The 144,179-nt window shown below is 50.0% G+C and overlaps 3 protein-coding genes across 7 annotated transcripts in view; all 3 read right to left on the reverse strand.

The window, feature by feature from the left end:
* Nucleotides 1-10,346: 10,346 nt before the first annotated feature.
* Nucleotides 10,347-20,556, reverse strand: WNT16 (Wnt family member 16). Its single transcript, XM_032967816.2, has 3 exons — nt 20,055-20,556; nt 13,796-14,067; nt 10,347-10,909 (listed from the first exon to the last, which is right to left on the reverse strand). The coding sequence occupies exons 1-3, from the start codon at nt 20,272-20,274 to the stop codon at nt 10,442-10,444; spliced, it is 960 nt and encodes a 319-aa protein (XP_032823707.1). The 5' UTR covers nt 20,275-20,556; the 3' UTR covers nt 10,347-10,441.
* Nucleotides 20,557-24,187: 3,631 nt separating this feature from the next.
* Nucleotides 24,188-74,027, reverse strand: LOC116950207 (smoothelin-like). Of its 4 annotated transcripts, none has more exons than XM_032967814.2 (12): nt 72,919-74,027; nt 56,049-56,189; nt 53,267-53,342; nt 51,716-51,772; nt 49,995-50,171; nt 46,864-46,926; nt 46,638-46,710; nt 41,409-41,585; nt 39,542-39,710; nt 35,403-35,554; nt 30,695-30,851; nt 24,188-26,630 (listed from the first exon to the last, which is right to left on the reverse strand). In XM_032967814.2, exons 1-11 carry the CDS (start codon nt 73,378-73,380, stop codon nt 30,695-30,697), a joined length of 1,704 nt encoding a protein of 567 aa, XP_032823705.2. In that variant the 5' UTR covers nt 73,381-74,027; the 3' UTR covers nt 24,188-26,630. The 4 variants fall into 4 exon arrangements, with proteins under 4 accessions (XP_032823705.2, XP_032823704.2, XP_032823703.2 ...); XM_032967813.2 differs by having other exon boundaries at nt 24,188-28,228; XM_032967812.2 differs by having other exon boundaries at nt 24,188-29,101.
* A 30,474-nt stretch (nt 74,028-104,501) lies between these two features.
* Nucleotides 104,502-144,179, reverse strand: part of LOC116950205 (uncharacterized) — a 55,037-nt gene continuing 15,359 nt past the window's right edge. Inside the window, exons 2-11 of one of the 2 annotated variants that reach the window (XM_076072595.1) lie at nt 124,562-124,780; nt 122,762-122,855; nt 117,085-119,531; nt 116,504-116,579; nt 114,803-115,084; nt 113,092-113,140; nt 112,836-112,973; nt 110,843-110,957; nt 110,094-110,245; nt 104,502-105,678 (exon numbers count right to left, since the gene is read on the reverse strand). In XM_076072595.1, coding sequence (XP_075928710.1) covers nt 105,522-105,678; nt 110,094-110,245; nt 110,843-110,957; nt 112,836-112,973; nt 113,092-113,140; nt 114,803-115,084; nt 116,504-116,579; nt 117,085-119,531; nt 122,762-122,855; nt 124,562-124,777 — 3,726 coding nt within the window. In that variant the 5' untranslated portion in view covers nt 124,778-124,780 and the 3' untranslated portion in view covers nt 104,502-105,521. Of the gene's footprint in view, nt 105,679-110,093; nt 110,246-110,842; nt 110,958-112,835; nt 112,974-113,091; nt 113,141-114,802; nt 115,085-116,503; nt 116,580-117,084; nt 119,532-122,761; nt 122,859-124,561; nt 124,781-144,179 lie in introns of both variants that reach the window. The other variant, XM_032967809.2, reaches the window with a different exon arrangement.

Consider the following 144,179-nt stretch of genomic DNA (forward strand, 5'->3'; position numbering starts at 1 on the left):
AAATCCCGCACCTGGTTGCTTTGTTTTGGTAATGCTGACATCTAGTGGCCGTTAGCGTTCACCAGGAACGTCTTGCAGTAAAATGCGGTTAACGTGATGCCCAAAGACGTATTTGGGGCTGTTCATAAATGACGTCACGCACCTGGGGGGGGGGGGTCAGACATTTGTGACGATGTGTGACGAGGGGGGAGGGGGTTTGAGAAATGTGACGTTACATCACAATGCGCAACTTTAAATAAATATAGACAACACGTTCTACTTAATTAAATAGACTTTTTAATAAATGTTTTCTCCTACAACATCAGAGTGCAGTGGCACATTAAATACGCACTACAATGACAATAGTTTAAAGCGATTTGAAGCATGTTTATATTTGGGGGGGGGGCAGAGCTTTGTGACGTCATATTTGAGGGGGGGTCTGACTTGTGACGCCGTGTGACGATAAGGGGGGTCAAAAATCGTCCAAAATCGCGTGACGTCATTTATGGACGGTCCCTTTCTCACGCCACTGCTTGAGGAATGGCCTCCATGAGAGAAAAACATTCAAGACTCCCCCCCCCCCCCCACCCTCTGTAGAAGATGTTTGACCTACTCTTCCTCATTGGCCAGACGTCTTGGAATAGATGTGAGCACCTGCACACCCACGCTTTACCCCACCACACGCTGCCTGCCTGTTTGGTGGGATGCAAGGGACTCACATCCATTGCACTAACTGGGAGACGGAATCGAACTAGCCGCCTCTGGATTTGCAAGTCCGAAAACTAATTATATAGCTGTGGCAGCATCACGCTGAAATATTGGGGAGATGGCATGGTGTTTTAATTTCTCGATTAATCGGAAATCTCAAGTTTGGAAATATGAATCATTTGGCGGGACCCCGGGGTCCCGCAAAAATCAGGTCAATAATTATTATTTTTCAGTCCGCCCACACCGGACGGACCTCGCCCCCCAGGCAGTGAATTTAACGTGTTTATGTAATTTTTCAACTTTTTACGAAACTTAGTGTCCCCGAGTAGCTCTCGACGAGGCCAATCGATTGACCACTAGTTTTGTTGTTGTCGGTAAGGCAACAACACTCGTGTCGCTACGCAGTTTTTCTCACCCCAGGGCAGTGATGGGACCCCGGGGTCCCACCAATTGCTTCCATATGTTGGATGCAATGTCTGCGTGTGACCCCTGCAGCCACTAGTGGCGGCTACATTCACGACAGTATGAGAACAAAAACATCGAATTGCGACCATGTCTGGGAATTGACCTGAGGGCCTGTTCAGCCATGACCAGTTCAAGTATCGCCGCGCCACTGATGTCAGCAGTGGCCGGTAATTCAACTCAGGTGGCCGGGTTTATCGCGTCGTTCTCTTCCCGCCGCTTGTGTGACGATTGCTTGTGTTGCGATCGAAACGTCGTAATCTAATTATTCTTTTTTCCTACCTACGTGACTTTACCGAAAGAACCAAAGAAGTATGGATTCCTGTTGGTCACGAAAGCTTCAAATCAAGAGGGTTGTAGATTGTTACACGTCGAGGAATTAAATAAAATTAGACGCCTAGTGAATCAATCCAATTAAAGAAGGCACAATTAACAATCTCAGCTACATTGTGCTGAATTGTCACGACACTGTGACAATTGTGATGCCAACGACAATATGAAATATGAGCATCATGCTAATTATATTAAAATGCCACATTTCTCATATCGCTCGGGAGTTTTATTTGAGCTTCATGAGGGGTTATATTTCGAAGCGAACTTTATGCTCCCCACGAAAATCTGATGGCATTAAATTGTCTCCTTTTAACGTCAGAATGTTGCGCTGTCGCATTCTTGTCCCCCAACGCTGGCTTTTCAAATAATTGTTTTCAATTCAGGAGCATCATAATATCTGCACCTTCCCTTTTGCATCGGGAATAGGCAGATGCATGCTTATGTATCAAGTTCGGTGGTATTTGGTGGGGGAGCGGTGACGCAGCAGTTAGCGAACTGCGCATTGAGCCCAGCGACCTGACTTTGATTCCCCGCGAGTGATATCTGAACCGGTGCTGGGCACCCGCCCCTCTTCACCGACATACACTGACCGGCGTGGTGAAGTTTGGTCAGTAAATACCCCGTGACGAACGCGGTATGCATAGGGAAGCCTCTATCCAACAGTGGCTTGACAAAAGCCTGAAAATATTTGCACTTGTTGTAGCATGGAGAGACGGAGCGATGAAATCGGAGCGTATGCAAGGTGCCGTGTGGGCGAATTGTTAGGTCCCAGGATTAGGATCGTAAGAGATTACGACGCCGTAGAGATATATTCATCCAGCACTGGATTGATCATGGCTCATCATGAAAACGATGATTATGATGATGATGGTGGTGCTGGTGACTTGCTATTGAAACATAGAAATAAACCAAGTTCATTTATATAACTTGCACCACACAAGTCCGTCATTCTAATTATTCTGTACGTATTTTTTTTTTCTCCGCGGTAGATGAAAACAGATGTACTGCTCTGCAATCATTCACTTTGCGACTCGGAGTTTTACAATAATTCACCAATTTACAGTTTGGAGCCACGGATCGCCTGTGGGAAGATGTTCCCTCTCTCAAGGGCTCACTTTGAGGTCTTATTTTTTGATAACGCATTGTATTTCCTTTCCTGTTCTTTCTTTTCTCCTCCCTCCATCACTCAAAGGGATTCACATGAGATCGCCAGTATAAATTGGTTGCACGGTTGTGTTGGTGGTGTTTCCCTTCCTCTCGCCGCCTCGTTATTGATCAAGTGCTTCTTCCACAGAGGCAACTTCACAGGACACATCTTCAGATTATTTCGTAGGAATCTTTTGGGTTTTTGTTTACACTCTGGCTTTCCACTCCAGTAAACACGGAGCGTTGGTGCCAACGTTGGCCCAACGTCGGTCCCAGTGGTACCAATCACATGCCAACGTTGTCTCAACGTTGCATGCCAACGTTGTCTCAACGTTAGATGCCAACGTTGTCTTAACGTTACATGCCAACGTTGTCCCAACGTGACATGTCAACGTTGTCTCAACGTTACATGCCAACGTTGCCCCAACATAGCATGTTTACTGGGCAGTGGTCTGCTCCGTTCGATGACCGCAAACATTGAAAAACATAGCAATTTTTATTTTAGTATCTGTGTCCTTTGCTTTATGATACGTCGACGTGTGTGCTAAATGAAGCGTGACTTGAATTCATAAATGTTCATCGTGAATGTTTTGATTTGTACCGCACTGGAGCTGGAGTCCAGAGGTCGCTGGTCCGATTCGACCTCCCGGCGGGGCAGCTGAAACAATGGTGCGGTTTTCTTAAAAGCCCCCCCCCCCAACCCTCGTCCATCCAGCAGTCTAAATAGGCGCATCGCAGTCAGTCAACAGTTCGCGCGTGGTGGAGTAAAGTGTGGGTGCTCCGATCCTCTACCCCCTCCCCACGCCCCCCCCCCCCCCCCCCCGGAGAGGCTCTCTAGAGCCCTTTCTACCAGCCAGCATATGGCGTGAGCAAGCAATTGCAGGGCTGCGCCTTTATCCTTCACTGTGATTGGTAGGCTGCGGTCGCAAACGCCGAGTGTAAAGTCGTCGTCGCCGTCCACCTCACGTGACGGTGACCGCTCCGTCTTCGTTGACCGGCGTTGACCCGGCTGGGCAGCCCAATCCTCCGGGGGCCAGATCCTCCTCGGACAATCGAGCTCCCCACGGGGAGGGAGGATGGGGGACGGGGGGGGGGGGGTTGTGGGAGGTGCTGGGGAGGCATTCTTAGATTATGCTGGACCGTGCTTCCCGAGATGTCTCTTGCGGGTGCATTTTTCTCCGGTTTCCCCCCCGGTTTTTCCTCCACGTTTAGAATCAACGTGCGTTTAGAGCGTGTGGCTGCTGTACACATTTCCACACGATGAGCCCACTTCGTTGGGCTATCATTTGTGGCCAGGTCACTCCTGAAATAGAGCTATACAGATAGCTCAGTGGGCCTTGCCTGGTAAAATAAAGACAAATTCTGACTGGCGCCGGCTTCTCCTCCTCCTCCTCGAGTGATCTTTACGCACCCTGCCTGTCACAGCGACGGACGCTCCTGACCGCAAACTGCTCCCAGATCGCCGTGCTTCTTAAGGTCGACAGGCAGCGGTCGTCCTTGTATGGGAGCTTCTGTTCAAACCTCGTGAGTTTACAGTAAAGTACACACCCCGGTGAAGTGAGGCGTGTGTTTAGTGCGTCGTACCTCTCCCCGCACATCCCATTAGCGCGGTTGGCTACGTCGTTCAACATGCATACAGTACGTGTCTAATTGATGTTGCTGAAAATACTAGGGATGGCATTTCTGAATTAATTAGTATCTGCAACGCCGATTATGAAGCACTCTCTCTCTCTCTGTTTATTTAATCGCGCGTGTAAAGATCGATGTATTTAGATGCCTATCCGTTTTATGCAATGGGTTGATATGACCCCTACAGCCACTGGAGGCACTACCATTCACCGCCGTGTGAAACAAAAATCATCGACCTCGTATTGAATGCAAATCGTGACCCTGATTTTCCACAATTCATCGAATCGCCATGGTAGTGGATCATTATATCCCGAGTATTGTACAGGCAGTATTTTCCACCGCTCCCACTCGCCATTTCAATTTTAAAAGCCGTGAGATGAAAGTAGAGCTTTAGACAAGTGATGCGGACGTAGTGAGATACAAAACAAACGTAGACACAATGAGATAAGGGAGCTGCAGACAACACGACGATGAGCGAGATCAATTGAATTTTTTGAAGATAATTAGCTCATGCCCCTTTAAGATTTGAATTCGAGTTGATTCTGTAATCCACCGCAATGGTTTTTGCTTCACGAATCCCACGCCCCATTGGGGCTCCATTGGGCCCCTTCGCTATAGCCCGGTTTGCAATGCCTCGGGCTACCACTGCGTTTCACTACCGTTTGACTTCGACCCGCCGAAAACTAACCTCGTGCGAAATCCCTCGCGTGCGGTGCCCGGCACCGTTTCTCGAATTTTGGGCTAAAACGAGTCGGGTTTCCGCGTGGGCTGGAAACGATCACCACCCCCGCCCCCACCCCCGCCCCCACCCCCGCCCCCACCCCCGCCCCCACCCCCACCCCCGCCCCCACCCCCTTGTTTGTTATTGTTGTTGCGTTTGAACGAGGCACGCAGTGAATTCGGCTGATCATCGGCGCGCCGCGTGTCACTCACGATCTGGGTCGGCTTTGTCGCACAGGCAGGGAGAGGTAGGAGGGGGGTGACCCTCTGGGACGCCGCTCTTGCATTGGAGATGCCCCCCCGCCCCAACCGCCCCGCGTGACAGTCTCGCCAACACTGTGACGCATGCGTCAGCACCTCTCTCACTCCTATTGATTTCCAAAGACAAAGATCCCCCATATAGCCCTAAAAGACTGTAGGGGCAAGTGCTGTTAGCGAGCATCTATGAAGGCCGGAACGGTACACGAGGGGGTGGGTGGCCAGCACCACGTCCGACCGCCTTTGTCTCCCCAGTGGAGATATTAACACACCGCACCAGGTACTCATTTGAGGTTTAGTCGACGTAGGGGAGGCCCAGGACCGGTTCAAATATTCGTCACTGGTGTTGGCCGTGAGCGGGAATCGAACCCGGGTTGCCGGGTTCGATTCCCGGGTTGCCGGGTTCATAGCGCAGCGGACTAACCGCTACACTACCGCTCCCCCCTTATTGATTATCCCCCCCCCCCCCCACACACACACAGCTACCCCCAAACACCGTGTCCGTGTTCATGTGTGTGGACGCCCAACACCGGTGACGATTCTCTGAACCGGTCCTGGGCCTCCCCCTAGGTCGACTCAGTCTCAAATGAGTACCTGGTGCGGTGTGTAAACATCGCCGCTAAGGGAGACAAAGGCGGCCGGGCGGGGTGCTGGCCACCCATCCCCTCGTGTGCTGTGCCTGCCTTCATAGGTGCTCGCTAACCGCACCTTCTCCTACAGTCTGTTAAGACTATACGGGGGATCTTTGTCTTTGTTTTGTATTCGTGTGTCGGGGGGAGCGGTGACGCAGTGCTTTCGCACGCCGCGCTACGAACCCGGCGAACCCGACTTCGATTCCCGCTCACGACCAACAACAGTGGCGAATATCTGAAACGGTATTGGGTCTCGCCTAGGTCGACTTAGCCTCAAATGAGTAGCCGGTGTGATGTGTAAACATCGCCACTCAGGAGACAAACGTGGCCGGGAGTGGTGCTGGAAACTAGTTCGTCGTGCCGGCCTTCACAGGTGCTCCCGAAAAGCACTTTCCCCCAACAGCTTACATAGGCTATCCGGGAGGTTCTTTGTCTTTGTGTGTGACAGAGTGTGTTCATAAAAGAGAGCACGGAGGGAAAGGTGAATCTCAATCTGGGGATTTTCATTTAAAATCACGTTCGTTAAACATGCTTAAGTGTTTACACTTGTTTTCAAAACTCTTACATTCGATTAAATTACAGATGCAATTGAGACAAATAGGGGTTGTCTTTTTTTTAAATGACCTTAAAACCTAACACCCTGAAGTATATGATTCCTTCCCAAAATCAATTCCTAAGTATTACCTCCTTCCTGAACGCGTGCTACAGTCAAGCTCACTTTGTCTGGGACGATGGGACATAGCAGAATGTTGTGGGGGTCGCTCCGAATATACGGGGGGGGGGGGGGGCGACGCCTCTCTTAAAATGCTCCAAAACGTTTACGGATATAACCACTCACGATCACGGAATAAAAACAAACACGGATAAACGGTGTGTGTGTGGGAGGGGGGTTGTGCAGCGCCAGCACGTCTCATAAAGGCGACACAAGAAGACAAGAACGCGGGATAAAAGTGTAACAACGTCCGACATGCGTGATTCTATATTGTACTAAGAGCCTTTTGTGTCGGACGCGAACGCCGCCTTCAGCACGAACGTCCGACTTCTCTCCGAAACGCGTCTTCCCCTTGAGCCATATCTCCTTTTATATCCCTCCGAGCGCCCCCACCCCCTTCTCGAGCTTTTGCGCACCCCCAATTTCCATCCGCAAATCCCCGTCCTTCCTCTCGAACCCTTCTCAGCCCTTCCCCTCCGAGTGCACCTAGCGTTCCCCACCTTTTTTAACGTTTGAGTTTCTCTCCCCATCCCCTCCCCCCCCCCAATTTTTTTGGGATCCTCTGTCCCGTGCCAATCCTCTTGTGAGGCCTCCCTGCACCCAATCAGAGGCCTTGGACACACTTCCTGATTGTGCGTTTTCCACGCACACCGTGTCAGGTAAAAGTTGGTCTGTTGCGTCGGTCCTTTGACGAAAGAAAGTCGTTTTTTTAGTTTGCCCGCGACGCTCAGAATTCCCGGTGCGCCTTTTTCACCCACGGACACAAATCCGGACAACAAGTATGCATTTTACCAATGCGACTCCGGTTAGCCACAGAAGAAATTGTGGATAACTGGAGTTTTTTGCGGTTTAATTCGCGTCGGGGTTTGGAGGGTGTCACTGATGGCCGGACTTTCACTGATATTGTAGATAAACGTTATTGGGTTGTTCTCTCTCCCCCGCCCACCTCCCCCACGAATAGTAATTGCAAGCAATGAGTGTTCGATGCGGTGAATGTGCCGTGTTGAACATAACAGCAAGTGTTTTTCTCCGTCGTTTCATTGCACACAGCACGGTTGATGGTTGTGGGTTCACCTCCAAAGAATGCAATCTGAAAATTCTTACACCGGGGTGAAAAATATTGTTTCCCGTGTCTTAAGGTGGGGGAGGGCAAGTGAATCCGATTAGAATTGAACATTTTAAATAAAACATTCTTACACTCACAGTTCGATGCATGCATCACGATCTTAGTCATTCGTATTAATCCATGAAATCATAGGTCATTCATCTCACTGCAATATTGTTTTCGCTCTACATATCTGTATAAATTTAAGAGCTCAATGTTGGCGTGTGCTTCCTGGCATGCAAATGAAAGTGCTCGGGGGCGGGAGGGTGGGGGGGGACAGTTGAATATAGACGTTTTAAAACAGTGGGGGGCTTTTAGTTTTATATTAACGTCCTTTTGGGAGAGGTTAAATTACAACGATGTACAATAATGGGACCTCATCAATCTCGCCCTCGTTGGCAAGCTCATGCGGACGCATCGATTTCCGACCCCCCCCCCACACCGCATCTTTCCCGCGCGCCCCGTGTTCGATAAAGTTCGCGGCCGTGGAAGCGGACTCTCGATTTGTTACACAAGCAGATTACGGCAATTTACTGGGCGTGACCACTGGCGCTCCTCGCGGAGAGAGGGGTGGCTGGGTGGGTGTCTGGGCACCCCCCCGCCCCCCCCCCGGTGCCCCCACCCCATACCCCTCCTCCCCCCTGTCCCACGCCCATTTGATGTGCCACCCCCACCTGGAATGATTGCTGCTTTGGGCACCAAAGTCATCCCCCATGAAATAGCCGCACGGCGAGTTACAGCACTGCCCGCTGTTTATGTCATTTCTGGATTGAACACTTTGGAAGTTGGCGGTGCCGTGATAGACGAATGCTTCTGGTTGGTGATTGGTTAGAAGATAAACAGTGGCTCGCTATTTTCTCACGCTATCAGATCTCAACTGGAGTGGATGGAGCTCGCTTTAGATGACATCACAACGAGATTGAATGGAGCTCGCTTTAGCTAACACAGACCGCCATTGGAGTGAATGGGGCTGGCTTTAAATGACATCTCTACGTGAGTGAATGGATCTCGCTTTAGCTAACACAGACCTCCATAGCAGCGAATGGAGCTCACTTTAGATTACATGTCTACGGGAGTGAATGGAGCTCGCTCCACGCACTGTGGAGCTTCGTGTGGATCTGAGCCGGCGCTCCAAACGTCGGAAACGGCCGGTCGCGCTCGACAAAAACGCGCAGTTACAACGCCAATATATATTTTTAACTCAAAGAAGCAACACACACATCGGGACTGTACCACCGCGAAACCCGCGAAGCAGGAGGCCTCTTGTTTTCGTCCGTGGGGGGGGGGGGGGGGGCTGGGTCTGTGTGTCTAGCAGCCCCCCACCCCCTATACTTAGTCAGCGCGCCTTGAGATAATCGAGAGCGTGCGGTGAACATGGACGGAGCTCTTTGGCACGGCGCGGAAAATGCCATCGCGGTAAACATGGCGCGGGAGATCTCCACGCCAAAACGGATTAAAGCTCTCTTCTGCAGGGGGTCTAATTGCGTAGCTGATATTCGTTTAGTCACGGCTCGTGGAACGTATTTCGTCTGCACATATTCGGTGCGCGCGCACGTGATTATGATTATTGGTGTTGAGGGTGCTCCTAATCTCAGCTCGTTACCTGTATAAAGTACACCTGGGAGCGAGAAATCTTTCTGATTGAGAGGGGGTCAAATACCTATTTCCTTCATTAAAATGCAAATCAATTTATAACATTTTTGACATGCGTTTTTCTGGATTTATTTGTTGTTATTCTGTCTCTCACTGTTCAAATAAACCTACCATTAAAATTATAGACTGATCATTTCTTTGTCAGTGGGCAAACGTACAAAATCAGCAGGGGATCAAATACTTTTTTCCCTCACTGTACATAGGATGTCGCTGAGCCTGTGTTCCATGACCCACGTGTTACTATCTCTGTCTCTCAGTCTCCTTTCCAAGCGCACCGCTCTCTCTCTCTCTCTGGGCTTCTTTGTGGAAGTTCTACTAAACTCGCAAAGATGCATATCTCGCTGGGTCCACGAGCAAAACATGGGATTATCATGTATTGCAATTCACGTTCGTCCTATAAAAACAATTCCGATCAATCGTTTATTCAGAGAGCAATTAGTCGATCCAAAATCAGTAACAACAACAAAAGGTGCATGGAAACCACGGTCACTTCTCGTTCAATTCGTTTGATTAGTAGGGGAAAGTGGTGCGCTTGGGAGGCAAGGGGGTGAGGCGTTAGGCTGCCAACCGTCCCGGTTTGGAGCGGGACAGTCCCAGTGGTATCGCGCGGTCAACTCGCGATTCTGGCAAGAGTGGGGGGAGGGGTTGGCTTAACTCAAGTAGTGGGACCGGAGTCTAAGTCGCGAGGACGGGGGCCTATGTTGCAGTGGGCGTGGTGGGGGGAGGGGCAACATCAAAAACAACGACGCCGTTCCCACGTGCCGGTGGTGCTTGCGATCAAGTGGGCGTGGCTTCGTAAAACTGGGCGAGGCTGACGGAGGGAGGGCGGGGCCGCTCACCATGTATGCCGGTTGAGCCTCCCAGAAATGTATTTGGTAGCGCGACTAGCTTGGGTGGTTAGAGGTGCAGCTTTTTGCGTGCAGTTTGTTGTCCTTCCCCCGCACCTCCGATTAGCACCGTTGGCTAAGTACGGTGCGAAATAAATTCAACGTACAGGCAAGGGGGGGGGGGGTAGCTGTGTACGGTGTGTGGGGGGGGGGGGGAGGTGTGCGGGGTGGTGAGGTTGCGGCGGCGGCGGCGGCGGGGGGCACGCGAAGCCCTCCTTCACTTGCACGTCTGAACGTCCGCGAGCGTCTCGCACACCCTGCACCTCACGTAGCAGCACCACATGAACTTGCACTCGCATCGCTCGGCGTGGCGCACCACGTGCGTGTTGTAGCCACGGCCGCAGCACAGCGAGCCGCAGCCCTCGGGCCCGTCCGAGAACTTATCGCACTCACGCCCCTTGGTTCCCGCCGTGCCCAGCGCCCCGTTGCGCACGCAATAGTCGGGCGAGTCGGCCACGTGCACGAGCTCGTCCTTGTGAGCGGCGTGCTTGCCCCCGTGGAGGTTGCCCCGCCGACGCAGCTTGCCCTGCGACTTCTCCACCACGTGCGCGCTCTCCTCGTACTTGTCCTTGAGCAGCTTGCCCACCTTGTCGAAGCTCGCCATGCCTCGCCAGCACGTCTTGACGGCGCACGAACCCGACACGCCGTGGCAGCGGCAGTGCGTCGTCATCAGCATGGAGGCCGCCTTGGCGATAAAAAAATATACAAGCGCGCGGCTTAGTCGCGCAAGACGCTCGTCGTCGTCGTAATCTTATTTTAAATGTTTGCGGAGCGCCTCGGTTCGAGGCGCTCTACGTCGTGTCAAAGCGGTACGAAAACAAAAAGAGAGTGATTTTGATGGCAAGCGGCGGTGCAAGGGTCGAGGAGTGAATGACCGCAAAACAGAGGGCGCGCGGGGATCACGAAAGGGCTGTAGGGGAGGGACGGGACGGAGTGGAGGGGCGAAGGGAGCGAAGAAGATGGGCAATCGAGAAGAGGTGGTGAGGCTTGAAGTGAGAACGAGATTAAGGAGGGGAGCTGCTTAATGCACAGGGGGAGTTGGTTCCAGTGGTAGGGTGTGTGGGGTTTACCGTCCCCCGCCATCACCGAATTGTCGGGGCCGCTGTCTCCCGACTCCCCCGTTACATTTACACCACTACCCCCCGGCTGTTCTGTGGGGTTCGGGTTACCGACCCCCAACTCCTCGCCCCCCTGCACCCCTGACTGTGTTGTCGACCGCGTAAGCATGACTCAATTAGTGGGCTTGTACGCTTTACGCTTGCGGGGCGCTACGCGGGTTCAGTGGCGGTGTGCTGCGGTGAGCACGCTCGCGAAGCAAGACTCCATCCCGCACGTGAACAAACGGGTACGGCACGCCGATGCGTGACTCTTGTACGCAAACAAATGGGTACGGTCCGCCGACGCGTGATTCCCGTACGTAAACAAATGGGTACGGTATGCTGACGCGTGACTCCCTCACACACACGCTCTACGCGCCCAGGCAATGACAAACCCGACGCCGCTACCTGCCCAGCCTCGTACACCAATCACACTCGAGGGAGTTGAGGTCGGGGGTGAGAAGGCAAGGGCGTCTGCCGTGCGCGCGCCGCTGATTGGAGGGAGTCACTCCGCTCCGATTTAAAGGGCTGTTTAATCAGCCGCGCGTGTACGCGCACACCAGGCGCTTAGCTCTCTGCTTCGCTATAAACAACCATGCGTGCACGCGAACGCAAGGCGCTACACTCCCTTATTCGCCGCAAACAGCCATGTATGCGCGCGAACACAAAACTCTCCACCTCCCTCTTCGCACTCACAGCGATCACGATACAGTTTTATTTTCTATTAGCGGTTTTATTCCCCGCGAATATCCCGCTAAACTACGTCTGTTCGTGTGAGTCAGCAGACCCTAACTAGCCTATCCTTCGGGAATCCTAGGCTCAATCTATCCTGCCTGGCGCTTCCCTGTCCAATCAGAGGCCGAGACATTCCTGACCCTTTGACATTCGGATCCCTAATCCTACCTATATCAAAAGGCATTCAGTTGCTCCCGCACCCGTGCCGCCCTGTCCATTCAGAGGCCTAGTTATTCCTGTCCCTTTGTTATTTGGATTCCTAATCCTACCTATAACAAAGGCATTCTGATCCGTACCCCCCCTTGGCCTCCTGCCCAATCAGAGGCCCAGATTTTCCCGCCTTTTTGGTACTTTGATCACACTCTAGTGACGTCACCGTGGTGGTTTCTTGGACGTCCGCTCTCCGTTCTTCCTGCTATCGGCCCACTGACTCGTGTTTGTGTGTGTGCGGTTTCACTCGCGGTGGCTCAACGGCCTCCGCCGTGACCACATAACTTTAATATCAGGTCACGGCGGCCCGGTGCATGTCAGCCTCGGGGGTAAATCGCCCAATTTCCTGGCCGCAGGAAACCATGAAGCTTGATCCCATTAGGGGTTTCTGGATAAAAACCTGTCGGCCAGGTGACCTTCCCTCCCGGCTCTACGTGGGGTGTGCGTGCATTCATGTGGGGGGGGGGGGGGGCGGCGAAGGGCGCGCCGCGTCGGCGCCGTCACTCCCCGGTGGCGGCGTCACGGCGGTGGGCACGGCCCCGACGGAGCGGCTCCGTTGCGGCGGCACCACAACTGTGTAGAGGGTAAAAAGCGGACGTCTGAGAGAGCACCGGCCTCGGGAGAGTGGCGGGAAATCCGAGGCACCGGTGGCGGCGTCACGGCGGTGGGCACGGCCCCGACGGAGCGGCCCCGCTGCGGCGGCACCACAGGTGCAACGAGAAAGGAAGATCGAGAACGGGATTGGGCAGAGGGACAGTGAGAGACATCGAGAAGATTGGGAACGAAGAGGAGGACGAGGCGGGGGACATGAAGAAATGAGAGAGGCGAGACGAGGAGTAGGGGAAGGGGGGCAAGGCCATGGAGAGATTTACAGACGAGCGTCATGTATTTTTTTTTTTAAAGACAGCGGTGTAGTGAATGGGAAAGCCAGTGGAGCTGACAGAGAAGAGGCATTGTCGCACTCTCGGCTGGATGAAGACCTCCCCCCCCTCGTCCCTCCGGTGCTGCTACCAACCAATCTGGCGAAGCGCACGGTGCCCTCATCTCATCCTCCACATGTAGAATTGACATCACGCGTTTAGAGTATTTGTCTGTTGCAATACATGTCCACGCGATACGCCACTTCGTTGAGCGACCATTTGTGGCCAGGTCGCTTCTGAAAAAGGGCTACGATGTATAGCTGAGTGGGTCTTACCTGGTGAAATAAAATAAAACATAGTTTAAAGTTGGCAAGAACTGGAGTCATTGACCTGCCCTTGCACAGATAACTCGAGAGAAACAATATTATGCAAGCCAGTTTGATGGCCTGTTTGGACATCTGAAAAAAAGAGTTTTATCGCTCAGGTGGGCCTTACCTGCTAAAATAAAATGAAAGAAAATAGTTTATTTTTAGCTCGGTCCGCAAGCGGGCATTAATAATCCTGCTGGTAGGGGATGGAGGGGGGGGGGGAGGAGGTGGGGAGTGGGGAGCGGCGGAATCGCTGTTATCTCGCGAGCAAAGGACGGAACATCCCGGACGAATCCCTCACCTGCCGGCCCGCCTCCACGTTGTGCAGGTTCATCAGCGCGTTGTGGCCGCCAGCGGCGCTCTCGGCAGCGTCCACGAATTTGCGGCCGAAGGTGAGGCCGTAGCGGATGTCGTCCGAGCAGCCGCCCCACTGCCAGCCCTCGCTCTGCGAGCCGCCCTTCAGCGAGGCGTCGCACGAGCAGCCCGAGACTTCGCCCGCGCTGCAGCCGCGCGTGATCGAGTAGACGAGGCCGGCGCTCGCCACCGCGTAGATGAACGCCGTCTCTCGCGAGCCTGGCCGTCGTAACGTTGGTGGGGGCGCGGGGCGGGGGCGGCGGGGAGGGGGGGGGGCGGCGGTCAGAATTATAATCTTTGTTTAGACTGGAGGAGGAATCCGATGAGCTATGAAGCTCTTTTTTTCTCACTACTCGTGCAGTAGGGGCAAAATTGAACAAAAAAGGTCAGCAAGTCACGCATTCTCTCTTATTATGAAAACATAAATAAAGGTCTGTATATAAGTACAAATTCCATAGGTACATTAATTCCTGCCACTTTTTCAACACTAAATGCAAGCTTGGGGCAAGGTAGCAAAACAACAACAACGAAACCAACAACAGTCCCAGACCACACCAAGACACCAACACGCAGCGGGCACTCAGTACAATTGCACATTCAATTAATGGCACGATTGATACACGGCGTGTCAAAGTTATGAATCACATCGCAATCACACTGTGGCTGTATCCGACACCAAAGTGATCTTCTGCTTCAGGCCCAGGGGGAGACCACCGGGAGGGCCGAAGCGCTCCACGCTGGTCGCCGTCACGGCGCCAACCGGCATCGTGGTCCACATTTTGTGCCAACTTCGAAAGGATCAACCGCGCAGATTGCTCAATGAGTATTGCACTCCCCCCCCCCCCCCCGGGCTCAACTGCCTGAATTTGGTAGGACCCGCCTGAAACATTAGACGTGAGAATCAGTGAGGATTTCCTGGGCAAACGAGCGGGGCGCCGCCATGGTGACTCGGAGATGTTAACTACCTCGCCTGGTATACAGGAAGTCATGGTTTCGATCCCGGACCCTGACGCCTGTATATTTGGAGTTTGCGGTGTCTCTCTCCCCGTGGTGGCGTGGATTTTACCCCGGATCCTCCGGTTTATGAACACGAGTTTAGAGTATTTGGCTGCTGTAAATTTCCACGTGATAAGCCGTTGAGCTATCATTTGTGGCCAGGTCACTTCTGAAAAAGAGCTTTTTAGCTCAGTGGGCCTTACGTGGTGAAAACAAAACAGTTCATAGAGTGTAATAAAAAACGACACGAATACCATTCCTAAATATTGAAAGCCGCCTGACGAATCCCAAGAAAGTCACCGTATTTTACGAGATCGATTCTTCGAATGCCGCTCAGCAACTCGGAGACGCACGGTGGCGTACTGAACGTGGCAACATTTTTTTCAAGAGGCAAAGGTGCAGCCCTGCAATTGCTTGGGCATGCCAACTGCCGGCAGGAGGTTGCGCCACCCGGGGGTGCTCGAGAGGGTACCTCTAGAGCAGGGGTCGGCAAACCTGCGGCTGCGGAGCCGCGCTCGGCTCTTTAAAGTCTGCTGCGTGGCGGTTATTAATTCACGACCGTCTCGTATTGCTGTCACGTGGATTGCGGCTCTTGAAAATTTGAGTTTGTTAACGGATTCAAAAAAAATGTTGGTTAACGGATTCAACAATACTGTTAGTTTAACGGATTCAACAAAAATGTTAGTTTGTTCGTGGATTCAAGAAAAATGTTAGTTTGTTAACGGATTCAACAAAAATGTTAGTTTTATTTTATTTTCTACCCTACGTGACTTTACCGAAAGAACCAAAGAGTATGTTTGCTAACGAATTCAACCAAAATTTTAGTTTGTTAACGAATTCAACAAAAAAAATGCCTCTTCTTGTCCTTTTCGTTTCCCTATTCTTGCACGCTGGCCAGGTGTCTTGGAAGAGGTGACAGTACCCACACTTTACCTCACCAACGCGCTCTACCCCATTTATACCGCTGGATGTTAGCGCGTCAACGGTCACACTGGGCTATCCAACCGGTCGGCCTCTAGATTGCAAGTCCGGCGTTTGGCTCTCGCTGGAATCGGCGCTAATCGCTTTGATGATGAAAAAAAAAAACTAAAACTAAATTTTTCGTCGCGAGTTAAACCCAAAAGGCCGCTGAGTTGGCACGGCTGTGTTAGAGTCCCACATCTCTGGTGCAACGAAGACAGTGGCTGGTGCCAGTGAGGTGGCCTAAAGTGTGTCGTGCTAAAAAATGTTGCGTTGCGTGCATTAGATGGCCTCTTGTCATTGGAACGTTGAATGTATAAAACTAAAACCATTAAATATTTTTTTTTATTTTACCAGGTTAAGGCCCAACTAAGCTATGTAGCTCTTTTTCAGAAGCGACCTGGTCACAAATGATAGCTCAACGAAGTGGCTTACCACGTGGACATGTATTGCAACCAAATACTCCAAACGCACGTTGATTCTCAATGTGGAGGGAAACAACCGGAGGAACCAGACACAATTGCACGCGACCACAGGGAGAGAGACTTGTAAACTCCAAATATACAGGCGTCAAGGTGAGGATCGAACCCACGACCTTCTGCAAACCAGGCGAAGTAGTTAACATCTCGCCGCCCGCATCAGAGCCGTCGATGGAGGCGAGCGATTGTCCCACAATCGTTCGAGCGGCGGAGAGACACTGTGAATCTTGATGCGCTCTCGTCTAACACAATGACTGACTCACCCGAACTGCACCCAGACTTGTCCGATGTGCAAGCTAAGCAGGCCCGTGCCTGGTTGGCAGTCGGATGGAAGACTACTTTTGAATGAGAGGCGTTGCCGGCTTGGGCTGTGTGCAAGGTAACCAGGAGAATGCAGTACAGCAGTGGGTTTAATCTGAATGTGCGGATGTGTGAGTCTTGTCAAATGGTTGTACCCTGAGAACTCAGGTTTCTTCCTAACACTCAATCAAGGAATTGGTCCAATATCATCACGATGCAGGCCCTTCCCGAAAATAACCTTGAGACAAAATCTATGTTTTCTTACCAAGGGCCCACTGAAGCCACCTGGCCATCATAAATTATAGCTCAACGAAGCGGGCGGCTTCTAATGTGGACATTTATAGCAGCCAAATACTGTTAAAATCACTCTGAAGGTGCCCGACATCGCCTGATCTTAGAAGCTAAGCAGCTCTGCAGCCTGGCTAGTACTCGGATGGGGTAGACTGCACGGTGATGCCAGGCGTGAGGTGGCCCCGGAGATGGCGGTACCGATTATTTAATCTATCTGTGCAGAGCCTTGGAGCATGCTCCCATCGTATGTGTGTTTGTATGTTGAACTTATTTTGCACCGTGTACGTAGCCAACAGTGTGGATGTAAGGCACCGTTTCAAAGTAGTTTGAAGAGAGCCGCCAGTCTACACGGAACAAAAACGTCCTATGGGGGTTGTTTAATGATCGTCCCACATTCGACTGCATTCGTCTAGGCCGGCGGACTAGAGAGTTATTATCATGGGACCTTTTTTGGCCAAACTCAAAGTATGAAGAATAAGATTCCTTGCGAAAGCTATCTATGTGGTGTTTCGACATCCTAAACCCTGTTTTCATTGCCAGAAAGGGTAAAACCTATTCTTTTTTTTCGTACGGAGAGTTGTTAGTCGCGCTGCTTGGGGAAGCGATGACACAGCTCACTAACTTAAACACGAACATATCATTTACACAAAGATACTTGTCATTCACACAAAGATACTTGTCATTCGCTAGGCTAGCAGAAAACTACATTGAACCGGAGATACGGATTATTTAGACATACAATACACGTGGCATATCCCCACTGCACACATAGCATATACACACTAAATACACATCGCATATACTCACTGCATACGTGCAGCATATGCACCCGGTATACAAACATGGCGTAAGACACGGTATCACGAATAGAAAAATGAACATTCAGGGAATGTTTGGAGACATTCATGAAGAAGACTGTACAGTTGGGCTCAGGATAAATACGAGCAGGACAAAAGTGGATGTTCAGCAAGTTCACGAAACAATTAAATATATCATTGTAGGAGTGGCACAACTGGAGATCGCTCGCCTTCGTCCCATTTCACTTTCGCAGCAGCAGCGGAGATCAATCTACACCGACTCTCAAGAGTCACTGAATGTCCCCCCTCCCCATCTCTTTCTTAAAGGCCCCACATCTTTCTTAAAGGCCCCACTTATTTATTAAAGGCTCCACCTCTTTCTTAAAGACCCCACATCTTTCTTAAGGGCCCCACTGATTTCTTAAAGGCTCCGCATCTTTCTTAAGGGCCCACATCTTTCTGAAAGGCCCCACATCTTTCTTAAGGGCCCCACTTATTTCTTAAAGGCTCCGCATCTTTCTTAAAGGCCCCACCTCTTTCTTAAAGGCTCCACCTCTTTCTTAAAGGCTCCACGTCTTTCTCAAAGGCCCCACTTATTTCTCAAAGGCCCCACTTATTTCTTAAAGGCTCCCACCTCTTTGCTAAAGTCCCCCACCTCGTTTGCGTGGCTTTGTTGAGTGGCATTGAGCTTGACTCGGCGCTTCAAAGCCACGGTGATTTATATCTGTGTAATATTGTACGTGGTACGAATTGTATAATTTTTATCGCTATTGAAGGCGGACTGGGATCAAAACATTTTGAAATAAAGAGGCTGCCGAGATGAAATTTGGGTGCCTTTGGAAAACTAAACTTAACAATCAAAATATGATGCACATGAGTCACAAAATGTTTTAAACGGCACACTGATATAAATTGTACGTATGTATGTTGAACCTCTTTCACACCGCACGTTGTCAACCGTGCTAATCGGAGGTGCTAATTTAAAATAACCATGGGAATATTGCGCTAAAAAAAGGATAACTTAATCATCTACGGTTATCAAATTGGTCACTGTAGACATCGAGTGATTAGTTCATGGACAGAAGTTGTATTAATTGTGGCTTCGCAAGACTATATATATGGTGGATGTTCACAGCACGGGCAGGCTTTTATCCAGCAGTTGATCGACCATGACCTTTGATAATAATAATAATAACGATAATGAATAAAATCAAACTATCTTGAATTACGACAGTTGACATTTAGTAACAGTAAATCAGACTTGAAAAAAATGTTTCTTGGTGAACGCTTTAAAGGTGAACGTTAGCGGCTCGGTTTGAGAGAGGCCAGGCAGCTGGTTGCAGGAGAGAGGCCGCGATGGCGATCGTTGAGGTTTCATTTTTAAAATAAAGAGCACGTAAGAAATGAAAAACATGATTTTGGACTGTTTAAGCCTGTGGCTTGTGTGGATTTTGTTTTCGAAGTCAAGTCGCCACAACCAATCATTGGCATGACGGTCAACATTACTAGCTGGTCACCATTGAACAACAATACATATGATTTCTACATAGGAAACATGTAAAACGTATTAGTGTATGAGGCACAGAATAAGCAGTAGATTAAATAATATTCCATATAGCTCGTTCCATGCTGTAATATACCCATTTTTGTGAGTGTGTGTTGTGTGTGTGCGTTGGCAGTGGTGTGGTGAAGCGGTAAGTGAAACTGTTACGGCCCTGCGCTACGAAACCGGCGACTCAAGTTTGATTCCAGCTCACGGCCAACACCAGTGACGATTATCTGTATTGGTCCTGGGCTTCCCTTAGGTCGACTCAGTCTCAAATGGGTACCTGATGCGGTGTGTAAACATCGCCACTGGCGAGACAAAGGCGGCCGGGCGTGGTGCTGGCCACCCACCCCCTCGTGTGCCGTGCCGGCCTTCATAGGTGCTCGCAAACAGCAACTTGCCCCAACAGTCTGTTACAGGCTATACGGGGAATCTTTGTTTTTGGCAATGGTGCACAAGTATAAATAACACAAGCTCTAACAAAAAATACCCTTTGGTTAATTCGGTAAAGTCACGTAGGTATAACATAAATTAAATTAAATCACAATTATTTTATACCTACGTGACTTTACCGATAGAACCAAAGAGTATGGATCCCTGCAGTCACGAAAACTTCAAATCTAGATCTAACAAAAAAATGTCAATAACATTGTTGTAAAAATAAATAAATGGGCTTATATAAGACGCAATTGCCCTTCTTCCTCCTGGCAGAGCCATGGAAGAAATAAGAGGACTCCCAGCTGCGAAGCTGCATACGTTTTAACGCGTACGCTACTACGAAAAGTTCGCTCGATAACCAAGCCCCCCGCCCGCCCCTCCGGACGGTCAGTCACTCACCGCGAGTTAGTTCTTGTCCAAACACCGAGTAGTCGCTCGTCGTCGAGCAGTTCCACCGTTCCTGTTTAAACTGACTCTGGCACTCCTGGATGGCCGTACGCGCTCCCCGCTGAATGCTGCCCAGGATGTCAGGCTTCTGCTTGCAAACTTCGATTTGCCGGCTCGGCAGTCCGGGAATTTGCGAGCAGCCCAGCTTCTCTGGGAGTCTGGCCGGTAGCATTCCCAGCCACCTTTGGAAGTTAACCCCAAACAAAATGCAATTACGTCCATAATCGGAATAAAGTATTTCGAAACGCCCGTTAGTGCGATTCACCAATTGTTACATTTTGCAGGCACGTTGTTCATTTCCCAGTTTCCCCCATGCCAACGGACAGAACATTTAACGTCCAGCATCCACAGCCGCCTTGGTAAATAAAAAGCAATTACAGCCTCAATCGAAGTTACTGCATAACGCGAGAGAGATTTATGAAGCCATCCTCTTTTCAATGTTTACGATATTTATTAGATTTTTTTTCTCCATTCACCCCTCCCGCCCCTGCCCCCCCCCGCCCCCCCAAGAATGTTTGTACTTACATTCTGTCTTCCAGCCACTTTCAGATCATAAAAAGCAATTACAATCTCAATCGAAAGTAAATCCATAAGGCACGTGAGATTCATCGAGCTGTGAATTTGTTACACTTTTTGTTAACCGTATTTTTTATCAGTTTTTGTTTGTTATTCAATCCCCCCCTATTGCCCCAAAGAAGACGCGAACGCCCGTCGTACTCACATCCAGCTACCACTTGAACAGCGAACCAAAAGCATCGCGATCGCGATGATCGGAGCATATCTCCGGTCGATCCCGCAACGTCTCGCCATCTTCGTAAAGATCCTCCGACTCGCCTCTCCGTACGTCGTTTCAACTCCTCGCTCGAAGAAAAATAAAAGCGAACGGTGTGCCCGTATTTTGAAAGTCGGTCGCAAACACAAATTATTATTTGTATCTAATTTTCCTTTTCCCCCCCACGCAGCCGCCCCCACGAAAAAAAATCCAAATCGTGGGACAACGCACTCGCTCGCACGAGTTTCTGGAAAGGACGTTCAGCGTCGCCCTCCCAATCGGCAACTCCTGTGGTCGCGCGGTGCTAGTTTGGACAGTTTTTATGCTCACACACCACACACGCACACATCTATATAAAACCTCTTCATTAACGCTGCTGCCGTCCCATCAGGATCTCGAGGAGCCAAATGCCCCGTGCCGCTGGGCTATGTTGTATTTCAAAAAGAAAAAGTGGCGTTTTTGGGAGAGAAAAAAAATGAGACAAATTAGCGGGCATCAAACGCTTTTCATGATCCTGACAGGCTGTTGATGGATGGCGGTGGCTCCCACTCAAACGTCCGTGCGTGACTGGTATATGGAAATGGGGCAGCGCCTCAACCCACCTTGTGTACTCGCGAGATCGTGTTTATTGTATGGTGCGGATGTCTGTACACAACAGGGGCCAAAACAATGTCTAGTTTCACACAGGATCTTGTGTTTCCTGCTGTTAAAAAAGATGTTTTGGGGTTTTTTTGTGGTTGTTGTTGTTTTTAAAAAATAAAATGCTGATGTCGCTCACATCACGGGCTATTTTAAATTTGTTTGATAGATATTTAGCCGTTACATTAAAAAAAGGTTGTTACACACTTCAGTATGGTTGAAATTTAGAAATTGTGTGATTCGGATTCTTTGCCCACTTTGATGGGTAATTTCTATAAAATGTAAGAGCTTGTGCAACATCTTATTTTGGAGATGAATCTGTTGGCTCAGTGGTGAGTGCACTGCACAATGAACCCAGTGGCCGTAGTTAAATTCCTAGCCATGGCTAACATGAGTACCGAGTGATATCTGAACCAGTCTTGGAGGGGCACCAACTTCAACAACCCTAATTGACCAGAGTGGTGAATTATGCTCAAACAATCCCCATGACCAACATGGTATTCATCCAGCAGTGGATTGAGAAAAGGGATATGGATAATTATTTTTTATTCAGGATAGTCAGCTCTAAGTACAACACATACATTAATTTTCCATAATATTCCATGCATTTTTTGCATTTCACTTGCAGAATTAAGTTAATGATGATGGAGTTTACATGATTAATATCGCATATCATTACTCGAGAACACGTCAAAAGGCTTGAAAAATGCAGTGGCATGCACTTTCAAATATATATAGAAAATGTATATTGGGAAAAAAATATTCCAGAATGTATTTGTATTTATGTATTTTCGTATTCAAATATCCCACTAATGTAATATGAATTTCACCCGTATCTATCGATTTATTTTGAAAATATGATGCAAGTTTTTTTTTTCATGAGGAATCCCCCCCAACCCCTCCTCCATTCATCCACCCAGTAGCCAACCGCACCATACGTATCCAGCCACGCTAACCTCCGATTAGCATGGTTGGCTACGTACGGTGCAAAAGAAGTTCAACACACAAACATTTAAATGGGCAGGTTGCGTGTAGTGGGGTAACGGGTGCATAAGCCCATCTCTTCAAAGGTCACCTGGTTTAGCTCAGAAAAGTAGGCCAAATACCCTCTTACGGTGCCGTAAGAGGGTATTTGGCCTACTCTTAGATCTCCCCCGCTAGTAGAAGCCCATACACTGGCGGTTGGCTTGGGAAAGCAATTGCAGGGATGCACCTTTACTGCTGTTAACTAATTTACCTTGCCCGTTATTTTTAACCAATCATCTTTGGGCATCTCGTTCCATTAGATGGCACGCGATTTTTACAACTGTCACTTTTATGCACACCCTGCTGTTGATTCGCATCGCTCTCAATGCACGTCACTTGATCTGCTGTCGCCCTGCGGGGTTTTTTTGTGGTCTCAGTCCCCACATCTCCTTTCAATCTTTCCCGCCCTCCCTCTCTCTCATCTCAGTTGCGTCTCCTCCTGGCTGCGCGGTGGCTATTGGGAGAGGCACTTGAGATTGGGCCGAGACAGACACTGAAATTCAGTGGAGCAGACCAGGCGTGTGTGGGTCGTGGCTTGTGTACCGGTTTCTCCCCCCGCTCCGTTTATAACCCTGGCGGCTTCTCAGCCACGCGAGACATTCTGCATGGACACGCAACCTCTCATAAGCAAACAGTCACAGAATAACTGAACAGGAATTTTCTTGTTTCGGGACACCAAAAGACATTTAACAAACCAGATTACTTTCGGCCACATACCGTCTAATCCATACAGAGGCCACATGTAAGAGGCATGTTTAAGAAAGTGATTTTTTTTATTTTATTTTTGGAATCTTATGGTGCAGTGTGTGTGGCTTCCACACAAAAAAACGCGTGTTATTTTCTACGAATCCAGCCGTACAAATTACGTGTTATCCGTGCTTCATATGATAAGTACGAGGCAGTGCAGAAAGTAGGGTTCTGACCAGTTCCCTCTCCGGAGGATGGACTGTGTAGTGCGTTCTTCTGGTACGCCAGCTTCCACCCACACACTAGCAAAATATTGTTAGAAAAAGGTCATTGGACTTAAATTCCAAAGCAGGGCTCTCCTGAAAATATAAAGAATCGTTCTAAGTTTTCTTTTACTAGACGTGTTTTCTAGGAAAGAGGTGCCTTTTGCGTTATGAGAATTCAATATGTAAGTGCGTGGCTTTACATTCCTTCTGAAGGGGCCCACGGTATATTCAGACGTTAGAATCGCGTTTAAGTCGCGTTTTTGTATCCGTTGAGTATTTGCTCTTTGACGAGCTGATAATTTTTCAATTTAAGCCTGGTTACCAAATCCTATCAGCGTCGTGACCTCATCTAACATGAAGGTGCCTAACATCTCGTCAAAGATTACAATCTGTGTAGGGTGGAGTGCAATTAGTGCTGTTGTTGGGAAACTGTCTGCCAATGTCACGTGGTGTAGGCTTAGGCTGTGAGGTGGTCAAGAGATGGCAGTAGAGCAGTGGATTCTTGAATCCAATCCCGTAGATTTTATGTTTGTTTTGTATTTCTCTCCACCAGAGTGGGTTTTCTCCACATACTCTGGTTTCCTCTTCCACGCAACCAAAATCTCATGAATGGAATTGGCCAAACAGGCCAAAGTGGCAGGACCACCCTGAAAAAAGTATTGAGACTCGGAGAAGAAGTCAATTAAAACTGCATGTTTAAACAATATATTTTATTTGCTCTTATTCAAGTGACCATAATACAGTAATGCAAATAATACAAAGTGGCATTGTAATATACCTGTGTCGTAAACATATTGAAAATGGAACACACAAAACGCTCTACTGATGTCGCTTTTACAAACCCGTCACCCCCTCGCACGCACAAAAGGTCAGTGCTTAAACTCTGCGTGTGTACAATGATGTCGGAAATAATTCACAATGACACATTTGCAGCCCTTCGTCAATCCACTGATGGCTGAGCCCCCCCCCCCCCCACGCCAGCGTCAGTCGTGGGGGTCATTTGACCGTACTTCACCACGCTAGTTTGGAGAGGTCACTTGGTGGCCCAGCACCAGGTCAGATTATGATTCACCCCCCCCTCCGCCCCCCATTCAGGATTCTACGAATTGCCACAATTCAGGGTCACGATTCAACTCACGAATCATTTCTCCTGTCCCCGTGCGGTGCATATCATTATTATTACTGTGCTTGTTTACCCAGGGTGGGCATATAATCCGTAAGAAGTTGTATGTTTCTGTGCACCAATCACATGAATCAATAATTTGGAAATTACCGATTGTAACACGCATGATTTGATCATTGGCTGGACGTTGATTTCAGAGGTGGCCGGGATGTTCTGTGGTCAGAGACACCGAGCCAGTTCTCCTGAGATCAATGTGTTTTTTTTATCTGGGTTTCAGCCACGCATGACTCAAGCGAGTTCTCAAGTTTAGTGAGTTGATGGTCTCAGTGTGACTCAGCAGCGATGCACAAATTTGACAATTCTCTTCATTGAGCACAGGTCTGAGCGTGACATTTTTTTTTGTTTGGCTGACATGAGAGGTCACTTGGAAGGGATCTAAGAAGGAGTTCTGTGACATCACGTTCCACAGGCCGTTCTCTAACTCGTGCCTGCTATGCAGGGGCTCTTCGTGGACATTTAAACTTCCCCTCCCCCACTGAGACCGACAGCTCAAATTCAATAAAACATGGGGGGGGGGGGAATCTACAAATAAGAACACATTTTCATCTGAATATTTCAATCGTGTTTTTTTACGAAAATCATCATGAGATTTATTAAAGATCGATGTTGTTTTCATGTTGTTCAATGGCAAAGGTAGACTCTGAAAGAGTGGCACTGGATTATTATTTGTGTCATCCCAACCAAATGAAAGTGGGCCATAGGATGGATGGCGCTTAACAGAATTTAAGCACTGACAAACGGTTGTGCCTAGACTGTTTCTGATACGAATCCATTCCATAGGCAGTGAAGAAAGATACGAACTGCTGCATTTAAATATAGTGCAATAACAAAACCTATTACATTTCACACCAGATTCATTCTTTATATGATATCAGCCTACCCCGAACTAAGTAAAAGTCAACATTATTGACCCACAGTTTGGGAGGAACAACTTTTTTCTTTAACAATAAATGTAGCACATTTAATGCCAGAGACCATAAAAAATGTGTTTCATATGAAAATTTTAGATTCGTTATTCGTCAAATAAAATACTCTTTTACGTGATTATCCATTAACATTTCCTATGCATGCAGGTATGTTTAAGAGAGTGTCTGCCGTTATTTCTGCTGTAATTTTTAAGTAAATAATTACATATTGCATGCATTTTCACACGTAAAAAAAGGGATTATAGCTTTTTGTTTGTGCCAGCAATAAGTCAGTGAAATTATTCATAGCCCATGACACAACCTTTTTGTGGAGCTGTTTCTATAATTCTACGATTAAATTTACCCACATTCTGTGCCTGCATAGAATATAAAACGTAAAAATTGTTTTTGACGATTCTATGTATGCATTAAAAATTAACTAACCCCTATCGGCTACAGCATATTTATTATCGCGAGAAAAATGTGAAGAAACACGAAATAATAATTAAAAACATGTACAGTCCTTATCAATCCACTGCTGGATGAAGGCTTCCCCATGTAGTATTAGTCATGGAGGGCGGGGGGGGTACATGACCACACTTCGCCAAGCCGGTCTAGTGCGGGTTAGTGAATGAAAGTGGGAGATTGTCATGTGACCGCAGTTACAAATATCGCCTGCCACTGATGCTAGCCGTGGCTGGGAAATCGAACTCGTAAGGTCGTCAGGCTCACAGTGCAGTGTGCTAACCACTGTGCTGCTGCTCTGCCCAAAGGTGGCATTCATAGGCTAAGACGAGAATGTCACAATATGCAACGCTCAGTCCTTAATTTCAGCCGCTCTGGAACGCTGCTCGGGGAATTATTGCGGCTCCGCATCACCTTATTTTGTCCTCATAGGATTATAGGCCGAGCAATGTAGGATTGTAATGCATTGCAATGTGCACGTTGCACTCTGGTGGTAGTGCCTTACGCCAATGATTTCTTAACGCCAAGCCGGCCCTAAGCAGCGTTCCGGAATATGTTTGCGTGGGAGACGAAGTCCTGGCGATGCTTCATGCAAGAGAAGGAGAAAAGAAGCACATCGCGATGAAGTACGTCAGAGAATTATAGAACAACACGAAGGCAATGTTATACCGTGCAAAAAAAATATTTATACAAATTCACAACAAAAAAATATATCTGAAAACACAACACTGTAGTATAAATTCATTATTGTTCATTACAAAGGAAAGTGAAAGCGTGAGACGTACAATTATTTTCACTGTCGAGTATTTAAAAACGCAAACAATGCACCATGGCTGGGTCTCCACATTCCACGTCGTTTGGAAGAGCACTATTCAATTATCTATTCCTTTAAACAATTTTGTGGGGAAATTGAAAGGATGAATAATACAAAACTCTTAACATCCGTCCAAAAACACCTATCCTACTCATGAACACAACAATAGACCGTATGTGTATATATAGTCAAATAAATGCATTTAGAACACAGTGACATCAGTTTTAAGTTCAAATAAGATCAACGTGGCGGATTCCAACCAACAACAGCTGTTAGTGATCAAAAACAACGTGTAAATCAGAGCACGCCATGCCAGTCCACCCAGGAAACATGCAACGTTGGAAAAGTGGTTGGAATCGTAGGATCAACGCTGGGCCAATGTTCCGTGTTTCCTTGGGAAGTGGCCATTAAACCGGTAAGTTACAATTCGGCTTTGGATAACAGAAAGCCACTCAAATGAATACATGCTAATTCAAATGAGCAGAGTTATTTCACCAGATGTTTTTTTTTACTTTATGTGAACCCAGGTAAGTATAATTAATTGTGACGGGAATTAGGCAGCGCAAGTGTTTGTTCTTGTAAAGATAGTTTGGTACTGGTATGGCAAGGCAAGTGTAGCCAAGACACTCGCTGTATTCTCCGGAATATGACGCAACTTTTCCATCTTGTATTTTAAACGTTGGCGGTGCGTCTTAAAATGTGGAGAATATTTTATTCAAAAAACACACGTTTCCAAAAATAATACACAGAAACATACCTGTTAACCCATACGGTTTACCCGTATTCCATACGACGTACGGCCATTTCAATACGGGCAAAATAATTTTTTGTCTATTTGTTTGTGTTTCTCCCTTGTGATGGGACTTTGTAGGATGAACGTTGAGATTCATAAGAGGCACGGGGTGACCAATAAGGTCTGAATTGGTCTGTTATAAGCTAGGGCACTGATACGGGGTTGACAGGTTTGTAGTGGTGAGTGTAGTAGTGGTGATTGTCTTTCTCCCTTGTGATCGGACTTAGCAGGATGAGCGTTGAGATTTATAAGGGGCACGGGGTGACCAATAAGGTCTGGAATTGGTCTGTTATAAGGATAGGGTGACTGATAAAGGGGTTTGACAGGTTTGCAGAAACGTACAGAGGACACACTGGCTGAGTGTTGATGATGTTGTTGTTGTTTTTATCGTTGCACGAGTATCTGCGATTGGGTTTTGAAACCAGTAGCGCTTGTCTCAAACCCTGGGGTTGACCCACCCCCACCCCACCCTCCGGTCTGTGACGTCACGCGACGGCTACCCCGCAAAGCACCGTGGGTATTTCCAAGATGGCCGCGAGCAGCGTGTTGCCACGAGGCGACGTTCGTGCGATGCCACTGCAAGGCGGGAGGGAAATGTTTCACGCAGCCCAGACATAAAAGGTTTAGCCCCGTACGGTTTAATGACACGCGTCTCGTCACGCAGAAGTGTGTGTGTGTGTGTTGAGTGGCGCAAGGTGTTTAAACATGGAGGATAAATTGTGGTTTGTTGAACGTGCTCGCTTGCAAGATGGTCGATGACAATGGCTGCGTGTATCTTGTCTCTTCCTAAAGAATTCCACGCTTCGAGTGGTTTGAGGGCATCGCGGCACTTGGATGGGAGCCAGATGTGTACGCGTGGCAGGGAAGTGTTTCCACAACGTGCTGAATAGGATTTCATTCACTTCAGAGTTGAGCTATGAAGCTCTTTACCACAGATGTACAATAAAGTCGCAGGTGTCCACTTCGTGAGACGTTGCAAATGTAACATTGGGCCATCGTACACCCTCGCCTCGGGCAGCGATGCACAAACAAGAATGACACCTTTTGTATTTGATCAAAAGCAGTGCTCCATGAATGGCGAAGCATATGGCTCCCTGTAGAGTACAGAATCGACTTTTTTAAAGATTCTTGTCACGTTTAAGGCCTTGCATGAGTTGGCTCCTCAATACTCTCAGCATAAGTTTAAAAATTCCACTGCGAAAACTTAGGTCTGCTGATTCTAATCTTCTCATTCCAAAGACCAGACTTTTGTTCTGTGGGAGACTTGATATTTTTTTCAGCCAGGCTCTGCAATTGTGAAATTTTCTCCCTCAGCCCATTAGTGAATGTGGGTCTGTTCCACCTTTTTTTTTAATTGCGTCTTGACACTCGCCTGATTTTAAACAACGCGCGTTCGCCATAACATACAGCTGGATGTAAATTCGCTTTTAGGCCTTTGTGCGAATTCCGCTGTAATATGAAAAAGACCCGAGTTAATATTTCACGTTAATAAGAGTCATGATCTTAAACATCGGCGTGTTATGCCGGCAGTGTTATTGACGAATGCGTGGAACCTGCGTCCAATTTAGGGTGCTGCAGTTCTGTGTATACTCTGGGTGTAACGATGCATACATTCATTAATATTGATGCTAGAGCTCATAAATACATTGATTCCTTTGAGCAGGAATATGTTGTAGTTGTGTGTGGTAATGGGCGTGTGTATGACCACCGTAGCAACTGGAAACGCTACCACTTATTGAAGAAGAAAAAATAACGAATCGTCTTCCAATTAAATCGAGGTCCTGGATCGCGACAATTCATTGAATTAACTGCGCTGGAGGAGCGGGTGTAACCCTTTTCTCCAGACTTTAAGACGCTCCGAAAAGTGAGACGCATCCCAAGCTTCGGGATCTTTCGTAAACAAAACAAAACATCCCCGGAAAATACGTCTCGGGATAGCAGAAAACGCGTTCGAATTGATATAAAACGACAAAGCAGAAAAAGCGAGTCGGTTAATACGGTGCATGGTGAGAGGTAATACAGGACAAACACCGGATTAAAAGACGCACCCCCAACTTTTGCTCTGCAACGCTTTAAAGCTGCTGCACATGAAACAATTGGGCCTTGTAATCTGGAGGTTACAGTAGTTAACACCTCCTTCGCTTATACCCATGGTGGTGCCATTGTCTAATTTGGTCTGCAGAAATCCGTGAAAAATACTTTTCACCTGGGGTTTAATTAAATTTGGCAGGGCTGATTGTAAAAAATATCAGGCAACCCGGTATTGTTTTCTCAGACGTCGTCGTCACCACGCATATTATCACCACACCAGATTGTGAGACGCGTCAAATGCATGGGAGCCCTGTAGCGTGACCTTGTTTAAAATGGTGGGCGGGGGGGGGGGTGCTGGCAGAGGCGCAGGGGGCAATTCAAAGACTCAGGTGAGCTCGGGGGGTTGGGGTCATGACATTTTAAACTTTAAACAAAATGCTCTCGCTCTCGTCCCACCAATGGTGTTAAATATTGCAACAGACGTTTTTTTTACTTGACTCTTAAAAACATTCTAGAAGAGGGCACTGGGCCCTTTAGCAATGGTGGGAGTAGGCGGGGGGGGGGGGGGTCTCGGCCCTCTACAGCCCCCCAACCCTTGAATTGAACACCTCCATGTGAAGGGCAATCAAGATGTCACATCCGTCAAGGTGGTATGATGACTATAAAGGGTACCAGGCTTGACCAAAACCAATATCCGTAACTTTGTGTCTTCAAAGCCAAGGTCGTCAAATGACATTTCTAAAACAACGGAGGGCAAATTCAAAGTGTCACGGATCAACAGCTTTTCCTGGCTAAATGCAGTCGTTTGTTTTTTTTTTTAATTCCGCCGTGTGCTCTCCTTCCAAAGACGTCTTGAAGTTGCTGTGGTTTTACTTTTCTTCCAAAGATTCGACCTCTCCGCGAAAAAAAAACATAAATTGTTGTTGATCACGGTCGCTATTTAAGATAGACTCAAAACGCCAAGCGGGCCAGTAACCAAGAATACGATAATCCGATAACATAAAACCGTACCTAGTGCTGCTGCTGTGCCTTCTCCATCATCCTCTCGAGCCGCCTCAGTTTGTTGTACAGAGACTGTACATACGTGAAGACGCACTTGGAGTCCGGCTTCTTCCCCATCATTATCATGTCGTCCACGTCCAGGAGAGGGTCACAGTGGGCCAATTGCCTGAAAGTGACACGCTCGCGTGAGATGCCATCGGGCAGTACACGAAGACTACCTTTGATGTCGGCCCAGGACTCTATTGACGCCAGTGAAAACAGTTTTAATATGCAGCTTTGCTTCACACGTGTGGGGGGGTTGGACTTTGCAAAGATATATATGTTTAAATGTCTTTGTTTTCATGCATTTGAAGGTCTACTACCATTTTCTCACGCGACTTTTCTCAAGCCATATTTTTTTTTTCAGACAATAATAATCTTAGTGATTGCACAGCATAGGTAAGAGGTAAAGGTGCAGCCCTGCAATTTCCTGCCCACGCCAATTCCGGCAGAATGGCCTCCAAATAGAGGGAGCTCAAAGACAGCCCCTCTACAGATAATATTTGGCCAACTTTTCCACACTGGCACAAATGTCTTTGAAAAAGGTGGGATTTGCCCACATTCTACTCCACCTGGGTTACCGCAAGGTAGCCTTTTGGCGGATATCTCGCTGCCGATGGCAATGCGTCATCGGAGCCCTCCCGTGCACTCCCAATTCACGCGACTGCTCGCGAGGAGGTGCGTGACCCTGCAGCGCACCAAACTCTCCGTGTTTAATTTGCGCACATCCCAAGCGGCGGCGGCGGAATTGGACGCGGTGCGCTACCACCACGCCCTGTAGGCCCGCAGAGTTCCCCGTGTGCCTACAGGGAATAGTGTACGAATCTCACTCGGGGGAGCGTGGGCGGGAACGGCATTGCGATAAGTGTCATTCTGTTTTTTTTTACCACTGCGTAGATTTTCTCGGTTGTGCCATGTACGCCACGGACGTGTTGTTGTTTTTGTCGGGTCATACCGCGTGCTGTTGTGGGGAGCGATAGTGTAGCTGTTAGCGCGCTGCGCTATGAACCTGGCGACCCGGGTTTGATTCCCGCTCACGGCCAACACCAGTGACGATTATCTGAACCGGTCCCGGGCCTCCCCAAGGTCGACTCAGCCTCAAATGAGTACCTGGTGCGGTGTGTAAACATTGCCACTAGAGAGACAAAGGCGGTCGGGCGTGGTGATGGCCACCCACCCCCTCGTGTACCGTTCCGGCCTTCATAGGTGCTCGCTAACAGCACTTGTCCCTACAGTCTGTTAAGGCTATATGGGGGATCTTTGTCTTTGTTCTGCAAGATGTCCGACGTTTCGCGCCACGTGCTGGGAGTTTCTTCAAGGAGCTAAATTTAGCAGCGCAACATTCTCCCTGGATATTTTTTGTTCGCATTGACACCAACACCAGCAGCAGGTAACGCTGTGTAATCGAGAGATAAGGTGAGTGGTAAAATGTGTTGACTAATAGAAGCTTCCAGCACGTGGAGCGGAACGTCGGACATCGTGGCGAACACCATGGTAGTACGTACAGCCCGAAAACGCACACACTGGAGAGTTATCCTCTCCGCTATGCTTCTCACTCGGAATAAATGCTCTGGTACATTCTATTCCCATCAGGATTTTTATGGTTTCAAATGTTGATGCGTTTTCACGGAAATATATATTTCAAGGAATGAAACTGCTTTCATGTGTTTGCGTAGAGGATGGCAAACTTTCCCAGAGGTTCAACAGCGAAGGTTCTATCATATTTAGAAACCACTGCACACTGCGGCGATGAGAATTTGCATTTTTTAAATAGATGGGTGACAATTGGCAATTTTAACGAGTATCTCCTTTAGAAACACATTATTAGTTTTTGAAATGTCAGTTTTAATTGAATGTATTTTAATTATAAAAAATATATATAACTTGAGGCGTCGGCGCCAATGTCAGGCACGGTGCGATGTGCCAGGCCTCGTTCTGTATTTACAAGGTGCGGTTCGATTTAAGATTATAATTAAATGTTGGAATGGGGTTTTAATTTTTAATTTCTTGTTACTGTGTCTTCCCGCACCATCAAGTCACTCTTTAATGTGAACTCTGGTCATCCTCGTAGCAGCGGCGGCTTTTGGATAGCCGCGTCGCGCGGCGCTTTCAGATGCGCGTCTGCGGCCGTCTGGAACGCTCTTCCTTCCGACTGCTTTTTGCGTATTTAATTTCTTGTCCTTCCTCCACACCTCCAATTAGCATAGTTGGCTATGTACGGTGTGAAATAAGTTTAATTTACATACTGTACACATGTAACATTGATAAGTCCTCCCCCCGGCTCACGGTTCCCGACGGTGGCGAGGAGCGTGATGACAAAGCGTGCGGAGGATACTCGGGATGATCACAAAGTGAGGACAGTTCGCCATGGCAGTCGCAAACATTCCTGCCATCTTCTGTTTTAGCGATTCGACGTTGATTCGATAACTCGTTACGCAGATTGTCCTTCGAGACAAATATCGAACGCAGAGCGCATTGAATGTACAGGTGAAGGTGCTGCACCGCATTCTTGAAAATCGCCAATCATCAGTGGTGGAACTTTTAACATGAAGTGAATGATTCAAAGCTTTCGTGACTACAGTAATTCATTTTCTTAGCTCTTTCGGTAAAGTCACGTTGAAGGGAAACAATAAAATAACAAAATATATATATAAAACAATAACAATTCTCACGACGTTTCGACCATAACACAAACGGTCGTCATCAGGTGTGTCGGTTTGCATAAATACAAAAATGTAAACGGTGCATTTATTTATTTATAGTTTATTTAGAAGGACGAGTCCATCTATGTTCTGGAAAGAGGAGGGGGGAGACGAAAAAATTAATGTATGCTGTCTGAAAGCCACTGTAAGCGTGAACAATCAATTAAGACCTGAAATGGTTTATCAAATCTTTTCAATGATTGCTAAGCCAGAATCCATCTTCTTGGTTGAAATTGTCTCTGTGCTTGTATATGTGGATAGCCTCATGAACGAATCTCTCATGGTAGCCAGATGTCTTACAAAGAACCTCTGTCTTGGAAAAGTCGATGTCATGTGAGCCTACTGAATTATAACAATGATCTGCCACGGCCGAGGTGTTGGTCCTACCGTGTTTAAGGTCTGCTTTGTGTTCACGAATGCGGTCCGAGACATGGCGTTTGGTTTCTCCAATGTAACTACTACCACAGAGGCAACTTAGTTTGTAGACACCAGGGTACTGTATGTCCGGAATCACATCTTTTACAGACGGAACCAGATCACGGATTTTATGTAATGTGTTGAAACGGACCTGGATCTTGTTTATTCAAGATTTTGGAGATCTTTTTTGTGATCCCCACAATGTAGGGTATAGTGATGGTTTTGAAAGGCTCCTCAAGAGGGTCCTTCTTCATGCTTTGAGTGATAACTTTGCGGATTGTATAGTCGGAGTAACCATTAGCCTTAAGAGCTTGGTGTACGTGCTTGAGTTTACTGCCTATGTGTTCCTGGTCGGATATGCTTTGGGCTCTATGATACAGAGTCTTGATGAGAGAATTCTTCTGTGATGGATGGTGGTGGGAATTTGGTTTCAGATAAGCATTCATATGGGTAGCTTTCCTGTAGACAGAGCGGCTCATTGAACCATCAGGTCTCTTTTTAATTAGGACATCCAAAAAAGGTAGCAATCATTGGAAAGATTTGATAAACCATTTCAGGTCTTGATTGATTGTTCACGCTTACAGTGGCTTTCAGACAGCATACATTAATTTTTTCGTCTCCCCCCTCCTCTTTTCAGAACATAGATGGACTCGTCCTTCTAAATAAACTGCCAAATCGCTGCACGTGGCGCTGACGTTTTTTATAAATAAATAAATGCACCGTTTAAAAAATAAATAAATTTATGCAAACCGACACACCTGATGACGACCGTTTGTGTTATGGTCGAAACGTCGTGATAATTTTTATTGTTTTATATATATTTTGTTATTTTATTGTTTCCCTTCAACGTGACTTTACCGAAAGAGCTAAGAATATGAAATGAATGATTTTTGTTAAAACAAAGACTGAATGGCTTGACGCTAAGTGGCTGCATACACGAACCATTCTAATTGAGTTGCGTTTTTTGAGGTGACCGCGTGCTCTGAAGGCCTACGCTACCTTCACATCAGAGCCTCAAGTTCATGCCACTGGCAGTAGGCAGCGGGCAAAAGCAAAGGCGCGGCCCTGCAATTGCTTACACCACTGCTGGTGGAAGGGCTTCCCCACAAGAGGGAGCTCAAGAGAGCTTCTCGAGAGGGCATCTGACCTACTCCTCCGCGCCGGCCATGTGTCTGTGAATAATCAGGAGTACCCACACTTCATCCCACCACACGCGACCTGCAGACTGGCTACCCACACTCGAGCAGAGTGTAACAATCTATTTTTTTTCTTTTCATGGGTTTAGTTGTCCTTCCCCCGCACCTCCGATTAGCGTGGTTTACTAAGTACGGTGCAAAAGAAATTGAACATATATAGACATGCACCTCCGATTATCACGGTTGGCTACGTACGGTGTGAAAGAAGTTCTACATACATATAAAATACATAGTTTGCTGTCCTTCCCACCACCCCCCCCCCCCCGCCGCCGCACCTCCAATTACGTTATTGCGTGGCCTGACAAAAATAAACGTGGTACTATCCGGGAGGGCGGTTGGGACTGCGGGTCAAAGGTCACTCACTCGGCGCAGGTGAAGGCGAGCTGGAAGTTGTGCCGCGGGTTCTGCGGACTCAGCTTGGCGAAGTCGAACGCCTCCGGGAAGTAGCTGTGCACGAGGGCGCAGAACGCCATGCCGTCGCACCAGCTGGACGAGAAGTTCTTGATAGTCACATTCTGTCGGCGGTAAGGAAGTGGGTCATACGTACTTGTTATTTTTTTGGGGGGGGGGTAAGGCGAGTTGAACATTTCTCGCAGCCACAGTTAGCGATTACATACGACATTTCTACTTGAAACTGCGTCCAGCATCCTCAGGTCGTGAAACTAGGATGTCAGGATAACCGTGTCAGCTGACCTGGCCTCTTCAACAGGTAGGCATTAACCGTAAGTTAGATATTAACCATTAACAATTTCAGTAATTAGAATTTTGCTCAGAATTATCTGGACCAAGTAACAATCATTCCTTATAGCCACTCGTTTCATATTTGATCCTGTAGAAAGATATAATTCTTTTAATGAAGTAGTAAGTTCACTTGCGGGTTTTTTTTCGCAGTTGTGCTGTTCAGCTCTGTACAGGCAAACCCCAGGTTATGGAAGGTTTAGGTTTCTGAGAATGATCCGTAACCCGAATTTTCCATATGTTGGAAACTGAGGCGTAAGGCAACCCCGCCTTATGCCTCGCTCCGCAGTATTCATCCACAACCTCAGCACACTGCACTATTTGCGCTTACGTAATTAACGCATATTGAAAAAAAATTTTACCATGATTTATGGGACCATTTCCGTAAAATTGGATTTCCGTAAGTCGGGTATTCCATAACCTGGGGACTGCCTGTATATAGTTATTGAATCTAAATGAAAAAGCCAATTTATTGTGATGTTTTCTCTACGTTCATTGGTGTTCGGGCCAAACACTTCCACTCTCTACAATTGAGGACCCTGTTTAATCAAGGAATCCATTGGGAATCTCATGTATCAATGGCTGCAAGAGATTTTCACCGAACTTAATAACAAAATCCCTCGAGTGGCTGACAGTGCGTGTGGAGATGCCTTCTTCCAGCAGTGGATTGACAAAGGGCTTTGAATTACTACATTTTTCTTTTTTTATGTCACGTGCATGGGGAAATGCAGAACATCGTTCTAATGAACCACAGCAGTTCAAAACTAAAACTACGCTTGCAACTCCATCCGTGGATGCAAACCGACGTGACACGGTAACGTGTTTTTCTTTACATTTGTAATTAAATGAACCGGTAAACATGCCTTTATTTTCGAGACATGTCCGCGCGATGAGCACTATTAGTACAAAAATAGAAATGATTACATATTCAATGTTGTTTCATAAAACGAAGTTACGTCCATCACTGCTTTGTTGTTTATTTACACAGATAGTATATGGGGTTTTTTTACGTTAATATGTGTTTGCTTGTAAAGTATTATGCTTGCTTTAAAAAGAAAAACCACGCACGTATAAATTAGGAGGCAAGGTGGCTTGTTGCTGATGGCTGAAAGAGAAGTCTTCTGGGTGGTCTGGCAGTAACATTGTCCCATGTTGATGCCCTTGCTTTGCTATGCTGGGACGAGAGGGCTTAGAAAGGAGACCATTCCTGGAAGGCACTTTTGGCCAACTCGCTTGGCCGGATGGATTCAAATATTTTTTTTTTTAATCCACAGTTTCGGAAGCTTAAGCAGCCTTGATCCTGGTTAGTACTTGTATGGGGTGACCGACTGAAAATACCAGCCTGAGCTGTGATTTGGCCCCCAGGAGGTGGCAGTTACAGCAATGGACAACTCTTGAATGAAATCTGTGGAGTTTGGTGTTGTATGCGGCAGAAGTGGACACCGTAAGATGGAAGACATTGGAAGACTGGGAAGTTCTGAGATGTGGGTGCAGCATCAACTATAGAAAATAAGCTTCATGGAAATATAAGAGTAACACGCAGGTGCTTGTGTGTTCAGGCAGAGTGAAGTCTAGCTCGCATCGGAGTGCCATACAGCGCAACCGCGACAGCATACGCAGCAGTAGTAGTAGAAGATAATTATATTTGTAACAATTCAAAGAAGGCAAAGGATCTGGACTAGGCAGATCTTATAGAAATGTAATCTCTTATGGAATACTCTCTGGGGCTTGGCACTCTACAACGGAGAGTGGTGCTTGGTGGGGGCGGTGGGTGAGGAAATACTTTTGGTCCAGAGCTCAGCCCCGGACAACTCCAGCTCGGATTAAGCCCCGGTCAGAGGTGAAGGAGCGCTCTAGAACGACGGCGGGTGGAGGTGGAACACTTCCCAGAGAACCCGGGAAGAACCTTGTTGCAACGTACAAGGCGATGTCAACACGCTTCGACGATCGCGACAGGCGACGACAGTCGCTGCAGCTCCATGCAAAGTCTCGCGCGGTCAACGCCGGCTGTGCCGCGCCACGGCGCTCGGATCGGTCGGCCAGTTGTCGAGCCGGCGTAGCCCCCGAATAATTTGCCCTGCTGACAGAAGCTCGTCTCTCTTCTTCAAAGGGGTTCGTCGTATTGTCAAAGGACGTCGACTAAGTGACCGCAGATTCTTATTCAGCGCCCACCGGCGACTACGAGGGGGTCTTCTGTTTACAAAGTTGTGCGTGGGGTGGGGGTGGGGGTGGTGACTGGCTGTCACTCATTGCACACGGGTCAGGCTGTCAACGTCTCACGGGATAATTTGCAGGGTAGATGGTGCAGCCTTGGGGAGGTGGCGCACGAATATTCACCGGCGCCCTCGCGGGAGGCGCATCGGGCACGGCGTGCCCGGTGTGGAAATATTCGCTGGGTCGCCGGCCCGGGCAGAGAGATAGACCACGCTGAAAACGAAGCCCCCGTTACCGTGGACGATTCCTACTCGAGACTGATTTATACCGAATGCCAAACGTATCTTGGATCTGCGACCACCATGCGTCACGGGTGTTGTAAGCCGCGGGGGCTGCGTTAAAAGCACAGCGAAAGGACAATGTGGTGATGTCAAATTGTTATCCTGCACTTTTATGCACCGGGGGGTCTATGCGCCCCGCCTTGACCGGCATGGCGAAGTATGGTCAAATAACCACCATGACCTATTCAGCATGCAAATGCCATCGTGCAAAGGGCTGTGAATGCTGTAGGTACCGCATACTGTATGGACGGGAGCGGTGGTGCATTGGTTAGCATACTGCGCACGATGAACCCAGCAATCTGACTTCAAATTCCGGTGATGGTTAATGTCAGTAGCAAGTGATATCCAAAGCGATCCTGTGGCCCCCTTCAACAAACCTTGGTGAAGCATGCCCATAAACAACCCCCATGACCCACATAGCTTCAGTTGGGGGGTGAGGGGTGGCATAGGGGGTGAGTTTTCATCCAGCAAATGCGTTTAGAGCGGTGGTTCTTAACCTGGGGTTGTACGCACCCCCTGGGGGTGCAAGACGTGGCTAGATTTTGTTTTAGAAGGTAAATCATCGAAATACAAAATGAAGCACGGGCATTAAAGTACAACTACTTTGTTTCATAAAAGCTATGTTTGTATTAAGATAATATTTTTTTGTTAAAATTCAGAACCAAAAGGGTGCAAGGCTGCAGAAAAGGTTAAGAACCCACTGGTATAGAGTATTCGGTTGCTGCTGTACATTTCCCACATGATAAGCCACTTCGTTGAGGTATCAGTTGTGACCGTGTCGCTTCTGAAAAGCGCTTTCGAGCTCAGTGGGATTTGGTAAAAAAAAAAAAATAGTTTTAGTTTAGTTAATTGATGAAGGACTGTGATTTCGTTCTGCAATAACAACTTTTCTGTTGGCCCTTCAGCCACGGCGACCTTTCGTCAGCAGGTCAAGCAGCACTCCACTTTTTTTGAGAATCTCTCAAAAAAAGCATTCGAACATTTCCCGCAACGACTGATTTCAAGAAGAACGGGGGGGGGGGGGAAGGCACAGACGGTGGGGGGGCCGTCAAGTTCAATTCAGAGGGAAGAAAGGAGGTGGAAGGTGGGGTTAGCCGATCTATCCTTTCTTCCCCGAGGGAGGTGGGGAGGTGATGGGGGGGGGGGGGGTCTCCTAAATCGTCCGGCACAGATCACTGCAGCCGGCTTAACCTCTGGCACTGGGCAAACACGTCCGCGGTTAGCGCGCAGCGGTTTGGCGTCTGCCGAATGTCGCGCCCGTGTCCTCGCCTCGTATCTGTCGGTCTTTGACCTGACCCAGTCGAGGATGGTCTGTTTGATGGTGGTGGCGTCGGGCAGGGAGGCGCTCGCCGATCTTTGCAGTGGCGCCGCCTTGCCGCCGGCCGGGACCCCGCCGCCGCTGTTGACTGCGGCATTCTTCTCCTTTAAGGACGATTGCCTGGGGACCGAAGAAAAAAAAACAGACACACAGACACACAGACACACAGACACGCGCACACACAGACACGCGCACGCACAGACACGCGCACACACAGACACACAGACACACAGACACACGCACGCACAGACACACAGACACGCGCACGCACAGACACACAGACACGCGCACACACAGACACGCGCACACACAGACACGCAGACACAGACACACGCACGCACAGACACACAGACACACAGACACGCGCACGCACAGACACACAGACACGCGCACACACAGACACGTGCACACACAGACACACAGACACGCGCACGCACAGACACACAGACACGCGCACGCACAGACACGCGCACACACAGACACGCGCACGCACAGACACGCGCACGCACAGACACACAGACACGCGCACACACAGACACACAGACACGCGCACACACAGACACACAGACACGTGCACGCACAGACACGCGCACGCACAGACACACAGACACGCGCACGCACAGACACGCGCACACACAGACACGCGCACACACAGACACACAGACACACGCACGCACAGACACACAGACACACAGACACGCGCACGCACAGACACACAGACACGTGCACGCACAGACACGCGCACACACAGACACACAGACACGCGCACGCACAGACACACAGACACGTGCACGCACAGACACGCGCACACACAGACACACAGACACACAGACACGCGCACGCACAGACACGCGCACGCACAGACACACAGACACGCGCACGCACAGACACGTGCACGAGCGCGCACGCATGCAGAGACAGGCAGGGAGGGGACGGGGGTGGTGGTAGGGACGGGGTGGTGGGGGTGAAAAAGAAAAGGTCAAACGGATGGAATAATGCCTTGAAGCGGGCCTTCGCTGGCTTCACGCGCTGAAAGCCAAGTCGTGCTTTACGGCTGTATACACAGGCGCCGTTCAGGAGACGCGGTATTCATTTGGAGGGGGCTTTTTTTGCGCCCATTTAAGGAGCAGAACCAGCTCTGGATTCCGACGCTGTGCCCCCCCCCCCCCCCTGTTTATGCCAGGTTCGGGTACACGTGTAACGTTCCTCGGGTTTTTTTTCATGCCCCATAATTATTATTTTTCTCTCTCTCTCTCCGTTAACCAATTAAGGCTATGGTTTCAGGGACGTGGAATCAGGTGAGCTTACGTACATTGGCAGGCTCTCGTTTTAAAAATTAAATAAATGCCGGACCTCTTTACAAAGGGTCTGGCCAGCGTGAAAGAGGAGGCCTAAACACCCTCTAGACGGGGCTCTCACGAGTGAAGGACATCTCGCCAGCAGTGGAGTGAGAAAGCCAGCTCAGTGCTCTATTCGATTTCGCATTTATAAAGCGCCCTTTCCATGGCGCTTTAAGATGTAATCCGACGGCGTTCAGTGAGGAAGGTGATGGAATGGATGGAGGAACAGGGGCGCAGGGAATGGAGCTGATGTTGCAGAATAAGGTGGAAATGTGACGGTGATTGAGTGTGTCAGAATCACATGCTCCACCTTGCCAGTGCAGCTCCCAGGTTTGTGGAACGCTCTGCCTCTCCTAATGAGACGGAATCGTTAGGGCTTAATACCACTCTAGAGTTGGGGGGGTGGGGAGGGGGGGGGTCTTTACAGGGGAGGTCTTTTAGCCAGCAAATATTCAGAGTGATGCTCTCTCTCTCTCACCAGCTGGCGTCTTGCTCCAGTTTCTGGAAGAGCGCTTTTCGAGACTGGGTATTGGGCGTGCGGGGCAGCGACTGGGATCTCATGAGCTCCAAGCGGCCCCCCATCTGCCTCTCCTGGCTCCCGGGGGGGGTCTTGAAGGAGGGAGACGGCGTCGTGTGGGTGCCAGCACCCTCCCCACTGGTGCCAAGGCAGAGGGGATGGAACGCGACGGCCGAATGAGCAATGCCCGCAAAACGCACGCGCGCGCGCACTTGCGAAACAGAAACTGAGATCCCCCGTACAGCCCGAACAGACTGTTGGGGCGAGTGATGTTAGCGAGTAGCACCTATGAAGGCCAGAACGGCACACCAGGGGCTGGGTGGCCAACATCACACCCGGCCGCCTTCGTCTCCCGATTGGTGATGTTTACACACCGCACCAGGTGCTCATTTGAGGCCGAGTCGACCTAAGAGAGGCCCAGGACCAGTTCAGATAATCGTCACTGGTGTCAGTGCCGAATTAAACTAGTGCGGGCCTGTAGCATATATTATAAAGGGGCCCTACGTTTAAAAAAAAAACACGTAAATATTAAAACACATTTTGTACGTGCATAGTGAAGTAATTGTATCTTTTCATTTGCTATACAGCCAGATAATACGACAGATCGTTAACCTTAAACACCCAGTTCATAAAAGTTGAAGGCTGTATCGTACTATAGTAATAGAGCAAGTGCACAATCACTTAATCGGAATTGATAGCTTGAAAGCATTTAGCGCGGGGACCTTAAAAGTGCGGGGCCCGTAGCTACTTTGGATGTTAAATCACACGTGGTCTTACTCCCAAGGGGAGGTGCTCTACCCATCTTTATACCTATATGTAGTAGTAGCTACTACATATGTAGCGACTTTTGCCACGAGGATAATCCGGCACTGGCTGGTGTTGGTGGCCGTGAGCGGCAATCGAACTCGGGTCGCCGGGTTTCGTAGCGCAGTGCGCTACCCGGGGCTCTACCGCTCCGCGCACACGCGCACACACGCACGCTCGCACGCACGCACGCGTGCGCGCGCGCAAAAGCACAGACAATAAACAATAAAGGCGTGAAACTGCTTTTGATGGCATTCTCTCCGTTTCTCGGCTCAAGGTGCAAAGTCTTACGCAGGCGGCATTTATTTTTGGGTAAAGACCGCTTGGACGTTTCTTGCTTGCTTTCTAAAAATGTTTACATTTTTTTGGGTCAAATTAAGCAAACATTGCTTGCGTGCGTCCTATTGGCGCTCCGTGAAGTTTGTATGCTGCGTGCTAATCGCACCTTACGAATTGACATACGAGAAGCGTCTTTGCGAAGGCAATTTAACGCCACTTGAATATAGGTATAAAGATGGGTAGAGCACCTCCCCTTGGGAGTAAGACCACGTGTGATTTAACATCCAAAGAGTTGACGTGCATGAGTAATCATCAACTGCCTTCACCCCACACCGGTGTATAGAAAACATGCAATGCTCATAACTTTGCTTTATATATACACAGGGTGCCTCAAAACAAAATGTAACACCTATGTGCGACTATCCTTTTAAATGGAAAAAAGAGCGGATAATACACTGTAACGTGTCAACAAATGTAATGTTAATATGCTTCAAAAAGTCAAAGAGTCTCCGCTTGTTCGCCATCATTGTCAACGCGTACCTGGAATATTCTCCAGGTGGTCTACAGGCACATTTCTTGTGGAATTGTTGCAAATTCTCCGAAGTGTTAACATTTTTTTTAAGCACCCCGTATCTACTGTACATAAGGTGTGAACACATTCATCGGTAACACCGCACTTAAGCGGTCATAAAATATTCTCATGGGCGTTCGTTTCGTTGCAATGACCCATTCTCGTCGTGGTTCACAATTGCCAAATTTGAAAACGTGCCCCGAAGATTACTCGATTGGGCCCACACGTGGCAACATCGCCTCCTACTGCACCCCCGGTTAGCACGGTTGGCTACGTCCTTAAGCAAAAGCAGTTCAACGTCCATACGTACGTCCATAAGAATGGCGCGGATCCCAAAAATACTCGTGATGATTCATAGCAGTGGGCCTTCTTCATAGCGTAGCGTTAACTCTCTCTCTCTGCCGTGAACGGTGGCAATTGCCCCGAAACGTCGCCCGTTGTATAGCTACCGTCTCCTGTTAAAGGGCGGGGTGCTACTGGCGAACGCGTTGACTCTTTCCGCGTGCTCCGAGCGCTCCATTGCCAATGCGGCATCGCGCTCATGTTTTGTTTCATGACACGCGCGCACACACAAAGTGCTCGCAACAAATGAATCGCAATACCTCGCTGATCTCGTCAAGGAGCGTAAACCATCATCACGTGACACTCCGGTAGTCATCCTTGCAGCGGTGGCTTTCGGCTGCTAGCCATCGAAACAAAGATGGTCACCGCAATCGCGCGGGTTTCGCGTGCGCTTCTGCTGGCCGTCTGGAACGCTCTTCCTCCCAATATTAGGAGACCACTGGAGCTATGCACTTTTAAAATCCAGATTGAAGAACTCATTTGTCGAGAACTGCGCTTTGCGTTTCGTTTTCCTGTCGTTCCGCCGCACCTCCGATGAGCACGGCTGGCTACGTGTGGCGCGAAAGAAGTTCAACGCATGCGTGCAGGCGCTCGCACAAGAACGCCGCTTCATCGCGGCGTTCTTGGCGTGGCGCGCCGCGCGCTCACGGCGTCGGCTGCAGCAAGAGTTAAAAGCGGGCTTCCCGCAGAGGCTTTTAATGTCACGGTAGCCTCTGGCGACCCCTCCAGTCGATACCGGCTCCTCACTTTTCGTGCAAGATTTACACAACCGGCAGTTAGCCACGTCCAGCGCCGCCTTATTGAGTCCGTTCTGTAATTGGCGCTGTCCCCACCCCCCCCCCCCCCCCACCTTAATTAGCGCCCTGAAGAGAAGACACCTTTGTCTCGGCGGTCTCAGGCACGTGGTAATGAGTTTGAAGTTTGGAGGGCAATTAGCCGCAGGGGCTCACCTCGAGTGGATAAGGAGGCCCACAAGAGCTACGGATTAAAGCTCCTCGGATCATGGAAGCTAAGGAGGACTTTGGAAGCCCGGTTAATACTTGGATGGGGGGGGGGGGGGGGCTGCCTGGGAATGCCATAGGCCTCGTGACAATGTGTGCACCCTTCGCGATTAAATTCTGGGTCGCGATCGATGCAATCGCCGATTTCCTTTTCAACATTTGTGGTGCACTGCAGCACCTCCAGTGGCTGCAGGGATCGTGTGAACTAATTACATACATCACATGTGAATTACTCTTTGGTTCTTTCCGTAAAGTCACGTAGGTAGAAAAAATAATTATAGATCACGACTTTTCGATCGCCACACAAGCAGTCGTCTCTCCCACCTGAAGACGACTGCTTGTGTGGCGATCGAAACGTCGTGATCTATTATTATTAATCTACCTACCACGTGACTTTACCGAAAGAACCAAAGAGTGTGGATTCCTGCAGTCACGAAAGCTTCAAATCAAGATTCACATGTGACTTGTAAATGAATGGATTCTCAACATGTACGATTTGATGCACGTATCGAGGATGTGAGAAGCACTGGTACATCTTTTCACCCCGGGGGTATCACGAAGTCTTTGGCTGCAAGGTTGTCATGAGATGGCAGTGCGGCAACACATTCTTAAATCCATCTGTGCTGTGCTTCAAGTGTTGCCCCCTGCTACGTGTAATGGGTTTTCCCCAAGTCCCCCACTCTCCCTCCCATCTGATGCCAAACTCTGGTTCATGGCGTTGGTTCCAAATCCCAACGTGGCAGGGCCGGCCCTCCCGAAAAAACAGTCACTTGAGACTCGGCGAGTCCTTTCGTGGGGAAGTGTTTCTACAATTATATTCATCCCGGCACTGCTTGCCCCCTGCAGGTGAATACAAAGGCGGTAGACGCGGCGTAAACATTCGTGCCGAGACGAAGCTACGTGGCGCTAATGCCGCGTGAAAGCCGGGCGAAAAGTCCAGATAGAACTTTCCAAAACCAATAGTTTCGTCAACGCGAGATAATCCGCTATATTGCTGCCTTAACGTTTTCCACTGTCTACAAGTCAGCATGGTGCTTGCCACCTGCCCCCCCCCGTGCCACCCCCTCCCCTCTCCCCCACCTGTGCCTACACCCCCTCACCCTCCCCATCCAGCAATGTTAAAGTATAATTGAAGGAAAAGACAACTGATCTGCAGGAGAATATATTGATTGACTCCCCAACACTCAGTGACCCCCCCCCCACCACCTCCTTGCTTTGTTAATGCAAATAGAGAGAGTCAAGACATTGCTGCCACGGCTGAGTGATGAGCAGCGTAGGGACCAACCGTGTCGCCTAATCTCGTGGGTGCATGTTGAACTAATGTATGTTGGACTTCTTTTGCGCCGTACGTAGGCCAACCATGCTGATCGTCTGCCTGTGGATGTGTTACGGAAGAGTCCGTTGGTCTGGCCGTGACATGTGCGCAGATGAACTTTAGATTTCAGGGAGGAAAACAAATCTGGCTGTCGCCTGAGGAAGCTGGTTGTAATTACTGGCGAAACGTCGTACTCAGATTGTAAATGTCGTGGTTTGGCTCTCCAACACACACCGGTTAGTGCTGTACTAGCGACGAATTGGCCACGTTCTGTTTACGTGACAACCCTTACTAGTTGGCTGTGTCGGGTGGTGGCGGGTTTTAACGATACATTTATATATTTACGCGATCTAACCCCAAAAAACCTCTACTATGGATGATATTGGTCGCGAAAGCTTACTACGTGTTAAACAGGAACACAAGAATTATGATTTTGTACTACATTAGCGCCCTGTAGCTTTAACTAAACAACACATTCCCTCCCCCGGCTACGAATCTCCCGTGCGACAATGGTAAGATGTTGACTACCTCGCCTGGTATGCAGGAGGTTCGTAGGTTCGATCACGACCCTGACGACTGCTGTATATTTGGAGTTTGCATGTTCTCCCCGTGGTCGTGTGGATTTTTCTCCACCAGGTCTCCACATTTATAAACACACTTTTAGAGCATTCGACCGCTATACACTTCCGCATGCTAAGCCACTTCGTTGAGCTGTCATTTGTGGCCAGGTCGCTTCTGAACAAGAGCTACATAGCTCAGTGGGCCTTACCCTGGTAAAATAACACAAATAGATGTATAGGTTAGATAGTTAACGGGCTCTCACTTCGCAACAGATAGCACTGGTGGGGGGGGGGGGGAGGAGGGACTGCTGCGCTCACCTCGTCGCTGGAATGTTCAAGACGCTTGCGGTGCTGAACGTCACCGATTTGTTGGAGGTCCTTGCAATTGTATCTGGGGGAATGGGAACAAAAGCACGCGTGTGCTCAAAAAGCATTGCATCTTTATAAAACAAAAAATAAAGAACTCACTTCGGTAATGGTTCGTTTGCGTGCGTTTGCGTGCGTTCGCGTGCTGGACAAGCCACGGTTCGTCTATTTGGCTTACTTTCATTGATTCCCGAATAGTTGGATTCCACCGTCGAGAGTATAGACTTTTTCATCGTGTTGCCTGAACAACAGCAATAACACGGGACAATCGTGAGCAATTCAGCAACAACGTGCAAAGTCCCCGTCTCCTCCGTCACGGTCATTAGCCGGTGCAGCATGTACGCCCAATTGCAGGATGCGTAAACGCGTTGCCGTTGATCGTATTCTTCTTTACGAGTGTGATTGGGGGGGGGGGGGGGGAAGTGACGCTGGAAACGGCTTCCCCGCAAAGTCGCAAGCAAAGCAAGCGATGGTTTGACGGGTCCCCAAATAAAAGTAGCTGAAGGGGTCTCCCTCGCCATGCACCCAGTCACGCGTACCTTCCTTTTCCATTCTTGCTCCCCGTCACTGGAACAAACTCCCACTGCACGCGAAACAATCACCTTCTCTATAACCTGCAGCTTCCATTCCTCCCTTAAAACAACCCCCATCTCTTCTCCCCTAGCGCGTCCTACTGCTACTCCCTGACCCTGCCCCCCAGCTACGACCAGGCCTATCCAAATTATTACTACCCCAACCCCTATCACCACCCCAATCGCTACCCCAACCCCTATAACTACCCCAACCCCTATCACCACCCCTATCACGACCCCAACCCCTATCACCACCCTTATTACTACCCCAACCCCTATCATCACCCCAATCGCTACCCCAACCCCTATCACTACCCCAACCCCTATCACCACCCCAATCGCTACCCCAACCCCTATCACTACCCCAACTCCTATAACTACCCCAGACCCCTATCACTACCCCAAACCCTATCACTACCCCAACCCCTATCACTACCCCATACCCCAACCCCTATCACTACCCCTATCACTACCCCAACCCCTATCACTACCCCAACCCCTATCACTACCCCAACTCCTATCACTACCCCAGACTCCTATCACTACCCCAGACCCCTATCACTACCCCAAACCCTATCACTACCCCAACCCCTATCACTACCCCAACCCCTATCACTACCCCAACCCCTATCACTACCCCATCTCCTATCACTACCCCAACCCCTATCATTACCCCAACCCCTATCACTACCCAAACCCTATCACTACCCCACCCCCTATCACTACGCAACCCCTATCACTACCCCACCCCCTATCACTACCCCAACCCCTATCACTACCTCAACCCCTATCACTACCCCACCCCCTATCACTACCCCAACCCCTATCACTACCCCAACCCCTATCACTACCCCACCCCCTATCACTACCCCTATCACTACCCCAACCCCTATCACTACCCAACCCCTATCACTACCCCTATCACTACCCCAACCCCTATCACTACCCCAACCCCTATCGCTAACCCTATCACTAACCCTATCACTAACCCTATCACTACCTATTACTACCCCTATCACTACCCCTATCACGAGCTCAACCCCTATCACTACCCCAACCTCTCCTTCACCATTCCCGCGTGTTTTCCTGTCACCATAACTACACCACCTCTTTTAATAACCCCCACTCTTCATCTCAACCACTTTCATCTTGTGTACTATTTTATAATTGTTGTAAAGCGCCTCGGAAAGAATGCGCTATATCTCCATAGATATAAAAGGCACATTTGTGATTATGTGTCTGTTCAAAATGTTTAGCGTACTTCCCGACATGCAACAAACTGGAAATTTGCCATGTGGGTACTTTCCAGACTGTACACCATGCAAAAATTATTCAAATACGCTTTTTTTTTGGAGGGGGGGGGAGCTCAATAATGCATATATTTTTTGCACGGCAAGTGAGCTGTGACGTCAAATCTGTCACGTGACCCGCGCATGTGGAAGCGTAACGCATTGTAGTGTAGTGGTTAGTGCTACGAACCCGGCGACCCGAGTTCGATTCCCGCTGCCACCACCGGTGACGATTTTTTTAACCGCTCCTGGGCCTCCCCTAGGTCGACTCAGCCTCAAACGAGTAAGTAGTGTGGTGTGTGAACATCGCCACTGGGGAGACAAAGGCGGTCGGGCGTGGTGCTGGCCACCCATCCCCCTGGGGTACCGTTCCGGCCTTCATAGGTGCTCGCTAACAGCGCTTGCCCCTACAGTCAATATGGGGGATATTTGTCTTTGTGTGGGCGGAGCGGCAGTGTAGTGGTTAGCGCTACGAACCCGGCGACCCGAGTTCGATTCCCGCTCACGGCCAACACCGGTGACGATTATTGCAACCGGTCCTGGGCCTCCCCTAGGTCGACTCAGCCTCAAACGAGTAACTAGTGTGGTGTGTCAACATCGCCACTGGGGGGACAAAGGCGGCCGGGCGTGGTGAATCCAAGTCCCGGGCGAAGCCGGGTAGTCCAGCTAGTACATCTATATAAGGTTCCAGAAGAATGGAGGAGCACCAAATAAAACTCGCATCTTCACGAAACATAAAAAAATACTCTCATCGTTCACTATTTCAAATATTACCATGGTAATTGGTTTATAGCCTTAATTATTTAGACAGCATCGTCATCATGTGATGTTCATGGCCACGTGACGGTACCAAATGATTTCAGCTTTGGCGCTAGAAATGTTTCAACGCGCACAAATGTGCAGCGTGTGCCTCGAAAAAATCTCGCCCTGTGCGAAAACCACCGTTTCCCGAAGCAATGCATTGTGGTCATCTTGTCTAAGGCCAACATCCATTGCATTGAACAAGTGTGAGGCAGCAGTGAGACATGGGCAACTGTCGACATGTCGCATCCGTTGCCAAATCTGCCTCCTGTAAACTCATTCCGATATTAGTAAGCCACTGGTTGAAAAATAATATCTTTAGAACTGCGTTTTGTGTTTAGTTTGCTGTCCTTCCTCCAGCACCTCCAATTAGCACGGTTGCCTGCGCACAGTGCGACAGAACGTACATATACAGAGACGCTGCTTCCCCACAATGGGGCCAAATCCATCAGCATTTGCTCGATGGCAACAATAATTATCATCAGCAAATGGCGAGAACAGCCAAAGCAACCGAAACAAAAACCTGTGCCGGCCCTTCAATCGAAAAGTTTTCAACAACTCGCTGCCACGGGTGCTTCCGATATTGATTGTCCTTCGGGCAATAGAAAACGCCGCGATTTTGTCTCTTTTTTGGCTTGCAACGTTACCTGTGGAAATGGTTTTCTGAACGACCTTGACCGATCTTGTGGAATCGCCGAAGATCACTTTTTCCGTTTTGCTGAAACCCTTGTCCCCAGCGGCCGCGAGCTTCTCCACAACGACGTCCTTCTGCAGGCCCCGGCTGCTGTCTGTGGATTTGCTCTCATGGATGCTCTCCCTCTGTTCTGTTCGTTTCAGTACGGCCGACAACAATGGCACGCCGTTATTTTCTTCATAACGACGGGTTTTATATATGACACTTTTTTAAATGTATATATTTTTTAAAAAATCGCAATTACCGAGCACGGGACCAGAGGTCAAAAAAACTGCAAAGTGGCCATCGACAAATTAGCACTTTTGGAGTTCCAATAGATAACAGATCATACGTTTCTTGAATTGAGAAAAAGTTAATCGGCTATTGCATGAAGACATAACTCCAATGCTGTGTCAGTCATGGGTGACCGGTTGACTATATTTCACCACGCAAGGTCAACTCGGGTTGGTGAAGTGTGGAGTGGGTTTTGGGGGGTGGCTGGCCGAAGACCTGTTCACAAATAACTCGCCGGGGTTTATAGCGCTGTGCGCTGACCACTGCACCACCACCCCCCTCCTCCCCCACTATCTTGATAATGGGAGCTCACTACGGTACAACATCATGGTAAGTAATGATGATGGTGGGTTTATTGACCTCTGATGCCGTTCCACGCATCATGTTTAGTTGACGCTCCTTGCATTGAACACTGCTTTGTTCGAGAAATATACACATGCATGTAATAGGCCAACGTTCCAAGCAACGGCCCTTATACAGAACAAATTCGCTCCCGTTGGCGATTCAAGCAAGATTGTCACTCCGGGACCCTGTTATCGTCTTGGCGGCGCGCTCTTGCCAATAACATCTGACAACCCAGCGGCATTTGTTAAACAAAGCCTGACTGTTGACGAGACACAGAAGGTTCAAACCGGTTCAGAATTCCGCATGTTTGAACAAAAAAAAATGTTGCTGGGTGATGTTGGCCTGGTAATCGAGTCGGACCGATGGGACAAACTTTTGTTTGCATTTGAAGGGACACAGAACGCAGCTGCAACAACAACAACAGCAGCAGCAGCAACGCATAACGCGGTTGTGTACTGTTTATATAAAAGGAGGCTCATTAACAGTGAGGCCGCGGTGTTTTGCCTCCCGTGGATCCCGACGCCAAAGCCAAGACGAGGCGCCAGGGGCCGACAACCCGCCAAACTGATTACAAATATTCGCAGGGTTACACAGAGACGGCGTGTATATTTCCTTTTTGCAAGGCAGTGTCAGCGAGAGACGTGGTGTAAAACAACTTCCTAACACGATCCACTAAGGCGTTGAGCCCACACTCGTGTCGTTTTAGTCAAACCCATTGGGCGTCCAGTGGCACCCCGGTTAGTAAGGATCGTTGCGTCACGGCACCCGGTTATACGGCATCTGCGTTAGGGATGTTACACGGCAACAAACGCGTGTTAATAAGCTAACAATTTGTCACAGTCGTAAAAAAAAAACAATACTTGTTATTCCGTATTAAGTGAGATTTAATATTTGTGCTGTCGTTGCTTCTTGTAGTGACTGTTGTCGTCGTTGGTGTTATGTTCGACACAGCTCTACGTTAGCTCACGACTAATCCGGGTGATCTTAATTTACGGAAACATCTGCAGTGACCGTCTGTTAATGTTTCAGGCACGCAGCTTCACACGCTCGGGGTACCTTCTGCGACACTTTCCTCATACAGAGTGTCATCCGTTGAGACACTTCCCTGCACACCTGCATTTTAAAATGTAAATCATTACCCATCTGCAGCGGCGTCTCGTTACCTTCATTCAAATTCAAGAATTGAATTTTTTTTTTTTAGTCGTGCGGTAAAAGGTCACTATTCAGGGATGCATATTTTAAAGGGCGTCTTCCTAAACGTCTCGGCAGATTCGAGAGCGCCCCCGGAACTCGCATCTCATCCTCGATCATTCCGATGCACCACTGCTACAGTTCCAGCCAAGGGCACCTCCCCCCCCCTCCTCCCGTGGCATCTGTCCCTATTCAGCACAAGGTGTAAGCAACAGTATCGGCTCGACAATGGACATCGAATCTGCCGTTAGAGGGGAGGTGGGGGGCAAAGGGCTGCGAGCGATGTGGGAAGGCCGTCCTTGGAGGGGGGGTTTCCCCTAATAAAGCAATTTGTGAGTAATTGATCAAATGTGCCAACTTGGGACGGTGACGCCGGTACACAATGGGCTGCTGTTTGTGTTGTTGTAACTTCCAATAACGTCACGGGGATCCGTCGCGTCCTCAGTGAAGCGGGGACGGAGCGCGCGCGGGTTCGCTGGGTGAATAAGTCGACGCCACCGCTCGTGCCGCGTCTAAACCACCTCGCCCGGTATGCAGGAGGCCGTGGGTTTTAGCCAGAGCCACGACGCCTGCTGTGTATTTGGGAGTTTGCGTCTCTCTCTCTCTCTCTGCCTCTCTCCCCCGTGGTCGCGTGGATTTATCTCCGGGTCCTGCGGAGTTTCCGTGCACATTGAGAATCAACGTCGCGCGTTTGGAGTATTTGGCTACTGCTGTGGATTTGAACTTGATACGCCACTTCGCTAAGCTGTCGATTGTAGCCAGGTCACTTCTGTAAAAAGAGCAATACAGCTCAGTGGTAAAAAAAAATAAAAATAGTTTTTAGTTATACAGTAGAAACTCGTTTTATCCGCATTGATGTGTGGGATGAACATGGCGGATCCTATTATCCGCGCGTGGCTATCTGCGAATTTACTCGATGTCATCGTCAGCCGTGATCAATCCACTGCTGGATGAAGCCCCCCCCCCCATCCCCCTAAGCCGTCGGCATCTCTCACGGTCCCGCGGTGCATAATAATCCACACAACGCCTGCTGCACACCAGCCGATTCCATCGCTCCATTTCCCTGGTGGACGTGGCCCCTCTCTCGGATGCGTTCCATTCCTTGGCAGCCACTCCGCTATTTCCCTTTACCGTCGGCCACCATCCCTTCTAGCGACGCGTTACTCCACCCATCCCGCGGGGGGGTGGGGGGAGGGGGTAATTACGGATGACCGTGGATGATAGGAAAAGGTCCGCGGATAATGAGGACTTTTCTCGTACCATGTGTAGCTGCCGCGGATAATAATAATAATAATGGGAGCTGCGTGTTATAGGGGTTATGGATAAGGGGATATCTCCTAGAATTTTCCCGCACGTAGAAATGCAAATCCTTTTAAATATCCACCGCAACATTTTTTTGTATTTTAACTACCTTACCTCTGGCCTTTTTTCGAAGGTTTCTAATCGCCGTGCGAATTCCTCTCCTCTCCTCAAAGTCTGTGGCCTGCGCAAGCTTTGGCAGAACACGGGGTGTGGGGTAGGGGGGGGTAAGCGGTTAAAAGGCTGCTCGCAAGCCACCACGTCGGTGTCACGCGGTGGACGAGCTCTACTGCCGTACCACCGCAGATTTATTTTCAATCTTAAGAACATATCAATCTGCGCGAAATAAGTTTTTTTTTAAATGTTCCCTCCGTTCCGATGTACAGTAGATAAGTTGGGTATTGGGGTTTTTTTTACTCTCGCTTTGAAGTTTTTTTTTTAGTGTGTGTGTGTGGATGCTATTATGGCCATCGCATGGCAATCAAAGTTTGCGGTCATTCGGAGGCATTTTATCAGACGAGTGAAGTATGCCGAAATACGTGCATTACACGGAGGCCCTTTTTTCAATAATGGCCCGCCAGTTGAAATGAAGAGTGATTGATCGTATCGTTTAGCCACGAAAGTTAAAGGTGCAGCCCTGAAATTATTTGCCCGTGCAACCACTGACGGGAAGGGAGCTCTGTAAAGGCCACACTCGAGGGTCATTTGGCCTACTCTTCCAAGCTGGCCTAGATGTCTTGGAAGCAGTGGGAAGAACCCACACTTTAACCCACCTCACGCGACCTACCAATCGACTTACCCGTTTACAATGCTGGCTGGGTGGACGGAGGAAAGCGAGGAGAGGCAGATTTCATAAACTTGGCCCATTGTTTCATCTGCCGCACCAGCAGATCGGATCGAACCGGCGACTTCTGAATTTCAAGTTCGGTGAGCTAACTTGTCGCCTGACAAGTCGTGGGCATTGCATGTCCAAGCATTTATTTACGTGCCGTGCGTTCTATCATTTGAAACAGAAATGTACAGAGGGATATTTGTTTTCAGCGTCCGGATTGACAACACTGCACAAATGAGTCGTTTCAACCAAGCAGTCGCCGTCTCTCGCGATCCCGCGGAGAAACGGGGATAGTGCTCGTACACTTTTGTACAAATGCAGTGAGCCAAGGCAGACACCGGACGTTTACATTTTAAACCAAAAGGGTTCCGAGTCTTGCTCTTAGCCCAAGGCCTTGCGTGACCGACCAATGACACGGACCGCATTTCAATAAATATTTACAGAATGCCAGTGTTGTTCTTTCCAAACTTTTATTTTGATTTCGGAGCCTTGTTTTCATACGTTTATTTTTAAGCTTCTGTCAACCTTATGGCGTATCGTTCTTTCTCTCTCTCTCTCTGTTACGTTTCATAAGAGAAAGCGCGAGAGAGAGACGGCTTTATCGAATACGTTGTTTGGTATGAACATTGCGACATTGAAAAATATGTGCTCCTGCCGAAGGTTTTCAGCGGCCGTGCCATAGTGGTTCGATGTGCTTTCGGGTTGCTCCTACGAATACGTTTGATGTCCGACGTTTCGCTCCACATGGCTGAGGCAGCTCCCGGTCATGTGGAGTGTCTCAAACGTGGGACTTCACGCAAACATACGTACGGTAACAACCCGAAAACACATCGGAGAGCTATACCAGAAAATGTTTGACGCTTTTATATATGTATATAAACAAAAACAAAGATCCCCCCCGTTTAGCCTTCACAGACTTTTGAAGGCCGGCTGGGCACATGAGGGGGTGGGTGGCCAGCACCACGCCCGACCGCCTTTGTCTCCCGAGTGGCGATCTTTACGCACAAACACGAGGTACTCATTTAAGACCGACCTCGGAGAGGCCCATGACCGGTTCAGATAATAAATGGTGTTGGTCGTAAGCGGGAATCCAACTTGGGTCGCCAGGCTCGTAGCGCAGCGCGCTTACCACTACGCTACCGCTCCCCACATACGTACATATATACAAAGACAAAGATCCACCGTATAGCCTGAAAAGACTGTTGGGGCAAGTGCTGTTAGCGAGCACCTATGAAGGCTAGAACGGCACACGAGGGGGGGATCGGTGGCCAGCACCACGCCCGGCCGCCTTTGTTTCCCCAGTGGCGATGTTTACACGCCACACCAGGTACTTATTTGAGGCTAAGTCGACCTAGGGGAGGCCCAGGACCGTTTCAGATAATCGTCACTGATTTTGGCCATGAGCGGGAATCGAACCCGGGTCGCCAGGTTCGTAGCGCAGCGTAGCGCTAACCGCTACACCACCGCTCCCCCACATACGTACATATACACAAAGACAAAAACTAACAAACAGAAACTAATAAACAAACAGCCACGAAGCTGTCAAGTACAGAGCAGTATATTGAAAACGTGTTCTCGCGGCGTAGCTAAGCTCATAAGCTCAGTGGGCTTTACCTGGTAAGATTAAAACAATTGATTAGTTGTATCTTGACTTAAAGCTTTCGTGACTGCAGGAATTCATACTCTCTTGGTCTTTCGGTAAAGTCACGGAGATAGAAAAAATAATTTTTAAAAATCACGACTGAGGCAGTCCGCCCGCTGTATGTTTTTCACCTGAAGACGATTGCTTGTGTTGCGATCGAAACGTCGTGATTTTTTCTTCTTTTTTCTGTCTATCTACGTAACTTTACCGATAGACCCAAAGAATATGTTTCGCTTCATTTGTGTTTGTTATCGTGATTTGTTTACCTTTCCTATACTTTGCACTACTATCGTGTTTTTTGTATTGTTTGTTGTTGTAACCTTCTGACCGGCTCCTACTGAACATCTGTGAAAAAGAGCTTCATGGTTCATCGGATTCCTCCGGTATAAATAAACAGTCTGATGATTCTGTGCAGTATTCCTCACCATCCTCTCAAGGACCTCTTCGTCCACGTCGTTTGTATCGAATGGCTCGGCTTTTGGCGCGCCCGCCACCACCGCCTCTCTGTAGGTGATGTTCACGCTGTCTTCTTGGGGCTGATTACTGCTCTTGGAAGGCTCCGTCTCCTAACACATGAAGGAGGAGGAAGAGGAGGAAATTGAGCACGTGCGTGTACATTCACTTTACGTACCCGGCGAATCCTCACAACGCGTGTACGCTATAGCGTGGCTATTCCATTCGGGGAAACCGTTCACGCAACGCGGAAACGCGCCCCTCCGTTATAATGCGGAACGTGGCTCTCCGTTGTAATGGAGATCGTGCCCTCCGTTATAACACGGATCACGCCCTCTGTTATAACGCGGAACGTGCTCCTCCGTTATAATGCGGTACGTGGCTCTCCGTTGTAATGGAGATCGTGCCCTCCGTTATAACATGGATCACGCCCTCTGTTATAACGCGGAACGTGCTCCTCCGTTATAATGTGGAACGTGACCCTCTGTTATAACTGCGCGGCTGAGCGGTACAGTGACACAGTACGCGGAATGATACTGCAAACGCAGCCGCTTACCCTCGGTTCTTTGGACCGCCGTCTCACTGCGTGGTGTGCACAGTGGTCCATCGTATCTCGCCAAACTTTGTCGTTTGCTCCATTATTTGTGGGGAAATTGTTCTCGCCCAACGCGTTTTTTTCACTTCACGCGCCACTTTTCAGGAACACGTCTATTGTGTTAAACGAGGACTTACTGGAGTGAATTTACTAGGCTCGTAGCAAATTAACACCAACCCTCGAAATCGCAAAGAATTGTTACGATTTGGGGGGGAGGGGGGGGAGCCCAATTAGATCACATATTTTAAAATTATTATTTTATTTTTTCATCATTTTTGTTTCTCGTCCGTCTAATTTGTATGGTTTACCTCACGCCGTTACCATAAATGTAACGTGAGCGTATCATTTATATAAATGATTAATCGTCGGTTCTCAATGTGCGCTATTCAATGCGTGTACAGTATCGTGAGCGTGACAATCAATTTGAATCCGCGTTTGCTAACATCATCGTGATACAAGCAGTATCCATCACTTTGCATGCCCCGAAACTATCGGACGCATATTTTGAGCCGTGTTGCAGCTCAAATACGGAATACACTCCTGCAGGTGCAAGTGAATTGATGGCAATTAAATTTCACACCCAAAGGTTGCTCCTTCATTTCGCATCTAATGTAATTGCACACCAATGTTGTTACTTTAGTCCTGGGTATGATGTTAAATCTTCATTATGGCAATGGCTCTCTGGGAGAGAGCGAGAGAGAGAGAGAGGTGGGGACCGTGTGCGTCTCTTTAAAGGGGGGCGACGGCGGCTCCGGCTTCTGTTCGGTGGCGACACGGGCGTCTCTCTCGCCACCTTCCCTCCCGATAGTTGCGCTAGGGGCTGACGGAGAGAGACCCGGCTTGCTAGAGCCGCCTACGCACAGGCTCCCTCGCCACATCGCTACCATCACTGTCACCACCATCACCGCACCACCGTCAACTCCACTATCGACAAAACCATGACCACCGCCGCCATCACCACACCGTGCACCTCCGATCAGCACGGCTGCGTGCGGTGCGAAGGAAGTTCAGCGCACGACGCTCGTGGGTATGCACGTCACCTAAATAGCACTTGCTGGGGGAAAAGCAAAAATGGGAGGTCACATCAACCGCCCTGCCCAAGTCACCGTCTAAGCAGCCCCTCGTGCGGAGGGTGCAACCGTGCGGTGGAGAGAGGGGAGTGGGATAGCGATGGATGGAGGAAACTTGAGCCACGGAGCTGCCCTCGGGAATAAGAAGTCGACAAGGATCGAGAGCCATAACCCTTATGTAGAGCGGAGACCCCGTAGATGTCCACCATATAGACCAGTGCGTCTTCACCGTTACTGCAGCCTGCACCCCATTGGTTGTCAATCGTTAAACGTTTTGTGTTAATAAATTCATCGGGTTCGATTAAACAAAATAGTAGTAACTCACGTGCCCGTGCTTAATTCTTGTTTTCGATTATTTACCTTCAAAAACAAATCTGTCCACGTCTCGCACCCCCCCCCCCCCAAAAAGGGCATCTCGCACTCCCAGGGGGGTGCGTGCAACCCAGGTTAAGAACCATTGATATAGATAGACCCAAAGACGCATGCAGGCGAGAGACCCTTGCTCTTCCATACAGATCCATAGACTTGCACAAGATTACACTGGGGCCGTAATCGTGCGTGTGGCCTTACATTCGCGTGCGGCCATGAAGTCGCCTAAACAACATTGCCGAGGACGCCAGGGAAAGGTGGAAACCTCCTCAACCCTCCTGCCCTCGGCCTGGCTCAAGAACCCTCGTGCGGCCTGCGGCGTTGAGGTGCGAAGGGAGGGGTTCGGGGGTGCGCGCGGGTCAGAATGGATGGAGGGAGCTTGAACCCTAGACCTGTCCTTGGCCAGGGGAACTTGAGAGAGCTGTTACTTGAGCCCTAGGCAGGTCTCGTGGGAAATGAGGATGCTTAATTTGGTGGGTACCGCATGTTGACGGTGCGAGTTGAACCGCGCTTATGTAAGTGCACGATGTGGGCAGCGAGGCGCGCGTGGAAACCTCGGCGATGGCGAAGTGATGTTTTCGTCATCGGCCGGCAACGCCGTTAGTCCATCCACTGCTGGATGAAGGGCCGTCCAGTACCGCTTTCATCCAGATCGCTCTTTCGCATACGCCGGTTACCATGTCGGCGGCAGTCGTACTTGAGCGTCGTCAAAGATTGTCAATAATAATGAAAATACGATCGTTTAGTTTATACTGCGTCATTGTTCTTGCAAACCGCATCTCACAATCGCACGAAGAACCACAGACACGAGCTGGAAGGCAACAGCCAGGCGGTGAGATGGTGCCTACAGTTGCCCAAGCTCTGCGGTCCTCTAAACATTGAGATATTTTCGGCCAATTAATGAGCGTTTGCACGCGGGAGGTAGCTGGAGCACCCGGAGAAAACCCACGCGTGCGAGGGGGCAACGCTCTATCCCCGTACAGAAGGGGACTGATGATGGTAGCCTGCGCTTTGCTGCACCGTCTCCTCTACGCCCGCGGCAAAGGGAGTGTGGCGTGTCATCTGTGCGGTGTTCCACCGACCCTCGCCGCTGCCTCCACGCTGCTGGATTACAGGCGGCCACGTGCAGCAGTGTAGCCACCACGGCCAAGTAACATTTTTTCAGATGCACTTCTGCGGGACGTCTGGAACGCCCCCTTCCTTCTGATATCACGAAGCCGCTGGAGCTGTGTACTTTCCAAACCAGATTGAAAACGAATTTCTTTCGAACCGCTTGTTTGTGTTTTAGTTTGTTGTCCTTTCCCCCCGCACCTCCGGTTAGCACGGTTGGCTACGTACGGCGCGAAAGACGCTCTTATCTTCATCTTAATATAGCGCTATTATCCAGGGCAAATTTACAAGGGTTATGAGTGGCACAATTAGGGTAACTAACAGTGAGACGGTGACCGGGGATGGGGTATGGGGAGGGCAGTACGTGGGAACCGGAATGACGGTGGTGTCTAGGGATGGAGGGGAAGGTTAGGGCCAGGAAGAATTGGTGGGGGTCTTGAGGGAGGAGAGGAAACGAGACAGGGAGGGTGCTTGCTTAATGTTCCACACACACACATATACGTACACCCATTTCACAACGCCGCTCTGAAACTTTTGTTGACTCTTTACGCCCGTCAGGAGAAGTGAAATTGCCCGTCACGTCTTGAAGACAAATAATGTGCGATGCTCCTTCACGCATCGAAGGGACGTAACCCCCCCCGCCCCCCCCCCCACCACCGAAGAATTCCTAGACATCAAATTGCTTTATGTGACGTGGGGGGGGGGGGGGTTATTAATTTTATTTTAACAAACAAAAAAATGTACCTCCGTCCTCTGACAGAAACCCATTTTCATTGCCCAAGTTGTAGTAATATCATCAAGTGTAAAACATCAAGTGTAACAACCGGCTGCTACCTTTGACCCCCCCCCCCCCCCCCCACAGCGTGTGTGCCCCCCCCCCTCCCCCAGTGCACCAGCGATGGGAGCCACTTACTCGCCCTCTGCCCATTTTGGGCACCGCTGGCGCACTAAACGGCAACAGCGCACGAAACAAACAACGACATCAACAACAACGACAACAACAATAACATCAACAACCACAACGACATCAATAACAACAACAACATCAACAATAACATCAACAACAACATCAACAACAACAACGACATCAACAACAACATCATCAACAACATCAACAATAACATCAACAACAACAACGACAACAATAACGACAACAACATCAACAACAACAACATCAACAATAACATCAACAACAACAACAACGACAACAACAACATCAACAACAACGACAATAACAACGACAACAACATCAACAACGACATCAACAACAACGACAACAACAACGACAACGACATCAACAACAACATCAACAACAACGACATCAACAACAACAACAACAACATCAACAATAACATCAACAACAACAACAACGACAACAACGACAACAACATCAACAACATCAACGACATCAACAACAACAACGACATCAACAACAACAACGACATCAATAACAACGACATCAACAACAACAACGACATCAATAACAACGACATCAACAACATCAACAACAACGACATCAACAACAACAACGACAACAACAACGACAACAACATCAACAACAACATCAACAACAACGACGACAACAACAACAACGACATCAACAACAACATCAACGACATCAACAACAACAACATCAACAACAACGACATCAACAACAACAACGACATCAATAACAACGACATCAACAACAACAACGACATCAACAACAACAACAACAACGACATCAACAACATCAACAACAACGACATCAACAACAACAACAACAACATCAACAACAACATCAACAACAACGACATCAACAACAACAACGACATCAATAACAACGACATCAACAACAACGACATCAACAACAACGACATCAACGACAACAACGACATCAACAACAACAACGACATCAACAACAACAACGACAACAACAACGACATCAACAACAACAACGACATCAACAACAACAACATCAACAACAACGACAACAACAACAACGACAACGACATCAACAACAACGACAACAACAACGACGGCAACATTAAAGCGGGGAATCGTTACGCCGAAAAAATGTACGGCGCTGGACCTTGAAAGGACCTCGTAAAGCACGTGTCTTCGTTTAAATCTCAGCTGCGCATTACGCTTGGGGAAAAGGAGACGTTTCTGAAGCGATGTACAGTTGCGTTCCTTTTGCATAGGTCAGGGCTGCTGAGGTTGCTTTATAAACTTTGTTTTTTATTTAAACATTTTTCTTCATGTGTTATTTGTATTATGTATTTGCAAAAAAAAAGTTGTTACGCCGTTATTTTATTTTGCCTACAATTTCACTTTTATTTTTCGTGCCTGTAAATCACTATGTATTGCATTTTTTTTTCTTTGCACGAATGGTGTTATAGAAATAAAGTTTTATTGAGTTTGATATCCACGCTGACTTTCGTCTCTCTGAATTAAAATGCTCTTGTTGCAACGATAATGTGTGAACTGTTACGTAAGAGTAATAATAATAATAATCGATCTACGACACTTAGTCAATCTGCTGCTGGGTGCGGCGGGCGGGATGGGGTTAAGGTCTTCCCACGCGCCTTGTCGGTCGTGAGAGTTTGCATGGCCATACTTCACCGCGCTGTTCGGCGATGGGGTGGGAAAGTGACCCAGGGGCTGGTTCAGCACAGGGCAGTAACCACCACTGACCACACTCACCAGCACGCCGCCATTCCAACCGCGAAGCCGTGATGCAGTAGTCGTAGTGGTAAGGTAAAGGTGCTACCCTGCAAGTGCCACTGCTGGTTGGAAGGGCCTCCATTAGATCTAGCTGGAGAGAGCCACCGTGTAAGATATTGTTACCCTACTCCTCGACCCAAGGCCGTAGCCATGGAGTCTACATTGGGGGGGGGGGGGAGCAAATCTTCCAGGGGGTCTGGGAGTCCCCCTCCCCCCAGAAAGAAAATCTAAATTTGAAAACTATTTTCCTGCCATTTCCTGCCTCAAATATTTAAAAATTCACTAATACATAGGATGGACATTTTTTTACAACAATGTCTAATAGTGTATTGTATATTATTGCTCTGTTTTTTTTTTACCTTTTCTTGTTTCATTGTATGTAATGGCAGAGATTAGGGATTAATAAAGTACAACCATAACCACAATCATTTAAACAGAAATCTATGCATTGTTATATGAAGACAAGTCCAGATATTGTGGCCAAGGTTAATCAAATTGTTGTTTTTATTTACATAGCATAGCAAATTATTATTTTTTCATATTTTTATAGCAATATATTGGGGGGGGGGGGCATTTTCAGCATATTTGAATATTTGGCGGGATGTGTGCCCCCCCCCCCAATATATTATAATTACGGCCTTGCCTCGACCACACACGACCGCCGATAGACTAACTGTGGCATTACCCGTTCGCACTGCTGCGAGGATTGAAGCTGCCGTGGTCTTTCGAGAAACTTGCAGCGTCCCGTTATTGTTAATAACAAAAATGCTTAAAAACACGGAGTTACAATGGCTGAGAACAAAAACGTGCCAAAGAGTATTTCATTTTTCAGCTGCTCTTAACCCTTAAGCGTATAACACCTAGGGAGTTGTACGGCTTAATTTAAATCAATGTTTGATATTACTCTACCGTTTACGTACGGCGTTGTCGGGGGGGGGGGGAATATATATTTAAGAAGTTTTTTTTTTCTTTTAAAGGTCGGATGCCGAGCCGATAACGATGACAAGCAACGGGACGAGATGTTCTGAACATTCGGTTCCCACTCTCGATGTCTCTTTATTTACGGCTGAAGTAAGGCGATCACTTCCAATCTCGGGTCTCCCACTGATTGCAATGCTGGACCGACGCCAATGATGTCGTCTCGTAAGTGCTTCCAGCGCTCCCCCTTTACCCATGTTATAAGAAAACATGATTTATTCTGAGAAAATTTAAACATCGCTGTGATCCCTTCCGTGTCCGCCACCCCCCCCCCCCCCTGAAGCACCTACAAGCGACGACGAAATCTTGCCGACCGGCACGCTGACGCCTGCACAGCTGCGAACGCACGCAAGCAACGGCGTACGGTACGAAAGTAAAACGTGCATTGGATGTTCGTAAACGTTTGGATTACTTGGCATATTGATATGAGCAGATCTACCTGGACTGCATCCCGATCGAGCCTGGAACGACCCTCCCCCCCTCCCAGTGGTCCGTGCTGTAGCCCCCCCCCCTTCCCTGTTCAAGTCCAGGTTCAAGACTTTACCCCTTCCCCTCCCCTGCTTTTTGCCGGATCACCGACTTCATCATTCTCGCTGCGGTATAGTTTAAATAAAAATGCCCGGTGTTTCCGTACAGTGTCCTGAGAGATGCGGCCACGTTTTCGGCGCTCGCACAAATCTCGCGGTCGCCGCGTGTAGCGGAGGCCCCGTTACCGCGTCGCTCGGGACACGCGCCACAGATCCCCGTCAACATCTCGGAAGCTAAAAAGCGGGAGGGACCGTTTTGTGGCCTGGGTGGCGCCTGCAAGCGTTCCGCATCAGTTTGCTAAACCTCTTCCGCGCCGTACGTTGCCAACCGTGTTCATCGGAGGCGGTGTGTGGGGGGGGGGGAAAGGGCAACAAGCGACGCACGAACAAAATGGGTTACCGGGGTTGTCGTGGGCTCCTTGGGAGCCTCGCAGTGGGGACGGCCAAGGGTCCGTCCATAAATGACGTCACGCGATTTTGGACGATTTTTGACCCCCCCCCCCCCCATCGTCACACGGCGTCACAAAAAGTCAGACCCCCTCCCTGAAATATGACGTCACAAAGCTCTGCCCCCCCCCCCAAATATATATAAAACGTGCTTCGAATCGCTTTAAACTATTGTCATTGTAACGCGTATTTAATGTGGCGCTGCACTCTGATGTTGTAGGAGAAAACATTAATTTAAAAAGTCGATTTAATTAAGTAGAACGTGTTGTCTATATTTATTTCAAGCTGCGCGTCACATTTCTCACCCCCCCCCTCTCCTCCTCGTCACACATCGTCACAAATGTCTGACCCTCCCCCCACCTAGGTGCGTGACGTAATTTATGGACGGCCCCCAAGGGGGCAATGCGGCAAACACACCCGCCCGTGGCACGGCGATTCCATGCTCCACGTGTTCACCGAGTCGCGCTCAGCGTGGCGTGGAGGGGGCCCTCGTCCAGCAGTGGATTGACACACGAGCGGCTGCGTCTTAGAGACACGAATGGCCGTCGCCTCCACGCGTTGTTGCGCGCGTGCATTCGCCCCGCAGGTGAAAGCAAAGAAAGCGTTTCACGGGGGGAAGGGCGGTGGGGGGACTCGTGTAGGGAATGTCCGTTTGGCACAGGGCTTAATGCTAATAGACTTGAATTGAGAGGGTGACCTCATGTCTTTGCCATGCGGGCCGTATGTAAAATTGTAAACAGAGTTCTGGTTTTGGGGGGAGGGGGTAGGAGTTGGTGCACTTGGCTGGATGGTAAGGAGTGGGGCGAGTGGGTGGGTGGGTGGGTGTGTGGGGGGTGTTGCATGCGTGTGCTGCAGGATGAGGGGATGCAGGCGGGGAGGGCAAGGGGGAGCCTGCGCTCAAGAAGTGAATCCAGCTGTCTCGCCTCGCGTGCCCGTACTAAGCCAGCGAGAGAGGCAGTCGTGGGAGAGAGGGGCCTCGCGATCGTCCGAGGTGTCGGCGCAGCCTTCCAGCAGCAAGCCTGCGAGCGTGCCACCTTTGCGACGGCGGAGTTTGCGGCTGCCGAGTGTTTGGGTACCCGGCAACTGCCTTGCGAGCGGGCTGCGCAATGAGGATGCGACAACGGGCGGCCGTGCGCGCTGCCTGCGTTATTGCACGAGTTGGCAGCCCGCGACATCCCACTGCGGGGGAATAGCCTCTCACGTTGGATTCCTGTCCCGATCCCCTGTCGAGCGGCCTCCGACCCCTCTGATTTTCGTCTCCCCAGTCGACATTAGTCTGCTACGGTGTTCTCTCTGCATCGTTTGCCTTCTCTCGGTATCCACTCCCCAGGTCATTTGTCCAGCTCGCTAACCCATTTGAACTGATATCCACGTAGGCTAGGATATTTTAACTTCGTCGCCTGGTGTGCAGGAGGCTCATGGGTTCGATCCTGACCCTGATGCCTGCTGTATATTTGGAGTTAGCGTGTTCTCCCCGTGGTCGCGTGGATTTTTCGTCCAGTTTTTTTTCCTCCACATTTATAATCAACGTTCGTTTAGAGTATTTGGTTGCTATAAATGTCCACACGATCAGCCACTTCGTTGAGCTATCATTTGTGGCCTGGTTGCTTCTGAAAAATTTGTAATATTTTAGTTTGAGTTAGTTTTGAATTTATAGCTGTCTTGGCTGTCTGCTCTGTGCTCCGAGCCAGCACCACTTAGAACCTGGGCTGGAATCTGGGTTTCAGCGGCTCATGATTGAACCAGGTTTTTCAGGTGTAGAGAGTTGATAGTCTCAGCCCAGTCACCAAAAAAAACCTGCATTAAAATCCACGGTATTACATTTCGTTTTACATTTAATGTAGCCCTATTCCTGCTCTGGGAACTAAAACTATCAGTGTGCCTGTCATTTTAAGAAAGCATTCTCAACGTAGAGTGTGTGGGAAAGTGTAACCCCGACTGTGTAAGGGCCAAAAATGCCACCGAGTTTATTTGGTTTGTGTACACGGAAGTTGATTTAGTTCGTGTTTAGTTTATTGTCCTTCCCTCCGCACCTCCCATTAGCACGGTTGGCTCCGCACGGGTGCGAAAGAAGTTCAACATACATGTGCATGACACATTGATCCCGTTTAAACCAGTTGCCCGGCAAATTCTACACGGGAGATACGTGGTGCCGTGTGAACCCAGCAGCAGCAGCAACAACAACAACAAAACATCAACATTGCAGAGAACGAGTACAGACTGGGTCCTCGGGTGAATATCGCAACGGCTGACAGACGAGCTATTTAACGGTCGTAAACAAACACGCGAACATGTTGGGCGATGGTGCGATCGGAATACATCGGTGGGTGGGAAAGTAAAAAAGAAGAGACCAGAGAAATGACGGCATGATTCCGTCTCCTTTCATGGTCACCAACTCTCACGGAGCTCTGCGTAAACTCTCCCGTTGCGGTTTCTTTTTTTTACTTTAAAAATCGGCGCGACCTTGTTTTGGGAACGCGAGCCGATTTGTTTGCGCGCACACAGACGATGTAAACAGAGGGGCAAATCTTGCCCCCCTCCTCCCCCCCCCCAGCAATTACGGTCATCAAATTGAGTTGCGCAGGGGAAGGAGGACAGGGGGAGGGAAGATTAAGGTAGCCCAACAAACTCATTGCCAGTTGCTGTCCTCCGCAGTGGCCCGGTACGACGTGCGCTTGGGCACGCCGCCCGTCCCCCCCCCCCCCCCCCATGGGTCAAGTAGCGGCGCTAGGCCCCTGCCTTCTGCCGTCGTAAACTAAAAACAAGAGCTTCGTAGCTCATCGGATTTCTCCAAGATAATATAAAGACCCCCTCACCCCCCCGCCCCCCCGATTCTAACAAACGGTAACGTAATTGACACGTCGAGGAGGAACGAGACGCGTTAAAGGTACTAGCGGTGACTCGTACGGCCAGGAAAGCGATGGGCTGAATAGACGTTGTGTATCAGCCAAGGCAGTCTTTTAAACAACGAAAACAGTTTCACAATAATCTTGCGGCTGCTGCAGCAGCGCCACGACTTCTCTTCAAAGTTACAATTCACGGCCAACTTTTGTCATTTCACTGCTGGCTGAAGGCCTTCCCCCACACGCTGTGTTGGTCATTGAGGTTTGTCGGATTGTTTTTTTAGCACGGTAGTCAGGACGGGTTGGTCGAAGGTGAGAATCTAACTGGGGACCGGTTCGGGTATCACACGCGCCAGTAATGTTAGCCATGGGCCAGGATTTGGGTCAGGTCACCGAGTTCAGAGTGCAGTGCACTAACCAATGTCCCACCGCTCTATCTCTAAAATTCAAGACGTTTAACAAGATGTATAACTGCAATCAATACATATCCAGCGTGTAAATAGGCTGATTCGCGTTGTTTATTTATTTTACCCAACTATATCCTGAAACAGTATTTTACGGCACGAATAAATATTTATGCATGTTGAACTTCTTTCGCACCGTACACAGTCAACCGTGCTAAACGGAGATGCGGAAATATCTATAAAGCTATAACAAAAATGTTATGCCTATGATGTAAACCACATAATCATGATGTTGGCCAATGGCCAGAAATAGAACTTGGGTTACGGAGCAAAATGGGTAAAATGTCAATAAATTACACTTTAATCATTCCACATACGACTAATTAATATGAGACTACAGTACATGATTGTCAGGTTCATAGCACAATGTGCTAAGCACTCTTCCACCCCCTCGGTATCAGCCGTAGAGTGTATTCTCTCCAGTTGAGAACCTGCAAATACTTTAAGAGTCTATGTGGCAGCGGTGACTTGTGTTCAAACACATGGCAGTGGTACGGTGCAATAGAGACCGAGCGTGCACAGCAGCGAAGATGTTCTGTTACAAAAACACAACTTTTTTTTAGGGCATCTTAAAAAATATATATCAAAAACAACCGAAAGCATATCGCAACGAGGTGCTGAAAAATGCTCACAATATGCTATCACCATGAGACAGGGATGCAGATGCAATCAGACGAGGGCCAAAACACGGCTCGAATGAATCGCACTCAGAATTTCGAGAGACCCACGTTCGAGAGGACGGCTCGTAACTACGGGAAGGGAGAGTCCAGGTTGTTGCGGGTTGGAAGAGGAGCGTTACCAGATATTGAAGTTAACTCGAGGTGACTTGATAGAGAAATCTAGCGGGTTGCCTTAGATTCGTTATCATCGTCATCGGCCATGATCAATTCACTGCTGGGTGGAGGCCACCCCAAACCGTCTCCATCTCCCGCAGCTTTGCGATGCAACGATCCGTCTAGCACGTGCACGTGGGCCAATTGCATTCCTTGATCTCCTTGATGGACGTCCTGTCACCTTGTTGAAGCGAGAAAAGCGCAGACTCAAAAATACCAAGATTTTTTTGGTCCGGAAATTTGTGGGTGTCTCCTTCCTGGTCGAATCTAAACACCGTGGCGGTTCCCGGACACCCAAGGCACCCACGGTGGCTATAGCACTGTGCCTAAAAATTTAGACTAGTTTTTTTTTCAAGGGATACTCCATTGGCAGTGGTGCACAATCACAAAAAAAACCCCAACACATCCACCAATAACACCAACCCAGCAAAGAAAAACGACTGGTCACGTTTTGGGGAAATGCTCCTCCACAGCTGGAGAGACTGGGGGTATAATAGTTGGAGACTGCAGCACCATGGGACCCTGATGGGGAAAACAAATTGTGAGATGGATCGTGGAGTCGGATGCTCGGTTGCGGTTCTCGTTTTCGAAGGGGCGATCTCTTCAAGCGCTCCAGCTCTCACACTTCGTGAACGGCGCTCTGTGCAAGCCTTCAGTCCCCACCTTTGCGTGAACCGTTCCTCGCCACCGTCACCCCATTGTCAATGGGGACATTGTGAGTGCGGACAGGCGCACAGGCAAGTTGGCATGAACGGCTGTTTCACATTCGCCTTCTTAGAGAAGTTGTGTACGAGCAAAGAGTCACCTGGGTGAGTAAAATTATCTTAAGCTCGGGACGTCACGAATCTGGCTGGGCGATGCGGTGGTCAGAGTGCGTGGATAGCCATCACAATCTTGTGAGTTCAATCCTGCTTAAGTGCCAACTCGGACCTTTACATCTCCAGGGGTCAATCGATGCAATTCTACATTGCAGAGAGGGATTGCGATTTGGATGTCATCGTCCCTGTCACGAGAAAATTTGGAATTTCAGTCGCTTGGCTCAGTGCCGTAAACACTAAATGATCAATGCCCCCCCCTTGTTTGTTTTGAGTTGGAAACCACGTGTTATTGTTGACGTCATTCCATTACAAATTGAGACAACAACCAAAGTACAGTTCCTCGCCACGGTTAACACCAGCGATGAGCGATACCTGAAGCAGCCCTGGGCTAACCTTCACCTAACCAATCCGCACTGACCAGCATTGTGAAGTATGTATGTACGTATACTGCACTTCTTTCGCAACCCTGATAATCAGAGGTGCGGTCAAATAACCCTCATGACCAACACCGCATTAGATGGCCTTAATCCATCAGTATATTGATAAAGGCCTGAAAAGTTACGATTTTTTTTGCTTGCTGCAATGCATTACAAATGTAAAATATATAAAGGCACCAATCGGCCCAGTTATTATACGGATATCCCTAACTCTCTCTTCTTTGTCTCTTCCTGACATCTTCGGCCGAATCGCGTGGACCATGCCCTCCTCCTTCTCTCTGTCCATTCATTCCTGGCCTGGCCCATCACCTCGACGTCCACTCCACAGGCTGCCGCGGTGGCTAGGAGATGTCAACTACCTCGCCTGGTGTGCAGGAGGTCATGGGTTCGGTCCCGACCCCTGCTGTATAATTGCAGTTTGCGAGTCTCTTCTCCCCGTGGTCGCGTGGATTTTTTCTCTGGGTCCTCCGGTGTTTCTCTCCACATTTAGAATCAACGTCGCGCGTTTAGATTATTTGGATGTTCTACATGTCCACGTGATGACGATAAGCCACTTCGTTGAGCTATCATTTGTGGCCAGGTTGCCTCTGAAAAAGAGCTACAGTGAGGGAAAAAAAGTATTTGATCCCCTGCTGATTTTGTACGTTTGCCGACTGACAAATAAATGATCAGTCTATAATTTTAATGGTAGGTTTATTTGAACAGTGAGAGACAGAATAACAACTAAAAAATGCAGAAAAACGCATGTTAAAAATGTTGTAAATTTATTTGCATTTTAATGAGGGAAATAAGTATTTGACCCCCTCTCAATCAGAAATATTTCTGGCTCCCAGGTGTCTTTTATACAGGTAACGAGCTGAGATTAGGAGCACACTCTTAAAGGGAGTGCTCCTAATCTCAGCTTGTTACCTGTATAAGACACCTGTCCACAGAAGCAATCAATAAATCAGATACCAAACTCTCCACCATGGCCAAGACCAAAGAGCTCTCCAAGGATGTCAGGGACAACATTGTAGACCTACACAAGGCTGGCATGGGCTACAAGACCATTGCCAAGCAGCTTGGTGAGAAGGTGACAACAGTTGGTGCGATTATTCGCAAATGGAAGAAACACAAAAGAACTGTCAGTCTCCCTCGGCCTGTGGCTCCATGCAAGATCTCACCTCGTGGAGTTGCAATGATCATGAGAACGGTGAGGAATCAGCCCAGAACTACACGGGAGGATCTTGTCAACGATTTCAAGGCAGCTGGGACCATAGTCACCAAGAAAACAATTGGTAACACTATGCCGTGAAGGACTGAAATCATGCAGCGCCCGCAAGGTCCCCCTGCTCAAGAAAGCACATATACATGCCCGTCTGAAGTTTGCCAATTAATGGCCGAATGATTCAGAGGACAACTGGGTGAAAGTGTTGTGGTCAGATGAGACCAAATTGGAGCTCTTTGGCATCAACTCAACTCGCCGTGTTTGGAGGAGGAGGAATGCTGCCTATGACCCCAAGAACACCATCCCCACCGTCAAACATGGAGGTGGAAACATTATCCTTTGGGGGTGTTCTGCTAAGGGGACAGGACAACTTCACCGCATCAAAGGGACGATGGACGGGGCCATGTACCGTCAAATCTTGGGTGAGAACCTCCTTCCCTCAGCCAGGGCATTGAAAATGGGTCGTGGATGGGTATTCCAGCATGACAATGACCCAAAACACACGGCCAAGGCAACAAAGGAGTGGCTCAAGAAGAAGCACATTAAGGTCCTGGAGTGGCCTAGCCAGTCTCCAGACCTTAATCCCATTGAAAATCTGTGGAGGGAGCTGAAGGTTCGAGTTGCCAAACGTCAGCCTCGAAACCTTAATGACTTGGAGAAGATCTGCAAAGAGGAGTGGGACAAAATACATCCTGAGATGTGTGCAAACCGGTGGCCAACTACAAGAAACGTCTGACCTCTGTGATTGCCAACAAGGGTTTTGCCACCAAGTACTAAGTCATGTTTTGCAGAGGGGTCAAATACTTATTTCCCTCATTAAAATGCAAATCAATTTATAACATTTTTGACATGCGTTTTTCTAGATTTTTTTGTTGTTATTCTGTCTATTACTGTTCAAATAAACATACCATAAAAATTATAGACTGATCATTTCTTTGTCAGTGGGCAAACGTACAAAATCAGCAGGGGATCAAATACTTTTTTCCCTCACTGTACATAGCTCAGTGTGGGCCTTACCTTGCAAATAAAATGAGAAGTTTAGCTTTAGTTCTTCATCACTTGTTTCACTCACCACGTGAAACCACCTCATACTCCTCCTTACCTGAACTTTGCCCCCCAGTTTCCACCCTAATGTTCATGTGTAGTCTCTCGGTCACTATGTAAAGCCGAGGATCTTTATACAAATCTATGTGACTATATGCAAGTCTCTGTGCATATGATAATCTCTGGGTCTCTATGTAAGTATATGTAAGTCTCTGTTGGTCTTTGGGTCTTAATCTGTATATGTGAATCTTAGTTAGTCAATGGGTGTCTATATAGGTATATGTGGGTCTGTGTTCATCTATAGTTCTTTATGGCATTCTTTGCGTCTCTGTTTGAGTCGGTGTTAGTCTATATGTGTATGTAACTCTATGTAAGTGTGGGTCTCTATGTAAGTTTGTCTCTCTTTGTAAGTCGTAAGTCTATAGAGACTATGGGTCTCCATGCAAGTCTATGTGAGTGTAAGTCTCTATATAAGTGTACGTCTCTCTGTGTAAGTCGGTATAAGTATATGGGTCTCTATGTAAGTCTATGTGAGTGTGAGTCTCTATGTAAGTTTATGTCTCTCTGTGTTAGTCGGTATAAGTATATGGGTCTCTATGCAAGTCTATGTGAGTGTGAGTCTCTATGTAAGTTTATGTCTCTCTGTGTAAGTCGGTTTATGTCTATGGGTCTCTATGCAAGTCTATGGGTCTCTATGCAAGTCACCTCTTCCTGGAATTGTCCTCACTCAGGTGAACTCTGCATTCTTGGTCCCCTTTCTGTCCAGGGTCATTATCACCACACCAAAGTCTGACTCACCACTTCCAACCACCTCATATTTCTTAATCTCGCCATATCTCTATCTGTGCCCCCATATCAAACCATCTGTCGCTACAATCGTACGCGACAGCACACGCACACACACACCCAACGTCGCCGTGGCAACCTGGGCCGCATAAATACAGGGCCCCTTCGGGGCTGCAGCCCAGACCGTCGAATTTTGCCTCCAAAAATGTGCGTACAACTTTACGGCGGTTGAAACGCAACGCTGGGGCACTGTGATAGACCCTGTAGGTAATTTGATCGTTCGCAGCCGTAGCATCGCCGTGTGTATTGATACCAGTTGAGTGCCAGACTTCAATGAGTTGTACTCGTCTCGACTCTGATTTAGCGTCACAGCTGCGTAACACCGCATTGCAAAAAAAAACAACCACACAGAACTGAAATAACCATGGGAAGCATTAAGCATCGCGCATGGGTGACGGTCGTTGTAGTGGTGGTGGTGGGAACACAACAGCGTGAAGGAAGTGAATATCCAAAAGATAAGCCCCCTTCCCCCCCCAACGAACTACTAACAGCCCCCGAGCCCCCATCAACCTTAACGTGACCCCTGCACAGCGCCGGGCGTTACTCACGAGCTTGATCTTCAGCGTGGTGTTGAACGCCGACTTTTGCGAACCGGCGCCGTCGAGGGCTACGGCCACCGCCGACGTCGGGCGCTCGTAGGCGGTGGCCGCGGCGGCGGAGGGAGCCGCCGCGGCCACCGTGGCGAGCGGTGCGGCGGCGCGATCATCGACCCCGAGCAACTTGGTGAGCATCTCGACGCGACCGGCGAGCCGAGTCTGCTCGGCCCTCAGCCTCATGTTCTCGTCCCGGAGGTCGTTGATCATCTTGATGAGCGGGCCCATCTGACGGGCCATCTCCTCCACCTTCTTGTCCACCGCCTTCTTGAAGCCGTGCAGGTCGATGCTGATCTCCTGTACGGCGCTGTGCAGCGGCCCCTCGCTGTAGGCCCCCAGCACGTGGGTCTGGATGCGAGGGTTGTTGTTCCCCAGCGCCGCGATGTCCGCAGCCGGCATCTTGAAGCTCACTTCCATGGCGGGAAGATTCCGCTTTCTCAAATCCTCTTTCTCTCTCTCTCTGCGTGTGTCTGCCTCTTCCCGAGCTCAACTCGCGAGCGTCTGAGGTCCTCGCTGCGTCACGGTCGCGCTCAAGTAATGGAGCCTCTCGCCCCCGGGGCCGAGCGAATTTCCAGAAGTGGCCCTCCCCCCCCCCCCCTGTTTATTTACGAAGCTGTCATGATGATTTAAGAAGTTACGCGCGCACGTTCTGAACGGTATCCATGTGGCACGCGCGTCGCTCCAACAACATCTCCGGCCAGTGGCTCGCTCGAACCTCCTCCACGTCCTCCTTCCTCCTCCTCCGATGACGCCTGGTCTTGCGTTACGTCAATAAATTGACTTCTTCGCTGTCGTTGTCAAACGCTCTGGAGCCCGTGTCCACCCCCCTCCCCTCTCCTTTGACTCGTGCCGTACCAACACGCGGCCCCCTTCGGCCGCAGCCACGCGCGGCCGGCGTCATGCACCACCACGACCACCAGCTTTGCCGGCAAGGAATTTGCTGCTGATGATGCTGCTGCTGCTGCTCTTGCTGCATGAGAAACAGCTCCGGCTAATGGGAAGCATTGATTTTGAGTGCCAAGCGCGTGGGTCGCTGGTGGAGACTGGAGGTTGGAGGGAGAAAGTTGGGTGGGGGGGGAGGAGGGATGGGTGGAGGGAGGTTTGCTGCTTTGGGATTTCATTTGGGGGTAGGGGATTGGAGACGAGGGGGATGGTTGGTGGTGGTAGAGGGGGCGAGTGTTGGGGGGGGCGGGACCGGTGTAGGATGGGGGGGGGGGTAAGGTGAGGGGGGGGGGCTATCGAAACTAACTTGGAAGTCACTGGGGATTGCAGTGCAGATTACGCAGTTTGGGAAAGAAACCAGATACAGCTGGAGCCAATCCAAATCAATTCATCTCCCATTGGGCTGTGGGCAGGACAGCTGGGGAAAACATAACACTAATAGGCGAGGCTGGACGGGGCGGGCGGACGCACCGCTACAAGGCAGCGATGCTTGTTGATTCGCCCGATCGCCGTTGATGCTTCTAAGGGCAGAGGCCGCTGAACGACTTTGTCGCAATCAACAACGGTGACGCGTCCGCAGACGACGTCGATTGCTTTAATACGCACGATTGTGCAGGAGGAGGTGGTGGGGTTGGGTGGGGAGGGGTGTTACGATCTCTTTTGTAATTCCTCTTCTTCTAAGCAGCCCGACCAAGTACATTTCCTGTTCTTGAACACTGTACGAATGTATTTGACGTTCCCGTAATCGTTGTATCTTGTATCGTGTGTGTGTTTGTATTCTGCGGGTTTTAAACAAAATATATAATTGTAGCCCTAGTGCGTTTTTTTTTAATATACCGTGGGCACACACACACACAACGTTGCAAAACGTGATGCTACATCTCAAGGGGGTATGCAGGTAAATTGCTTGAATTACAAATAAAGCGAATTCTGCAACAACAACAACAAACACCCACGGTGTGGGGATGGGGGGGGCGCGCGGAATATTTAATGGCGGTGCCGGGGAGGGCGGTGGTTTCGCATTTGGGAAATGGCTGGATCGTGGAATATTTTAGCGATGCCGTGTGATGGCTGAGCCATTCAACCCACCGCGCTCGGACACGAGCCTCACGTGTGCAACACGTGTGCAGCACATGTGCCAATTGTCCGGGGGATCGGAGTCACGTGTGCACCGCAAAAACGCGTCTTGAACTCCGAAGGGGGGGGGGGGCGGTGGTGTTTTTTCTTTGTGTTCTGGCCTCAAAACTCTTAACGCTGCGCCCACGTTATACGAACGGCAACTTTGCACAAAGTTCCATGTTTTTTATTAAAATCAAATGGGGGTAGGAACGTTTCTAAACAAATGTACAATTAGGTCTATGTTAACCGTGCGTTTTAATCATTGCGGTTTGCCGATCGTCTCATTCGAGCTGTGATGGAATCTGAACTTGCCCGAGTCGTTCTGCCCTTACCGTGTGTCTGACTATGTGTGAGCGGTAGAGTAGCGGTTAGCGCGCTGCACTAGGAACCCCTCGAGCCGAGTTCGATTCCCGCTCACGACCAACACCGGCGACGATTCTTTGAACCGATTGTGGACCTCCTCGAGGTCGACTGAGCCTCAAATGAATGCCTGGAGCGGTGCGTAAAATATCACCACTGGGGAGACAAAGGTGGTCGAGCCTGGTGGTGACCACCCACACCCTCGTGTATCGTGCCGGCCTTCATAGACGCTCGCTAACGGCACTTGTCCCAAAAGTCTGTTAAGGTTACGGTGGGGGGGGAGAACTTTATCTTTGTGTGCGGTTTTTGTAATGTTTTGTCAGCATCCATAGGTGCTCACTAACTGTCCCAACAGACAGCATAGGCTATGGGGGGGTAGGGGGGGAAGACCCTTGGTCTGTTTGTGTTTTCTGCGCGTGAAGCAGTCCAATGGCAGTTTGAGATTGCAGCATATGGACGACTTAATTCGCAGTGAGGTCTGTTCATGGATTGTTTTGTTTCCTTTTTTATCACAGCCGGAACACCACGTCCAGTATACCCCCTCGCTCGCTATTTTCGCAGTGGTTACGAGTTCACATGTCGCCTGTTCCTAATCTGTCCAGAGTGAAAGCCAGAAAATATTACGGTTCAAAACAAATTAAGCCTCCCCCCCCCCGGGCATATGTCTCCTAGGCGTAGAGTTTTGTTTTACTTAATGTCCAAGCCGTGGATTTTAGTGCCATTATATTGGTGTGAACCGCACATGTGGAGCCATTAAACGTGATAATGTTTATACGCCAGTGCTGGTGGGAACAATGGTTTTTGAGCTTTCGGAGCTGACCTCACCACCACTCATTTTGACCATGCAGGCCATTTACAAGGGGCTCATTAACTGCAATTACCTTTAGCTGTCCGACCCGGGGCATTAACAAAATACCAAAAAAAAGTTCCGAGCAGCTTTGTGGATTTTTTTTTAATCTGTGCGCACGCGCAACGATCTTCAAAAACTGCCGTGCCAACGATTTTTGCAAGTTCTGAGCCAGCAATGAAAATGTGATTCACGTGGTCCAAAAAGAAGCAGTAAAAAATATATACACGTACAAAACAATGCAACTTTAGCTGTCTACCATGACGCTGCAATGTTATGAAGTCACTGTGCGTTCCTTTAACGACAGAAAAAAAGACCAAACCGCACGACTCGAAGGAATGATTCGTGCTCGCTATTGGTTCGCGAGCGCGCGTTGATTCCTTTGGCGTTGTTGGAAAGAAATTGTCTTTTTTGAAAAAACATGAAAAAAGCCCTTTCAGATTATTATTTTTTATCTCTCTCGCAACTTTTGTATTCATAACAAAGCTAACTGATATTATAACAAAAAAAAATACTTGCGCGCCTATATTATTCCATAACCCATTCTTTGGAGGCTGTTTGTCAGTTAATGAAAATGCACTTGAAATGCAGTGGTTTATGGATTCGTGAATAATAAGAAATATGATCACAATTATCAAATAAAGAATACAGTCTCGCCCTTTGTCAATCCGCTGCTGGGCGAAGGTCGTCATAGGCCGTGTCAGTCTTGTGTGTTGTTTGACCATACTTCACCGCTCAGGTCGGTGCGTGTTGTCACTCGCCACTGATGTTGGCCGTGGCTGGCAATCGCACCGAGCTCGACGGAGTATGCCAACCACCGTGCCACGACTCCACCACCACCAATATTATAGAAAATATATATAATCAGACAATGAAAACCAATTGTATTTTCATATTCATTAAAAATACGCAATCAACGTCCCGACTGCACCATGCTATTGCAGAGAAACACCTCATTCAAGACTCCTACTCCTCGAAGACACTGGTGGTGGAACCATCATCCGCATCAGAACATCACCAGGCCGATGCGTACATCCCCTTAACAAACAGAAAAAAATAAAGACACACGCCACAGTGCAACCCCAAACTATGGCCCGTATAACAACCCCATGGAGATACATGGCGACTCATAGAGATGTACACAGACGCAAAGGCTACACTGAGACCCATACAGATACAGAGAGACTCATAGAGACCGATAGACACATAGAGCTATATAGGCCTATAGAGAGATGCGGTATATTAAAGACAAGCCACAGTGCGATTGTGGGGCCACGCAACAATCCCCACAATGCACTGTGGTCTGCGCTCCTTCACCCGAAGAGGAACGCCACACGAAATCTCTCTCCCCTGAAGCCCTCTCGTCGTGGCCAGCAGACCTCGACACTGGGCATTTAGCTGCTCAACCACGCTGCAATCACACGCACGAACGGGATAGAATTGGCAAGGCCGATTGTGTCCCAGCTTAAAAGAAAACTCACGCATTGTAAGCATCTCGTCAATGGCAATTGGCTGAGACCACCCCCCCCCCCCCCCATGACTATATTTAGTGAAAAAAGCGGGAGAAGAAATCTAGGGCACACGGAGCGAAAACACAAAACGTGTGTTTACGGCTGACGCACTGCCGCAGAATTTCAGCGTATCCAGTTTAAAACAAAGTCATCGGAAAGTTTGTCAGACGCGTCAAGTCACTGCAGAAATAACAAACACGAAACCCGCTTTACCGCCGCCAGCACCACCCCCAGCACCAAAAGACAAAGGTCTCCCGTACAGCCTTTACAGACTGTTGGGGCAAGTGCTGCTGTCAGCGAGTATCACGTATGATGAAGGCCAGCCTGCTACACGATGGGACGGTGTGGTCAGCACCACGCCCAGCCGCCTTTGTCTCCTCAGTGGCGATGTTGTATACATTGCATCGGGTACTCATTTGAAGCTGAGTCGACCTAGGCAAGGGCCACGACCGGTTCAGATGATTCGTCACTGCTGTTGGTGGCCCTGAGTGGGAATCTAACTCTTCCCGCCGGTTTTCATAGCGGCAGCGCCACCCCTACAAAGACAAAGATCCCCCGTACAGCCTGAACAGACTATTGGGGGCAAGTGCTGTTAGCGAGCACCTATGAAGGCCGGCGCGGGACACGAGTAGGGGGGGGGGGCGGGTTGGTGGCTAACACCACGCTCGGCCGCCTTTGTCTCCCCAGTTGCGATTGTTTGCACACCGCACCAGGTACTCATTTTGGACTCCACCCCACCACCAACATTGTGAGTTTCACTGCCGTGTGTCCCTGAAGGCCAGTATTCCATGTCATTCCATGTCAGCCGAAATGTCCAAATTTGGCCATGGGTCCGCGCGCGCGCGCGCTCGCACGGCAAAAGTTCTCATCACGCGAGAGCTTTTGCGTTTTCGCCCCAGACAGTCAAGTTCCCAAGGTAACCGACCACCTCACTTGGTCGCACTAGAATCAGATAGCCGAGCGCCAGCACGGTTTTAATCGTGAAATCGCTCTCGAGTGAATTGAACATTTCGCCCGGCCGGCGCGCCTCTGCTGCGTGGGGATATGTAACGTTACTCCTCTGCGCATGGGAGCAATTGTGTGGGTGTGAGTATGCGTGTGTGTGTGTATGTGTGTGTCAGTGGTAAGGGGAGCGGTAGTGTAGCGGTTATCGCGCTGCGCTGTGAACCCGGCGACCCGGGTTCGATTCCCGCTCAACGGCCAACACCAGTGACGATTATCTGAACCGGTCCTGGGCCTCCTCTAGGTCGACTCAGCCTGGAATGAGTACCTGGTGCGGTGCGTACATATCGCCACTGGGGAGACAAAGGCTGTCACGCGTGGGACTAGCCACCCCCGCACTCACCTATCTTTATAGCACTTTCTCTTTTTGTGCATTAATGGTGTGTGTGTGTGCACACTTGGGGGTGTGCATGCGCGTATGTGCATGTCTGTGTGTATGTGCTTGACAGCGGCGTCAAGATCGACCCCTGTGGAGGAGGTGGTCGCCCTCTAGCAACAACGAAGGGTAGAGGGTCGACGCTCACAACAACAAACAGAGCGCCGTGCGGCTAAAGTGCAGCGAGGTGGCACAGTGGGTACATCTGCCAGTCTTCTCAGTCAATCAACCCACATGGTACCTGGGTCTGTCCCGTGACCTCTTTCCAGCAGAGAGAGCCTTCGATACTTCCCGTGGCCTCGCATGTGTGTGAGTGTGTGAGTGTGTGCGTGTTTACATGAGTGGGGAGCGGTAGTGTAGCGGTTAGCACGCTGCGCTACAAACCTGGCGACCCGGGTTCGATTCCCGCTCACGGCCAACATCAATGACGATTATCTGAACCGGTCCTGGGTCTCCCCTAGGACGTCTCAGCCTCAAATGAGTACCTGGTGCGATGTGTAAACATCGCCACTAGAGAGACAAAGGCGGCCGGGCGTTGTGTTGGCCACCCACGCCCTCGTGTATCGTGCCGGCCTTTATAGGTGCTCGCTAACAGCACTTGCCCCTACAGTCTGTTAAGGCTATACGGGGGATCTTTGTCCGTGTCTTTTGTGTGTACATGCGGGGGTTGCTGTGGCCACGATCAGTGAAAGGTGACATCAGAACTCTTGCTGGCCTCTCTTCGGTCAACTCAGGCAAAATATATACTTCGTGTGGCGTGTAAACATCAGCTTGACCACACCACACCCTTGCGTATCGTGCCTACCTTAATAGGTGTTCACTAACAGCACGTTCCCTAAGACGACGTTGAAGGCTATACAAGGAATATTTGTCTCTCGTGAATAAGTACTGTACGTGTGATTTTGTTTTTCTTTAACCATGCATTTTCACAATTGACGGTGTCTGGTGACAGCATATTCATTACACCCTTAAAACAAATAGCTCAGCTTTGGTTTGCAAATTGCCGCATGTTGAACGTTCACATATAGGTGTAGCGGCGGTAACGGTACAGCCCTGCAATTCCTCACTGCTGGAGGAACTGCGTCACCTCGAGGGAACCCAGGAGAGCCCCCTTTAGAGGGTGTTATTGGCCTACTCTTCCACGCTGGCCGAACATGTTGTAACAAGTGGGGAGTGCCCACACTTTGCCCCACCATACGCGACTTGTCCATCGACCGACACTGCACGGTGCACCAAGGCCGTAGCCATGAAGTCAGCATTGGGGGGGAGACCAAATCTTCCAGGGGGTCTGGTGGTCCCCCCCCCAAAAAAAAATCTAAATTTGAAAACGAATTTCTTGTCTAAAATATAAAACAAAATTCACTATAATGTTTAATAGTGTGTTGTATTACATTGGTCTGTTTTTTCTTTTATATACAGCCACTAGCTGTACTACTCGGCTTCGCCCGGGACTTGGATCCACCACGCCCGGCCGCCTTTGTCTCCCCAGTGGCGATGCTCACACACCACAGCAGTTAGTCGTTTGAGGCTGAGTCGACCTAGGGGAGGCCCAGGACCGGTTAAAATAATCGTCACCAGTGGTGGCCGTGAGCGGGAATCGAACTCGGGTCGTCTGGGTTCGTAGCGCGGCGCGCTAACCGCTACACTACAATGCGTTACGCTTCCACATGTGCGCGTCACATGACAGTTTTGACGTCACAGCTCACTTGCCGTGCAAAAAAAGTATGCATTATTGAGCCCCCCCCCCCGCCCCAAAAAACAAACAAAAGTGTATTTTTATCATTTTTGCATGGTGTACATATTCACAACTTTGCCTTGTATATATATGGAGATAACCACAATCATATAAACAGAAATCTATTTTACAGCAATATATGGGGGCGGACATTTTGAGCATAATTTTTTTATATATATATAATTGCGGCCTTGCGGTGCACCAACGTCTCTGGCTGCACGGTGGCCTAGAGATGTTAACTACCTCGCGTGGTGTGCAGGAGGTCGTGGGTTCGATTCGTCCCTGACGCCTACTGCTGTATATTTGGAGTCTGCGTGTCTCTGTCATCATCACAGTGGCTAGGAGATGTTAACTACCTCGCCTGGCGTACAGGAGGTCGTGGGTTCGATTTGGAGTCTGCGTGTCTCTCTCCCCGTGGTCGCGTGGATTTTTCTCCGGGACCTCCGGCTTTTCCCTCCCCATTTAGAATCAACAACACGCGTTTAGAGTATTTGGCTGCTATACATTTCCCCCCACGATAAGCCACTTCGTTGAGCTATTATTTGTGACCAGGTCGCTTCTGAAAAAAAAAAACTAGACAGTTCAGTGGGCCTTACCTGGTAAAATAAAATATCTCTAACACATAACAGTTGTTGTAGCACTGCTGGGTGGACTGAGGTGGAGGTGGGGGGCGATGTGAATCTAGATTGAAAGCTTATTAACTTCGAACTGCTTTTTTTCTGTTTAGCTCGTTGCCCATCCCCCCGCACCTCCGTTTAGCGTGGTTGGCAACGTACGGTGCGAAAGAAGTTCATACCATAGTTCCCCGGCTCTCGCGTAATGTCCGTGACGCAGTCATTTTGAGTCTGTTGATGGTCGGCGATGCGGCAATCGACTCATCTCGAAGAGCGGTACACGACGAGCCTGACTCACGATGCACCGCCACCACCACGGTGCGTACCGCGAGCGTTCAGGGTTTCGGCTCAATCGTCCTCGCTGCGTTTCCACATCGCGGAGTAGCACCGCCGATTTCGGATTGATTTGGTTACCCCAAGTCGCGGAGTTAAGTAACACCCCTGGAAAAAAATAGTGTCCCAGAAATAAAATATTTCATTGCCTCGGCCATTTAGTATTATTTGGTACCCCGGGGTACCCCCCATGAGGATTAAGAAACCTGCCCCGCTGTTTCAACTGTGGTCGATGGAATCGCTCCAGCAACCATCGGGATTGCAAGTCCAGCGCCCTAAACCATTCCTCCCCGGCGTCGCGTGTACTACATCTTACAACACTCTCGACGCGGCTTTTAACATCGACGCGCGCACAACTGTAAATGCCCCGTTTCAAAGAGAACATTAGCGGGAGCGAGGATGACGCCGGGCAATTTGAATGAGGGCTGTAAAGTAAAAAAAAAAAACCTCGCCCGCCAGCTCGCGCGCAATGCGAGTTTCCACGGCCACAGTTTTGCTGTACAATACAAAAGCATAAACCATTGTAGACATTCTCTCTGGTTCTTTCGGTAAAGTCACGTAGATAGAAAAATAATAAGATGAAAGAAAACACGACGTTTCGGTCGCAACACAAGCGTCCGTCTTCAGGTGAGGAAAAAAATGAACCTACAGCCAAACTCCTTCCCCCCTCCCGTGCCTATATAAAGCCTAAAACAGCAGATAATTTTTTTCTCACCTGAAAACGGACGCTGGTGTTGCGACCGAAACGTCGCGTTTTCTTTTATTTGATTTTTTTCCATCTACGTGACTTCACCGAAAGAACCAGAGAGTATGGATTCCTGCAGTCACGAAAGCTTCAAATCAAGATTGTAGACATTGCTCCTGGCTGATTTGGATCGGCCGCAGTCCTCCTTCTTCCGCGCGCGATGACCAAGACGCCTTCTTGGCAATCGACGGTTTGACGTCGTCACAAAACGTGTCGCCGTTGCGTCCGCGAGAGCGGTCCTCCTGGGGCTCGCCCTCGATGCGCAAACGCCTGCGGACAATCCCGCGGTTCAGTTGGCGCTCGACGATCGAAGTGAGGACTGCGACCCAGCCCCGTAATCCGTGTATCAAACAAATCGCTCGAGACGCAAGTGTCTGGCAGCCCAAAGGGCAGTTTGTGCGAATACCGTCGCGAGAGAGAGGTCACACGTTTGGCGCGACGGCTCCTTCGATGATCCATGCGCGATGAGCGAACGAGCAGCCACAGGGGAACACGCCTGCCCGCCTGCCCGCCTGTCCGCTTGCCCGCCTGCCCGCCTGTCTGCCTGCCCGCCTGCCCGCCTGCCCGCCTACCTGCCTGCCCGCCTGCCCGCCTGCCCGCCGCCGCGAAAGCGCACCCGGGGATGTGACGCGGGGAGTTATCTTCACACGCACATCCATGTAACGAGCGTGGCTTTATCAGGAACACGGTTGAATTGAAGTTTTCGTGACTGCAATGATCCATACTCTTTGGTTCTTTGGGTAAAGTCACCTAGGTGAAAAAATCAAAATAAGAATAAAAATAAATAAATAAATCGCGCCGTTTCGGAAGCAACACAAGCTTCCGTCATCAGGTGGAACAACGACAGTAAGAAACAAAATTACTGTAGAGGGCAAAAAAAAACATTTTCTTACTGTGATTGTCCCACCTGATGACGGAAGCTTGGGTTGCTTCCGAAACGTCGTCATAAATTTTTATTATTATTTTTATTTTTTCGCCTACGTGACTTTACCGAAAGAACCAAAGAGTATGAAGACAATTTCGATTTAAAGCTTTCGTGACTGCAAGGATTCATCTTCTTTGGTTCTTTCGGTAAAATCACGTAGAATGAGAATAAAATAATAAATTAATAAAATTAAATAACACGATAAAATTCTCACGACGTTTCGTTTCGGCCACAACACAAGTGGCCTTCTTCAGGTGAAAGGAACAGACCTGTCGGGACGACAGAGCTTCAATGACAGAGCTTCAATGACAGAGCTTCAATGACAGAGTTTCAATGAAGCTCTGTCATTGAAGCTCTGTCGTCCCGACAGGTCTGTTCCTTTCACCTGAAGAAGGCCACTTGTGTTGTGGCCGAAACGAAACGTCGTGAGAATTTAATCGTGTTATTTTATTTTATTAATTTATTATTTTATTCTCATTTCACGTGACTTTACCGAAAGAACCAAAGAACAAAGAGTATGAAGACACTCTCGTTTCGAGCGATTTGATTTAAAGAGGGGCGGGGCAGCTGGTATGGGGGAGGGTGGGCGGGGGCGGGGGGCCATACAAATTGTAATCAGGGTGGTGGGGGAGAAGCACGACACTTTAACTGTTGAACAAACTTCACGCAAACGTTAACAGACGGCACGGTGTGATCGCGTCTACCGCGCAATTCTGCGCCAGCTCAGAATCAGAATATGCATTTATACTATAAGGAGGAATCCGATGAGCTATCAAGCTCTTTTTTTACCGGCAGGGGGCGGGTAAGGACGTCACGACAACAAATGCGCTCACCAGCCCCTCTCCTCCCGCTGAAGAAAGGTCTTTGCCGACTCTTCAGTCGACTAAAACTATCGCACTTTTGTTATCATTCTCTTGGTCGGTGGCACCAACGCCCTTGGCTATGATGACAGATTTTTTTTTATCAGTGACAAGGGAGGGGTGGGGGGGTGGGGGGGTGGAGGGGTGGGGGTTAGCCCTCGCCCCCCCTGCCCCCTGTAGACGCTGCGTATCCACCAGTCGTGAGGGCCCTGCATCACGTGACTGCGACCAAATTCGGAATGTTGGCACCGGCTCCTGGAACTCGTCCTTGGCCGCCTCCCGGCGCTGTTGTTGGGGGGGGAGGATGGAGGAAGGCGTGGGGGGGGGTGCGGGGGATCGATTGGCCGTGTGTTGTGTCACGTGCGTCGGAATCATCGACATTCCGGGTTTCTCCAGGGCTTTTTTTTCGTACCACGGTTTGGCTACGTACGGCGCGAAAAGAAGGTCAACGTGCATGCGTACGCGCAAAAGCACTGCAAGTTTACCTCGCTTCGTGCGGCGGCGGCGGCGGTAGTAGATGCGTTCCAAAAGTAGGGCGCACAAAGAGAAACCGCACGAGGAGACAGCTGCCTGCCAAGTAGCGCACACAGTACACACACAGTGCACACAGCACACACACACAGTACACACAGCACACACACACAGTACACACACACACAGTACGCACACACACAGTGCACACAGCACACACACACACACACAGTACACACACACACAGTGCACACACAGTACACACACACAGCACACACAGTACACACACACACAGTGCACACAGCACACACACAGTACACACACACACAGTGCACACAGCACACACACACAGTACACACACACAGTGCACACAGCACACACACACAGTACACACACACACAGTGCACACAGCACACACACACAGTACACACACACACAGTGCACACAGCACACACACAGTACACACACACAGTGCACACAGCACACACACACACAGTACACACACACACAGTGCACACAGCACACACACACACAGTACACACACACACAGTGCACACAGCACACACACAGTACACACAGCACACACACACACAGTGCACACAGCACACACACACAGTACACACAGCACACACACACAGTACACACAGCACACACACACACACAGTACACACACACAGTACACACAGCACACACACACAGTACACACAGCACACACACACAGTACACACAGCACACACACAGTACACACACACAGTGCACACAGCACACACACACAGTACACACACACACAGTGCACACAGCACACACACACAGTACACACAGCACACACACACACAGTGCACACAGCATACACACAGTACACACACACAGTGCACACAGCACACACACACAGTACACACACACACAGTGCACACAGCACACACACACAGTACACACAGCACACACACACACAGTGCACACAGCACACACACACACAGTACACACACACACAGTGCACACAGCGCACACACACAGTACACACACACACACACAGTGCACACAGCACACACACACACAGTACACACACACACAGTGCACACAGTACACACACAGTACACACACACACAGTGCACACAGCACACACACACAGTACACACAGCACACACACACACAGTGCACACAGCACACACACACACAGTACACACACACACAGTGCACACAGCGCACACACACAGTACACACACACACACAGTGCACACAGCACACACACACACAGTACACACACACACAGTGCACACAGCACACACACACAGTACACACACACACACAGTACACACACACACAGTACACACACACACACAGTGCACACAGCACACACACACAGTACACACACAGTGCACACAGCACACACACACACACAGTACACACACACACACAGTACACACAGCACACACACACAGTACACACACAGTGCACACAGCACACACACACAGTGCACGCAGCACACACACACACAGTGCACACAGCACACACACAGTGCACACAGCACACACACACAGTGCACGCAGCACACACACACACACAGCACACACACACACACAGTACACACACACACAGTACACACACACACAGTGCACACAGCACACACACACAGTACACACACACACACACAGTGCACACAGCACACACACACACAGTACACACACACACAGTGCACACAGCACATACACACACAGTACACACACACACACAGTACACACACACACAGTACACACACAGTGCACACAGCACACACACACAGTACACACACACACAGTACACACACACACAGTGCACACACACACAGTGCACACAGCACACACATACACAGTACACACACACACACAGCACACACACACACAGTACACACACATGGTTGTCCCACGTCCGACCGCAAAGCCGCATGTGGAGCGAATTTAAACAGCGTATAGCGAATTGTGGGTAGAATAGTTTATCCGCGTGCGCAGCGCCAAGTCGCACGAACCGAACCCGCGTAGAGGGAGGAACATTTCGAGAGGTGGGGGGGGGGGGGGGGCAGGGCGCGGGGGGGGCAGCTTTGCGGTCAAATGTTCGTGCCGCGTTTTTTTGTGTATGTGCGTTGAAACTTCTTTCGCACCGTACGTAGCCAACGGTACTGATCGAAGGTGCGGGGGAATGATGGACTCGTCCGGGTCGCCCCACCGTTGAGCCCACATTGCTTGTCACATCGCCAGACGGCGAGAAAGAGAGATAGAGGGCGAAGGCTCGTACAGAGCGGTAGATCGATCATACTTGTTGACAGTGATTGCGGTGACGATGAACCATCGTGATGATGCGGTGTCAACCGACGTGCTTGCGAAGATCGGTCTCATCGAGATGCGGTGGCCGATTGAGATGAACCTCTTTGGCCTTGGCTCTCTTCCAGGTGCCCTCGCTACGCTCGCTTGCAGAGCCCTTCATCCAGCAGGGGATAGGTAATGGTTGATGATGATGATGAATATGCTTGCGGCAATCGACGTCGGGCAGATGTCGTTGCAGATGTAGTTAAATCTGGTCCCGCCTCTTGCAGTTGCTGACTCCGCTCGCTGTCCACGTGTTTCGAGTTAGGCTCGCAACCACAAGAATTGCACAAACACAAGAGTATTGACTCTATGGAAATGACATATTCCAGACTTCCACTGTTGCATCACGTTGAACTGAATTGGTGCATATTGCTACGTTCGCGGACGACGGCTTTCAAGCACTACAAGCCACAAAAATGCGCCTCGAGTATTGCTTCCCTATTGAAAATGTAGCCATAATTCGCGACGAAGATTTGTAGCCAATTTTCCATATCGGGTAAGCTTATTAGGAATGTGTTTTTGTGTTGCTGGTTCGCATACAGTAGACCTGCGTTTGACGGTCACCGCATCGCGCGCTTTCAGACGCGCTTCTGCAATCGTCTTGGAACGCTCTTCCGATATTAGGCAGCCGCTGGAGCAATGCACTTTTAAATCACCTACATTGAAAGCTCATTTATTTAGAACTGGTTTTTTTTCTGTTTTTAGTTTGTTGTCATTCCCCCGCGCCTCCGATTAGCACGGTTAGCTACGTACGGTGCGATAGAAGTTCAACATACAGTACATACATACTGCCAAGCCCTGGTGGCGGTGGTCACCCATCCTAATACTGGCCAGGCTCAACGCGCTGCTGAGCTTCTGAGATGCAACGGAATTCGGGCGCTTTCATCGGTTGATTTTTCTCTTCGGCAATTTCTCCACAATTTGATGACCAAAAGCGGGATTTTTTTTATTTTGTGACATTGCTAATTGCCACACGTTTGCGTGGCAGTTGACTACTTAAATTACTGCCAATGTGCTAATTATTTCTGGATACGGTGAAATGTCTTGCCCGCTTATAAACCCGCTCAATCAGCACCTTTGCTGTAAACTCTTGCGGCTCCACCGCCAGCAATGTTAAGGACGCATTTGTTTAATATTCCAGAACGCTGCTGATTGTTATTAGTTATTACACATATTAAATGTTTTGCAGTCTAAAAAAAAACAATACCTGCATGACCGTAAACACAAACTCTTTTTTGATCCCGCGTAGTAATAATAATAAAAAAACACACAGAAATCCATATAAAAGTTGAGAAAACCATTGGAACCTGCAACTTTTTTTTACCTGCGGCACGCCAAAGGAAGGGGAGTAGAGTCACGGATATAATTTATGGATGAAGTTAAAGGGACGGGAGAGGGAATAGAAAACAGAAAAAATGGGAAATAAGAGGAAAAGGATGGAAAACGAATGGCAAAACGAGGAGCCATGGATTATGATGATTGGTAAACGGAGGAGGCTGCATCAGGGCGCTCGGTGCTGTTTTCACATGGGGCGGGGAGAGGGGAGGGATTTAGAGTGGGAGGTGGCCGCACAAAAGTCACGTGATTTACAGGAGGCTTTTGCTGATTTAGTTAGAGACAGACAGATATTAATAGGTAAGATGAGAGGGGTTGGATTCAGGTTGGGGGGCGGTGGCCACACAAAAGTCACGTGATTTACCGCAGGCTTTTACTGATTTAGTTAGAGACAGACAGATATTAATAGGTAAGATGAGAGGGGTTGGATTCAGATTGGCGGGGGGGAGGGGTCGCACATAAGTCACGTGATTTACCGCACGCTCAAGCTGATGTAGATGTATACAAGTCACGTTATTTACGGGAGGATTTTACTGATTTAGTTAGAGACAGACAGATATTAATAGGTAAGATGAGAGGGGTTGGATTCAGATTGGCGGGGGGGGGGGGGTCGCACATAAGTCACGTGATTTACCGCAGGCTCAAATTGATGTAGATGTATACAGGTATGAGTTTTGCGTGCAGGAAAAAGTGCGATGCGTTTTCCTTAAAAAATGCAACGTGCAGAATTTATTGAGCTGTGCTCGTGAAACCGACAAAGGCTATGCTGGAGTTAAGTGTCTGGATTTGCACCAGTGCTTGAGTTTCATCCACACACACACTCTTGGTGAAATCGCTTCACGTTCGCACTCTGCTCTCACCGACATAACTCTGTCACCCTTTGGCACAGCTAACCATCGTCGGTCCGTGCCGCCACCAATTAAAATAACAGCTTCATAAATGGCAACGTAATTGGGATTGTAATATTGCAGCAAATATATATACGGCCAATTTAAAACGACAAGCGACTGCCTGGGCCTTGGCTCGTTGTTGTTGTATATGTCAGGATCATTTTTTTACGTAATTTATTGAACGTGCTTAAATATAGACAACTTTCCACTCTTAACTGTCACCTCCACCGTACATCATTTACTCCTCCAGCCCACCCCACCCACTCAACAACAACTAAAAAACGTGAAGGAAAGTTTTTGTTTTTTAAATGTCCGTTTTATTTCAAGCAAAAATGTTTTAAGTTTATGCGAAGTCTAAAAGTCTTCCTCGCAAATGTTTCCATGGCGAACTCTGAGCCACCTCAGGGCACCGTGGCGGCGAGATGTTATCTCCCTCGCCTGGTATACGGGAGGTCGTGGGTTCGATCTCGAACCTGACGCCTACTGCTGTATATTTGGAGTTTGCGTGTTCTCCTCGTGGTCGCGTAGATTTTACTCCAGGTCCTTCGGTTTTGCCCTCCACATTTAGAATCAACGCGCGTTTAAAGTGTTTGGCCGCTGCAAATGTCCTCACGATAAACCACTAACGTTGAGCTATCACTTGCGGCCAAGTCGATTCTGAAAAAGAGCTACATAGCCCATTAGGACCTTACATGGCCAAATAAAAAATATATATAGTTTGGTTAGGTGGGCATGGACACTGGCTTGGTGTCAAAGGTCAGCGCGCTGAACGCCCTCTGGTCAGTTCGGTCTCCCGGCGGGGCGGTTGCAACGGCGAAGATAGTTTCTTAACCCCCCCGGCCTCTGTCCGCCGATGCTCGCAACAACTGGCACGGTGAGGTTATATAAGAGTGTGGCAGCAGTTAAGCAGCACGCCACTTCGTTAAAGTCAACGGGTGAACATCTAACAACAACGAAAACGACAAAAAAAATCCTGATCTCGGTTTGTGGCAGATTACAGAAACATTTCCTTAGCAGTTTGAATGGCCGGCACCACAGTCAGTCGATCAGCAGGTGGTGGGGGTAAAGTTTAGGTACTCCCACATCTCCCGAAATGCCTGCATGCCAGCGGGGAAGAGTAGGCCAAAACACCATTCATAAGGAGCTCTCTCTCAAGCAGAAGCCCTCCCTTCCACCAGCATTGGCACGAAGGCGCAGTTGCAGGGGCACCTTTGTCGTCTTTTTTCAGAATCAACATATGTATTCATACTAGAGGAATCCGATGAGCTGTAAAGCTCTTTTTCACAGATCTCCAGTAGGTGCATGGGGTAAGAACGTTACAACAACAAACAAAGTGTAATGACTGGGAATGTCCCTGCGTGCTGCATGGCTTGCGAGGCCACGGCGGGATGTCTACTGTTGTGTGTACACCCCGGACACGGGGTGCAGTACCAGCCCTAGTGGGGGCTTGGGTGAACGCTGGTTCAGCGCGGTGGCAGTGGCACCACGCACAGCGTGCAGTGCGGGCTCCCGTTGAGAGAGTGAGGGAGCGTCAGCCAGCTGGGGTTACGTTGGGGGCACGATACTCTGGCTGACCTGGGGACACGTGACCGGATGATACTGGATGGGGGGCCACCGGTGGAGGGGGGCAATGGGTGGTCACATGGTCCGAGAAGAACTCTCGAGAGCCTTCGGGAAAGGGCGAGAGAGATCGAGGAGGTGGGCGGGAGGCGGGGCCAGCCCCAGCCCGGCCCGATATAAGGGGGCTCGGGGTTCTGTGAGGGGCTCGGGGTTCTTACTGTTGGAGAGGAAGGAGATCCACGTCAAGCTTGAAGAAGCCTCCAGCCACACGGTCCGGGACCCAGCTTGTGGTCCGGATCGGGATAGTGTAACCGTGTCTAGTTCCGCCGTAGCGTGGTTAGTTGGGTGGTCACCAGCCGAGAGTATGTTGTGTTAATAGCCTGGAGTATGTTGTGTTAATAGCCTGGAATGTCTTGTGTTAATTACCTGGTGTGTTGTGTTAATATCCTGGAGTGTGTTGTGTTCATAGCCTGGTGTATGTTGTGTTAATAGCCTGGAGTATGTTGTGTTAATAGCCTGAAGTGTGTAGTGTTAATAGCCTGGAGTGTGTAGTGTTAATAGCTTGGAGTATGTTGGGTTAATAGCCCTGGAGTTTGTTGTGTTAATAGCCTGGTGTATGTTGTGTTAATAACCTGGAGTACGTTGTGTTAATAGCCTGGAGTACGTTGTGTTAATAGCCTGGAGTATGTTGTGTTAATAGCCTGGAGTATGTTGTGTGAATAGCCTGGTGTATGTTGTGTTAATAACCTGGAGTACGTTGTGTTAATAGCCTGGAGTATGTTGTGTTAATAGCCTGGTGTATGTTGTGTTAATAACCTGTAGTATGTTGTGTTAATAGCCTGGAGTATGTTGTGCTAATAGTTTAATAAAAACATGTTGCTCTCGAGACAACCTCTGCGACTCAGTTAGACTCGCTACCAATGCACAAACACCATGGCAGTGTTAAAGACAAGGAAAGGGGCAAACGAAAACAACACACACACAACTTAAACTGAACCATCGCCATGCTACCAGGCAAAGCCCCCGACGGATTCAACAGAGGCGTCCAGGCCGCGTTTCGCTTTTGGGAGTTCGGGGCCGCTCGTGTCCGAGCCGCCGCGGATCGAGTGGGGATTTCACTCGCGCGCGACTCAAGTCGCCCTTGTCAGCTGACGGTGCTAAAAGCTTGCCGCGGAGGGCACAAACACAGTGTCTCCTGTTTCTTTAAGCTGACAAACCGAAGAGAAAGCTGATCTACCCCCCACCCCGCCCGCTGCCCTAATGAGAAGACAGATCACACAGCTGTTGTGCTGTGTCACTCAGCTACCTCCCTTACGACCAAACAAACAAATATTGGCAAGGGAAATGACTTTTTAAAGTGCTATTCCTTGTATGCCCGTGTACAAGCCGTGCATTTGTCGGATAAGATCCTATCTGCATTTTTTTTTAATCCGTGGAAAAAAAAATGTTTTTGCTTTCCTGCGGTCGGTCGTATGAGATAGAGGTCATCTCTGCTCAATGTCCCACGTGTCTTTGAGCCTGTTGGGTATTTATTCGCCATCCTAAATGCCGCACACGACGAACTCTGAGAGGTTGAAACACTGTCACTTTTTTTCTTGAGAGGGAGTTGGGTGGGGGGGGAGGAAATTTGAGGAGCTGGCATCGTAAGCAGCGATTGGAGACTGTGGGCCCGATGTGGGCAAAAGGTCACGGGGTTAAGTCATACGAGAACATCCCCAGCAACCAACGTGAGTCCCAATGAACAGTAATGTTAATCATATTTATGAGTGCGATGCTATCCATTGATTAAACGGAATGCGGTGAGAGGCGATGTCAATGATCACCTCCCCAGTCATCGTCACTGCCCATGGTGTGGATGTCTCCCCAAACTGTGGAAATTTCTCACGCCTCTGCCACGTAACGATCCACCCACAGCGCCTGCACAACCAGCTGATGTCGTTGCTCCATCTCCTCGACGGACGACGTTTCTCTCGGATGTGTTCCATTCCTCGGCTGCATCTCTTGTCGCCTATTTTCCACCAACCGTCGTGTCATCAACCCTATCTAGCGACTCGCATCCTGCCCGAGCACATTTATTTATTTTCATTACAGTACTATCAATTGAGGCCGTGCAACCCAATCTTTGCACCGTATGATAGACCGACGTGGGCTTGCGCTCGTGCAAAGGAGGAACGGAGCGCCACCACGCAGACTCTCTCTCTCCCCCCCCGATTCCTTCGCGCCGTGGTCAGCAGGCCTCGACATCGGTGGCATTCAGCTCCTGAACATGTTGCTTACCGTTCAGTGGCGTAGTCACGACATGATCAGCTCAGGGGTGGCGGCAATCGGTACGGTGAGGCCCCAATATTTGTGTTTGTCTCGCACGGTCGCACCTAGGCTGTTGCATTTCGCCTGCTCCTCTTGCCTAATCGCATGATCGTTACGCTCACGGTCTCGAGCATTTAACGGTGAAGGGGCGCTCCGTCCTCGCAGAATGAGTGCTCTTGTCGTTGTTCTTTGACACTGTTGTTGAAAACAAATCTCACGGTGGTTTGTCAAGGGGGCCCTAACTTGAAGCTTTGGCCACAGTGGGGGGAGGGGGGGGGCAAGGCCCCCCTGCCCCCACGCTTGTGACGCTGCTGCTGCTGCCAGCGTACAATGTGACCACTCAGAATTTTACAAAACGCTTCGTTGAATCCTCCACGACGAACGCCGCACCGCGCGAGGGCTGCGAGGGCCATCGCTCACCGGGGCCCCTTTCCCGGCACGCTTCTCCCGGCACGCTTCTCCCGGCACGCTTCTCCCAGCATGCTTCTCCTAGCACGTTTCTCCTGGCATGCTTCTCCTAGCACGCTTCTCCTAGCACGCTTCTCCCGGCACGCTTCTCCTAGCACGCTTCTCCTGGCACGCTTCTCGTGGCACGCTTCTCCCGGCACGCTTCTCCCGGGACGCTTCTCCCGGCATGCTTCTCGTGGCACGCTTCTCCCGGCACGCTTCTCCCGGCACGCTCCTACCGGCACGCTTCTCCCGGCACACTTCTCTCGGGACGCTTCTCCTAGCACGCTTCTCCCGGCACGCTTCTTCCGGCACGCTTCTCCCGGCACGCTTCTCCCGGCATGCTTCTCCTGGCACGCTTCTCCTAGCACGCTTCTCCCGGCACGCTTCTCTCGGGACGCTTCTCCCGGCACGCTTCTCGTGGCACGCTTCTCCCGGCACGCTCCTACTGGCACGCTTCTCCCGGCATGCTTCTCCTAGCACGCTTCTCCCGGCACGCTTCTCCCGGCACGCTTCTCCCGGCACGCTTCTCCTGGCACGGTTCTCCTAGCACGCTTCTCCAGGCATGCTTCTCATGGCACGCTTCTCCCGGCACGCTTCTCCCGGGACGCTTCTCCCGGCACGCTTCTCGTGGCACGCTTCTTTCGGCACGCTCCTACCGGCACGCTTCTCCCGGCATGCTTCTCCTAGCACGCTTCTCCCGGCACGCTTCTCCCGGCATGCTTCTCCTAGCACGCTTCTCCCGGCATGCTCCTCCCGGCACGCTTCTCCCAGCACGTTTCTCCCGGCACGCTTCTCGTGGCATGCTTCTCCCGGCACGCTTCTCGTGGCACGCTTCTCCCGGCATGCGTCTCTCGGGATGCTTCTCCTGGCACGCTTCTCTTGGCACGCTTCTCATGGCACGCTTCTCCCGGCACGCTTCTCGTGGCACGCTTCTCCCGGCATGCTCTCCCGGGACGCTTCTCCCGGCACGCTTCTCCCGGCATGCTTCTCATTGCACGCTTCTCCCGGCATGCTCCTACCGGCACGCTTCTCCCGGCACGCTTCTCCCGGCATGCTTCTTGTGGCACGCTTCTCCCGGCACGCTCCTACCGGCACGCTTCTCCCAGCACGCTTCTCGTGGCACGTTTCTCCCGGCACGATTCTCGCGGCATGTTTCTCCCAGGACGCTTATCCCGGCACGCTTCTCCCGGCACGCTTCTCGTGGTACGCTTCTCCCGGCATGCTCCTACTGGCATGCTTCTCCCGGCACGCTTCTCCCGGCATGCGTCTCTCGGGATACTTCTCCTGGCACGCTTCTCTTGGCACGCTTCTCCCGGCATGCTCTCCCGGGACGCTCCACCCGGCACGCTTCTCCCGGCATGCTTCTCATGGCACGCTTCTCCCGGCACGCTCCTACCGGCACGCTTCTCCCGGCACGCTTCTCCCGGCATGCTTCTTGTGGCACGCTTCTCCCGGCACGCTCCTACCGGCACGCTTCTCCCAGCACGCTTCTCGTGGCACGTTTCTCCCGGCACGATTCTCGCGGCATGTTTCTCCCAGGACGCTTATCCCGGCACGCTTCTCCCGGCACGCTTCTCGTGGTACGCTTCTCCCGGCACGCTCCTACTGGCATGCTTCTCCCGGCACGCTTCTCCCGGCACGCTCCTACGGGCACGCTTCTCCCGGCACGCTTCTCCTAGCACGCTTCTCCCGGCACGCTTCTCGTGGCACGCTTCTCCCGGCACGCTTCTCCCGGCATGCTTCTCCCGGCATGCTTCTCCCGGCACGCTTCTCCTAGCACGCTTCTCCCGGCACGCTTCTCGTGGCACGCTTCTCCCGGCACGCTCCTACCGGCACGCTTCTCCCGGCATGCTTCTCCTAGCACGCTTCTCCCGGCACGCTTCTCCCGGCACGCTTCTCCGGGCACGCTTCTCCTGGCACGGTTCTCCTAGCACGCTTCTCCCGGCACGCTTCTCATGGCACGCTTCTCCCGGCACGCTTCTCCCGGGATGCTTCTCCTGGCACGCTTCTCGTGGTACGCTTCTCTCGGCACGCTCCTACCGGCACGCTTCTCCCGGCATGCTTCTCCTAGCACGCTTCTCCCGGCACGCTTCTCCCGGCATGCTTCTCCTAGCACGCTTCTCCCGGCACGCTCCTCCCGGCACGCTTCTCCCAGCACGTTTCTCGTGGCACCCTTCTCCCGGCACGCTTCTCCCGGCACGCTTCTCGTGGCATGCTTCTCCCGGCACGCTTCTCGTGGCACGCTTCTCCCGGCATGCTTCTCCCGGGATGCTTCTCCCGGCACGCTTCTCCTGGCACGCTTCTCATGGCACGCTTCTCCCGGCACGCTTCTCGTGGCCCGCTTCTCCCGGCATGCTTCTCCCTTGACGCTTCTCCCGGCACACTTCTCCCGGCATGCTTCTCATGGCACGCCTCTCCCGGCATGCTCCTACCGGCATGCTTCTCCCGGCACGCTTCTCCCGGCATGCTTCTCGTGGCACGCTTCTCCCGGAATGCTCCTACCGGCACGCTTCTCCCAGCACGCTTCTCGTGGCACGTTTCTCCCGGCACGCTTCTCGCGGCATGCTTCTCCCAGGACGCTTATCCCGGCACGCTTCTCCCGGCATGCTTCTCGTGGTACGCTTCTCCCGGCACGCTCTCCCGGCATGCTTCTCATGGCACGCTTCTCCCGGCACGCTCCTACGGGCACGCTTCTCCCGGCACGCTTCTCCTAGCACGCTTCTCCCGGCACGCTTCTCGTGGCACGCTTCTCCCGGCACGCTTCTCCCGGCACGCTTCTCCCGGCATGCTTCTCCTGGCACGCTTCTACCGGCATGCTTCTCCCGCCACGCTTCTCCCGGCAAGCTTTTCCCAGCACGCTTCTCCCGGCACGCTTCTCCCGGCACGCTTCTCCCGGCACGCTCCTACCGGCATGCTTCTCCCGGCACCCTTCTCCCGGCACGCTTCTCCTGGCATGCTTCTCGTGGCACGCGTCTCCTGGCACGCTTCTCGTGGCACGCTTCTCCTTGCACGCTTCTACCGGCATGCTTCTCCCGCCACGCTTCTCCCGGCAAGCTTTTCCCAGCACGCTTCTCCCGGCACGCTTCTCCCGGCACGCTTCTCCCGGCACGCTCCTACCGGCATGCTTCTCCCGGCACCCTTCTCCCGGCATGCTTCTCCTGGCACGCTTCTCGTGGCACGCGTCTCCTGGCACGCTTCTCGTGGCACGCTTCTCCCGGCATGCTTCTCGTGGCACACTTCTCCCGGGACGCTTCTCCCGGCACGCTACTCCCGGCACGCTTCTCCCGGCACGCTTCTCCCGGGACGCTTCTCCCGGCACGCTTTTCCCGGCACGCTTCTCCCGGCACGCTTCTCCCGGCACGCTCCTACCGGCATGCTTCTCCCGGCACCCTTCTCCCGGCATGCTTCTCCTGGCACGCTTTTCCCGGCACGCTTCTCCCGGCACGCTTCTCCCGGCACACTTCTTCGCCGCGTTGCCAAGCCCAGTGTTTACGTCTCCCCGCCGACTTCGGCTTCTTCTACGTCGGGGGGGGGGGGATAGGGGAGGGTTGCCAGCGCCACATCCGGCCGCCTTTGTCTCACCGAGTGCGCGACGTTTTAACACAACCGCAACGAGGCACTCATTTAAGGTTCGAGTCGTCACTGTTGTTGGTGGCTTTGAGCGGGAATCGAACTCTGGTCACCGGGCTCATAGCGGCAGCGCCACCCTTACAAAGACAAAGATCCCCTGTGTAGGTGCGAAAGAAGTTCAACTTGCATACATGCGTAGCCTGAACAAACTGTTGGGGCAAGTGTTGTTAGTGAGCACCTATTTAATTAAAGCCGGCACTTCACACGAGGGGGTGGGTGGCCAACAGCGCGCTCGGCCGCCTTTGTCTCCCCACCCAGGGTGGAGGCCCAGAACCGGTTCAGATAATCGTCACTGGGTGCTGGCCGCGAGCGGGAATCGACCTCGGGCCCGCCGGGTTTCGTACCGCGGCGACGGCGGCGGCGACGACGACACCTCCTTGTGCCCTTGTTTAGAAACGCGCGGGTTATTCGCGCACATGGCTGTGCACGGTGACGTACGGACGAAACGAGGGTAACAAAAGACCTTCCTACGGTTTTGGCCCTTACCCAACATGTATCGGTGGGGTGAGGGGGTGGGGGCACGAGGGGTAACCAACAAAAAGTCTCCCGGACTGATCTGGCCTTGTTTAGAGGTAGTTTATTTTTATTGCTTGGCAAAGGTGGACCTCCTTGCATACGTGCTCAGGAATTCGCTATTTGTTGGATGCGTATCATGGTGATTGTATCGCGGCACGGGCTGTGAGCCGCTTGCCGCGAACGCGTTGCCTGCCAGGGAGGCAGGAATACCGCGAAACGTAATATTTGTTTTGGGGGAGGGGGGTTAGTTATCCTGTTGACACACGTCGTGTACATATATTGTGGTGATTGTTCATTGCTGTATGGATATGGAATATAGAAAATGTGCATTTAAATATATTGTCGAAAATAATGAAAGTAACAATAAGGGGGGGGGGTGTTTTTTGTGTTTGTTTGTTTACCCCACAGTTGATATGTGGACACCCATTAAGCGTCGAACAAACCCACTGGGTACATCTTTTTTTTTGCCCACGTTCGCAATTATGGGTGTAACGACGCATCTCTGCGATGAATGATATTTTTTTCGAGCCGGCAGTAGTACACTCATCGCATAAAAACATGTCTAAACAAACAAGCAAACAAAAACATCTGCGGTGGCCTTTTTGTGGCGCTGCTTTTGACTGGATAATAAACACGTGACGGTTCATTGTGACGTCAGCCGGTCGCTCTAGGCCGCTCCATTCATGACAATGCAAAGAGAGAACCCAAAATGTATTCTCAAAACACGATGACCCTGGCAAGTGGCAATTCGTGGGCTCGCAAACGCAGCCCTTTTGTTGAGGCGAGTGATGAGAAATGCGAATAAGATAAAGAGATGGCGGAGAGGTGAATTGGTCTCCTTCGTGTTCATTCGCTTGTCGTGTTTATGACGATTTGAGCTGATGTTAGATGGTTGCCCATGCGTATCATCTCGCCTCTCTCATCTCCTTCCATGTCCCTCTCTTCTCCTCTTCGTTCCCAATCTGCTATGTCTCTCTCTCTCTCTGTTCCTCCATCTCCCTGTACGGCCCTTCTACCTCCTTGCACCCCTCCACTGGAATAAACTTCTCCTGTACATTAAGCAGCACTGCTCATAGACTCAGCACTGCCCCGAGACTCAGCACTGCCCACAGATTCAACACTGCTCATAGACTCAGCACTGCCCACAGACTCAACACTGCCCATAGACTCAACACTGCCCCGAGACTCAGCACTGCCCACAGACTCAACACTGCCCATAGACTCAGCACTGCCCCGAGACTCAACACTGCCCACAGATTCAACACTGCTCATAGACTCAGCACTGCCCACAGACTCAACACTGCTCATAGACTCAGCACTGCCCCGAGACTCAGCACTGCCCACAGATTCAACACTGCTCATAGACTCAGCACTGCCCACAGACTCAACACTGCCCATAGACTCAACACTGCCCCGAGACTCAGCACTGCCCACAGACTCAACACTGCCCATAGACTCAGCACTGCTCATAGACTCAACACTGCTCATAGACTCAACACTGCCCCGAGACTCAGCACTGCTCATAGACTCAACACTGCCCACAGACTCAACACTGCCCACAGACTCAGCACTGCCCATAGACTCAGCACTGCCCACAGACTCAACACTGCCCATAGACTCAGCACTGCCCATAGACTCAACACTGCCTCGAGACTCAGCACTGCCCACAGATTCAACACTGCTCATAGACTCAGCACTGCCCACAGACTCAACACTGCCCATAGACTCAACACTGCCCCGAGACTCAGCACTGCCCACAGACTCAACACTGCCCATAGACTCAGCACTGCCCCGAGACTCAACACTGCCCATAGACTCAACATTGCCCATAGACTTAGCACTGCGCATAGATTCAACACTGCCCATAGACTTAGCACTGCCCATAGATTCAACACTGCCCATAGACTCAGCACTGCCTATAGAGTCAGCACTACCCATAAACTCAACACTGCCCATAGACTCAGCACTGCCCACAGACTCAACGCTGCCCATAGACTCAGCACTGCCCACAGACTCAACACTGCCCATAGACTCAGCACTGCCCCGAGACTCAACACTGCCCATAGACTCAACATTGCCCATAGACTTAGCACTGCCCATAGATTCAACACTGCCCATAGACTTAGCACTGCCCATAGACTCCGCACTGCCTATAGACTCAGCACTACCTATAAACTCAACACTGCCCATAGACTCAGCACTGCCCATAGACTCAGCACTGCACATAGACTCAGCACTGCCTATAGACTCAGCACTACCCATAAACTCAACACTGCCCATAGACTCAGCACTGCCCATAGACTCAGCACTGCACATAGACTCAACACTGCCCATAGACTCAACACTGCCCATAGACTCAGCACTGCACATAGACTCAGCACTGCCCATAGACTAACACTACCCATAGACTCAGCACTGCCCATAGACGAACACTGCCCCTCTCCATTATGCAGACACCCTCCTCAACCTCCTTCCATTCCTCTTTTAAAGCCTCACATCTTCTCCATCGCCCATTCTCTTCCCCTTCTAGCCCCCACCGCCCCTCCACTCTTTTCTGTCCCTCCCCAACCCTTTCGTGATCCCTAAGTATCCCCTCTATCGCTGCCACTCATTCCTCAATCCTTCGACGTTCCTGGCCATCTAGATAATAATAATATTCCCTCACCGTGTTGTCAGCGATGTCAAATGCCTTTAGTGACGGCGCTCTATGAACGTACAAGTAGATGAGATTGCCGTGAAGGGGCACCCTTTAGCTTCTTGGGGCCCGAAACCTTTTTCCCTTCGTTTTGTCCATGTCTGGTGCCACCACTGCGCGCGAGAATTTGCTAAACAGTTCAATTAAACGATGCTTTCTTTTGCCAGGTAAGGCCCCACTGAGCTATGTAGCTCTTTTTCAGAAGCGACCTGGCTTTCCACAAACGACAGCCCAATGCAGTGGCTTGTCGTCGTGCGCGAATGCATAGCAGCCAAAGGCTCCAAACAGCACGCTGTTTCTCAATGTGCTGGGAAAAACCCGGAGGGACGCGGAGACAAATCCACGCGTCCGCTGGGGAGAAGAGAGCGAGAAAGACACGCAGACTCCGAACACACAACGGGCGTCAGGCTGGGCACCGGACCCCACGCCCTCCCTGTTACAAGCGTCGCGGCAGCGTTCCCGTTCAAGGTGGCCGATCGTCTTTCCATTGGCAGAATTTCCTTAGATGGCGAGAGAGCAAAAACGCGTGTGCTTGCTCCGCGTTACCCAAACACAGGCCAAGTTTTACGCTCCGTGTCCTCTCTTCACCAAACAGTTATTCGTCAGCGTCATTCTGTTATGGAAAACGAGCGTGCTCGTCGTTCTACATGGGGCTGTTGTGCGCTCGGCAGCATCCTTCGGGGTGGCGGGAGCTTGACTCAACATTTTTTGTACGCGTTTCACCAAATGAGAGCGCTTTTAAGTCAATTGTGTTTGGCTTTTTGTTCAAGGCAGACGGATCGATGTTACCGCGGTGCAATACTCGACCGGTTCGATTCGATCTCCCCACGCGGACGTTCGGAACTTTTCTTTATACTGAAGGAATCCGTTGAGCTATGAAGCTCTCTTTTTTTCTCACAGATGTCCAGTAAGGGGCACGGGGTCAGACCGTTACAAGAACAAACGACACAAAGACACCATAGAAGTGCAAAGAATCAATTTAGTCCATGAGCCAGATCTGAATATTGGCACCGCCTAAGGTGTACCCATATATCCATTTGGCTAACGTGGCGTGAATGAAGCGATATATCCCACTCATTTCACACCGCTAACACGTAATTCACCGCTGTCGTGCCACACAATGGAATCGGGAACCCCGCTAAATCGGCGCCACCTCGCCGTGGTGCCGGCGAACGAGAGATCTGGTCTGGGCCTCGCCGACCTAATGTGGAAAGTTTCTTGAATCCTCCCCGCATTGTTACTGTGACGTGAACTCTCGTCGCTTTATTTGTCCTTGCCACACGTCAGCGCTGTTGCCATTGTCGTCGTTGTTGTTTACGGCGCCTAAATAATGAAGCGCGCTAATATTCGTAAACGTTTACGAACAGCGCTGTGCATCGTTTCCCCATCGCGCAGTGACTTGGGTTGCGCGTAAACGTTATTTACTGCAGATGGTTGGCCTTGCATGTGTAAACAGACCAGGCTGGAGTGTTTGTGTGTGTTTGTCTGTGCGTCTTCATGCCATGGAGAGCGGTAGTGCAACGGTTAGCGCATTGCGCTACGAACCCGGCGACCCGAGTTCGATTGCCGGTCACGGCCAACACCCAGTGACGATTATCTGAACCGGTTCTGGGCCTCCCCTAGGCCGATTCAGCCTTAAATGAGTACCTGGTGCGGTGTGTAAACATTACCACTCGGGAGACAAAGGCGGCCAGGCGTGGTGCTGGCCACCCATCCCCTTTGTGTACCGTGCCGGTTATGCTATACGGGGGATCTTTGTCTTCCTCCCTAGACTGTAATCACTTTCCAGGTTCAAAAATGTTGGAGTCACTCCACAAACTTGCTTCAAAAATTTAATTTCGTCCGGAGCAATATTTGTTGGATATGTTTCACGCAGCGTAATAAATATTCAACACATCATGGGGGAGCCAGTCGTCACTGTCAATGCTGAACGAGCTTGGAAGGAACTTCCCCCCCCCCCCCCGCCGCGGTCAATTTTCTTTCGTGGAACGCACTCCACGGGTTCACAAACTTCCAATGAACGTCACGCCGCGTGCCCCGTGACCATCACCTGACGTGTGTGTTGGGGGGTGACCGGGGTCACGCTGGAGTTCACAGCGGCCGAGCTCTCCGGCACTTTGAACTGGTCGTAAATACAGACTTTAGAGCTGTCTTGGTGGCCAGCTGGCTCGGAGCACAGGGCATCGGATTAGCATCGCCAGGAATACCCGTGGTTCGAATCTGGCCGGTTAAACCGGGTTAACGTTACACGTCGTGTAAAGGTTTTTTTTTGCAGCCAATGTCATGAATCGTATAATTGATATTTGCGTAAGGCCACTATGTAAGGCGTTTAGGCTGTTTCGATTATTTTGCCGCTATAAATGTCCAAATGAGAAGCCACTTTGTTCAGCTATCGTTTGTGGTCAGGTCGCTTTTGAACAATAAGTTAATACCTCCGTGGGCTTTGTCTGGGAGGATGGGGATGGTTTCGTGTTGTATTTGTTTGTGTTTGGGTGTTTTGTTTACCTTTCATAATAGATGTTGTTTGGGTTAGATCGCGTAAATATATAAATGTGTCGCTAAGACCCGCCACCACCCGACACAGCCAACTAGTAAGGTTTGTCACGTAAGCCACAACAATTACAATCTGAGTACGACGCTTCGCCAGTGGCGGGTTTTAACGACACATTAATGTATTTACGCGATCTCACCCAATAACCTTTATTATGGATGATATTGGTCTCGAAAGCCTACTACGTGTTAAACTTGTTTACCTTTCTTGCAGTTTGCACTCCTATCGTGTTTATGTATCGTGTTTGTTGTTGTAACGCTCTTACCCGCCACGACTGCACATCTGTGAAAAAGAGCTTTATAGCTCATCGGCTTCCTCCAGTATAAATATACAGTCTGCTTCTGAGCTGACGACCAAACTGTGTGTCGTCAAAACCCTCCGCCACCTGACGGGCCAAGCAAACTGAATTGTCACGCGGGCGTTATTTGTGTCAGCTCATCGGTGTGCTGAAGAAAATTCTCGTGACCAGTTTCAGCGAGTAGAGGATACGCTCGCCACTTTTCGTTTGAAACTGCCTAAAACGAAAACATGCTCTCTGATAAGTCGCCAATGCGCGCGCACACACACACACAAACACATCAAATGACAATGTTGATTTGAAGCTTTCGTGACTGCAGGAATCCATACTCTTTGGTTCTTTCGGTAAAGTCACGTGGTAGGTAGATTAATAATAATAGATCACGACGTTTCTATCGCCACACAAGCAGTCGTCTTCAGGTGGGAAGGCGATTGCTTGTGTGGCGATCGAAAAGTCGTGATCTATTATTATTCTTCTACCTACGTGACTTTACCGACAGAACAAAAGAGTACATCAAATTACATTTGATTATTCAACAAACATTGATTTGGCTCAATTGCAGCTCTTGAGAATGTTTCTGCCACGTAACGAGCGATGTTATATCAGTGTGTGGTAACGTGTGCCCCTTGTGGTGTAAGTGATACAAAGGTGACTTGAAGGATTTTTTGTTGGGGAGAAGTTATGTAATTTATCTCTCTTTCACAGCTGTTCTCTGACACATGGGATGCACTGCTGTGCGCGATTTCCGAAAGGATTCTTGAATTCATGAACCACACAAATCTCTCCTTCTGAATCAGTTCTCGCCTCCTGCAACTCATGTGACTTCCGTGTGACCACTCCATATATACAACGGGCATCAGAGTCCACGACCTCCTGTCGTAGTTAACATGTCACTGCTGCCCTGTTGCACTGCTGACTCTACTCCCCATCCAGTGGTGTGTCACGGGTAAAAAGTATTCGAAGAAAGCAATTACAAAACATTAACAATATTGAAACAATAACATAATAGCCTGTTATTATATTCACTCTGCAAAAGTTTGGAGTGATAATTTGGCATACAGTGTTTTGGTCGGATTTGTGATTCAAACGTTCATAAAAGTTTCAGAAAACACGAGATTTAAAAAAAATGAGGATGAATGGGTACAATTTATTACGCGTATATATTTGTGATATGGCAAATGAGACATCGCGATAAAACAAAAAAACACGCCTACTGTATAAAATTGCAACCGTGACATTTATTACAAAAAAAGTTTAGTAAAGAAACATTACCATATAAAGCTTTTGCAATCACAAACAGAAAGCATTGCTTCGTAATTTCTATCATTATTTTATACATATATTACGTATTCACGTTAATTTCATATAGCGTTTATAATACAGAAACATACACCACTGATATACGTTTAGGAAATGGGCTAATTTGACGGTCGTTAACGAGGGAGTGGGACAGCTCCACGGTTGTCGGGTTGTGCCGCTGGCTGTTGCTTGGCACGATGTCTGACGTTTTGCTCCACATGCCGGGAGAACTGAATAGTCCATATTCCAGCTTTCTCCTGATTTTTATTTTTTTGCTGGAGGGGGGGGGGTGGTCGGTGTGTGGGTGGCTGGGATACAGAATTCTTTCCGTTTTAGCCACTTCCCAATTGAAGTGTCTGTAGACTATCAGGACACTTGTGTTTAGACACGGTGGGGTGGTGGTGGTGGTAGTGCCACACCTGCCTCATGCGCGGTGAGTCGTATTGCCCGTGAAACAAAAAATGAACACGCCAACGTCAACCCCCTCTTGTCGTGTTTGCCGGGGGCTGGCACCGCGTGTTGCTCGGCATGATGTCCGACGTTTCGCCGAACTGAAGGAGCCCCTTCCAGCACGTGGAGCGGAGCGTCGGGACGTCGCACCAAGCAGCAGCAACAACAACCACAACGACGACGACAACAACAACAACTACAACAACAAGACGCGAAGCTGTGACCCGAATAACAGACCGGAGAGAGCTACACGGCCACAACCGCAGACGTCACCACAACCACCCCCCCCCCCCACAACGAGCGCGCGCCGCACCCGCATCACCAGAGCAACGCAACATCGTTCGTCGGCAAGCCGCGCTTTGCCGTAAAGATTCCCAATTACGTCGCCGTCGAGGCCCCTAATTCCCCTGATTGACGGACCTCGTTAGTAGCTCCAGCCTGCGGAGGCGGTTGAAGAGGGATTGCACGTACGTGAAGACGCACTTGGAGTCGGGCCGATTCCCCATAATGATCATGTCTTCCACGTCCAGTAGAGGGTCACAGTGGGCCAAACGCCTGCAAGGACAATCAGGAGGACGAGAAGGGGGGGGGGGGTGGGGGAGGGAGTGTGACGCGTGAGCGATGACCGGTACCGTTAATTTAGTCGGGGATTTCAAGATTTGTTTCGTGGTCTCGTCGACGGCAACAACCCGCGGTGGTGAGATGTTAACTCCCTCGCCTGGTATGCAGGAGGTCGTGGGTTTGATCCCGACCCTGATGCCTGTTGTATATTTGGAGTTTGCATGTCTTTCTCTCTCTCTCTGCCTGTGGTCGCGTGGATTTTTATCCGCGTCCTGCTGTTTTTCCCTCCATACTTAGAATGAACATCCCGCGTTTAGAGCGTTTGGCTGCTATACATTTCCACATGGTGACAAGCCACTTGATTAGCCACGTGATTAGCCACGTGATTAGCCACTTTGTTGAGCTATCATTTGTGGCCAGGTCGCTTCTGAAAAAGAGCAGCGTAGCTCAGTGGACCTTACCTAGTAAAATAAAAAAATACTTTAGTTTAGTTTGAGATTGGTTGGGAAGTTTCGGTGTGGAGGTTTCATGTGGCCTTTTGGGTCTGTGTTTAGCAAGTGTGTTTAAAATATATATTGCTGTAACTACCGTAAAAACGATGCAATTTGAGGCGAAATTTGTCGAAAGTTGTTATTATTTGACCCTTCCTGCTGAAATCAATAAAACCTAAATCAACCTTAGCCAAGGCGTAAGTTTCTGGATTATAGAGCGCCTCTATAAAGGCGCCTCTATAAATATAAATTAGATTAGAATTAGATTAGAATTAGATCCCATTTACTCTGTCTCTTCGTCTGCTCGGCGAAAGCAGTCAAACATTTAGGGCACCCTTCGTTATTAAAAGCGGGGGCGAGGGAGCGTTGTAATTATTACCGAGTGGGCCAATCGGCGAACTCGAGTAATCCTTATTACAGCACTGGATATGCGCACAGTACACACATAATGGAACCTCCCTGGCCAGTATCGAAATATAAGAATGGGTTTTACCCTTTCTGGCAATAAAACAGTTGTGTTAAGATGTTAAAATACCCGACAGAAACCTTTTTCAGCATGTATGCATGGACCACATATACTTGTAGTGAACATGCAAACATAAACGTACTCTGGTAATATATGACGATGCATTGTCTTTGAAACTGATTGCTCCACACCAGACACAGCTTTCTTTAGAGCCTAGTCTCAAACGGTGTTAGACCAGAGGACGCCTAAAGGCGAACAGCACAAAGACAATGCCACTATCAGGATATCGAGAGTACACACACATACTGTAGGCAGTAACCATGTTTGGCGCTGAAGTCTCATAACACGACTAAATGATCTTAGTCTACGTCTTGCTGTTGTCATGGCCATGCTGCTGTCTGTGGTAGGGGTAGTCCTCTCGTCTCCATCGTTTTTTTAAGTTAACTTTGGTCCACCCGAGGTCGAGCCCGGGGGGACGTGATTCAGCCGTGTGGGAGCGAGAGTCATCAATATCGGGCCCCTGAAAACACAACAACGTGTGTTTCTGCTGCTTCGGCATTCCATGTCCGTGGCCTCTGAAAACCCGGCAAAGCGAAGGGAATGTGACCGCCGGTTTAAAAACAAAAATAAAGCGTTTAAAATATCGGACGGCCGATGCTGTAAGTGGGGGGGGGGGGGAAGGTGGGCGTGCTGTCGGGGCGTCGCTGTTGTGTGTGCCGTAACGGATGCCACCCACGGCTGAGTGTGTTAGCGCCCTCGCACGAGCCGTGGGTTTCTCCGGGGTAACTCGACTTCTTCCCCACGCGTAGCCAAGCCCTCGGTTCATGGTACTGCCCAAACGTCAACAATGCAGGAAACCTCCTGGAAATAAAGTTGTCGCGACTGGCTCAGGCGTTGTTTGATCATTGGCCTGAGTATTATTATTATCATTACTACCACGGTTCTGTATCTATGGGAAGTTGCCACAGCGGTGTCACGGTTAGTACCCTGGACTTGCAATCGAGATGCTGGCGGTTCGATCTCCCAGCGTGGCAGTTGAAACGATGGCTGTTTCTTAAGCCCTCCCCTCGCTACTGTCGATCCAGCGGACCGGCAAGGTCACGTGCGCCGTGGCAAGGAGTGGGAGACAAAGGCGGCCGGGCGTGGTTGCTGACCACCCGCCCCCTCGTGTGCCGTGCCCGCCTTCATCGGTGCTCACGAGCAGCACTTGCCCCAACAGCCTGTTAATGCAAGACTATACGGGGGATCTTTGTCTTTGTTTGGCAAGGAGTGGGTAGTGTGGAAGAGTAGGCCAAAATGTCCCTCCCCCCCCACCCCACCGCCCAGAGGGGTATCTCGAGGGCTCCCAAGGTCGCTCTCGTGGAGGCCCTTCTGCCAGCAGTGGCGTCAGCAAGCAATTGCAGGGCTGCGCCTTTACCTTTTACTGCGGTGGTGGTGGGAGAAGTTTGTTGAAAAACAACAGCACGTTGTAGTTTGAGATCATAATGGATGGCTGTGCGATGCTCATTCGTCTAAGGCTCTAGGTTGTGCTTGACCCCCCCCCCCCACCGCGATCAATACCGAATTAAGAATGGTGAACATTTATAGATTATTGAATGCAGAGGTTGTGACACCAAACAAATTACTTAATTGGACAGGGCTCCACAACAGGGGTAATCAGAGGTCTAAAGCCAAGGCTGGTACATTAAATTCTCCTTAATAATAACGGGGTTTTTTTAAGATTCACTTTGTAAAGTAATAATTTTGTAAATCAATATAATGTCTTTTTTTAATGCCATCCGACTAAAGTTTAAAGTGTTTATGCATAGCTGACGAGGGGTGTAATGGGGCGAGGAATGCACGATAACTCTGGTAAAAAAAAATGCACTCTAACCTCAAATTAGTACAATGTTGTGTCGCTATTAGTCCAGTAAAAATTTTTTGGGCACATCTGCCACCCAACGCTCCATCACATCATTAAACATAAAAACGTAAACTTCGATACAGTTGACAATATATCATTAAAAGCAAATTGTGGCCGTAAGTTAATTGTTGTTTTTGGAAGTTGCCCTTTTGAAAATAAGCGAACCTGATCAATGGGAGACACAAACCGGTGTCCTGGCTCTACTGGCTGAGGCGCACCCTCCTGGGCAAGGCCGATATCCGAGGCCCATGGTCTTATCGTGGCCTACGCTCGGTTTGTGGGAGGCTGGGTTCACGTCGATGATGATTTTGATGGTGATGTGTGTGTGTGTGCATGCTTTTTGTTCCTTGTTCAATTACGTTACAAGAATTAATATAAATCTTGACTTAAAGCTTTTGTGACTGCAGGAATTCATATTCTATGGGTCTTTCGGTAAAGCCACGTAGAAAAAAAACAAATAATAAAAGTTATTATAACAATAACAAATAATGTGATATTATTGTTTTAAAATAATAACAAATAATGTGATATTGTTATTAGTTTTATTATTTGTTCTATCTACGTGGCTTTACCGAAACACCCGAAGAATAAAAAATATATATATTGTTTGGCAATTGTGATCTTTTTTAATTAAGCATTTTTTTTCTTCCCCCTGTTAAATCTTTCACGGTTAATTTACAAAAAAAAATTCAATTTACTCCGAATGGCAATGCGTTGCCACCTGTTGCTGTCACGTTTATAATACCCCGAGGTGGAGTTTGTTAAAAATTTATTTTAATTTTCAGCTTTGGCCGCTGGTGCCCATAATAAAATGAAACTTTCAACGGTTTGAAACAGCTGACAAACTACCATTCAAGAATAGTAGTAAAAAAAACACGCTGTCTGAATACTTACAGACGTCCGTGACTTACTGAATGAACGGGTGACTCGTGTGAATTGGAGTAAGTTGGCCGAAACGATTCACTCGATGAATTGTCACAATGTGGAGTTGGAATTGCATTCAACAATGTTGTTCATGCGGTGCATTGTATCACCCGCAATGGCTGCAGGGGTTCAATTAACTGTTCTCGAATATCATTTCTTCTCACATCAACGATTCGTTGTATGTGTAATAACCGAACATATCCCCAAGCCAATGTGCAGCCAAACGGTTATTCAAAGGTAGACGAAGGTCTCCGATTGGCTGAAAGAGGCCTCCACACGGATTGGTCGGCAGGCAGGCTTTTGAAGTGATTGGAGGAAAATGTTTGAATGAGAATAGGCTGGAAACAGAGTGGAACCCAGAGCCGACGGTTGGGATCCATTAGAGGGGAGGGACAGGGATTGGCTAAGGGAAATACAGTGAGGGATCATTCGAGAACGGGGGACTGGAAACATATAAATCGGCAGAGCACAAGGGGAGGGGACGTTCGAGGGAAAGTACAGCTTCAAGAACCCACGACCTCCTGTATACCGGGCGCAGGTAGTAAACGTCTCGCCACCGTGGCACAGTTACATCCCATCCTTGTTCGCGGCGCGAGTCAATTGCTAAGAGGAGCGCGGCACTCACTCGGCGCAGGTGAAGGCGAGCTGGAAGTTGTGCCGCGGGTTCTGCGGACTCAGCTCGGCGAAGTCGAACGCCTCCGGGAAGTAGCTGTGCACGAGGGCGCAGAACGCCATGCCGTCGCACCAGCTGGACGAGAAGTTCCTGACGCTCACGTTCTGTGGACGACGGCGACAGTTTGCTGCGGTTTTCGACGCGATAACAACCGAGGCTGAACGCGGGGCAACCAGTGGCGCAGTCACTGCATCATCAGCTCAGGGGGTGCAGCAATTGGTCAGGTGGGGCCCCAATATTTGATTTGTCTCGCACGGTCGCACTTGGGCTATTACATATTACGGCCTCCTCTTAGTCACATCGTGACGCTCAGGGTCTCACATTTAATGCCGTCGGGATCCTCCGTCTTCGCGAAATGCAGCCACTGCAGCTCCGTATTAACGTCTGTGCAACATTACGTGACTGCTCTAATGAAATTTAAATTAAACGTGGAACTAAATGAAATCATTGTGGTAAAATATACATTTAAACCGCCTTTTAAATAAGCTTCAGTTCTTTTACACTGTTGTTAAAAACATATCTCGTGGTGGTTGTCAAGGAGATCCCAACTCATAGCTTTGGCCATGAGGGGGGTTTGCAAAGGCACCCCCCCCGGCCCCCACACTCACTACGCTACTGGCCGGGTAACGCATCGGTGCCGGACACTGGCGCAGAGACAGAGAGAGGGACGCCAGCGTGGAGCAGAGCTACGAGCTACCCACCGCATAGTTCTCCGTGCGCGTCTTGCACCACTCGAGCGTCAGCTGCATCACGTTGCCGGGAGACATCACGCTGGCCGAGCGCTGCAGCGGAGTTCCCTGGCCGCCAGGCCCGAGTCTGCGGCGAAGTGCGTCGACGTCACAATGACGTCACAACGTCGTCACAACGACGTTGTGACGGTGGCACGAGTTACCGAGCGAGGTGCGGCGCCGTTCAAGTAACAAAGACACGCAACGGGTGTGTTCACAATCTGCTCCTTCCCTTGCCACCGCTCGGCTTTGGATTTCCACCTGCCAACGTCTCTTTTTCCCCCAGGCTATTAACCCTTTCCTGTTCCAATGACGTACACGTATACATACGTGTACGTCATCAGTTTTTCTTCCTAGTGCGGAAGGAAAACTCAAATGAAATAACTTTATCAAATAAAATTACTTTATAAGTATCAAGGCTCCCACAAGGCCATGTGGGACGGTGTGTGGCACAATTTGATGCCAGCTATCGTAGAGTTTGGTCGTGTCTCTACAGTTCTCTGCGGTGAGTACGGTATCCTTTAAAAACAACAGCGCTATGCCCTTCTAAATAAAGTTAACGCTGAGCTGCTTGCGCATTCCGAGATTCGGCGGTGAATGGGACCCACCCTGCAACTTGCAGTCATCTCGAAACGGGAAAGGCTTAACTTAACAAATAACCTCGCTCAATTCAAGAAACGTGTCAACTCTTTATATCTATGACATGCTCTTATCGTGCTCTTTGTTACTGGCCGTGTGACGTTTTTGGCCTGTGCTAAGCGAATATAAAAAAACCACGACAAATGCACGATGCCCCATAATGTCTTGCGTGCGTGTCACGTGACCACAATGCATGTGCAATGCTCTCTAAATAATAACACAGCCACACCTTCGGCTCTTCGGAGCTGGTGGTCTAAACAAGGCAGAAAGCAATGCACGTGGCAATGTGATGGTCACATGACACGCACGCGAGGCATACGGATGCGAGTAGTTGCACCTCTGCGTGCCTTTTTTCTATTTGTGCACGCATGCTTCAGCTGCGACGCGTTTTCTCAACATGTGCAGAAAGTGTTGGATTTGAATTATCCAGGGCCGTTTCCAAAAAAAGGCAAATCACTCTTATTTCGTAAGTTATGTTGAATAGCTAAGGTGGTGGCAACTAATGAGCCCGCTCGCAATGACGGCATGGGACGCTTGAGTGGTGGTGGTGGTGGTGGAGAGGTCAGTACCAAATTTGGCCACTAACGTCCCACCAGGACCGGTATTGACTCCCAGTGCCAGGTAATTTTTGCGAAGTCCAATCAATCCTTGTGAATTTCACACCAAGTATAGGCACTAAAATATACACGGATAGAAATGAAATCCAAACTTTTAGGAGCATCCCAGGGCTTATATTCTCATTGAATATATATTTTATTTCTGGGTGGGTCGCTGGTAGACTGCAGTAGGTGGCACGTGACTAGTAGGCGCTGGTAGACTGCTGTAGGTGGCACGTGAATAGTTGGCACAGCCATAGCCATAGCAAGAGATAATACTGGATGTGGTGTGCCGGGCACATACATATTTTCTGAGTTGCTGATAGAATGGAGTAGATGCAACGTGACTTAGCCAACAGCCATAGCCAAGACAGAGATAATACTGGATAATGGTGGTCGCTGACATGGATGGATCTGACTGACATTAAACCCTGGTTACATGCCCCTATCCAAAGGGCTTCGTTTTATTCTTGCTTCTTCGCACAGGGGCCACTGAACGTGTGAGAAGATGCAATTGAAAGGAAGGAAAAGCCCTGTGAACAGAGACATTGACCTGAACAAAACCAATTTTTACCACGGCACAAAACCAAATTAGAATTTTCAGAGCCTGAATTTAGTAAAATGACACGCAGCATGTTAATTCGTTTTAGTTTCTTTTTAAACAGGCCCAATGCTGCTGATGAGACCCAAAAAAGTGGGAACCCGTGCAAGGGTAGCCATCGCAACCGCACCTGCCGTCCTTCCTTCCAGAAGGGCCCTGCGCCCGGCAGCCGAGAGGACTCGCGTTCGTGCCACCGCAGGACGAATGCTCCGGCTTCGCCGTTTGGTCGCCACGCTGATGACGCAATGAGTCCCAACCGCGCGAAGCCCTTTGGGAAAAGCAAAATGCCGTGGGAACATTGACTCGGCGTGAAAAGAAACGTGAGCGGCGCGGCGACCCACGGACAAATGTACGCGGCGCGTCCCTCGGCATCGCCGGGTTCTTACCCGTCAACAGTCGCAGGCTGCTTCGTGTGGCTTCCACTTGGCGACTCGCCTGGAAAAATGAACAAAGGTCACGGCAGCGTTAAACATGCTTTCTGTCGCCTTCCAGCTTTACAGCCCCGAGCAGCTCAGCGCTGGAGCCTCTCGCAATTCGAGAGGTGGCGGGTTCACATCCGGGTCGGGAAGAGTCGGCTCACACACGTCGCTCCTCTCGGCATCGATAAAACGAGCGCCTAACTTGTGCAGAAGTCAATGGCGGTTGTCCCATAGGGTTATACTTGCACCCGCCATAGCAATGTGGAATGTCCAGCTCTGGCTCAGGGCTTTTAATGGGAGATGAGCGCAGCCTCAGTGCTCATTTGAGCTGAAAATCGCTCTGACTTGTTTGCTATTCGATGGTGTTTATAGACTATTTGAAATTACTATTTTAATTGGTTTTGTCTTTTATCATGAATTTATAATGATTCTGCTCGATCAGTGTCATGTCATGAGATGAAGTGTCCATTTGGAAGACTCGCAGAGCAGTGCGTCATCTTGTGCCAGAGAAAGGTGCGATGAAGGAGACATCACAGAACTACATCTCAAACACCTTCCGATGTCCCTTTTCTATTGACACGCTAGGTAGCCCACTTTCCCGCACAGATTGTCGCAGACATTCATGTTTTGTCACGTGACACTCAAATCGAATTAATGTCTTTCTACTTAAATGTAGCCACATTGAGCGATGAACCAATTTACCACGACGCTTTGTAAAGTCATTGATGAGCAGGCCAACAACATCAACTGGCTACGCTTGAGAAGCCGGTTTAATCACGGGCGCCTAAGATCCGCCCAAACTGAACATCTGTGAAAAAGAGCTTCAAAGCGCATTGGATTCTGCGAATATGAAAAATGATTCTGAATTCTATAAAATAAACTCTAAAAATGTTATTTTACCAGGTAAGGCCCACTGAGCTATATACCTCTTGTTCAGAAGTGACCTGCCCACAAATGATAGCTCACACGAAGTGGCTTATCACGTGGAAATCTATAGCAGCCAAATACTCTAAACGCACGTTGATTCTAAATTTGGAGGAAAACACCAGAGAATGCGGATAAAATTCATGCGACCACGGGAAGAGAGAAACATGCAAAATCAAAATATACAGGTGTCATGGTTGGGATCGAACCCACGACCTCCTGCTTACCAGCTGAGGTAGTTAACATCTCACCACAATTCAAACCGAGCATCTCAGCGGCTCTGACACCTGGCCACCTTTTGTTTGAAGACCCTCTTAAGAGCTCTACTCAAACCGATGCGACTGAATTTAATCAGTTCGGGTATTGACATCTTGTCAGTCTCGACGTGAAAACCACATTACAAACACACGGCGCCAGCGAAGACACGCCTCTGTGGTGCGCCGTGTAGGCCAAGTCCCGAGGGGTGCGCATTTAGGAATATCTTTGTTGCCCTTTTCAATCTCCCAACGAAAGGAGCACAGTTTATGTTTGCCGAGCGACAGTCACGGTTTCAGCGATGCCGGGTCCTTCCGGGAGAGATGATTGTCAAGTGGGTTTGTGCACATTCAATTTTTATTCTGCACAGTACCCACGCCAGAGCCTGCGCCTGCCTGGAAGACCCCGAGGGTTGAGAACCACCTGTTTAGATTTCCTTGACGGAGGTGACCATGTCGTTCCCCAATGCCGTGCGCGTTGACCCCAACGCTGCTGCTACCTCTTAGGCTTCTTGTCCGGGCCTGCCCAAGGCTTCGGGGCGTTTCGTGCACGGCGCTAAGGCAGGGACGGCGATGGAGGGGGCCGATGTCGGCCATCGGACTCCCCAGGTGTGTGCCGACACCGCCGCGCCAGGCCAGTGCGCTGGCCGACCGCGCCAGTCCAGAGAGAGGGGTGCCCGGTGGATAGCCCACGGAGCTTGCCAAGTGGGCGAGCGAAAGCTTGTCTCCTCTGTCGCATCGCTCTTCCGTTGCTCGCTTGTCGGTCACCGGGGACCGCGTGGCTGATGGGACAACACGACGACGTCTTAACATTTCCTGGCACCCGGTTTGATTTCGTGAGGGAAACAGTGACGAGTGTTTTCGTAAGGTAAGTGGGGGTTTTCTTGTATTTGAATCAACGATTGTGAGTGTATGAAATGATTGAACACGATGACTGCCCGCGAACGACGAAAGCGTGTGACCGACTATGGCGAGACGATGTGAATAAGTGTGAATAAAGATGCAAACTAAGATAATTTACGAAATTTATGAGAGACAGCAGTGCACTGAGGAAGATGTAAAGAAAGAAAATGTTGGTGTTCAGCTATTTGGGCAACGTGAAAAATAAAGGGCGCGCACAATTTCGCGCCCCTCACGCCAACATTTAATAACGAATACCGGACGGAATGTTTGACTGCCATCGTCGGCTGAGAGAACGACCGAATGAATCCACGGCCTAAGTCTCGTTTACATTTTCAAAGGTTTTTCCCTTAATTAGACGAAGGCGATGACTAAAAAAGAAGAAGAAAGACCATTAACAGCGGTCCGTGCGACGATAATAAGCCTGAAATTACGCGTCGTTTGTCGCCTCAAAATGGCGCGAGTTGCGTGGCATTTTGATGAAATGTCAGCAGCGTCAAAAGTTAAGATTTAAATTTTATTATTATTCACATCGCTGAGCACAGGCCCCATGTACGGTACCAAAACGGCAAGAAGCCAGCAGCAATCAGCACTATTAAGGCAGTCGCTGCTCGGAGTTAACGCTGTCCCTTGAATTGAGCAAGGTTGTATGAAATATTGACTGTGCAATAGATAAAGAGTCGGTACACTTCACTGATTAAAGCGGGGATAAAAAGAATAGTCTGCAGCAGAAATGTAATCATGGGGACCTTTGTTATTGCTCCTCCCAATTTCAACGTTTTAATTTCGGAATTAGATTTGTCAGCGCAAGGTCCTGAATAATTGTGCGGAACAATGAATAAAACATTAACCAACAGTCACGAAAGCCTTTTTGCAGACCTTGTTTCCAGATTCACTTTTAAATAATTCACAGCCCTTCTTGGGAACATGTTTTTTTATGTTACCAGGTAAGGACCACTGAACTACGTAGCTCTCTTTCAGAAGTGACCTTGCACACAATTGATAGCTCAACGAAGTGGCTTATGTCGAAATTTATATCACCCAAATACTCTCAACGCACGGTGATTGTAAATGTGGAGGGAAAAAAAACGGAGAAAAATCAACGCAACCACGGGGGAGAGAGAAGGAGAGAGATGCACAGCGCCCAAATCTAGAGGCGTAAGGGTCGGGATGGAACCCACAACCTCCTGCATACCGGGCAAGGTAATTAACATCTCACCACCATAGCTTTAACAAGAAAATAAACACGCACACTCTGCCGCGACTCTCCTCGGCGTGGCCCTGGCGCTCAGTAAACTCACCTCGCGACTCCCGGCCCACGTCCCGCATGGCGGCACGGATCCTCCTGCGCTCGTTAACGTCGCCGGTTCGATGGAGCTGCGTTCGAGGGGCGGTGGCGGGGCGGTAGAGCACGGAGAGAATTAACATCACGAGTGGCGAAGCAGCGTGACTCGTATTGTATCATTTGCGGCGGGCAAATCGGTGTACGTTAGCCTGCGGCTCTGCAACTTTCTTTGGGGAAATCCGAGCTCTGAGAATTACAATATTGGTGAGGCGGCAATGCGGCGGGCATTACTCTCACAATGCAGAGCAGGTGGGAAAGTGCAACCCTCTACTGTGTAGATCCAGAGGTCAACCTGAAGGGATCTCAGAGATAGCTCTGTGATATCCACTTCCACGGACCATTGTCTAACACGAAGGGTCGCGCTGCTCCACAAGAGATAAAAATCGATCGTTCATCTCATGACAAGACGCCGATAGCACATTCGGAGATAAAATTGTGGACAAAGAGCCACAGTATGTTAAATCTCTGCTCCAGTCAACGGCAAACGCACACGCACGAATCACGTGAGAACATTCCTCTGCCGGCTTTGCTACCCACCAGGTCCCAGAGCGTCTCCTTGTCCCTGCGCTTGTCTCCGCCATCTCCCTGGGGCTCTGCGTCATGCCCCCACACGTCCAGTCGAGCCGATCGTTCAGCCTCGACCGATATGCTCCTGCTGCTGCTGCTGCTGCTGCTTTCATGATGTGACTCGACCACGGTCCAATGTTCACCAGTCAACGCGTCCTTCTCCATCCTTTTCTCTCGCTCCTCAGAGCTGTGTCCACCCTTGAACCAATCCTCCTGCGCAAAGCGAAATTGGAGCTTTTCCTCCGACTCCTCAGCCTCGTGTTCAACTCTCACCCATTGCTTCTCTGTGAAGGGAATTTTGATCCTTTCCTCCATCTCCTCGGCATCACGTCCACCTTTCAACCGTTTCTTCTCCACAAAAGCAACCCCGAGCCGTTCTGCCAGCTCCTCCGCCCCGCGTCCCACACTCAACCGTTCCCTCTCCGCAGGCGGACTTTCGAGACGTTCCTCGACTGTCTCACGAGACGGCCGCCCAGCATCCGGAGGGGTCGCGCTCGCGAGCACCTCGTCGCGACCCCCCGTCGCCGTAGATCGCGCCGTCAGCTCGGGTTGCCGTCGACCCCGGAATGCTTCCTCGTCGTCCCCCTCCTCACCCCGGCACTGCGGGCCACACAAGGGTGGCTCGCCAAGGTCCACGGAGCTTGCCTGAGCGAGCTCCGTTCTGTCCGCGCGTTGCCGTTTTGCTCCTGGGGCGGTGGGATCTGGCAACGGGGAGAGGAGATGCTCCGCCGACGGTGACCTTTCGTGACCTTCAGTAAGAGGGAATTCATTAGGCGTAGCCGTGTCTGTCAGCGGGCATTTGCCCCCTTGGCTTTCTCCGACGGTGATTGTACGCTCGCCTGAATGCGTACGCCTGCGTGCCTCCTCGCCCTCCGAGGGTTCGGCACAAGTCGCCAGCTCCGCCGGCTTTGAATGTTGGAAATCGTCGCGGTGCGTCAGCGACGGCGCACCCGCGTCGTGGCGGTCGCTCGGCGCCCGCCGCTCTTCGCCGTTCGCCGCGACTTCGTGACAGCGACTTTCGCTGCTGGCCAAAGGCCACGTGCTGGCACCGTGGGCCAGCCCAGCATCATTGGGAATGCGCGCGGATGGCGAATCGGGAGTACGCTTTCCTCCGATTGCATATTTTCCGTCCGGGGAAAGCGCAGCAGGTCGCGTCTCGGAGGAGTTCTGCACCGCGGTGAGAACGGGTCTGCCGGCGCTCTCGGCTGACCGCTCCTCCGCCGTTGGCTGCCCCTCAAGACTCCTGCAGAGACGCTCAAATTGGGCAACGAAATCTCGGCAGTCTCGTTCCTGGGGGGTCTGGAAATTGTGCGCACAGGTGCTGACAGTTTGCGCTCCGAACATCGTGGTAACGGCGCTGGTGGCCTGACAGGAACTCAGTGTTATCCTGGCAGCGGATCTGGAATGATTAAGGCTTGGAACGTGGTCCGTTTTGTTGTCCCTTGATAGAGCCGTCCCTGAAAAAGGCATTGGAGGATGACATTGGTGCCCGATGTGAGATATTTCTGATGAAAAATAGATGCTGCTGCTGCTACCGCTGCTGCTGTTGTTGTTGTGGTTGTCGTTAAACGTGTCGGATTTCGCAAAAATGGTGGCTTCTCTTGTAGCTTCCACACAACAGGCGGCGCTTTTTCCCACGTCGCGCTCTGGCGCGCCGGCGTCGCTCTCGTCACCAGGCCCGACCGTTGCCCTCGCGCACGCGGCAACACCGTCGCCCGGCGTACCCGCGGCGTCGCCCGCGTGGCCCGGCAGGCGCGGCGAGCCGACAGCCGCCTCTGCGCCATCAGCCGACCGCCCGTCATCCTCCCACACGCGTGCCGGGGCGGTCTCCGCGCGGCCCGCGCGATCTCCCCACCCGACCGCAACTTCTCCTGCCCGCACGCGACCACCGCCGTCTCTTGCGGCAGCGTCGCACCGCGCCGCAGCTGCCACCGCCGTGCGTCCGTCCTCTTCCCGCTGCCCAGCGGCGTCGTCGTCGTCGTCGTCGTCGCCGTCGCCGCCGCCGCTACCGCCGTCGTCCTTCTTGCCCGCGACGCCGCCGTGCCGCTCGCTGTCTCTCCTGCCTCCGCTCCGGCTGCGCGACGCGGCGCTGGCGGGGAGCGGCTCCACGTCGCGACGCGCCGCCCGGGGCGTCCCGGTGCCGCCGACGGCGGCTCCGGCGACGCTCGTGCGCAGGAAGAGCGTCACGGACTCGGAGCTGCAGCGGGCGCCGGGCTGGGCCCGCGGCGCGCCATGTGCCGAACGCAGCGTGATCTTCTTCTGCACCGTGTAGCTGGTGCCGGGAGATGGAGGCGATGGAGCTTGGAGGTCGGAGCTCGCGGCGGCCGGTGCCGCCGGTGCCGCCGCTGTCGACGGTGCTGCCACTGACGCTGATGCCGCTGTCGCCACCGGCTTTGCCTGTGTCTTGTTGTGTCCATCTGTTGAAGAGAGAGGGGTCATAGGTGACGGAGGTTGGAGAGGAACACATTTATAAAAATGTGTGTCGTTCACTGGAAAGGCCAAAAGGCTGAATGACTAAAAATATTTTCTTTATTATCACGTGGAGGCACACATATGCTACTACCCATAATGCTCCACGGCAACGCATAATGGACGTCTGTGAAAAAAAATCTTTGTAGCTTATCGGATTCCTCCAGTCTCAATAACGATTCCAACAACGGGTTCATGCACAGTCAGTAAAGCAGTGCGGAAGGAGTTACGTGCGAGGCGCAGCTAACACAGTGGCGACGTCCGACACAATCGCTCAGCGCCGAGCTCGTATTCGAACCTTCCAGTGGGAGGTGGTGACAGATGACTTCTGATGAGTCCACCCGAGGGCCCGGCTTGGGCGATATATATAAAAAAACTTCTCGGAAAAACAGCCTCCCCCCCCCCCATCCCCCATTAAGTAAAACCTCACGGCGAAAGGCAATGCAGAGGCTCACGTGGCGTGGTGGGGGGAGGAAAGTCTGCGCGCAATCTGCGGAGCCCTGAAAGGGCCCCCCCCCCCCCCCCCTGCTAAGCTTTCCGCGTGCCCAGCGGCGTCGCCGCACATTTCTTGGCCGCCCTCGTTCGCCAATCAAAGCCGCGCGCAATCTCTCGTCCGCGCGACTGCCGGCAGGGGCGGGCGGGTGGGTGGGTGGGGGGAGGGGGTCTCCTTGGATGTTTGGCCTACTCTGCCCCCACCCCCCGGTGGGGGTAGATATTTCGGAAGAGGTGAGAGAGTGCCCACATTTTAACCCCACCAACCATCAGATGTGACCTGGGTGGACAGAACTGAGGTTGAAGGGGATGGGGGGGGGATTCTAGAAAATTGCGACAGCGTTTCACCGGCCGCGGCAGGCAAACGACCAGAGCCGTCCTCTGGATCGCAAGTCCAGTGTTCGGACGACCACACCCACGGCAGCATCGCGCATTCAAAGTACCATAAAATACATCGTGGAGGTCTTTTTTTGGGTTAGATCACGTAAATATATATATGGATGTGTCATTAAGCCCGCCACCACCCGAAAGAGCCAACCGGTAATCTGGCTGTCGCCTGATGAATCTCGTTGTAATCAGGGACGGAGCCAGGGGGGGTGACAGGGGGGGTGACATTCTGCGTGTAAGTGTACGACACTCGGTCTGGCGGACTCCGTGCCAACTGCATTGTCAGAGCGTGTCGCCAACCGATGGCGTCTAGTTGAACAGCCTGACTCTCTCTAAATCATTCTTGAAATTAACATTTGTTGAATGTCACCCCGGCCTGAAATTCTGGCTCCGCCCCTGGTTGTAATTACTGGCGAAACGTCGTACTCAGATTGTAAATGTTGTGGCTTGGCTCTCCAACACACCGGTTAGTGCTGTACTCGTGACGAATTGGTCACGTTCTGTTTACGTGGCAACCCTTACTAGTTGTTCTGTGTCGGGTGGTGGCGGGTTTTAACGACACATTTATATATTTACGCGATCTGACCCCCCAAAAAAACAACTCTATTATGGATGATATTGGTCGCAAATACCATGAATATACATTGTTTGCATTGCAGTTTGATTTTATGACAGGAGTGTCAATGCAGTGTACCCATGGAATTGTCTCTTTAGCTGTGGTAGGTTCATTGGCGTTTATTTACTCGCAAAGTGCCATGAATGCAACCGAGCTTGTCGGATCTCTGAAGCTGAGCAGGCTTGAGGCTGGTTATTACTTGGATGGACAAACCCCAGGGCTTGCCAGATGTTGCGAGGCTTTGACTGTCGAGGTAAACAGCAGATGGCAGTGTTGAGCATCATCCCTTGGGTATTCGTATGTATCATCCCTTGGGTATTCGGAGGTGCGGGGGAAGGAGAAAAAAACGAAACTCAAAAAGCAGTTCTTAATAAGAATTAAATAGAGGTGGGAGCGCCCACACTTTACCCCACCACTCACAGACTTCCAACTAACTTGACCGTGATGTCGCCATCTAAACTGCTCCATGGACACATCAGGTGCGGGTGGTGGGAGGGATTGAAAAAAAAAATGCCATTTGTTTTTTTACTTCCGCGCCGGGAGATGGAATCGAATTGGCGACCTCTGGATTGCAAGTCCAATATGTATGTGTGTATGTTGAACTTATTTCGCACCGTATGTCGCCGACCGTGCTAATCGGAGGTGCGGCACAAACTAATCACACACACAAATAACAAAAAAATAAACACTCGTTCGTAGAATTGGCCAAACATCCCAATGCAGCAGGGCCCTCCTGAACAAACAAAAAAAAGTCTAAATGAAACTTTCCTCGGCAAATTAATTGTCATTACTATTACTGTACGAGTATTGTCAATTCCCCGGGTAAATATAGCTTATAGCAAGCCCACAAGTTATAGTGGTGTGAAACATCAATGTTTCACAGATGCGGGAAAGGTTGTTATTAAATCGCGAGACATCGCCAGCTGGTAATTGGCAGAGAGGTAAGAAGATAAAGATACGCGCATCCAACATTATTTTGTGTTCGTTACGCGTGTCGGTGGCAATTTGAGTCGCGCTGAAAGGGGAAAAAAAAATCCGGTGAAACTCGCCAATGATTTAATTTGCCAATTACATTTAAACATTCTCTCGCACTGTCAGCACACGCGGGGGTGGGTGGGGGGGGTGGAGATGCAGCCCAGCTAAGCGCGGCATTGCTTGCTTTGCCGCACTGCCGTTCAACGCTCTGGAGGGTACTCTGGCCTACTCTTCACACACTGTACGTGTGTACGTTTAACTTCTTTCGGCACCGCACGCAGCCAACTGCGCTAATCAGAGGTGCGGGGGAAGGACAACAAATGAAACACAAAAAGCACTTCTGAATAAATGAGTTTTAAATCGAGATTCGAAAGCGCATAGCTCCAGTGGCTTCCTGAGATCGGACAGAAGAGCGTTCCGGACGGCCCCAGAAGGGCATCTTAGAGCACGGGCGATGCGGTTAACCATCTTTGTTCGATGGGCAGCCAAAAGCCGGTGCTGCGAGGAAGACTTACCGGAGTTCACGTGATGGTTTAGGCTCCTGGACGAGATCAGCGAGGTGCTGTGGTTCATTTGTGGCGAGCACTTGGCGTGGTGTAATGAGTGCGACCTTACAACGGACGTTTTCGTTCGGAAAAAAAACCGGAAAGCCACTGCAGCTGGACACGTGCCGGAGCTGCTGACCATTTTTTCACACGGCGGCAATACCTGCATCGTTCCCCGGCACATTCTCAACGCGTTCCTGTTCGTCGAGCCTTGGGGAGGACGCCTCGCCATCACACGTTCCCGACTGCCGCTGCGGCTGCTGAAAAACGGCAGCCAACGCAGAGTTGGTTGGGGTGGGGGGGGAAAGGGAAAGAAGAGAAATTAATCATATATCTTGATCTGAAGCTTTCTCTGTTTCTTTCGGTAAAGTCAAGTAGATAGAAGAAAAAAATAATGAAAAAGCACGGCGTTTCGGTCGCAACACAAGCGTCCGTCATCAGGTGAGAAACAATGATTTGCTGTTGTGGCTTTATATAGGCGGAGGAAGGGGGGGGGGTTGTGGAGTCGTGGCTGCAGGAGTTCACGGGGGGGGGGTGGGGGGGGGCGAGAAGGGTTTGTGGCGTGCAGCGACGTGTGGGGGCTGGAGAGAAATAAGCATGTCAATGAGCTTGAATTAGTCAACGAAACCAGCACGGGTGGGTGAGCGGGAAAAGTCGCGGCAGTCAAAAACTCGACGCGGTTCATCACGCCCTTCCAACGATTGCTCAATCTGAATCTTATCTTCTCGAGGTAAGTTTTTTGTCCGTGTTTGCGTTTCTGTGAATCTGCCTCGTGAGCGGCGGCACAGCGCCACACTCATGTGCCTCTGGCCCCATCCGTTGAAGTTTGGTGACATTGAGCGCAGCGGCGGCGCTTGGCTGGCTACAAAGCGGATCGAGCAAGAGCATGGGGTCCCCAAGTAGCTCGAGAGGCAGGAAAAGATTCCCGACAAACAGTCAGCAACACTGAGGGCGCAATCATCAGGTCAAAATCGAATACTAATGAATATTTTACATACATACATTTTTGCGATCTCTCTCATCCCTACCTCGTCTGCATCCTCTCTTCTATCATCTTACGCATCTATATTTTTTGTCTGCGTCTCTATCTCACCACGTCCGCGGCTCTTGCCGATATCTCTTCTCTCATCTCACTAAACGTCTCTATCTTGCGTCTACATCTCTTCTTTTAACTCACGAGTTTTTTTTTTCAAACCAAAAATGTGGGGCCCCCAACCAAAAAACGAATTTCAAATTTGTTGTTGTACCACAGTTGCCGAGCACCGGTTCAACAGGAGCACAAAAGGCATGGTTGGCTACGTACAGCCCGAAATAAGTTCTACGTACAGACATGAACGGCCAAGCGGCCAGTAACAACCAGCACTGTTGCGGTTGCTTCCGCGATAATCTAGAACGCTCTTCCTTCCGAAATTAGGAAGCCACTGGAGCTATGCACTTTTAAATCGTCTAGATTTTAAACTCATTTCTCTAGAAATGCTTTTTTTTCTTTAGTTTTTAGTCCTTCCCCGCACCTCCGATTAGCACGGTTGGCTACGTACGTTGCGAAATAAGTTCAACATACACACATACATATTGGACTTGCAATCCAGAGGTCGCCAATTCGATTCCATCTCCCGGCGCGGAAGTAAAAAAACAAATGGCATTTTTTTTTCAATCCCTCCCACCACCCGCACCTGATGTGTCCACGGAGCAGTTTAGATGGCGACATCACGGTCAAGTTAGTTGGAAGTTCGTGAGTGGTGGGGTAAAGTGTGGGTGCTCCCACCTCTATTCAATTCTTATTAAGAACTGATTTTTTGAGTTTCGTTTTTTCTCCTTCCCCGCGCACCTCCGAACAGCGCGGGTGGCCACGCACGGCTCCCAAAGAGGTTCGACGCACGTTCAAAACCTGCCAAAGTGGCCAGCAACAACCAGCGCCGTCGGGGTTGCAATCGTTCCTGGCACCGGCGCTGGGTCGGCACACCTGGGTGGCGGCGCAGTTGCTGTCGCAGGTAGCGCCCAATGCCCCCTTGTTGTCGTCGTCGTCGTCGTTGTTGTTGGCGTCGCTGCGGTCGCCTGCCTGCCAGGAGGACCCCGCCTGCTTGGGAGAGGGCATCAGGCTGATGCCGCTGATGGCCCTGCGCTCGAAGTACTGCGACGACGGGCTGACGATGACCAGCGAGCTCACCACCGATGCCATTCCCTGTGCGCGAGAGCGACGGACGGGGACATTTTTTTTTGACGGGGTGTTTCCCCCCCCCCCCCCTTCCCGATGCGCGACGTTGTCTTCGAATCGGTGCGGAAGGGATTCTTAATAGAGCTCGTTTAAAAAAAAAAAAAACGTGACTTGCACAGAAAGGTTATTTGGACAACCGGTTAAAAAGGTAATCGTGATGATTACAACATAGCAATTCACATTTTGCGAGGCGCATTTCATCCGTAGATCACAACGCGTGCGTATGGAAAGCAGGAAATAATAAACATAAGCAGGGTAAACGCCCCCCCCCTCCCCTGCCATTTAAATAGGTAGTTGAGCCCCCCCCCCCCCGTTATCCCCGTGCGGCACAAGAAGACGACCGAGCACGTGGGGTCTGCAAGCGGGCATTCGTCTGCCTGTTGAGGGTGGGGCGATGATTTCCGGTACAGTTATGCGGAATCCCAAATGAATAATTTCCTGTAATGTGTTACGATGAGAATGCTTCCGTAAAAAGCAACGCATAAATCAGAACAGACGTAAGTGGCTGCTACAGAGACGGAATTCCACCGTGGGAAATGATAAGTTGTTCAACTTATTTAAATAATAACATGAAAAACAGGGAAGTTTTGATGATAATTATCTCGAAGTTATTTCTCCAACTTCTTAATGGAAACGCACGAAATGGACTTCCTTCACCGGTCAAACTCCCTTCGCCATCGACACGAGCGCCGCGTCACGTTCACGTTTCCTCGTGCGGTGACTACGAGACGCAATGAAGTGTCGTGGCATCAAAAAACACAACAACGAGTATGTCACAGTGTCTCCCTGTTCACGCGACCGCTTGGGTGGCACCCACCGTGGCTGGGTGGCCTTAACGCCGCTCGGCTACTAACATTACGCATGCCACCTTTGCATTATTTACACCGCGCCTCCACGTGCATAGTGGCATCCCGAGGCGCCGAAACAACGTGGGTGTTTGAGAACGTCACAAGATCGCTAATAAAGGAAGCGATGGCAGGCTATGTATGGTATGGGGAGGGTCATTCCCGTTGGCTCGAGTGCCCCCCAACAGAGATGACCGTGCCAAACCCGCCCGGTGCTCATCTGAGCAGGGAGATAATTTGTCTTCCCACAAAGTGGTATTTATTTTACCAGCCCACCTAGGGGTTGATCGATGGGCTGAGCCGAACCCCCAACCAGGATCTGAACTTACAACCTTTCTGGATGTGAGGCTCCCACTCTCAACAACAATGTGTCAGCTGTGCACATCGTTTTGTTAGTTTCGGTTCGTTGAGGTGACCAAAATAAAAAAAAACGCTCTTCTTTTAAAACGGCTGAAAAACGACGATGTAGCCGATATGTTTGTTTTCACGGTTGCGCCGAACGTCGCTGGGTGCTACGTCCAACGTTTTACTCCGCGTGCTGGGAGCTTCCTCAGAGACCCTTCGGCTCTTGAGGAAGCTCCCCAGCACCTGGCGTGGAACCCGCATCGTCAAAGAGAGAGATTTACCACGTGCGTATGTGTGTGTGTGTTGAATTCTCTCGCGCCGTACGTAGCCAACCGAGCTTAGCGGAGGTGCGATTAGCATGGTAGACTGTTGGCGCAGTGGGTCAGCGCTACAGTGCTGTGAACTCTGCAAGGTGGGTTCCTGGCCCCGGCTAGCATCAGTGGCGAGCGAAATCTGAACTGGGTCTCTGAGCCTCCCTATCTACTTCACCAACCTGCGCTGACCAGCGTGGTGAAGTACGGCCAAACGATCCACGTGACCAACAGCGTTGGGAAGCCTTCAATCCAGCACCCGATTGATACAGTTATTAAAAACGATGTTTTTTTTATTTTCACTGTTACGATTATTTGTACAGTTTAATCGGGTTGTATTGCAGTCGTGTAAACGGCTAAAGGACACTTGACGTGCAATCCAGAGGTTTGCCGGTTCAACCTCCCGGCGCAGCAGTTGACACCAACGGGAAACGTCTTAAAATCTCTCTCGCCTCTGTCCACCCGGTCGTACAGACGGGTGCACCAAAGTAGTCGACAAGTCGGCAAGGGTTCATCGTCGTGTGTGGTGTGGTGGGGTAAAGTGTAGGTGCTCCCCGGCTCTATGCAAGACGTCCAGTCGACGTGGAAGAGTAGGCCAAAAACACGATACCGCCCGCTCCTTCAGATGCCCTTCTTTGCCAGGAGTGGGAACGAGCAATAAATTGTGGAGGTGGGGGGGGGGGGGGGGGCTGCTGTAGCTTTACCTTTGTACGGTTTAACTCCGGGAAAAAAAATGGTCCTTGCTGCAGTCGAAATCAAACCCCGGGAGGAGTGGTTGTCAATGGGAACATTGCCACAAACACGTGGCGTTAGGGCAACGTCCCAGCTAAGGGGAAAGACAGCTGTTGGGAACGGGAAGCTTCGCGGGATTGCGGCTCTTCTCACTCCGCGGGGATTACGCGGGAGTAATCTAACACGGCTTTATTGGAACAAGAACATCACCATTAACTCTTGCAGGTCTGACACATTACCGTATCGTTTTCGAAGGGAATAACAAACAAATAAAGGATCCCCTCCCCCACCACCACCCCCCATCCACGTCAGAGGAATTCGCCAGCAACGCGTCCTTTGTGACGCCGCAAACAAGGTGGCCGTAAATGCTGTAAATAGCCATCAAGGGTCTTAACGGTGGCATGTGATATACTGGCGCTGGATAGACGTGGGTGCACGTTTCTTCCCGGCGGTCGCGAAGTGGAAACGCTCCGAAGGGTACCGGGCAATGGATGTGCAGCATCAGCAGCAGCAGCAAAAAAACACATGAGGAGTCAAGAGTCGTACTCGAGGTGTATTGTACTCGGAGATTGTGCGCTATGCCCCACCTGCTGTATTTGTAGGACATTGCACATTTTTGGGGGGGAAAAGTTAAAGCAGATCTGTGGTCGTGGTGGTGGTGGTTGGCCCCATTGGGGAGCCTAACTAGAAGTTGTCTGGGCGCCACGCTGGCTGGGAGATGTTAACAACCTCGCCTGGTATACAGGAGGACGTGGGTTCGATCCCAACCCTGACGCTTGGCGTATATTTGGAGTTTGCGTGTTTTTCTATTCCCGTGGTCGCGTAGATTTTTCTCCGGGTCCTCCGGGTTTTCCCTCCTAATTTAGCAGCACGCGCTTAGACTATTTGACTGCAATACATTTCCACATGATAAGCCATTTTCGTTGGGCTATCATTTGCGGCTAGGTCACTTCTGAAAAAAAGAGCTGTATAACTCAGTGGGCCTTATCTGGTCAAATAAAAAAATAGTTTAAGGTTTGGTGTTTATGGCAAGCATACTGAATGTGCACTCCAGAAGTGGCTGGATCGGTTCGACATCCCGCCGCGGCAGTTGAAATAAAGTTTATTGAACCATCACCCAACTGCGTCCAACCAGCAGTATTAAAGGGTTAAACCAGTTAGTCGATCTGCAATTTGCGTGTGGTGGGGTCAAGTGTGGGCACTCCCACATTTTCCACCGTGGAAGAGTAGGCCAAAATCCCCTCTAATGGAGCTCTTATTACTAAACTTGTTTGTTTAACCAGGTAAGTCCCACTGAGCGCTATAGCTCTTTTTCAGAAGAAACCTGGCCATAAATGAAAGCTGAACGAAGCGGCGTATCACCAAGTGGAAATTTATAGCAGCCAAATGCTCTAAATGCGTAATGTTGAATAGAGATGTTGAGGGAAAAACCGGAGGACCCGGAGAAAAATCCACGCGACCACAGGGAGAACATGCAAACTCCAAATATACAGCAGGCGACAGAGTCGGGATCGAACCCACCACCTCCTGCACACCAGGCGAGGTAGTTAACATCTCACAGCCACCGCGGCACCCTGTGGAGTGGACGTCGAGGTGATGGGCCAGGCCAGGAATGAATGGACAGAGAGACGGAGGAGGGCAGAGTCCACGCGATTCGCCCGAAAATGCCAGGAAGAGACAAAGGAGAGAGAGTTCGGGAGAGCAAATCAAATATACCCCTCTAGCACTCTCTAGATGTGGCCCTTCTGCCAACAATAGCCTGAGTACATGTTTGGAATGCTGCACCTTTACCTTTTGGCCTTGACTTTGATTAAAAAAGAAAAGTGATGTTGATGCATGCATAGGTTAAAGTAAAGAATAATCCGATCGACTAAAGCATAGAGCATGGCTCTGCATATATTTACTTTTGCCTATTAGCAGTGGTCATGAGTCCCCGGCACCTCCGATTAGCGCGATTGGCTACGTACGGCGCGAAATAAGTTCAACACACGGTGCATACGCACTTGAGTCGCGAGCAGACGATGTTCAGGGCAACACGAGCTGGCACGGTCAAAGTGGACAGGATGAGCGGTGTGAGGTGTAGCTGCCAGGTTGCCCAGCGTGGATTCCACGACTCTCGTTAAAAACCCGGCCAGTGGTAGTGGTGGTGGTGGTGGCCGCCAATTGGAGGTCCTCAGCAGAAATAATGTTATCGTGTTGGGGGGTGCGGGGCGGGGGGGGGTGGGATTTAAATTTATAAAATCCAAGCGAGATGACAGAAGGGATATGTGGACAAGAGATGCAGATGTGGTGAGATTGTGGAAATGTAGACACTTTACAGAGATGTGGTGAGATGAGAGGATAGAGATGCAGACAAGATAGAGATCAACCGGCTTTTTAATGTTGATTAACTTAATTAGCGTCTGAATCCGAGCTTATAATTTGCCCACGCCTCATTTTGCATGTACTGTATGGATTTCGATTGTTTTTATTTAAAGCTTTCGTGACTGCAGTAATTCATATTCTTGGTTCTTTCGGTAAAGTCACGTTGAAGGGAAACAATAAAATAATAAAATATATATTTTAGTCACGTTGAAGGGAACTAAGAATATGTATGAATGTTCTGTACGTTTAACTGTTTTTCGCACCGTACGTAGCCAAGCCTTGCTGAGCGGAGGTGCCGTGGAAGGACAACAAACTAAATTCCAAAAGCAGATCTAAAGAAAACGAGGTTTCAATCGAAAAATTTGATTTCAATTTTGTATGAATCCAGGGCCCCTTTAGCTGCTTGAGAGGCCCTGAGCTTGCGCCTCGCGTCACCACTCAACCAAACGCACAAGTGGATGTCTGCTCCGTACGATCACTGCCGATCTTGTCCTTCTCGGCATGGTTGGCTACGTACGGTGTAAAAGAAGTTCGACATGCATACATACACAGAGCGTGGGGGGAAGAATAGGCAGCCCGTTATCGTCGACCAGAAAGAGAGAGAGAGAGGGAGAGGGATTGGCGACGTTGGGGAATATTAAACTCACACGATCCGGCTTGGCCTTTGATCCAAAGCTACTTTTGAACTCCAAAAGCAAATCCAAGCGTGATGAAAAAACTATATATATACTCTGTATATGTGAATATAAGGGAGATAAATATATTTGTACATACTGTATATGCAACCCTCCAGACCTCCATCTACAAACAGTACAGAAATCTTCATTTCTAAACACATCGGTGGCGGGGGAGGAGAGGCAAACATTCACATCTCTTTGATAAGCCCCAATTTGTTTAGCCTTGTGACCGCCGCGGTCAGGAAACGGATGGGAATTAAGCGCTCTTCACGCAGAGGAAAAGACGATTACCACATTTCGTTGTAGTTATCATTTGCTCTGACTGGGGTTGAGCATTTTTGGTGCTGAGCACTTTTTTAAAAAAGGGAAAACATTTATCAAGAACACTTGAAAAACGTTTTCTTTGCTCTGGCCTTGTTGTGTCGCTGGATCGTGAGAAGTGTCGATGGCTTGGGGGGGGGGGGTGGTGGGAGGCCTTCATCCAGCAGGGGATAGACCAACGACGAGTCTTATTTCTCGGACAGGTTCCTGCTGACGCGATGCTGGTAGCAGCGCTCCCTGGGGACGTGCGATCGAGGGGACGCCGCTTCGATTTTGTCCCCCTTGCCGCGGCAGTTGAAACTTTGAACGAGGACAAGTCTCTAGAAGCCACCGCCTCTCACCCGCTTCTGTCCACCCCGCATGTTGACAGGGCGCCGCGGTGGCGAGACGGTAACTACCTCCGCCTGGTATGAAGGAGTTTGTGGGTTCGATCCCGACTGATGACGCCTGCTGTGTATTTTGAGTCTGCGGTGTCTCTCTCTCTCTCTCTGTCTCCACGTGGCCGCGTGGATTCTTCTCCGGGGTTTTCCTTCCACGTTTAGGAACATGCGTTTAAAGTATCTGGCCGCTATTCAGTTCCACATGACGAGCCACTCCGTTGGGTTATCGTCTGTGGCCAGGTTGCTTTTGAAAAATAACTATGAAGCTCAGTGGGCTTTATCTGGTGAAATAAAAATAATATATCGTTTAGTTTTAGGTTGTACAGCAAATGCGTAGACACCACAGTTGGTCGATGGACAGGTTACGTGTGGTGGGATAATGTGTGATCTCCCCACCCCACTCCACTTCTTACTAGATGTCCGTCGAGCGTGGAAGAGTAGGCCAACGTACCCTCCAGAGGGTGATCCCCAGAGCCACTGCTACCATTCCAACAGCAGCAGTGGCTCGAGCAAGCAATTGCAGGGCTGCGCCTTTATCCATAGCGATGGACTGTGGAAGGAGTTTGAATGCAGCGCAGGCTTTAGTAATCATTAATACTGGTTAAGTGCAGGCGTGGCAAATTAGGCAATTTGCTTGACACTGGCTATCTTTCCATAGCGCACAGTTTATCACTGCGATCCAAGGGGAGCTTGGAAAAGAGACATTACGGTCAATTTGTTGCGTGTGTTTGTATCAGCACGTGTAAATATGTAGGCGGCTCATTAATAATGCAGACGCAACGGTATGAGCCTCTGCTGTGAGAATGCAATAAATGGACACGGTGAAATAAATATAGAACATTTGTCTGCTGAAAGCAAAAGAGGAAATTAAATGCTTGGAGGGCATTTGACCCACAATGCAAAGAAAAAAAAACCATCTCCACTAAGTGGAGATGATTTACTTCTTTACCGCGTGTACGCCGCATACATCACCTAACACTGTAGCTCGTAGCAAACAACAACAACAACAACAAAAACATTCCGAGCATGCAGTTCCGGAGCCTGGATGTTGTGTAATGTAATCGTGACCGACCGAGATCAGAACGCATCGCCGCATTTGCCAGAACGCACTAAATCCCGCGGGCACGGCAGAGGGTGGTGGTGGTGGTGGTGGGGCTGGTGGGGCTGGTGGGATTGGTGGGGCTGGTGGGGTTGGTGGGGCTGGTGGGGTTGGTGGGGCTGGTGGGGTTGGTGGAGTTGGTGGGGCTGGTGGGGTTGGTGGGGTTGGTGGGGTTGGTGGGGCTGGTGGGGCTAGTGGAGTTGGTGGGGTTGTTGGGGCTGGTGGGGTTGGTGGGGCTGGTGGGGTTGGTGGAGTTGGTGGGGCTGGTGGGGTTGGTGGGGCTGGTGGGGTTGGTGGGGCTGTTTTTGTTGCTGTTGCTAAAACAAACACACTCACACGGGTAAAAGGATGAAAGCGCATCCCTGAAATTGCTTGCTCACGCCACTTGTGACGGAAAGGATTCCCACCACGAAGGACCCCTCCCACCTCCCTCTCTGAAGGGTATACTTTGCCGAATTTTTCGCCCTGGCCAGGCGTCGTTGAAGCAACGGGAGTAACACCCACACTTTAACCCACCGAGCAACTAAATGCGATGTAACCCATTCATGCTGCCGGGATAGACGGAGGCACATGGTCAGGGATAGGGGAGGGGGGTGGTGGATAGGGGGCTTAAGAAACTCGCCCCATTGCTTGAACTGCCATCCAAGAAAATCGGATCGATCCGGCGAGCTTTCATTGCAAGTCCAAGGTGCTGACCGTTACGCATTGACTCGCTCCACGCCCATTCGTGTTCTGTCGAAGCCACAAGTCAACGTTGCTCGATAGGAGCTCGCTTCCCCTCCTCCACCCTCCTCCTCACTCCTCCTTTGCTACCCCCCCCCCCCCCCGTGATCAATAACCTCCTCCACCACCTCCTCCTCTCCCGTACAAACTGTGCCATCAACTCCCTGTTCAATAGGGTTGCAACTTGCGGGGACAAAAAAATCACGTGGGAGGGGAGGAATGTTTGTGATAATGCTCGCATTCATATTGTCCCCGTAGAATAACGACACATCTCACAGCACAGGGAGTTTCTGTTTGTTTACACCTAGGGGACCCCCCCCCCCCCCCGAATGGCAGCTGTGCGGCATACGGTGACTCAGTTCTGGCCTGCAAGTGAGCATTAGTCTGCTGACAGCACGGGGGGGGTGGGGGGGGCGATCGATGATTGTCATCCAAATTGAGTAATTTGTGAGTATTTGTGTTCAAATGTGACAAGTTATTGGGCCTGAATACAACACGTCTTGAGTTGTGTGTTACGCAGCAACTGACAAAACCCGGGACTTTTATTTTATTTCCCTGGAACAATTTTACAGTTTTTTTCCAGGACGGACACGACCTCTGTGGCCGTCTGGAACGCTTTTCCGATATTAGGATGTCACTGGCGCTGTCCCGCTTTAACACATCAAGATTGAAAACTCGTTTTTTTTTTTACAACAGCTTGTTGTTACACGACGTACGGTGCGAAAAAAGTCATACATGCATATATATACACATACAGAAAGAAGACGAACCTGATCAAACTTGGAAAGGTGACAACCCTACTTGTTCAAGTCCAGGCCCAAGGCCTTTCTCCTATTCTCCTCACTGTGTGCTGGGTGGCCCCGTCTCCTCGGATTACGAGCGAATTCTGACATCTAGTGCCATGTGAGTTATGCGGAGTCCTGAGCAATCGTTCGTCTGCTGTTAGCATCCTGTCGAGCAAGAATTGAGTGCGTATGCCGACAACGTGATGGATGCTTACAACGAGTGTAATTGCCGCCGACAAAGGCGTGTTTTTAACCTCGCCGTTTGCAATGCAGTGCAACATTGTCACGCCCTTTTATTAAATTCAACTCTTGACGGGGGGGGGGGAACATATATATGTGTAGAGGCGTAACCCCGAGGCCCTTCCTGGGGGGGAGGGGGCTGTGGGGTGTCCTGGGATCTCCCGGGACCCCGCCCCTCGGTCGGGAGGTAGATAACAGGCGGACCTCTACACAAGGCTGGGGACCAGTTGGAAGACAGAAGCCGAAGAGCAGTAGCTAGAGAGGACCCTGAGACCCCTATCCCTGCTGCCCTTATCAGGGCGGGGACTCTGTGCGGCTCAGCGGTGAGACCCTGGGTACCCCTGGCCCCGACGTCCTTGTAAGGGCCGGGTCTGGTGGGTCAGTGGTGGGAACTCGCACCCTGGCTAGGGCGAGTTAGAATAGCCTCCCCCTAGGCACCCATAGCCGGAGGACCCTGAGTGTAGCCCTGGGTTAGGGCACGTTAGCCCAGAGGCAGTACCTCCCTAGACAGTGGTGTAGGAGGACTCTTAGTGTAGTCCTGTGTTAGGGCACGTTAGCCCAGAGGCAGTACCTACCTAGACAGTGGTGTAGGAGGACCCTGAGTGTAGTCCTGTATTAGGGCACTTTAGCCCAGAGGCAGAACCTCCCTAGACAGTGGTGTAGGAGGACCCTGAGTGTAGTTATGTGTTAGGGCACGTTAGCCCAGAGGCAGTACCTCCCGAGACAGTGGTGTAGGAGGACCCTGAGTGTAGTCCTGTATTAGGGCACGTTAGCCCAGAGGCAGTACCTCCCTAGACAGTGGTGTAGCCCTGATTCTAGTCCTGTGTTAGGGCACGTTAGCCCAGAGGCAGTACCTCCCTAGACAGTGGTGTAGGAGGACTCTGAGTGTAGCCCTGTGTTAGGGCACGTTAGCCCAGAGGCAGTACCTCCCCAGACAGTGGTGTAGGAGTACCCTGAGTGTAGCTGTGTGTTAGGGCAGGTTAGCCCAGAGGCAGTACCTCCCTAGACAGTGGTGTAGGAGGACAGTAACCCCGAGTGTTCTGGAACTGTACTGCCGAGGGAGGTGTTTTAATAAATAGTGTTGCCTCCAACAACCGACTCCGACGTCTCCTGAATCCACAACACTACATGTGTATGAATGCGTTGAGTTGCAAAGCATTTCCGTCAAGTTCTGCCTTGACGTTTTGCTTTTACTGCATGACCCTGCTCCTGGCACGCGGAGCAAAACGTCGGACGTAGTGTGAACAAAAATCGACCGCGTGGCACGAGCCTAAAGACGCTTCGGAGAGCCGTGTACAGCACAACCTAAAAGAAATCTACTCAGTAAAATAAATGTATTTAATGTTATACACTGATTGAATTATGTGAATCGCAATGATGTTCTAGAAGGGCTAGAAATATATTGTTCTGGCAGATTTACCTTTTTCTTATCCCTCAGAAATCATTGGACCCCTAAATTACTGCCCTCAACGGGCTTGGTTATTGGATAATAACCTCCGTTAAGACTCCTGTCAAACACTTAAATAATATATTTTTATACCTTTTTTTAAAACACGCTTTTATGAAATGTATGACTCCAGGAAGTGGCCCCGAAGCTTGCCAAAACGTAAGGGACCGTGGGCAATTACAGCCAACGTTGACCGTGGACAATTAGACCCAAGCTGAAACATAACATATACAAACTAATGTTTAAAAATATCTATTTTTTATGATATAATATAGTATTGTAATCAGTATGACATAAGTATACCAGGTTTGCAGTCGATAGCACATTGGGAAGTGGGTTAAAATTGAGTTACAAGATTTGAGGATACAACAACAACGACAACAGAGTTAAATATAAAGGCGTGTAGTAGTAATAATCATAAAATATATATGCGATCCACGTTATCAGTGAACCAAGTGATTTACGTCAAGTTGCGCGCAACATTAAAGTTGCAATATTGCTTTCAAGGGGAGAAAATCATAACAGCACTTGCACAATCGCGTTTGACAGTGATGAAGGAAGCTTGCGTTGCTTCCGAAACGTCGTGTTTTAATTGTTTCTTTTATTTTTAATTTGTTTTTTACCTACGTGACTTTACCGAATAGAACCAAAGAGTATAGTGCCATAAATTGTTCATCAAGAGTCTTCAACACGATGTATTTTGCACAGGTTCATCATTAGTTATATCGGTATACGGTGGCAGCGATGATGATGATGGTGGTGGTAATGTTGGGCAAAAAAATATATAATACTGATGTGAATCAACACTATTATGCATACGTATGAAAAACAAGAATACGGTTTAGCCCTTTCTGGCAACAAAACGGGTGTTAAGATGTTCAAACGCCAAACAGATTCCGTTTTGCACAGAATCAAGTCTGCATTGACCACCACACACACAGTGCTTGTGGTGAACATGCAAACAAAACACCCTGTGATCATAATAGATGGATGGCATTGTCTTTGAAACTCATTGGCCAACACCTGAGACAGCAGCCTTGTTGTCCATGGCCTCGTCTCGCCCCCAGTTGTCAGACCAGAGAACAACGCCAATAGCTGAACAGTACAAAGTCAATGCACGTATCGGAGCATTTACAGCTCAGCTTAAGCAGCAATATCATGGGATACCTTTTATCTTTCACCAGTACCAAAGTAAGATTTTTATTTTTTTAAACTGATATTTTTTTTGTACCCTTTCTCTATGTGTCATGAACTTCTTTCGCAAAGTACGCGTGCGAATCCGAAGTTGCATAAGAGTCACTTGCGCGGTGCCTTTCAGGAGGTGTATATAGAATGTAAAGTTTTGGTTGTCTCACCCCCCCCCTTTTGGTGACGTGAGGGTGACTCGCCTGGCGCCCTCGTGGAATGTCTACATCGGCCCTACCGTGGGGGTCGGCGTTTTCACGGAAGGCCTCCTCTCTGTGACAGACGAGAGATTACACGGCGTGCGTGCGTGTGTGCGATGTGATGTCATGTCGTCATACCGGCATCGAAAAGCTTTTACTTTAGTTATTTATTTTTGTTCGTGTGTGTGTGTGTGTTTTTTTTAAAGCCGGCTCACCAACACCCCACCCCACCCCCTCCAGTAAATCGCGTTCGGTGCGCGCTTCTCAAGGCAGAAGTCGTTGTCAGTCTGGTTGCCTATCTGCCTCGTGAACAACGCTCTGTGACCGCAGCTGACAAAAATGCACCCCCCCCCCACTCCCACCCCCGGTCAGTGACCATCTTCTTGACCTCTGGCCGCTAATGCCTCGTGTTCAACACACGTGGCACAAAGAGACATCTCTCGCCGTTCCTCTCTCTCTCTATCTCTTTCTCGCCTCTCTCTCTCTCTCCCTCTCTCGATGTAACGTGTTGCGCCAAATACGTTTAATGAAACCGTCTGTCAGCATTGATAACAGCCCCCCCCCATCCCCAACCTCCCTGTCAAGCTTGATCGGTACAGTAACTGCTGAAAGTGTGAGTGTACATTGTGCTGGGCCTGTGTGCACGTGCTTGTGTGTCTGTGTCTGTTGCGTAACGCTGTGTGGAAGCTACCTGGTCTGTCGCTCCGCACTAAGCTTCAGGTCTTCTCGGCCACGGTCATTCCCTCCCTGCTCTACGCTTGCGAAACGTGGACCCCCTTAATGGAACATCTTCGCTAGTTAGAAACATTTAGGCTAGCCTGCCTACGATCCATCCTGGGTTTAACCAGGCTGGATTGTGCGAGGAGCTCACAAATCCTTGAAAGATCTGGGCAAGGTCGCATCGGTGAGCTCCTCTGGCAGGCAAGGCTGCGATGGCTGGGTCATGTAGCCCGTATGCCCAGCCACCGCATGCTGAAACAGCTTTTGTTCGGCCGGATCGAGGGGGCTAAACGGGCGCGGCACGGGCTAGAGAAGAGATGGAGTGATGTGGTACAGGAGGACGTGGAGCTGAGTGGACTTGCCGATGACTGGTACCAGCGGTGTCAAGATCGGCCTCTGTGGAGGAGGCTCGTGAAGGATGCTACTGGGCAGTTGGAGGCAGTCGCCCTCCAACAACAACGGAGGGCGGAGGAGCGTCGCTCACAACAACGAGCGGAGCGCCGGGTGGCTAAAGCACAGCAGGTTGGCACAGTAGGGGGCACAGGTGGTGCATCAGCCAGTCATCTCAGTCATCTCAGTCAGTCGACCCGTGGCACCTGGGTCTGCCCCGTGACCTCCTGCCAGCGGGCGTTCGACACTTCACGTGGCCTCAAGGTGCACATGGCCTGGCACAAGCGTCGTGGTGACGTCACCGCCACTTAGTGGCGAATGGCGGTTGTTGTTGTCCCTTGTGTGTCTGTGTGTGTCCCTTGTGTGTATGTGTGTATCCCTTGTGTGTCTGTGCGTGTCCCTTGTGTGTCTTTATTAGTCCCTTGTGTGTATATGTATGTCCCTTGTGTGTCTTTATTAGTCCCTTGTGTCTGTGTGTGTCCCTTGTGTGTCTTTATTAGTCCCTTGTGTGTATATGTATGTCCCTTGTGTGTCTTTATTAGTCCCTTGTGTATGTGTATGTCCCTTGTGTGTCTTTATTAGTCCCTTGTGCGTCTGTGTGTGTCCCTTGTGTGTCTGTGTGTGTCCCTTGTGTGTCTGTGTGTGTCCCTTGTGTGTATGTGTGTGTCCCTTGTGTGTCTGTGTGTGTCCCTTGTGTGTATGTGTGTGTCCCTTGTGTGTCTGTGTGTGTCCCTTGTGTGTCTGTGTGTGTCCCTTGTGTGTCTGTGTGTGTCCCTTGTGTGTCTGTGTGTGTCCCTTGTGTGTGTGTGTGTCCCTTGTGTGTCTGTGTGTGTCCCTTGTGTGTCTGTGTGTGTCCCTGTGTGTCTGTGTGTGTCCCTTGTGTGTCTGTGTGTATCCCTTGTGTGTATGTGTGTGTCCCTGTGTGTCTGTGTGTGTCCCTTATGTGTCTGTGTGTTCCTGTGTGTATGTGTGTGTCCCTTGTGTGTCTGTGTGTGTCCCTTGTGTGTCTGTGTGTATCCCTTGTGTGTATGTGTGTATCCGTTGTGTGTCTGTGTGTGTCCCTTGTGTGTATGTGTGTGTCCCTTGTGTGTCTGTGTGTGTCCCTTGTGTGTCTGTGTGTGTCCCTTGTGTGTGTCCCTTGTGTGTCTGTGTGTGTCCCTTGTGTGTATGTGTGTGTCCGTTGTGTGTCTGTGTGTGTCCCTTGTGTGTATGTGTGTGTCCCTTGTGTGTCTGTGTGTGTCCCTTGTGTGTCTGTGTGTGTCCCTTGTGTGTCTGTGTGTGTCCCTTGTGTGTCTGTGTGTGTCCCTTGTGTGTCTGTGTGTGTCCCTTGTGTGTCTGTGTGTGTCCCTTGTGTGTCTGTGTGTGTCCCTTGTGTATCTGTGTGTCCCGTGTGTGTGTGTCCCTTGTGTGTCTGTGTGTGTCCCTGTGTGTCTGTGTGTGTCCCTTGTGTGTATGTGTGTCCCTTGTGTGTCTGTGTGTGTCCCTTGTGTGTCTGTGTGTGTCCCTTGTGTGTGTGTGTCCCTGTGTGTCTGTGTGTGTCCCTTGTGTGTCTGTGTGTGTCCCTTGTGTGTGTGTCCCTTGTGTGTCTGTGTGTGTCCCTTGTGTGTCTGTGTGTGTCCCTTGTGTGTGTGTGTCCCTTGTGTGTCTGTGTGTGTCCCTGTGTGTCTGTGTGTGTCCCTTGTGTGTATGTGTGTCCCTTGTGTGTCTGTGTGTGTCCCTTGTGTGTCTGTGTGTGTCCCTTGTGTGTCTGTGCGTTTGTGAGTGTTGGCGGAGCGGTAATACAACGGTTAGCGCTCTGCGCTAGGAACCCGGCGACCCCAGTTAGATTCCCCATCACGGCCAACACCAGTGACGATTATCTGAGCCGGTGCTGGACCACCTTCCCCTAGGTCGACTCAGCCTCAAATGAGTACCTGGTGCGATGTGTAAACATCGTCACTGGGGAGACAAAGGCGACCGGGCGTGGTGCTGGCCACTCAACACCTCGTGTGCCGTTCCGACCGTCGTAGGTGCTCGCTAACAGCACTTGCCCCAACAGTCTGGTAAGGCGATATGGGGGGGGGGGGCGGGGGGGGGGTTTGTCTTCGTTTTTGTCCGTGCGTTTGTGAATGTTGGGGAGCCGTAGTGCACCGGTTACGACCCGAGTTCGATTCCCGCTCACTGCCAATGCCAGTGACAATTATCTGAATCGGTCCTGGCCGACAGGTCAGGACCGGTGTTTAAGGAGCTAACACGGTGAAGACAAAGGTGGTGTGGTGCGGTGCTGGCCATACCAGCCCATTGTTGTAGCCATCGCGGCCTTAATAGGTGCTCGCTAACAACATTTTCGCCGAAAGTCTTGATGGCTATAAGCGAGTCTCTGTCTTTTGTGTGTTTGTGAGGAGCAGTGCGTTACCTTTTTTTTTTAACAAACCTTGTACAATGCATAGCTTATCTTGAGCCTAGAATGATGTGACTTTACATTATTTGTTTTAGGTGTGAGTTTATTATACATTCCAGCGTATACAATGTTATTGGTTGTCTTGGAAACTGTTTTGTGATTGTAAGTTTAGGTGAGCTGCTACATATGACTCACAGAGAGACCCATAGGCTCACCCAAGGACCCAGAGACCCACACAGAGACCCATATAAACCTATAGGCTCACACGGAGACCCATATACTCCCAGAGAGCCCCATAGACTTGACAAGGACCGAATGCTCACATTCAACTTGTTGTGATGCTCACTTCACGTGTGCAACTACTGCCTTTCTGCTCAGCTGTGCTTCTTAATTATATTGGCGCTTTGGGACTTGTTCTATCCTTCTGTATGTATGTTTAACTTCTTTTGCACCGTACGTATCTTATATTGCAAATTCTGCAATATCAGTACATTGTGATAGCTATGGTGAGTGCACTGCACTATGAACATATCCACCTTAGTTTGATTCTCGGCTATGGCTAACATCAGCGGCAAAAGATGTCTGAACTGGTCCTGGGCCTCTGCAAGGACGACTCAGCCTTAAATAAATACCCAGTGTAGTGTTTATGCATCACAACTCGCCCTGGTTATGCCGCGATGGCCCGGATCCAGTTCAGATATCACCAATAGTTTGCCGTGGCCCGGAATGAAAGTCTGGCCCTGGAGCTTCTCAGCGTCGTTGCACTAACCACTGCACCACTGCTCCCCAGCATATTTATTTCGTTATTAAAAACCCAGACTCGGGCGGTGGGGGGGTGGGGGGTAGAGTGGAGTGGTGGCGGCAGTGGTTAGCGCACCGCACCATGACCATCGGAACACCCTTTGTTTGATACCTGGGTGCCATTGGTGGCGAGTGACGTTCCGGGCGTCCACCTCTCTCCACCAACCAGCATTGACCGGCGTGGTGAAGTGTGGTCAAACAACTCCCTTCACCCACTGAGCTGATTGACAAAACTCTGTACACATATCACGGACAATCACATTTCCGCTCTCTCAGCAGGACTGCACATATGTGTCATGCTAACGTGCAGAAGACGGGTGTTAAGTGTGGGAACAAGAACCCAAACGTCTCTTCGTGAGTGTAAATACACCCCATAGGGCTTTATCTGTGAGTTCCGACGTCTAGCGGGGTGCAAAATATACCTGGCGATGAGCATTCGCCAGTCCTTCTGTTGTTACCCTTGGCAAAAAAAACTGGCTGCGGAGGGGTGGGTGGGTGGGGAGGTGTTGTGGGGAGCGGTAGTGTAGCGGTTAGCGCGCTGCGCTATGAACCTGGCGACCCGGGTTCGATTCCCGCTCACGGCCAACACCAGTGACGATTATCTGAACCGGTCCCGGGCCTCCCCTAGGTCGACTCAGCCTCAAATGAGTACCTGGTGCGGTGTGTAAACATTGCCACTAGGGAGACAAAGGCGGTCGGGCGTGGTGCTGGCCACCCACCCCCTCGTGTACCGATCCGGCCTTCGTAGGTGCTCGCTAACAGCACTTGCCCCTACAGTCTGTTAAGGCTATATGGGGGATCTTTGTCTTTGTTGCCTGCCCACTCACGCATCCCCAGTGTGAGTGGTTGTCGGTGCATCGCCTTTGGTGGAAAGTGAGGGCCCATCGCTGTGAGCGACATCGGGACTCGTACAATCGCTCGTCAGTGACCCGCCGAGTTGTTTTGACAGCACGATATTTTGTTACACCATTCGGGGACTTTTGAAATTCCCCTGCCTACGCTACCGCGTATATGTGTTCGCGGTTGTACCGTATAACTCTCTGGCGTGTTTTTTTTAGGGTTTTGAAGTTCGGCTGAAACGTCGGGCATCGTGCTGAGCAACACGCGGTGCGGATGCACCTCTGCGGCCGTCTGGAACGCTCTTCCTTCCGATATTAGGAAGCCACCTGGTGCTGTGCACTTTTGAATCCAGATTGAAACCTCATTTCTGCAGAATTACTATTTGTGTTTAGTTTGTTGTCATTCCCCCGCAGCTCCGATGAGCACGGTTGGCTAGGTAGGGTGCGAAGGAAGTTCAACGCACATAGAGTTCATACGCGCGCATCGGAGAGCTCGACCTTGCGAAAGATACCCATTCATCCACACGACGGAGATGTGGCTGCGTTCAGAATCCTACGGAAATCTGCGTCGATGTATCTAATTATGAAAGCGCGGCGTTCCGTTTGTCAGTCTACTAAGTTATGAGAGCCTTTGCGAAGGCCTGAATCAAAAAGTTATAGAAAGTGGTCCGCCCCGCCCCTCCCCAGATGTGGAGGTTAAAAGTTGATCCAACAAATTTTGATTTAAAGCTTTCGTGACTGCAGTGATTCATATTCTTGGTTCTTTTGGTAAAGTCACGATGAAGGGAAACAATAAAATAATAAAATATATAATAAATAAATATCATGCAATATATATGCAACCTTATTGTTTTATATATTTTTTATTATTTTATTGTTTCCCTTCAACGTGACTTTACCGAAAGAACCAAGAATATTGATCCAACAAGTTTACAACAATTGTCGACCCCCCACCCCTCCACCAAAAAATAATAACTCCCTCCCCCAAATTGTCTTTACTTTATTATGTTGCAGGTATATATGCCTCCACACACTACATACAATAGAGTCTATAGTATTATCTGCACACATTGGGAGGGGGGGGGGGACATCAGTGGGGGCGAGACACGAAGCGTCGAGAAGCCCTCAACAGGAGTCACAGAGTAAAGGCGGTCGCAAGCCACCGAAATTCGTGTGAACATGAATCTTGGAAGCTGCCGTGGGGGATTGAGAAGCAGTGCTGCTGAGCCGTCAGCGCTCTGGTGGTGTACTCGCTTTTTATCCTGGCTTGTAATCCTGGCGTTCAGCTGCCTGTTGTGTGAACAGAGTTCTCAAGCGTAGCCACTTGATGGATGCAGCCCGGCCACCAATTGGCTATTGGAGAGGGAAACAATTTTTCACATAACGTTTAAAAAAAAATTCAATAAGTTTGACTCTGAGAATGAACAATGAAAGTCGTTCATAGAGACGAGGCATTCCGTCGTAAGCAATGGAGAAAAGTGAACACCATGGACTTGAATAGGGGCAGTGTCTTAGCAGTGTGGAATAGAGATAAGAAATACATTTATCTGTATAAGATCTCTAAATGATTAGGAAGGGACGCCAAAAACTAAACTTTTTTTTATTTTACCAGCTAAGGCCCCCTGAGCTATGTAGCTCTTTTTCAGAAGCGACCTGGTCACAAATAAAAGCTCAACGAAGTGGCTTATCATGTGGAAATGCATGACATCCAAATAACCTAAACGCATGTTTCTAACTGTCGAGGTAAAAACCGAAGGACATGGAGAAAAATCCACGTGAACAAGGGGAGAACACGCAAACTCCAAATATACAGGCGTCAGGGTTCGGGATCGAACCCACGACAATCCTGTATACCAGACGAGGTAGTTAACATCTCACCAAAATAATAATGTGCGGCCTTTTGTTGTCAATCCATTGCTGCGTGAAGGCCCACTGGTGCCTTCCAGTTCAGGCGGTTGTTTGACCATACTTCACCACCCTGGTGAGTGCGGGTTAGCACAATCACTGACAGGGTGCGTGCAGGAACCCGTTAATGTACGTTACTTCCATGGCTGGGGGATCAAACTCAGGTCGCCAGGTTCATAGCGCAGTGCACTACCCACTGCGCCACCAACTCCACCACTCCAGGAGCAGGGTTGTAGGTGCATATTTTTGAGTGACAAAATTTCCGAAGAATGTTATTAAGTACACGATGAATCCTCAACGCACTCGAAGGTGTGAAGACCCATATACAGGTCACAGCGTGAAACTATTTACACTGCCAAATTACACAAAATATCGAGTTAACCATTTAATTAACAACAAACCAGGCATCGCGCAGCAGCATCGTCAGAGCTGACGACGGGGCATTCCTATGGAGCATTTTTCTTAATTAAAAGTTTAGGAGCGAACGTGGAATATTCCGTACATGTGTTTACCCCCCTCGACTCCCCCCGGCCTCCCACCGCTCCCAGCAGCGCGTGTGGTGGTTTCAGCCACTTGTCACGGCGTGAGAGATTGGCAGGGATTAACATTCCAGGAACGCAATAAGCGACGGCGATTACAGGCGCGCGACGGCGTGGGCCCTCATGCGGGTGGTTTTC

The sequence above is a fragment of the Petromyzon marinus genome, chromosome 38 (genome assembly GCF_048934315.1).
Source record: "Petromyzon marinus isolate PM22_M1 ecotype Great Lakes invasive population chromosome 38, UKy_Petmar_22M1.pri1.0, whole genome shotgun sequence".
Lineage (NCBI taxonomy): Eukaryota > Metazoa > Chordata > Hyperoartia > Petromyzontiformes > Petromyzontidae > Petromyzon > Petromyzon marinus.

Excerpts from the sequence above, each read along its gene's own strand:
- WNT16 (XM_032967816.2), bottom strand. The coding sequence starts at position 20,274 with ATGCTACCGGCCAGACTCCCAGAGAAGCTGGGCTGCTCGCAAATTCCC. Across the intron at positions 14,068-20,054 it reads TGGACAAGAACTAACTCGCG|GCTCGCGAGAGACGGCGTTC; the intron begins GTGAGTGACTGA and ends TACGACGGCCAG. Across the intron at positions 10,910-13,795 it reads ACGTGGAGGCGGGCCGGCAG|GCGGCCTCCATGCTGATGAC; the intron begins GTGAGGGATTCG and ends TTTATCGCCAAG.
- LOC116950207 (XM_032967814.2), bottom strand. The coding sequence starts at position 73,380 with ATGGAAGTGAGCTTCAAGATGCCGGCTGCGGACATCGCGGCGCTGGGG. Across the intron at positions 50,172-51,715 it reads TGAGGAAAGTGTCGCAGAAG|AACAGAGGGAGAGCATCCAT; the intron begins GTACCCCGAGCG and ends TGAAACGAACAG. Across the intron at positions 30,852-35,402 it reads CTCGCCTTCACCTGCGCCGA|GCAATTGGCCCACTGTGACC; the intron begins GTGAGTGACCTT and ends TGTCACTTTCAG.